This window comes from Bidens hawaiensis, unplaced genomic scaffold, assembly GCF_021521415.1.
Source record: "Bidens hawaiensis isolate Kalapana, Puna unplaced genomic scaffold, B.hawaiensis_p1.1 tig00005523_1, whole genome shotgun sequence".
NCBI lineage: Eukaryota > Viridiplantae > Streptophyta > Magnoliopsida > Asterales > Asteraceae > Bidens > Bidens hawaiensis.
The window spans coordinates 306,462-450,640 of record NW_027491356.1 but is presented as its reverse complement, the minus strand read 5'-3'; the positions used below and the strand labels follow the sequence as shown (position 1 = coordinate 450,640).

At 35.8% G+C, this 144,179-nt stretch overlaps 7 protein-coding genes and 2 pseudogenes across 8 annotated transcripts; 5 read left to right on the top strand and 4 right to left on the bottom strand.

Moving 5' to 3' along the window:
• Window positions 1–1,750: 1,750 nt before the first annotated feature.
• Window positions 1,751–2,815, bottom strand: LOC143630040 (pentatricopeptide repeat-containing protein At1g33350 pseudogene; annotated as a pseudogene).
• A 23,932-nt stretch (window positions 2,816–26,747) lies between these two features.
• On the top strand, window positions 26,748–28,216 carry LOC143630069 (plasma membrane-associated cation-binding protein 1-like). The gene is made up of 4 exons (XM_077099168.1): window positions 26,748–26,897; window positions 26,995–27,084; window positions 27,575–27,659; window positions 27,765–28,216. Exons 1-4 carry the CDS (start codon window positions 26,787–26,789, stop codon window positions 28,091–28,093), a joined length of 615 nt encoding a protein of 204 aa, XP_076955283.1. The 5' UTR covers window positions 26,748–26,786; the 3' UTR covers window positions 28,094–28,216.
• A 5,370-nt stretch (window positions 28,217–33,586) lies between these two features.
• On the bottom strand, window positions 33,587–39,883 carry LOC143630068 (protein S-acyltransferase 10-like). Its single transcript, XM_077099167.1, has 10 exons — window positions 39,750–39,883; window positions 39,237–39,311; window positions 39,077–39,145; window positions 38,857–38,970; window positions 35,395–35,428; window positions 35,035–35,144; window positions 34,841–34,927; window positions 34,590–34,673; window positions 33,978–34,043; window positions 33,587–33,765 (listed from the first exon to the last, which is right to left on the bottom strand). The coding sequence occupies exons 2-10, from the start codon at window positions 39,293–39,295 to the stop codon at window positions 33,603–33,605; spliced, it is 786 nt and encodes a 261-aa protein (XP_076955282.1). The 5' UTR covers window positions 39,296–39,311; window positions 39,750–39,883; the 3' UTR covers window positions 33,587–33,602.
• A 2,469-nt stretch (window positions 39,884–42,352) lies between these two features.
• Window positions 42,353–46,446, bottom strand: LOC143630067 (dolichyl-diphosphooligosaccharide--protein glycosyltransferase 48 kDa subunit-like). Its single transcript, XM_077099166.1, has 13 exons — window positions 46,133–46,446; window positions 45,927–46,063; window positions 44,981–45,106; window positions 44,815–44,868; window positions 44,614–44,727; window positions 44,485–44,540; window positions 44,348–44,389; window positions 44,191–44,266; window positions 43,974–44,045; window positions 43,009–43,134; window positions 42,814–42,918; window positions 42,640–42,723; window positions 42,353–42,550 (listed from the first exon to the last, which is right to left on the bottom strand). The coding sequence occupies exons 1-13, from the start codon at window positions 46,398–46,400 to the stop codon at window positions 42,503–42,505; spliced, it is 1,308 nt and encodes a 435-aa protein (XP_076955281.1). The 5' UTR covers window positions 46,401–46,446; the 3' UTR covers window positions 42,353–42,502.
• An 11,206-nt stretch (window positions 46,447–57,652) lies between these two features.
• LOC143630066 (bZIP transcription factor 27-like) lies at window positions 57,653–60,036 on the bottom strand (annotated as a pseudogene). Its single transcript, XR_013153091.1, has 3 exons — window positions 59,508–60,036; window positions 57,822–57,899; window positions 57,653–57,748 (listed from the first exon to the last, which is right to left on the bottom strand). The product of XR_013153091.1 is annotated as a bZIP transcription factor 27-like (transcript).
• A 28,897-nt stretch (window positions 60,037–88,933) lies between these two features.
• Window positions 88,934–90,862, top strand: LOC143630065 (pentatricopeptide repeat-containing protein At3g51320-like). Its single transcript, XM_077099164.1, has one exon. It carries the CDS (start codon window positions 88,948–88,950, stop codon window positions 90,577–90,579), a length of 1,632 nt encoding a protein of 543 aa, XP_076955279.1. The 5' UTR covers window positions 88,934–88,947; the 3' UTR covers window positions 90,580–90,862.
• A 10,391-nt stretch (window positions 90,863–101,253) lies between these two features.
• LOC143630064 (F-box protein At4g35930-like) lies at window positions 101,254–103,142 on the top strand. The gene is made up of 4 exons (XM_077099163.1): window positions 101,254–101,688; window positions 101,794–101,868; window positions 101,965–102,074; window positions 102,179–103,142. The coding sequence occupies exons 1-4, from the start codon at window positions 101,290–101,292 to the stop codon at window positions 102,441–102,443; spliced, it is 849 nt and encodes a 282-aa protein (XP_076955278.1). The 5' UTR covers window positions 101,254–101,289; the 3' UTR covers window positions 102,444–103,142.
• A 6,086-nt stretch (window positions 103,143–109,228) lies between these two features.
• LOC143630062 (peptide methionine sulfoxide reductase A5-like) lies at window positions 109,229–111,236 on the top strand. Its single transcript, XM_077099162.1, has 4 exons — window positions 109,229–109,521; window positions 109,880–109,992; window positions 110,075–110,219; window positions 110,901–111,236. Exons 1-4 carry the CDS (start codon window positions 109,240–109,242, stop codon window positions 111,096–111,098), a joined length of 738 nt encoding a protein of 245 aa, XP_076955277.1. The 5' UTR covers window positions 109,229–109,239; the 3' UTR covers window positions 111,099–111,236.
• Window positions 111,237–117,866: 6,630 nt separating this feature from the next.
• LOC143630039 (PHD finger protein EHD3-like) lies at window positions 117,867–121,275 on the top strand. Its single transcript, XM_077099147.1, has 5 exons — window positions 117,867–118,040; window positions 118,920–119,123; window positions 119,244–119,546; window positions 119,618–119,704; window positions 120,351–121,275. The coding sequence occupies exons 1-5, from the start codon at window positions 117,867–117,869 to the stop codon at window positions 121,137–121,139; spliced, it is 1,557 nt and encodes a 518-aa protein (XP_076955262.1). The 3' UTR covers window positions 121,140–121,275.
• The last annotated feature ends 22,904 nt before the right edge of the window (window positions 121,276–144,179 follow it).

Here is a 144,179-nt window from a genome sequence, read left to right as displayed (position 1 = left end):
TGTGACAAAACTTCTATCACCTCATCTCGTAAACATATACCATGGTATCTATAACCATGTTGTGTTTCTTTGTACCTACAAGACTAACCAAACTTGTTTTCGTGGGTTAGTAAAATATAAACTCATATCTTTTATACATGTAATATATGTATAAACCCATTCTGATGTCTCCTAGTTGGATACATGATGATAAATGTAAACAAAAGATATAAAAATCATGTATAGTTAGCAAGGCATATTAATGCGCATATCCGTTTAATTATGATACTTCTAAACCAATAATGATACTCAAAGAATGAATCTTGTCTTTGATAAATTGTCTCAACAGTTTTAGATGTACTTTGATAGATTGATAAACATATAATTACACATATACTCAAACTGCAGGTCGAGCAATAATCACATCATGTCAATGTATTTCAAAAATTTTCCTAAAAGTTCTGCAGTTTCTCTCGATGATGTGTACATCTCGCTGTAAACTATGATTATATGAACTTTTAAAAGTGCAATTTTGATAAAAATATATATATATATAGCAAGTTATACATACACACATAACCATACATACATACATACATATATATATATAGATGCGTACATAAAAAGATTGTTATGCCCTTGCATAAATAAACATACACACATTTTAAGCACTTGATTCCTTAACTAATTACTTTGTTACTGTTGTTCTACAAAGTAAACAAATGCATTTAATTATGCATACTAATTATACAAAAAAAAACTGTTATGCACAGACACACATATTAATGTGAAATGACACTTATATCCTACACAAATACTAACTAATTATTCATAGAATTTAATTCTAAATATAAACACTGGCTTATACATACTGTGTATATGTATAACTAAGTGTTTTATACTACAAATGGCAAACATATCATTTAGATTCATAACCATTGGCCTATACACATGCATACATACCACATTGTCATTCAAACCATTGCATTTATATATACATCATAAAGTAGCTTAATATTTATACCAAAAGCGTATATTTATACAATTACTAGTTCATATGTTTCCAAAATACTAGTTAACATAATACAAAACACCTAATTAGTAGTTATTAAGTTTTTATAATACCTATATACAAATGTCTAGTTATTTATAATACTTAAAAGCAAGTTGAAACTAATTAAAAGCAGCTATTCTAACAGAACAAGGCCTTCTTTAGCAAAGTGGATGGTGTAGATCCGGTTTGGGTATGGCTTGATCAACACAACCAAATCCACCATGAATCCGGTCCAGGAGACGTTAACCCACATCGCCACTACAAAATCATAAACGGAACTGATTTAGCTACGATTAATAGTCGGATTATTCGATCAACAACTTCTAATTCAAGAATCAGCCAACAGTTATGAAAATGGCAGTCACTTGAGAAAGCGGCGGTATCCATAAACAACTCGAGTATCCATGCCATTGAGTTGATGATGATGATGATGGACGGGGCGGGGGATGACGAAGCTGAATATGGTGGTTATGGGGGATGAAGGCTGGCTAGGGTTGTAAACTGTTAAGTTGTGGGGTTAATATCGGCGGGAATGGGAGATGGAGCAAATAGACGGATTTGCCCCTCTGAACGGAACAAACTAACGGGGATCTGACCAAAACCAAAATTGAAAAAAAAAGGTGCCACCACAGGGCTCATAGCGACAAAAATGTCACCACGGGGTTGCAACCTGCGTTTGGGTAATTCAAACACAAAACTATAACATCAAATGAGCCATTAGCCATTGTTAACAAAGCTAGCACCTCTTGCTTTCCTAACATTCTGAACAACCATTAACCTCCTAATCCTTTCTGCATCATCCCACCTCTCACCCATAACAAACAAATCAGCAATAAGACTATAAACACCTCCATTCTTTTCAGGACTCAGCATATCCACTACTCTATTAATCACCCTTTCCGCCGTCTTAAAGTTATTTTGCACCTTACAAGAATTAAGAAAAAACCCCAAAACATTAATATTAGCCTCTGTTTCCATTCTCATAATAACCTCATATGCATCTTCTAACTTTCCCGCCTTACCAAACAAATCAACCATACAACCATATGATGAATATTCTGTTTCAAACCATACTTTTCTATCATTTTAAAGTACCCGAGTACCTCTTCAACCAAACCTGCATGCACAGAAGCATTTAAGATGCCCATGAAAGTCAACTCGTTGGGTTTGACTCCTACTTTTCGCATCCTATCGAATAAAGTTCTAGCTTCGTTAATGTAGCCATGTTGTCCCGCCCCACATATCAATGCAGTCCAAGTAATGACGTTTGTATCTCGCATCATGTCAAAGACAAACGTAGCAGTTTTTAAGGATCCACATTTTGCATGCGTGTCGACTAATGTGGTGCCAAGTTGGACGTTTATATTCTATTGATTCCTTACCATAAACCCGTGAATGGACTTTCCCAAAGCAAATCCGACCGTACTTGTAAAATAAACTGAGTTTAATATATCCGAATGTTGTAACTAGAATGCAATTATAATAATCGTATATCTATATTAAACCGTACCCATGTGTGTATAGCCTCCTAAGACAGCACACAAAGTAAATTCATCAGGTTTTAGCTATCCATATGTTAACATCTTGCGAAAGAGTGCAAGTCCCTTATTCCTGTAGCCCATGTTGACATAGGCTGCAATCATCGCAGACCAAGACACGATATTCCTGAGAGGCATTTCATCGAACAACGACCGTGCCTTGTCCACATTCCCTGATCTCGAGAAGCCAGTGATCATGGTATTCCAAGTGATTGTTGTTCTCTCAGGCATTTCATCGAACAGCATGCGTCGATGAAACACGCGTTCGAGTAGTTGTGGAGTAGAAATGACATGATGTAAACGTTAGAAGTGAACCCGAGTTTGATAATTTGGGCATGGAGGTGACGAAGAAGAGGGAGGTTGTGTAAATGGGTGGATGCTGTAAGGGTGTAAAGGATGGTGAAGCTGTCAACTGGGATGGATTGACGGTGCATTTGTGTGTAGATTTGTACGGATTTGAGCGTGGAAGATGAGTTTTTGATGGATTGACTCCATTTCAATGGTGATTGATAGAGTAAACCACGAACCATGTCTTCTGCTATCAAACCGCGGGCCTTTAAACCATGAACCATGTCTAACCGTCTAAGGGTGTTAGGGTGTATGGAGATTGATACAGTAATGGCAAGTAAAATGAATCAATTCCGACCCCCCATAAACAATCTATTGTATCACGGTCTTCCTTTGAAGCCGAATATAGAGTGAATTTAATGGATGCGTCGGCTCTTATGGGAACTCTTCTTAGCAAGTAGCCGACTTATTCACCAAAGCGTTGACAGCTAAACAACTGCAAATACTTCTAGGCAAGTTGGGCGTTTGTGATTTTTAACTTAAGATTTATTTTAATTAATTGGAGTTCCTTAAGTATCAGGAATGTATTCTAGTCCATATTTTTTGAGTGTTTTATTTAAACATGTAATCGCTATTGATCATTATTCAGAGAGTAATAAAAATGAAAGGGTATTCAAATCCTATCAATTTCTTCACTTTGTCTTTGTGTTTTGCTGTTATCTTAACAAAGTGGCTGTAAATAAGTGATTTAGGATTTAACTTCTTTTATCTTATATCTTATGATAATGAGAGTACAGAATCATTATAATTAGAAGTGTTTTCTTTTTACTAAACAATCTCACTCCACCTCTAATATTTGTGATTGGAAGTAACTTTTAGAAAACATACACAAAAATGTGTTCTCATTTCAAAGAAAAATATTTTACAGAAACTATCCTGATTTTAGAATTCGTTTTATGTTTCAATAAAGGTTGTACCGGATCGGGTTCCGGCCCACAATTGAACAGCACTTTCAGACTTGCAACCCACCAATTCATGATTGATGTTCCACACTTACGACCCGTTATTGCAGTTGCAACCTATGACGCTCTAGCCCGCATTGCAGCCCACCAAAATACCGGTCTGGGCCCAACCCTGAACTCTGAAGATGGACACACAGACACTGGCCTAATAAATAATAAAATGGATTATGGATGCTGTCACATACAATAATAAATGGTGTGAACAAATAATAATAAAAAAAGACAACTTAGAATGGTAGCTTAAGCATAATAAGTATGAAGATTATAATTTCCTTTAAAATAGTTTATTTACTTCTGTTAATGAGATTTAGTGGTGACAAATGAGAAGTAAATATCTTAAATATATATAAACGAAACCTACAACATTTTTTCGAGCCTTCAGATTGATTTATTTGTAAACAGAGGCTTTTTAGCATTTGATCTGAATTCCCGGATATGGGTCTCACCAAACCCAAATAGCCATTAAACGAGTTATAACATCTTATTATATTAAAAATTAATCTCACAAAATATTTGCATGAAAATCCTATAAAATAGGGATATGCCAAAAATTAATATCTAATTTTTTTAAAGATATTATTTATAATTAAGAAACAATAATTTTATAGAAAAATAATAATAAGCGGGTCATGGGTCTCACCAAACCCAGATATCTTTAAATCGGATTATAACATCTAATTTATTTGTGAAACCCTTTCAATATCAAACCCTAAGTATATTATTAACTTTCTTACATTAAATAAAATTAAAATCCTAAAAAATATATAAATATTATAAACGAATAGTGTAGAACAAACCCGTAATACGGGGGATAAAGCAGTTAAAATATATACAAACGAAAACTTTAAAAGCTCTCTGATTTTCCCTATCTCCTCTCAAGCCAACAGATTGCTTTATTTGTAAATAGAGGCTTCCCATTCATTTGAACCCGAATTCATAGGTATGGGTCTCATCAAACCCAGATTACCCCTTAAATAGGCAAATAAAGAAAATAAAGATGCATCATTGTCGAAGAATTTGGATTTGTATGGTAAGCTACAAATTGTTTTTAAACTGGGATTCGAGCAGCAGTGCATAATTTTTTATATAAGATTGGTTTCAAATTTGGATTTAATAATTTTCTCATATGCATTTGAATTCAAAAAAATGTGTATTTTCTTAATTTTCTCTAAACATTTTATATAAATATTGCAAATATAGAGAATGCCTATTATATATATCTTGGTGTTTAGCATTAAATCATTGAAGTTGAATATTATAACTATAATCTATATGTATAACGATTTACTATATGAACTATCTGTCATTTTGTAAGGGTACATATGAATTTAAGTAATTAACCCTGTATGTATATGACTTTTTTTGTGTAGTATAAAATATTTTAGCAATAAGAAGATCAATATTTAGTTGTCAATATTTTCTTTTATAGTTCAGACTAAAATGCTTCATAAACATATATTTTATGACTTGATTTATACTTTTTTTACATTTAAATATAGTTAATTTAATATGTCTTATAAGACAAACTACTTAATTAAAACATTCAAATTTTAAACCAAAAAATCTGCTTCAATCCCATTCCACTATTTTCGCTTTCCAAAATTATTTATGATATTGAAACCTAGAATAATGTATTCATTAATTATTTACGTAATTTCAATATTATATTAACTTATTAATTTAATTTTTATACAAATACAACGAATTGAGTTTACGTTAGTGTACATGCTGGTTCGTACATAATTAAAGTGTTTATTACGGTTTATATTTAAAATAATAAAGCTATATATAGAATTTATATAGAATTTAATAATAATATTTATTATTAAAATATGTTATAAAAATTCATTAGGATTTACACTTATTAAGATGTAACTTAATAGAAATATTTATTATTTTTATTTTTTATTATTTATAACTTAATCATGCTTCTTGTTACATTTCAAGGAATATTTCATTTTCACATTAATTTAAAAAAAAATGTTAATCTAGTTAAAAGTCATTTACCATGCTTCCATAAAATCTCAAATTTTTGCTTCTTTTTTTTCTATAAGTTATTAATTTATATATATATATATAGGGGAAGTATAGAATGAAAACTCACTTGAGTTGTGAAAACCCGTGAAAACCCTACGTAACATCGTTTTTTTTTGTTACACACGTAACATATGTTGTAACATTTAATACAAAACATCGAAAACAAAAAAAAAATTTGTTTTGCTATTTTTTAACATTTTTTTACTAATTTTTATATATGTTTTCAGGAGAGAAAAAAAGTTATATTTATATTTACATTTTTTATTCACTTTAATTGTGGACCACAAGATTTAAACTTTAATTAAAAATATGTGGTTAATAACGAGTTTCTAAAGTTTTAACAACTTAAGTGGGTTTTTATTTTAACCTTACCCTACACACACACACACATATATATATATATATATGAAGGTTAGAATAAAAAGACAAACTTTTGTGAGAAGTGTAGGAAAAGATCTGGACCAATGGATTGAATATAACACGCAAGGGTATTTTAGTCTATATTCGTTTTGTTATTTTTGGAATGAGTTCATGAATTAATTACACAAATAAGGTTTATTCTCTCCACCATCATCCTTAAATATTTTCTTTTTCAGCCACCGTCCCCCAAAACAACTCTCATCCGTGTACACAATTACGCACCATTAATGTCTTTCAACATCAATCATCATCATATTTTGTCCATAATCATTGTGGGGCTCGGTTAAAGGCAAGGGGAAAAAAATGCGAAACCATCAGATCTGAATGCTAAAGTTGTGCCGTATCCTAGATCTACACTCAGAACTCGGCCTGCCTAGTGATTCAGTGGATAATAAAGATTTTCCAGATGTTTGTTATTAATGATTTCTGATCAACTAGGTTTGTTTGATTACTTAATTGTTATTATGCTTTGTATGTACGTATGGGGCGATCTTTGATACGGTGAAGACCGAAGTTAATGGGCGTGGTGATATCGTAATTGGTGACGAGGTCGAGTTTTGTAATTTTGTTGCAAGCTAATATGATTCAAAAAATTAATTTACTAGATGTTATGAGAAGACTTCTCCAGGAAAGAATAACATGTTTTATATGTTATATTTTATACTTTTGGTTCATTAATGTTGGTTATAATGTTCGAGCTAGTGTGTTTTAGTTCTTGATGTTCTTGGTGTTGTGTCTTCAGTTTGGATTAAAATTTGGTGTTGTTTTTAAATTTTGATTTAAAACACACTATAATATACCTTGTGATGTTCTTGGTGTTGTGTTTTAAATTTGGATTAAAAATGATAATTATGGATTGATAATGTTTTCATATATAATATAACACACTGGACGATTGTGCCACTAGAGTGTTATAAAACATTTATAAAAGTAAAACACACCTTGAAAAAACACTACAACGAATCTTATCCATTAGATCATACAATTCAACGCACCGGATCACTTCCTACACTTTTTAGACACACTTCACTTCTTATTCTAACCTCACTATATATATATATATATACACACATATGTGTGTGTGTGTCGATTAAAATATTTCAACAACTTCCCATAATATTAACTAATAACACGAAATTATATTCAAATTTAAGCATTTCTAATATAATACTTTCAACTACTGCAAATAAAAATAATTATCTTCACTTTATGCAACTTTAAATCTTCTAATATTATACTAACTCACTGTTATTTGAATATGGCTTTAAGGTTAGTATGTTTTTGTCATTTTCCTAGCAATTACAATTCATATGAAATAAAACAAATCATTTTGTTATAGTTTTTCAATTTTATATGTTGCTTGATTATATAATTGTTAATTGTAAAATATAAAATCAATTAAAAATTTGTTATACACAGAATATTAATGTCAACAAATTTATCATAAATTCTAAAGATTCTAAGGATGATTATATCAACAACGTTCAGGTAATCTGATTTTTAAATCATGTTTTTTTGATAAACATGAGTAGATGATATCAAATGACATCATATTAATTGATTAAAAGATATAATATTTTATGTGCATAAATTTTTTTTTTGTTAGTTTCATGGATACATTATTATTTATCTAGGGTTGGTATGTACTTGAAGAACCTTATTTGTCTCAGAGATTATAAGCAGACCTATATGTTACCTTATCAAGAGTTACAAGCAGACATGAACTAAAAATTTTGATTTTTGATAAACAATTTATACCGACCAATACAATCACAAATGTAGTATACAAGAAAGGTTTTACTCATTTATAACATATTTGTGTAATTTTAATTATGTAATTTCTGTAATTTTAATGTAAATTGTAATTGTATTAACAATATATAATCATTTTATTAACTATATTTCACTTAATGGTTAAATTTAAAATTTTTATCAATTACCCATGCAATACACAGGTCTCAAACTAATATATAAATATTGGAAACAAATAAAATAAAATAACTCTCGTAATACGAGGAATAAAAGCCGGTGACAGAATAAAAAAAACAAATGACGTTGAAACATATAATATGATAATCATTTCTTCTTTTAGTGGCGCGTTTGCTGTTAGTTAACCACCAGCAAAGCCACGTGGGAATATCATGTACAGGTTGGAAAATGTTGGGTTTGACAGGTCACCATTGGGGCCTACTATTGGGTCCCACTCAGGTGAACACCAGCTTTCAAATTACTTTTTTGTTTGTTTCATTCAATTTCATAAATAAATAAATAAATATAACTAAAGTTGGTAAGCGTCCACCAACCCTTTCATAGGAGGTTACACCGATACGGCCTCTCTCTTGTACCTAGGTGGTGAAATTGTACATTTTTATCCGATCTTTGCTTTTTTTCCATTGACCTAAATGGATTTAGGCCCGGTTCCTCCCTCTCGCTCACACCTTGTTAGAACGAAAGCGCTCTTCACCATTTCGTGAGCACCCTCCTCCAATCATGCTCTTACAAATGCCTCCACGTCGGTCAATAGTGTTCAAGAGACATGCTATTAGAGATGGTCTTATTAACACGTTTGTATAGTGTTAACGTTTACTTATAATAAAATTTATCCAAATTATTATCTATAGAGTATTTATATTTTTTTCATTTTGATCAAAACCTTTTTCTCCCTCACAGATAGTATCTACTCATTATTTTACATTAATTTTTTGATTTGCATAATAATTTATAAAACTACAATAAATTACAGTGCATCATCTTTTATATATGAAAATACGAAAACATATAGATAAATAAAAGATAAGTCAAATATTTTGCAATCTTGACCAACTCTTTGATTATACAGTTGTTTAATTATTTCTTAATTGTATCATTTGTTCACATAATTAGCTTAAAATATTAGTAATTGTTGCTGCTTTGGTGTACCAACATAGGAAGTCACCATGTGTTGTCGAGTACTATGGATCAAAAGGGATGGTAAAGGCCTCTATTTTTTTTTAATAAAATAAAAAGTTGGGTTAAAAAATCATAAACTACGATATACTGTTGAACAATCATGATGTATCGTTCAACTTATACACACCTAGTTGAAAACAATAAAAAGTAAAATACTATATATACTCAAATAAGATATAAAAAATCCCGATTATACGGTATAGGTTTTCTTTAATTAAAGTATAAAAACATAATTTAAGTTAAAAAAAATTGATGAAACACGAAAAAGAAAGTTAGCAAATGAGTTTATTACCAGATTTAATCTTTATGTCCAGCTCCATTTATCTTAAACGTTGATTACTCATTAACATCCCATAATTCTTTATACACTCTTTTTTAGACATCATAAAACCAAATCTATATATATTGCTTCATAATTCATTTGAAAACTATCAATTAATAAAAAAAGCCATGTTCTAGAAATTTAAAGTTCTTTGTCATATTCCTTCAATCCTTCCACTAAGTTTGTTTGACTTTAGTTGATGTGACCATGATATATGGAGTTTATGGCCTACGGGTATAGTTGTATCGACGGTAAAATGCCTTCATTTATGTAGTACATGTACAATAATGTCATCATTTTAAATTGATATTGCATGACAGTGCTAATTTACTCAAATAATTAATTGTAAGCAAAAAATAAAAAGAAAATATAAATTGGGAGATTTTATTAAACTTATGGCAACTTTGATATAATATTTGTTAAAAGGTTTTAGCTTTAGATATTGATGTAAGTTTTGCAAACCTAGTCTTTAGCTTTCTGTCTGGCGGAGTTTTTAACTTCATTTAGCAGATGTATTTAGTTTCATATACATCCGGTTCTTCGATGTTATCTTGAAATGAGTTATTAGCTGCCATTATATTCAATTTGAAACTTCAACTCATTTTATTAAAGTTGAATACCTTGAGTATAGGATTTGATATGGTCACAACACTGAACGACCTACAAAATGTGGCATGTGTCCATTTAGCAGATGTATATAGGTTAACAACCTACAAATTGTACCATTTTTATTACACCGGGTATCTTAAGTTGAGTGGTTATAACTTATAAGTTTAACTTTCACATACAATTATAAAAAACACTTTAATATTACTTTATTTTGAGTATTTAGATTTTAGATGTTAAGTAATTGAATTTCCATCCATAAAATCTTAATCTAACAATCACCAAGATTCATTTATTGAACTTTTATTTATAAAGGAGACACAAATATCAGTTATTTCTTTAATGTGAGTTGGTTTATAAATAAAAAGTTCAACATATATATGGATGGCCTGTGTGATATGCTTGCACAGTTTTGATTAGGGATTAGATCGGTATTGTACCTGTACCAATACCGAAAGTACCAATACCGAATTTGAGAAAAAATGGGTACCGAATACCGTACCGAATAGATCAGTTCGGTACCGACACGGTACCGGTATTTCGGTAATTTACCGCTTCGATACCGCTTTAACATTTTATCTTTCTTCAGTAATCCAAACTAGCGTTTTATTTCTTTTTGCAACACAAAGTAAAACCATTTTTAGATGTATTGCGTGGGTCAAAACTTCCCATTTTTATTACTCATTGATTATTGTTAATTTATTGAATTTTTTTTTGCTCTTGTGATAAAAAAATTACAAAGTGGCAACACTTATATAAATCTCTTTAGATTGTTCTTTCATCTTTAAGCTAGCTGGTGTTTTGAAATCTTGAATGATAATGCTTTAACTGTGTAATTCGTTGCTTTTCAAGAAAAAAAAACTAAGGTTTGAAATATTAATTACGAATGAAATATAGATAATTAGATACTCTGATTAAAATTCCCTTAAAATAGATAAATACAATTAGTGATACTTTTTAAAATTCAATCAAGGATCCTTAAAAAATCTCTAAACATATCTTATATAAATTCGGTACCAACACCGATTTTTACCGCAAAGTACCGATACCGGTATCGCTAATGATCGGTCGGTACGGTAATGGTACGGTACCGATACGATATCGGTATTCAGGAAAAAAAGCTCATCTCTAGTTTTGATCATATTTTTAAGAATTATAGATTTAGTCACCACTATTTATAAAAATGTAACGCCATTTTGTTCTTCTATCACTAATCAATAACTTGGAAAAAATATTAGATTTAAGGTTTCTCAGAGGTTGAGTTTATACGTGCAATACAATTCTTAAATCTCAAACATCAACATAAAAGAAACTTAACTATCTCATACAAAGTCAAACATGGAAACCGGTACAATAACATTTTCTTGAATTCGAAATTAAACAACTAAAGTTTGACTACTATGGATGTTAGTCTTCAGCCCGGATAAACCGATCCAAATGCAAATCAATCCTTATTCCTACCTTAGTTGACATGTCAACCTGATGTGCATACAATAAGCAAGTCTCGTTGAGTGAGTACTAGCTTTAAAAAACCTATATACTACATTTATAGGCTCGGCTATAGAAAATAACTTCAATCATATCATACATACATAGATTATCGACATACATGCATCCATGCATACATACATACACATACACAAATTAAAATCAAGTAACAGTTTAACATAACCATATCATACATATTTATATGTATGTATATGTGTGATAATGTGTATATGTATGTAATATGTGGATGTATATCAGTATATGTATAGCTCACATAAAGACAAACTACACCAATGCCCGTCGTCATCATGCATATATATATATAACTTTATATGTCAAATTAGATTGAATTTCAAAATGGTACAGATAAATTACAACATTTGAATCTGTGATATGACAAGTTCATCTTCTACATAATTTTTCAAAACCACAATTAATGCAGGGATTTATTTAAGCAAAGATTTTAGTCGTCAGTGCATTTGCAAGTGTATGGCTCTATTTATGGATCGAGACACCACACTTTGTTTAGGTAGTTAATGACTCGCCACGCGTCATTGGGGTCACCTCAGACAAACAAGAAGAAAACATTCGGTGATGGACTATTCAACTCTGTTTACCTAGGTGATCTACCGTGCATTAATGGGTAGATCACACACAAAAACGAGCACTTTAAGACCACATCGACTGTACATATAAATAAGTGATATTTTAATTTCGAGACTATCAATTCCAAAATTTTAATCAACAACGAGGTTATAAAAATGGAGGCTTGGGCGGGGAACAGAAACGATTAGGAAATCAAACCAACATTCCATTTGCAATTTAAAAAGAAATTAGTGTGGTCTATATAGACAAAATTATTGTTGAAATCTTCACGAGACAAAATCTAGCGATTTATGGAAAGTTAACCATTTGCGAGCAACTTTGTATTGTTGGAAATTGTAAAGTTTTCGACGGATGAACCGTTGCAGCGGACAAATGATTGGGAATCAAATCTAAAATAGTCTGCCATGAGACATTAGTTGTTTCTTTACACTGACGGGTATCAAATCATCATAACTCACCAACAGCTTATATTAACATGGATTTTGACGTGTCTATCAATAATCCGTGAGTGAGTTTTTGATGGTCGTCTCTTGCGGATATTTTCCGTTAGTGATTTTACGGTTTTCTAATAGTGGGAGGGTGGCATAGAAGAAGGGCCGGGTACTTTATTGGTATTTTTCTTTTTCATCTGAAAATTTGGATATTTAATAAGAATGCTCTACAATTTAAATTATTTTTTTATTAAACTTGTAAGGCATGCATAAAATATGAACTTTCTTGTACTTGAAAAAAATATAGATCAACAATAACATCTTTGTTTTATTCAACCTGTTTAACTATTAGCGTATTGATTTTTTTTTTGGTGTGACAATGACTAATTAAGACTTAAAAGTAGGTAAAGTCACAACTCACAAGATATTTCTAAATGAAATGCATATGAAGGTTGAATCCTTGTCTAAAGTAAGAAAAATTTAGGTTCCTGCAATCTATAGATCTATATGGACTACCAGAAAATTTGCATTGTTAATAGATTTAGCAACTAAAATTGGTTGGTAAATTTGTATCACCTTTCAATAAATCTCTTTAAGTTGTGTTCTTAAGTTTAATAAACGAAAAAGAGAGAAAGGAAACAAAGGAGGAAAAAGAAAGAAAGTGAGGAAAAAAAAAAGATAATTTAACTTCTTGTTTCAGAATTCAGTGAGAAAAACAGAAGGAATTTAAAGACTTTTGAAGGGAATTAGAACGTACAAAGAAATATTACTATCTCCAAATACTTTATCTTGAAAGAAAGTTAGGAGAGAAAGTTATTAAAAGTTTTTTTTTTCTTCATTTATTTCTATTTCCTGTAATCAAAAAAATTTAGAGACACGTGTATATGTTTTCTATTTTCCTTTCATTTCTTTACAATGGTTCCAAATTTCTCATCTTAAAAAGGACTCTTTAAATAATATTCAAGTTATAAGTGTCCCAAGCAATGGTAACAAACAAAATAGGGCAATGAACATTAACAAATTAATGAATAATTAAAATTGTTTATTTGTAATTTGTCTACAAAGCATATACCCATTATCCAAAATAATAATAATAATAATAATAATAATAATAATAATAATAATAATAATAATAAATCTGGCTCCTAGTTTATACATCATGCATAAACATATAGTATATATTACTATGTAACAATACTAATATAATGTATATGATAGAAATATGACAAGGGAAATCAAAGATGATATAGGGATTTGCTAAACGTATTCACTACTCTGGTTTTTTATCGAATACTTCTCTATATATGTGTCTGTACACATGTATACCACCTCTTTTACATGTGACAATTGAGATAAAGCCAGGTACACCCTATTATACAGTTACCGATTTGACGATTAAACGCTTATTACGTAACGAACGAACGATTAACCGAACGGGTCTGGTTATGACCCAGATATCCCGGGGGTGCATCTATAAGTGATATACGATTAATATAAGCTAATATATTAGTATTATGGCCTTAGTTCGATAGTAAACAAGTTAAATGAAAACATGCACGTTTAACTACTCGCTATTGATTTAAACGCGAAACATAGTTACAAACCAAGCATTGTATCCTCCGTTAAGCCGAAAAAGTCTTACCAGACACTTAATTGAAATGTTTTAAGCGATCCGTGAAAATATTTTCGAATTTTACAAACGTATAATATGTTTTTATAAATTTACACAAAAATAGCCGAAAAACACTCGTTTTGGCACTTTTTGACGCATCCGATATATTTTTCGCGCCAAAAAACGAATCCAAAATAAATTTGGACTTGGGTTTTCACGTTTGGGCTTACAATTCAGCAACTTGGGCCAAAATGGGCCCAAAGGGTGTAACATCACGAAAATTTTGGACAAATTTTGACAAATAATAAAGTTAAAGGACTAAAAATATTCATGGTATAAGTAATGGGTAAAAAAGGTAAATAATGAAATAAGCTTATATTAAGGAATGGAGTAAGGAGACTCCATCCCACATCAGAGGAAGGAGAAAATATAAAGCATTTTATAAGGAGAGAACATTACATGATAGTGTTCTTATGTGGCCAACCATTCTCCTTAGTCCTAGCGGAGGGTGCGAAGCACCCGACACGCACACGCACGGGCACGGGTGAAGGGCAATGGGCGCAATGTGGCGCGCTTTGCACGCTCGAATCGCTAAGAGCCGCCTTTGTATTTTTGGATGATAAGACGAAATCAAGATATGGCAAGTTACCAAAAGATCAGGGACCATAAATGAACCGAATTGAAGTTTTGCATCTTCGCGATACGTGAAGAATCTGAGTTGCATCTTCGCGATACGCGAAGATGCAGGACACGTGGCGACACGTGGCAAGCCTACGTGGCGACTCACTAAGGCTAGTGCATCTTCGCGATAGGCGAAGCAGCTTCGCCATACGCGAAGTTGCAGAAAAATTTCTATAAATAGATCTGCCATGGGGATTTTTCAATCCATCCTCACACACTCCAAAACACATACTTAACCTCGAAAAACGTGCCACGACCCCTATATGTTGATATCCCGACAAGTTTTACCTCGAAATGTGTGCCACAACCCTACCTAAATACTCTCTCGACTTTCCACCAAATAGAAGTATTGTCCAAGTAAAGCTTAGGCATACCTGATATTAAGCCGTTCAAGGTAGGGGTTCTGCCCGATTATTATATTATAAATGACTTAAACCCTAGTCAGGGATATAGCCTGTACCTTGATTTTATAAAGTGGAAATAGATTTCATAAAGTCAAGATTATAGATAAAATAATATTTCTTTATTATATATAAAGAATTTATTAAATATTTCTTATAATAAAAGAAATTTGAAATAAACGTTTCTTCACGAAGAAGAAACAAAAGTTTATAAATGATTAACAAAAGAGAGGACTAGAGGTCCTTATATTTATAAAGAGACAAAATGTCAAGGTAAAGGTTATGCAATCAGACTAAAGGTCTGAAGCTAGATCGTTGATCTAGTACTTATAAAACGTTATTCTCGTACTATAGGTCCGAGGTAACAAGGCTATACAAACAAGTGAAAGAAACCAAACGAGAAAAAAGGTGAATACGTCCAATTTTTTATAAAACAAGTCTGTGAATATTTGCATGGGATTATATCCCTAAATCTTTATAAACAAAAGTAATGCTAGCCCTCAGGCTATTGTATAGTTTGTCTGGATCCTTACATATGTGGGTAGACGGTGGGAACACCGCACCGCACTTGCTAATGCCTCCGTCACATTGGGCCTGACCTAAGTAATGTCCGAGAGGGGATTATCTCGTGTATATTGATAGTTGCTAAGACCTCGATGTTGCGGTATCGCTGAGAGGTTTCAAGTATAAATGGAGGTTTATAATAGTAAATTTAACTTGGTTGTTTCCTAAGCCACGATGGGCCGGGTCATAAGATACCCGAGGGGATAACTAAGTAACTTAACTGTTTTGTGTCAGCGTGTTCACCAGCATGTGTTGCTGACGTATTTTTATAACTGTTTTACAGGTAATGGAGAATATGTGTTTGGAGACGATGGATAGCCGTTAGACAATCTGATGGCTCAATGAATATTTTATTATTAAAACAATGTAAATCATGGTTTTATTATCCAAACACTTTGTATAAATCAAAAGGGTATTTTAAAATCCCGTCTTATGAATACAATAATATTTTAACCAAGTATTCCGTTTTACAACCTTAAACTCTGATATATTTACAAAATAGGTACCAAATTACGAGTGTCACGCCCAGGCCCCGAGCCGGGGTGTGACAAGTGTTGGTATTAGAGCCATCGATCTTAGCGAATTAGGTTTATAAGTATACCTAAGCTTTGATCAGAGATAAGTTTCAATATTTATAATATTATATAAGGATAAGATTGGTTGGTATTCTTTCTTATCCCTTATCATTTTAATCCTTATAGATGTCAGCATTCAAAAAGATGATAGAATCCTTCTATGAAGAGATGAGACAGGCAGGACATCCGGAACCCATCGTTCCTCCTGACGGTGAAAGTGATGACTACTACGCTAACTTCTTCGACCAGGACAGACCCCTCACACCAGTGGTCCCATATGGGAGTCAACCCATTCACTTCCCAGGCACAGAGAAAATGCCTATCAACATTCCGAGCGACCCGCCAACCCCGAAGAATCATCCTTCAGATAAAATGGAGGTTGACCAGCCAGCTAAGTCTGATCCCAAAGAGGGTACCCCAAGCTGGATGCAGATTTACTCTGACCCAAGAACCCCAGTCTACAACCCCACAGATTCTCCTCATTCTGTTTCAGGTCCATCAAGGAGACCCAAGATGAGAGTAATACAACCGGAGACCATTCAGATTGAGGTGAATAAAAGTAATATGGAAGTTGAATAAAAGTAATATGGAAGTTGAACCAGAAGAAGACCTCGAGGAAGAAGTTGAGCCAGAAGAGGAATCGGAAGAAGAACCAGAAGAAGAATCGGAAGAAGACCCGGAAGAAGATCCAAAGGAAGAGGTTTCAAAGGAGATGAGCATTGATGAGAGGAACCCTGAGGTGCAAAACCACTCAGGATGTGACTGTCCACCGAGTATGGGCTGCCAGCAACCATTGTTTCACCCGTCCCCTCATCATGAGTATGTCCAAGCCCTTACCGGCGGTTTTCCACCCTTCACTGGTGTCGTTCCAACCATCTCGGAATAAGCAAAGGAAATCAGGCAGCAAGAAGAGGCTGCGGAAGTTTTTCACAACATGCCATTTGAATCCAGTCCACCACCGCCGTATCCAAGGAACCATTATTACGTAGTCATGATGGGATACCGTGATCCACCGCCCCAGTACGGATATCCAAGTTTCATCCCTCAGTCCCAAGAAGAGCATCTTGATCGGGCATTACATGAGACTGATGAGTTGAGAAAAAGGTTGGCTACGGAAAGTAGCAAGAAGAAGAAAGTGGAAAAGAAGTTACTACACAAGTGTAGTAAATTGAAAAGAGTAATCAAGAAATACATGAAGGATTGAGAGTCCCGCTTTGTTGTACTCGTATCGTCTGTTCCCGCTTCAGTTGTAGTTGCGTCGTTTGTTCCTTGTTCCGTCGTAGTAGCACCGGTTGCTAGAATAAGTCTGTTGTACTTATGATGGTATCATTGTTCCTTAAGTTCATGATAATAGGAGTTGTCGTTGTCATAATGTACTCCTATTTGTGATATAAATAAAAACTCTTAGTAATGAGTCAATTTTCTTATGATTTCAGAATGTCAAAACAAAATAATCCCTCTCAAAATAAAGAAGCTTCTAAAAGCGACAAATCAAAAACCGAGCATGCTCATGGAAATCATGAGCAACTAATAACCAAAATGCAAGAAATGATTAATGCCATGAATACATTATTACCCACCTTAAAAGAAAAATCCGTCCACCAAAGTGAAAATCGACAACCCAGTAAGTCTGTCAAATCCAAATCCCGTCCTAATCCTACCCCTCAAAACGAAGGAAGTGATCAGGGATCAACTAATGGTGAAAAGATCCATCAAACCTTTAAGAAAAAGTTGCGAATCAAAGGTTGTGTGTTTAAAGACTTTAAGAATTGTGGGCCGAAAGAGTTTTATGGCGACAAGGGTGCCATAGCCGCCATAAGATGGCTCGAAGAAATGGAATCAATTGTCATAATAAGCAAATGTACTGAGGAGGAAAAGATTCAGTACACGACACAGATGTTTAAAGGGGAAGCCTTAGAGTGGTGGAACACTCTGTTGATGGCAAGAGGAAGAAGAACCATGTATCAGTTGACATGGGAGGAGTTTAAAGGTCTGGTTGTGCAGAAGTATTGTCCGATGCATGAGACTGACTTAGTCCAAGCCAAGTTTCTGAATCACAAGGTAGTCGGCACCAATCTGAGAGACTACAATACCAAGTTCCACGAATATTGTAGACTTGTGCCACAGTTGGTGACACCTGAATCAAGCAAGGTAACCCGCTACATATGGGGTTTACCGAGAGAGATACGAGACATGGTGAGGTCTTATCTACCGCAGACAGCCGAATCCGCCATGGAACTGGCTGGTTATTTGATGAATGGTCTGATCCTCAAAAAAGAAGAGGAAAAGAAGGAATATTCGACGAATGACAAGAAAGGAAGAGGAAATAACCGTTTCAAAGGAAAAGATATGGATAGGAGAAGACGTGGTTTTAATTCCAACTACCTGTTATGCAGGATTTATAAGAGGCATCATCTGGGTCGATGCCGGTTCGCAGTGTCTACATCCATCATCTGTGATACATGCAAGAAGCCAGGACATGCCACTGCTGATTGTTGGAAGAACAAGATGACTTGCTTCAACTGCAAGGAAATGGGACATCTTAGCTTTGAATGTCCTAAAAAGAATGTTGCTGGGAGTGGAGGTATTGGAGGTGCTGGGGGGAGCGGCACCAAGAACGAAGGAAAGAAGGGGAATGCTCGAGTCTTTTTACTCGACACCCAGAAGGCCGCCAACATACCGGAAACCATCACCAACGTTTACGCAAGAGTTTTATTTGATTCTAGAGCAAATCAAAGTTTTATAGATTATAAGTTTTGTAGTCTATTAAACGAACCTTTAAGAAAATTAAATAAAACCATAAACGTTGAGACGGCCAATGGTGAGATAGTTAAAATTTCCGAAACCTTAGAAAATGGAAAGATCTTGTTGGCAGGCTACGTCATCCCTGTACAATTACTACCCATAACATTAGACGGCTTTGATATAGTTCTAGGTAAGGACTGGTTATCCGACAACCATGCTTGTATCATTTGTAATAAGAAAACTATAGAACTCCAAGCCCCTGACAAGCGAACAATTCAAAATCGCGAGCGAAAAAGACACTGGTCATGTTAGCATAATCTCCATGATGAAGGCTAACAAATTTTTAAACCAAGGATGTTTAGCATTTATGGCTTATGTGACGAAAGAATTTAAACCAAAGGAAATCAAAGACGTACCTATAGTATCTGAATTTCTGACGTCTTTCCAGATGAACTTCCAGGAATTCCACCCAATCGAGAAGTTGAATTCAGAATAGACTTAATGCTTGGAACAGCTTCAATAGCCAAATCCCCTTATCGTTTGGCTCCAACAGAAATGAAGGAATTAAAGAAACAACTGGATGAGTTGTTAGAGAGAGGATTTATTCGTCCAAGCTCATCACCTTGGGGAGTGCCGATATCGTTCGTCAAAAAGAAAGATGGTTCCTCGAGAATGTGTTTGAACAAAGTAACTATTAAGAATCGATATCCGCTACCTAGAATTACGACCTATTCGATCAATTGCAAGGAGCGAGTTTCTTTTCGAAAATAGACTTACGTTCTGGATACCATCAGTTGAAAGTTTAGGAAGAAGATATTCCGAAAACAGCCTTTCGAACAAGGTATGGACATTATGAGTTCACAGTAACGCCATTTGGACTCACTATTGCCCCAGCCGCTTTCATGGGCATGATGAACCGAGTTTATAAGCCTTATTTAGAAAATTTTGTAATCGTATTCATCGACGATATACTTATTTATTCTAAATCAGAAGAAGATCACAAAGTTCATCTTCGGATCCTTTACTTGAATTACTCCGAAACGAGAAGTTGTACGCTAAATTTTCCAAGTGTGAGTTCTGGCTACATGAAGTGCAATTTCTTGGTCACGTTGTTAATGCAAATGGAATTCAAGTGGACCCCGCAAAGATAGAAGCAATAGCTAAATGGGAGATTCCTAGATCGCCAACCGAGGTTCGAAGTTTCCTAGGTTTGGCTGGATATTATAGAAGATTCATTAAGAACTTCTCTCGTATAGCGGTTCCCTTAACTTCATTAACTCGAAAGAATGTTAAGTATGAATGGGGAATCAAGCAACAAGAAGCATTTGATTTACTCAAACAAAAGCTTACGAATACACCTATACTGGCCTTGCTAGAAGGTATAGAAGACTTCGTTGTATTTAGTGACGCATCTCATTCAGGTTTATGTTGCGTACTAATGAAAAGAAAGAAAGTAATAGCTTATGCTTCTCGACAATTGAAAGTACACGAAAAGTATTATACAACTCACGATCTAGAGTTAGGTGCCATAATTTTTGCTTTAAAATTATGGAGTTACTATCTCTATGGAGTCAAATTTATCGTGTACACTGATCATAAGAGTTTAAAACACATCTTTGATCAAAAGGAACATAACATGTGTTAAAGAAGATGGATGGAAACTTTAAATGATTACGATTGTGAAATCATCTATCACGAAGGAAAAGCAAATGTTGTAGCTGATGCATTGAGCCGAAAGGAATGTGAGAAACCCAAAAGGGTTCGAGCTTTGAGATTAGAACTACAAATAGATCTATCGAACAAATCAAGAAGGCTTAGAAGCAAGCAATTGAAGAAAATAATATCTCCGAAGAGAAGCGTAACGGCACCATTGATTCTTTAGTAAAAGGAGACGACGACATACTCAGACTTGGGAACCGAATCTGGGCACCGATTATTGGTGATTTACGTGAAAAGATCATGACTAAAGCTCATAAATCAAAGTATATGATGCATCCCGGTAGTGATAAAATGTATCGAAATCTTAAACCGAACTACTGGTGGAATGGGATGAAGAGAGATATTGCTTTATATGTTGCTAAATGCTTAACATGTTTACAAGTCAAGGCAGAACATCAAAAGCCTTCAGGTTTGCTCCAACAACCTGAACTTCCTGTATGGAAATGGGAGATGATAACAGTGGATTTCATTACGAAACTCCCTAAGACTACCCGACAGCACAATGCTATTTGGGTAATCGTTGATAGGTTAACCAAATCCGCTCACTTCTTACTTATCAATGAATCTTATTCTATGGATAGATTGGCACGAATTTACGTGAACAAAATTGTAGCATTGCATGGTGTGCCATTATCTATCATATCTGATCGAGACAGTAGATTTACGTCTCATTTCTGGAATAGTTTCCAAAAAAAAGCGTTAAGAACTCAATTGAATCTTAGCACTGCTTATCATCCTCAAACTGATGGGCAGAGCGAAAGAACAATTCAAACACTTGAGGACATGCTCCGAGCTTGTGTGATCGATTTAGGCGGATGTTGGGATGATCACCTGCCTCTGATGGAATTCTCGTATAATAATAGTTACCACACAAGTATTCAAGCTACACCATTTGAAGCTTTATATGGACGAAAATGTAGAACGCCTGTATGTTGGTCTTAAACTGGAGACTATCAAATATCTGGACCCGAAGTAGTCCAAGAAACGACGGATAAAGTGATACAAATCTGTGAACGACTTAAGACGGCAAGAGATCGACAAAAGAGTTATGCAGACGTCCGCCGTAAGCCGTTGAAATTTCAAGTAGGTGATAAAGTATTACTAAAAGTATCACCATGGAAAAGTTTTGTACGATTCGGCAAGAAAGGAAAGTTAAGTCCACGTTTCGTGGGACCATTTGAAGTACTAGAACGAATCGGTACTGTTGCTTATCACTTACGATTGCCAGAAGAGGTGAAAGGAATACACGATGTATTTCACGTCTCTAACTTACGTAAATGTCTGGCTGATGAAACTTTAGCCATGCCTTTAGAGGATGTCGAAGTCAATGAAAACCTAAAATTTGTAGAACAACCCCTACAAGTTGAAGATTTCCAAGTCAAGCAACTTAAACGTCGAAGGCTGAAGTTAGTTAAGATACGATGGAACTCTCGAAAAGGACCCGAGTTTACTTGGGAGTTAGAGTCAGAGATGAGGAAGAAATGCCCACATCTGTTCGAGCAAATCTCGACGACGAGATTCATTCTAAGGTGGGGAGAATGTAATATCACGAGAATTTTGGACAAATTTTGACAAATAATAAAGTTAAGAGACTAAAAATATTCATGGTATAAGTAATGGGTAAAATAAGGTAAAGAATGAAATAAGCTTATATTAAGGAATGGAGTAAGGAGACTCCATCCCACAACGGAGGAAGAAGGAAATATAAAGCACTTTATAAGGAGAGAACATTCCATGATAGTGTTCTTATGTGGCCAACCACTCTCCCTAGTCCTAGCGGAGGGTGCGAAACACCTGACGCGCACGGGCACGGGTGAAGGGCAACGGGCGCAATGTGGCGCTTTGATGGCGCACTTTGCACGCTCGAATCGCCAAGAGCCGCCTTTGTATTTTTGGATGATTAGACGAAATTAAGATATGGCAAATTACCAAAAGATAAGGGACCAGAAATGAACCGAATTGAAGTTTTGCATCTTCGCGATACGCGAAGAATCTTAGTTGCATCTTCGCGATACGCGAAGATGCAGGGCACGTGGCGACACCTGGCAAGCCTACGCGGCGACTCACCAAGGCTAGTGCATCTTCACGAAACAACTTTGCCATACGCGAAGTTGTAGAAAAATTTCTATAAATAGATCTGCCATGGGGATTTTTCAATCCATCCTCACACACTCCAAAACACATACTTAACCTCGAAAAACATGCCACGACCCCTATATGTCGATATTCCGACAAGTTTTACCTCGAAATGCGTGGCACAACCTTACCTATCGACTTTCCACCAAATAGAAGTATTGTCCAAGTAAAGCTTTGACATACCTGATATTAAGCCGTTCAAGGTAGGGGTTTTGCCCGATTATTATATTATAAATGGCTTAGACCCTAGTCAGGGATATAGCCCGTACCTTGATTTTATAAAGTGGAAATAGATTTCATAAAGTCGAGATTATAGATAAAATAATACTTCTTTATTATATATAAAGAATTTATTAAATATTTCTTATAATAAAAGAAATTTGAAATAAACGTTTCTTCACGAAGAAGAAACAAAATTTATAAATGATTAACAAAAGAGAGGACTAGAGGTCCTTATATTTATAAAGAGACAAAATGTCAAGGTAAAGGTTATGCAATCAGACTAAAGGTCTGAAGCTATCTAGTACTTATAAAACGTTATTCTCAATCGCTGAGAGGTTTCAAGTATAATTGGAGGTTTATAATAGTAAATTTAACTTGGTTGTTTCCTAAGCCACGATGGGCTGGGTCATAAGATACCCGAGGGGATACCTAAGTAACTTAACTGTTTTGTGTCAGCGTGTTCACCAGCATGTGTTGCTGACGTATTTTTATAACTATTTTACAGGTAATGGAGAATAGGTGTTTGGAGACGATGGATAGCCGTTAGACGATCTGATGGTTCAATGAATATTTTATTATTAAAATAATGCAAATCATGGTTTTATTATCCAAACACTTTATATAAATCAAACGGGTATTTTAAAATCCCGTCTTATGAATATAATAATATTTTAACCAAGTCTTCCGTTTTACAACCTTAAACTCTGATATATTTACAAAACAAGTACCAACTTACGACTGTCACGCCTAGGCCCCGAGCCGGGGTGTGACAAAGGGGCCCCAAAACCCTCCGTACGCAATAAGGAGGTTACCCACCCCCCCCCCCCCCTAAGTTACTTTTAATATTAATAAAGCCTAAGATATTTTGTGTCCATAAATTTCCAAAAATTAACTAGTTGCTGCTGTTCTCAAACCAAAAACCATAAATCCTAAAATAATTTTTCCATATTTAGATCATTTAGACTTTGTTTAAACAAGTTTAATACCATATAAACATAGTTTGATTACCAAAAATCATTTCTAACCATGCAAAAACCTTAAAAATGATCCAAAAATATGTATTGATCATACACATGGTTAGGAATCAGAATCATACTCTTTTTTGGCCATACACACGGATTAGAGGGTTTAAACGGCGTTTTTACGGTTCAAAAGTTCGGTTTTATAACCTAGCCGAAACCCTAAGTTAAGGGGCTGTTGTATTGATGAAACTTGCTCGGTTTGTGATATAGGATCTGTATCTAGCTTGCATAGGAGCACAAGAACCCGAAAACTTGATTAGGAGGGCAAAAACGAACCAAAACCGCAAAGGTAATACCGAATCACTCGTTTACAGGCTGTTTAGGATTCGATTGTCATGTGCATATTGTTAGGTTATAAAATTTTTCAGGGACATCAGGGACCATATCATTGAGGCCCTGTTCAAATTTGGTAATTTTTCGACCATCCGAGAATATTTGGCGAATTTATTACCAAATTGGGATGTTTATTTGGGAAAAAATAGTTAAAATTTTTCACTGTAGCTTAGCATAATTACATCATCTACATATATACATATTTATATCATGATTACAAGTGTTAACCTATGAATATTCATAACTGTTTTCTTGAAACTCGTGAAACTCACCAACTCTAGTAGTTGACCCGTTTTTAAATTGCTTTTCAGGATTACCAAAGTTGTAATAAAGTGACGTCGTGCGATCTTTCGTGAAACATGCTCGATGCTATGTGAATAGACGCTAGGTTATTAGTACGAATATAATAGTTTAACGAACATATTTTGTTGTAACACCTAGTTTGTAAACAAAAATAGATCAATGTAATATAATGTAAATTAGTTTGTAATGTTTCTTTATAAGCAATGTTATTGATACCAGAGATGTCTGTTACATTCCCGTTTTACGCTTCCGCATTTTGCTAGTCATGGTGTGACACTACACAACTGTATATATGGGGTGTTTGGCATAGCTTTTATTTTTTAGCTTATGCTTATATTTTAAAGTGTCTTATAGCTTATTTTCTATCATTTGATAAGCTAGCTCTTTTTAAGTGTTTAAATTAGCTTATATTCTACAAGTTGATAAGTTCTTTTTAAGTGTTTGTGTTAGCTTTTTTTTATCTAGCTTATGTTAGTAAAATAACCAAAATGGGCATGGCTACATATTATCACATAACTTGTATTTTATATGTATCTATTTTATTTTTATGAGTCATACCATCATTTTTGGATAAATTTATATCAAGGATGACCTAAAACTTCTACAAAAATACATTAATATTTAATAAACATTCATCTTTGTTTGGTTAGATCTCCTGCAATCATATCTCTAACGACACTCATTATAAATCATCTATTATACGTTGTGTACTTGTGTCTTCATCTATTTCATTAATGTCACTAGACCCTCGACTATCAATACCATTATTTGGAGTATAAGATTCTTGTTCCGCCTTGTTAAATCTTTCATCACATGTATCTTTTTTACTAATATAATTATGAATTGCCATAGATGTTAGCACGATATTCACTTGCGTCTCAGGTGTAATTGACATGCATATATTGTAATATCTCCCATCTAGCCTTCTATACTTCAAAAGTTCGTTCAATGACATTTCTCAATGATGAATGATGGTAAATTCTTGAATTGGTACAGTAATAAGTTGTATCTTATAAATTATCCACCATTTGCCTCTTAGGCTATGGGGTATACTCTAACGCCCAACATAGGTTAGGATGATATGACACTTTAAATATGCATTAAACCGCTTCCCACTAGTGCTAAGTTTGTTAAAAATACCCATGGATTATGCTTTTAACGGGTTAAAATGCATTAATTATGTATTAATTACTAATTGATTTGTTAAAAATTAATAGGAGTGAGATGGTGTTAAATAGATTAAACCATTTTTTTAGGGCAAATGGGTAACTTACACCCTTACACAAATAAGTTTTTTCAAATAAGTTAAAAAACCATCTTTAAATAATTTTCTTCAAATTAGATTATATAAATTTAAAAAGCTAAACCAAAAACCAAATTAAGCTTATTTAAAAAAAAAACAAAAAAAAACCTAAAAGATTTGTTAGAAAACCTAGGTCAAACACCCTCTAAATCAATTCGCATCAAAAGAAGTATATATAGCAACAATATTATAAGAAAGAAATATTATATTTTATTTTATTTTAAGGGTAAAATAGTAATCGAAAGGAGGGTGGGAGTGGAGGATGTTTATTATGATAATGTAAAAATAATAAAATAAGCAGCTGGCCATAGGTTCAGAAAGTTTATATAACTTGTCATCATATCGCTTACAACCCACTCAATATTTACAAAATTAATCTTCCTATTCATCAAGAAGAAGTCGTACTTCGTACAGACTTAATAAAGAAAAGATGGGTTACTGGAAATCGATTGTGGTGCCAAAGTTCAAGAAGTTGTTTGAGAAGAACAACGTTAAAAAAGCCGCTGCTGCCGAAGCTTGCAAGATCTTCGATGATGCTAAGGTACGCCTTGTCTTAACCATACATATAGCTAGTTAATTAACTATCGATTTTTTAGTACGTTTAACTTTCATATCTTACTTAAATGTTTCAAACGCAGGATGATTACAACAAAGAATTTGAAGAGAAGAAGGCTGACCTCCAAGCTAAAGTTATTGAAATCTATGAAGCTTCAACCACTGAAATTAAGGTAAAACATATATGGCATCCATGTGAAAAGTTATGTTATGTATTATCCGGTATATATGTTTTTCTGTTATTATTTACTTATTTATGTTTCGGACAATGATTTATCAACCATTTTTAGCATCGATACGAGTAAAATATAATAGGTACGCAGTATGCCAAGAAGAAAGTCTGAATTTAACTTAAATCAAATTCTTGATTACTATTTCATTAAATTTTTATTTGGTTTGCTGTATTATTTTTATTATTCATGTATTTTGTAATTCTAAATTACCATAATATTATAACTTATTTCATTTTCTAGAAAATCTAAATTATTTTTTTATAAAATTTATTACAATAATGTTGTATTACTACTGAGTGCCAAGCCGATGGTAAAAAGGATTCCATGGGTGAAAACGTGGGTTTTGTAGCCGTCAACGGATGATCAACGTTGATACTCCTGTGTATCGAGTTGCATGACGTGAATTAGACATTAACGAAAATCTGAACAGGCCGTTGTGAAGGAACGCAAAGATGGTGCCTTGAAAAAGGTGTCTACCGGGGTCGAAAAGTTCCTTGAGGAACTGTCTAAAATAGGTAATTTTTCATTAGAACCAATAATACGTTGAGAACTGAAATAATCACCTTTATTATTTATAGATGGATTTTTTAGCATATGAGTAACTTTTATTTGTTGTGTAGAATTTCCGGGGTCAAAACCTGTACATGAAGCATGCTCCAAGTTCGGACCAACCTATATAGAGGGACCTATATTCTTCATCTTTGAGAAGGTGTCAACTTTCATAGTGGTTGAAGAGAAAAAAGAAGAGGAGCCACCCGTAACCGAACCGGAAGCAGCAACTGATCCGGTGGAAGAAACAATCGCCAAAGAGAAGGAAATTGTCGTGGAGGAAGAAAAGAAAGAAGAGGTGGTCGCAGTGGTGGTGGACGAGGCTCAGAAAAAACCCGAACCAGAGGTGGCCAAGGCGGAGGAAGTGACTGATCCAACCGAGCCAGCAAAGGCTTGCTGATCAGGGTTTTGTGGTGTGTGGTAAACAAATATTACTTGGACAAATGTGTTATTTATTCTTTCAATGTTTTGTTGGGTGTATTGATCTAAAGTTTCTTGTATATTAATGTTGCAATTTGTATGATATTGAAGCTTAATTAATATTTTACAGTTTATATTCGTTTACTTCTTTCGTTTTGTTAACATAGTGTTATATTAGCAATGCATCCTTAATTAACTATACTTGTTTCATCAAGCATCCTTTCTCCCAGAATGAATAACAGTTACCAACTTGAAGGTGTTGCCTCAAACAGGACTGAAATAAAGGCTTTGAACTCGTACTTTCTTAAGGTCCTCAAATTTCGACATGAGAAATAAGGAATGTTAAAAATGGTGTAACCACCATTGGGCATCTCACATCGACTGGTCCCACAGCCAATGCAAGGATGATAAATCACGTGTTCTAGAGTAAATCAAGTGATTCCGAGATTTGATCTCCCCATCTTCAGAATAGATTCTTACCTCATAATCACAGAGGCACCATCGTGGAGATGATTTTGGGATTGTCGACGGTAGGTTTAGTAGTCTAATATTATGCATATACATATGTGATAGAAAATTATAGGATCCTAAGCAAAATAACTTCTTTTATTTTGAGGGGAAAAAAGTTCTCAATTTTATTATCCATTCCGGGCCCCAAAAATTAAGTAAACCTCGCTAACTTGCAAAACATAAACAAAACTAAATTAATTTTCCTTTTTAAACATGTTAAACAAATCTCATATCTTTGTGTAGTCTTGGATGGTGAAGTCAATCTCATTGACGTGCTATAGGCGATGATTTTAACACTTTAGGTTAATCTTACGTCGTCAAGAAAGGCCATTTGAGTCCATTAGTAAAATATTTAGCTTCAAACTATATAGACTATCACCAACAATAAAACAAGGTTTCAGTCGCAGATAATCACAAAATTACATAATTAATGTATTTGCACGGGAAAAAAATTTTTGACGACCAATAATATATGAATATCGTAAGCTCTCTGTTGACAAAGCCAATATATATATTGTTTGATACTTTGGACGGTTTAAAAAGGTAATTTTCAGTTATTTTTGATTTTATTTCATATTCAAATCTTTTGTATGTTTTGAGAAGTAACACTCGTGTGACTTCCTATATACGCAACCGGAACAATATGACATCATTAAAGTTTAAGGAAAATGTTTAGTAAATGAAGCAAGGTGTGACGTGATGGTGGGACTAGTCTACAACACTTCTTAATTGAAAACAAGAAGACAGATCGTGATTAGAGGTTGCCCCCACGCAAACTGTATATCAAAATATATAAATACTTAATCAAATCTATTTTAACATATATAATAATAATAATTTTTTCCTATTATCCAACCAAACTCATCAGAACTTATTCTAGGTATGCCAATCAAATCCAAGGAGAAAATTCTCAAAATAGCCTTTTTTAGAGAGAGAATTCCCCGAATAGTTCTTTTTTTCTCAAAATTTTTTACAATTTGGACTTGGCAAACACATTGGGAAAAGATAATAATATATGGGTAGCTGGCCAAATTTCTAAGAAGAGTTAGGGAGGAGACCAGATTTGAGAAATTAATGAAGGGAAAGTCCAAATTATATTGAAATCTTAGAGTAAAAGTTCAGATTTTTACTAAACTATTTTTCTCAAAAAACCGTCTTTAGAGACTGCTTTTTTATGTTTCCTATTTTTTTCGTCCATATTTTTAAATTATAGGAAAAAGAGATTTTCAAATCTCGTCATGAGAGACGAGATTCTACCACCACCACTACCGCCATCATCCACCATCACCACCCACCTTTCGCCACCACCACCATCCACCCCCACCACCCACCCACCGTCCGCCACTACCATCGATCACCACCCACCACCATCGTCCGCCGCCACCATCCATCATGACCACCCACCATCCTCCACCACCACGGTGGGTGGGTGGTGGTAATCCGAGTCCAGGTCAGCTGAAACCCACTTCAGACTCACCGGATCTGAAGCTTTTCCGGTGACATTCAAGGGTGGTGGACACAGCAGAGGGTTTGGGATTGAAACTGAATCTTGTTGTTCATGTGTGGAAGATTGATTATTATTATTATTATGAAAGTTGTTGGTTAGAAAATCATTGTGGAAATCAGTGAGTGAAGCCAGCACCATCAATACCGTAGAAGATTATTAACCCAACCAGTGAATGGTTGACCGGAAGACCCACGCCGGAGTAACTGGTTTTTCCAGCAACATGCCTGAAAACAACACAGGTACCCACCGTCCGCCACTACCATCCATCACCACCACCCAGCGTCCGCCACTACCATCGATCATGGTGGTGGTGGACGGTGGGTGGTCGTGATGGATGGTGGCGGCGGACAATGGTGTTGGGTGGTGATCGATGGTAGTGGCGGACGGTGGGCGGGTGGTGGGGGTGGATGGTGGTGGTGGCGAATGGTGCGTGGTGGTGGTGGATGATGGCGATAGCGGTGGTGGTAGAATCTTGTCTCTCAAGACGAGATTTGAAAATCTCTTTTTCCTAGAATTTGAAAATATGGACGGAAAAGATATGAAACATAAAAAGCAGTCTCTAAAGATGGTTTTTTGAGCAAAAAGTAAAAATCTGAACTTTTACTCCAAGATTTCAATATAATTTGGACTTTCCTTTCATTGTTTTCTCAAATCTGGTCTTCTCCTTAACTTTCCTTAGAAATTTGGCCTGCTACCCCTATATTATTATATTTTCCCAATGCGTCTGCCAAATCCAGATTATAAAAAATTTTGAGGAAAAAATGGCTATTTAGGGGATTCTTTCTCCTTAAAAAGGACTATTTTGGGAATTTTCACGATACTAGTAATGGTTCTAATTGAAACAGAAGATCATGGCAAGGAAGTAACATCATTATTTTAGGGGAAAATCATAATGACGGCCATATTAAATAAACAAATTTTAAAAAAAATAGTCAATTTGTTATAAGCACTTATATCTTTTTGGTGCAGCTGTGTAGGAGGGCGAAGAACGACGCAGGAGAAATGGGGGTGTAGAGGATGGCGCAAGAGTTTACAATTGGCGCGGTCACACAGGAGATCAAGGTGGGGGCATGGGGTGATGTGTTGCGCTATATAGTGCATGAGAAATAAAATAGTGGCGCAAAAGTATAGGGGTTGGCAAAGGAGATGAATGGTTGGCGCAAGAACGAAAAGTCAAGGCTATTTTTGTAGTTTAAAAAAGTCAATACTATTTTCATGAGCTTTTTAGTCAATACGGCTATTTTGGTTATTTTTCCATTATCTAAAGCATTTTTATGCATGATTAATGAGGTTTTAAATATATCATAAGCTATGTACTCAACCCACGATTGATCCTCCGTTTTAAAGCAACACCCATTACCAACAAGCTAGGTGATACCGGGCATCTCTAATCAGTGGCGAACTTAAGATTTTTTTTTCATGAGAACATAAATTTATTGTTGTATGTATGTCTAATGAAATTTTGTATTCGGATCGGGTCACATATACAATCATCTACCCATCCAGTCTTTTATTCTATGGAAATATATATATATATATATATATGATTTAAAAAGTAATGTGTACTAAACTTTCTTAATTGTTAAAAAGTAATAAATCATCGACTAAATAAAAGAATTAATGATAAAAAAATCTAAATACAACAAACAACGGAAAGTGTTGCTCATTATTCTAATTAGTGTAGGGAAAATAAACAGTGTTGCTCATTAATCTAATTAGTGTAGGGAAAATAAACAATTAATAATATTTAAAGTTAATATTGATGATACGAACCTTTCTTCTAACGTTTGCTTTCACAAACTACACTAGACTTACCTTTTCACGCTTCTATAAGTCTTAGTTCCCCTCTTTTTTTACTTTTACGTATCTTCTTCATCTTATAAAACAACCTCTAACTCTGGTCATCTTCTACAGTCGCCGGAAGATTCCCAAGGAATCCAACTTCACTATTTTCTTTTAATCTTACTTTCTCACGGTATCAACATTTTCATGGGGCCGGTGGAGATTTTATTGTATATATAATAATAGCACAAAAAAATTCATTGGGTGTGGCCGACCTCCATACCCGAGCTCTAGGTCCTGCCCCTGTCTCTAACCGTAAATAATAACATTCACTAGCAATATTGAGACCTTCAAACGTAAAACATATTGTAGATGTAATACACATTCAATTCAGAAACAAGCACCAAAAAGTATGCGAATCTCGTGCTACTTATTCAGTTTTTGGCCACGACGACATGTGTGATATGACCACTAAAAAGATGTAATCTACTAAAAATTTGCCCATTATTTAACTTGATAGAGTGAGAGAGGGCTTTTTGGTCATTTCAAATTTATTAAAAACAAAAGTAACATCAGCTACTGAAAATGACAAAAAGCGTGTAATATGTTAATCTTTTAATTAAATGGAAAGCGATGTATGAATCTTTTATCAATATAACCTTTTCATTTAGTTTTAGTTTTAAGATAAAAAAAACATAATCAATCAATCATGCCCAGTAAAATCCCACCGACAGCAAAGCTATAAGTAGGGTCTGGGGAGGGTGGGATGTAGGCACACCGTACCTCCATCCAAAGGAATGAAGAGGTGGCTTCCAAAGAGACCATCGGCTCTAAGTACATGTGTATGAAGCAAAATAAAGGAAATCAAAGTTTAACAGTTATATACAAACTACTACTAATTATAATAATATTAATAATAAGATCACAGTTTAACAGCTATATAATAATAATAATAATAATAATAATAATAATAATAATAATAATAATAATAATAAATGTAAGGGAAATACCATTATGGTATGCGACCTAAATAAGTTAAGTCTAAGCCCTAAGGTATTCAATTCTCTCTAAAAACCCTTAACTTTAATTCTACTTCTCCACGAATTCCTATCCTCAACCATGTCCTCGGAGAGGTTTAGGTCTATCAAATCATGCCTAATCCTCTCATCCCAAGTCAATTTCGGTCGTCCTCTACCCCTCCTCCCCTCTATAGTAATGTTTTCTACGGATCTAACAGGATTCGTCGTCTGTCTTCTCTTTACATGTCCAAATCATCTCAATCTCCACTCTCTTATCTTGTCTGCTATGTTCGCCACCCCTAATCTCTCGCGAAACACAACGTTTCTTATTCGGCCTAGCCTTGTGTGCCCACACATCCAACGTAGCATTCTCATTTCTGCTACCTCCATCTTCCGCACTTGTGCCTTCTTGATGGCCCAACACTCTGTTCCATATAACATTGCAGGTCTAACTGCCACCCTATAGAATTTTCCCTTTAGTTTAGTCGGGAAACTCTTGGTTGACTAATTAATAAAAAAACATAGTTGTCCATATTCCTGGTTGACTAATTAATATGAAACACAATTACACAAAGTAACAAAATAACATTAACATGGTTTAATACAAATATGAGCACAACAAACTCCGGATTGGAAATTAGGTACATATATGAATACATTATGTAACAACTTCAGCAACATCTACACGATACTACATCAAAACATGTATATGGTTTTGACATCTGCTCTAGCTCATTTGCACCTGGCAGCGGTTCCATCGTTCTTACGAAGCAAAAGTTGTACAAATTTCTGCAGGCTCCTTTACTGAATGGATATACTCTTTCTGGGACAATTCTGCAAGCACTTCCCGTTTATTATTTGCATACAACAAAGTGAAAGTTGGTTCCACTTTACAGTCATTTGCTTATTTTCTATAACATCGTGTTTGCTTATTTTCTACAAGATGCCCGGTCTATTAGAGTTTACAAAGTATACTAGATTTAGCATAAGCACAGCAAAGAAATCTGATTACTTAAACTAACTTCAAATCTAATCAATCAACTAACCTCATATATGGTATTCTCTGTCGTCCCAGTAGCTCATAGGTGGTTTGATTTGTCACAACTAGATAGCTGTAAGTATAGATAAAGAGCAAATTTATGTGGATGCATGAATCAGGAGATAAGTTAAAAACTGCATAACACACTTGTACCTAGTGCTTTGAATATGATGCGTAAGACAAATATGCATGTAACCACCAGACTTTCTCTCTCCCACTACTTTGATTATCTTCTATGTAGTATGTACACGTGCATTATGCGGTTCTTACAGTTCCCAACATATCATTGGTATATTATACATATATAGAGGTTCGCTCAATGCATAACCAATTTTAAGTAGAAAACCATGAGAACGAACAAACTTTGTTCTATGCGGTATGTGCATGTGCATTATGCGGTTATTGCATACGTATACAAAGATTCGCTCAATGCATAACAAATTTTAAGTAGAAAACTGTGAGAACGAGCATATACATGTCGGTTTAAGTGTGATTACTTAAGGCAATTATGTAATCGCATAATTGCCTCCATTCCTCTCTTCCACTATATCATGATAATACTCAATGCCAATGATTATGGATTAATAATTACAAAGAAATTGCAAGAACAAAAACTTACCTATGAAAGAAAAGTAGGAGAAGAAGAAACATCAATGCAATTAACAATATACATATCACAATGATCATGATCACATCCACCAACCTGAATGAAATGAGCAAATCTCATGATCTCTCTTTGAATGTGATTGAATACAAGTGAGAAATAAGTATACAACATTGGATAACAAACAGTATAAATTTTTTGTTATGTCTTTTACTTTCTTTGTTACTCATTTCAAGTTATAAGGAGGGTCAAAGAGGAAAACATACAATGGCCTTTCAGTATGAGTTGGTAGGTATTTCATATATAAAAACTCGCTCCAAACGCATAAGGCAGTTTCCTCAAGAATGTACCACCTGCCAATAATTTAATTAAATTCAAAACATACATTAAAAACTAATAAAATTACACAAGATATATACAAAGAAAGAGAAGTCAACAACAGTAAGCATAAATTACAAACCAAAATCGACAGTGGTTGGCTTGGCCAATGCATGTTCCCAGCCAAACACAATGGTGGTCAAACTGAAGAACACATTTGTCACAATCATGGCAATGCTTTGCTCTTGGAGGCTGCATTAAAGTTGCATTAGGATCATAAATTTTGGCAATTGAGATATCATTGTAATTAGAGGTAACAAAGTATTTTCATATATTATTCTATACACATGGATGTAAAGAAGGATGTAAATGAAATGGAACACAGCCTAAACTAAACCCTAGGGCCCGGGATATTTAAATTTATAGGCATATTTATAAACTAAGAATCAAACATCAAAACCAAGTAGACCGTATAAAATAAAGATGCAAACAGCAGATGTACCTGCACAACATTACAGTACTCGCATGTGTAAGTCCTGAAACAAAAAAAAGTTTGCCAAGTGAACCTTTTGGTGATAGTATCAATTACGAATAGCGTACGCACATGCCACAAAATATACTGAGTTTCAATATTCTAAAAATAAACTCTAGATGGAGCGTAAAAAAACTGAGTAGATTTAGAGGGATTTTGTCACCATACAGCTCTAAAACTTGAGTTATAAAAGCGGACACGCTTCTAGGCATGAGGCAAGAGCTTGACGTGCGTGAGGCATTGCTGTGTGTACAGCCAAAAGTTTCCTCTGTCTCATTTGTTTTACATACTAGCCTTTTTAACCATTCATAGTCTCTTCATTCACGGTTGTTTGTACATATCACCTTCCTACAACTCCAAATTTGACCAGGTTTGACCAATTTTAATGAGGAGCTGACCCAGGAGTTGGCAGACTCTTATTTGGACCAGTTGGACAACCAGAAACATGGTAAAAAAGCCCAACTTCAAATGGGCGTAACATGGGCTGTGTCTGGAGTTACGGGGCTCATAACCAGCGGATGGAAAGCCTCGGTGAGTCGAATCACGTGAAAAACGACGATAGGCGGTTTAGCCTGGATGTCGGACCCAAATTCCTTGATTTAGAGACCTGAATTCATTTATCAAGAACTTCCCACAATTTTGTCAATCTTTAATACTTTCGTTTTGTAACATTAAGCACATAAATGATAAATCATTAATGAGCACATGCAACATCATTCAATAATGAATTCTTTAGCCACATGGGGGAAAGTTGACGGTATTACCATGTTAATTAAAAATCTGTTAAATGGTTCTGGTTCGAGATCCTTAGGCCAAGATGACATGGATATTCAAAAGGAGGGGGATCTTGTCAACAATAACGTTAAACAGTGTCTTCGAAAAGTTGCGGATGGTCACTTTACTGCTGCAGTAAAGGTATTATGCTCATCTGGTGTTGCACCATACAATTCTGATACCACAAAGGCTTTAGAGGCTAAACACACGTACAAGAAACTGCCGGCTATGCTGAACATGACTTATTCCGAGCCTCCTCTTGTGGCAGAGGTTGATAGTGTCCTTGGTTGCATTAAATCATTTCCCAAAGGAACTTCGTGTGGGAGGGACGGTTTGAGAGCGCAACATATTTTGGATGCTTTTTGTGGAGAAGGGTCGGCTATTGCCACTAACCTCATATGTGCTATCACTGCAGTGATTAATTTATGGTTAGGAGGGAGATGTCCGTCTACTTTGGCAGAGTTTGTCGCGTCTGCTCCTCTTACACTGCTTTCCAGTTTGGGGTTGGTGTGTCGGGTGGTGCGGAGGCCATATTACATAGCGCCAACAGGGTATTGAGTGAGCGCCACACTGATAGGTCTCTTGCAATGCTTACAGTTGATTTTTCTAATGCATTTAATATGGTGGATAGATCAGCTTTACTTCATGAGGTAAGGATCAGATGCCCTTCTATTTCCTTTTGGGTGGAATTTTTATATGGGCAGCCATCAAGACTATATCTTGGGGATGATAATATTTGGTCGACCACGGGGGTTCAACAAGGAGACCCATTGGGACCACTTCTTTTTTCCCTTGTTTTACACCCCCATGTGCATCAGATTTGAGACAATTGCAAGCTTCTTCTTCATGCCTGGTATCTTGATGATGGGACAGTCATTGGAGATTCAATGGAGGTGGCTAAAGTGCCGGATATCATTAAGGTGATGGGTCCAACTTTGGGTCTTGAACTGAATATTAAGAAAACTGAGCTATTTTGGCCTTTTTGTGATGGTACGAAGTCTCGTGACGGTTTATTCCCCGCTGACATCGGGAGACCATTATTAGGGGTGAAACTTCTTGGGGGAGCTGTTAGTAAAGACACCAGGTTTATTAAGGGTTTGGCAAAGAGAGCTACTAATGCTGTTGATTTGATGCGTCTTCTCCTAAAACTTGGTGACCCGCAGAGTGAGTTACTTTTTCTTCGATCATGTATGGGTATTGCTAAACTTTTCTTCAGTTTGAGAACATGCCAACCTGTACACATGATGGAGGCAGCGGTGTTTTTCGACAAGGGATTGCGTGAGGCGATCGAGGACATTGTAGTTTGTGGAGGTCCTTTCTTTGGAGACCTCCAATGGCGACTTGCTTCCTTACCCATTAAGAATGGGGGTTTGGGGTTATATTCGGCAGTAGAGGCTTCCTCTTATGCGTTTGTGGCCTCGAGAGCCCAATCGTGGGTGCTTCAGGATCACATTTTGCGAGACAGTGGTATATGTGGGATGGATTCTGATTATTCTTGTGCTCTGGCTTGTCTTCGTAATATGATTCCAAGTGTCGATTTTAGCTGTTTCTCTAACAAAGAGACCGCCCCCTCTAAAGCCTCTTTTTAGTAAAATTGTTCACGACATGGGGTCACACTTTAACATGACAAGCAGACAAAAAGCCATTTTTGAGTGTCTACAAGCACCACATGCTCAAGATTTTCTTCTTGCTATCCCTATAGATGGGTTAGGCCAGCATATGTCTCCAGTGGAGTATCGTAGTATCCTTAAGTATCGCCTCATGATTTCTCTATTTCCGGTTGATGAGATATGTCCTGTTTGTCGTAAGGCGTGTTTAGACTCATATGAGGAGCACGCGGTGCACTGTAAAGAGCTCCCGGGGTTCAAGTATCGACACGTTCTGGTTAGGGATGTGCTCTTTGATATATCTAGGCGAGCTGGAATTTCTGTTAAGAAAGAAGCACCTGTGAATTTCCTGACTGAACCGTCGGAGGGAAGATCATCTCTTCGACTGGCTGACATTTTGGTGTTTGGATGGATAGGAGGGAAACATGTGTGTGTGGATTTAACAGGGGTTTCTCCTTTGGTGGGCTTAGGGAGTAGTGGTTTCGCAGTCGGTCAAGCCGCATTAAAAGCTGCTTCAGGTAAGGTGGCAAAACATGAAAAGGCGTGTCTTGACAACCAACATGTATTTATTCCTTTTGCTTTTGACACTTTTGGTTTCCTCACGCCTGAAGCTGTGGAGCTACTTACCCGTGTTCAGTGGGTCATGCATAGTAATGTTATGACTCCAAGATCAGCAAATATAGTTTTTAAAAGATTGGGTTTTGCGATTCAAAAAGGGGTAGCGGCGCAGCTTGTTGCTCGCTTGCCTTCTGTTTCGATGTAATCTAAAATTCATTGACTTAAAAAAAAAAAAAAAACCTTAAAAAAAAGTTCCAATTTGGTTTTTCAGACATAAAAAAAAATTGTGGTTTTAAATTCAAGTTTAATATATCAATTTGAAATATTCTCAAAGAAAATTGATAAAAACTAAATGCCCTTAACAATACAAGAGGCATCATTGTGTTATATGGATTTCATATGCTACATTGCAATAGACTAATATATTAAAAAATATGAAAATGCCAAAAAGGATTTGCATAACATAACTCAAAATAGATTAAATAACAACTACCTAACAGCTGTTCCAGGTGGGTACATGTCCATAACCAGATTTGTCCAATTCATTGAATTATTCTCTAAAAGATTTTCCCTCAACTGGTTTTCGTCTATTGTCACAACTGCACTGCTATTAATATACAAAGAAAGATACATACCGCCATCATATGTCATTAATCTAATACAACATACATATGTAGGATGATCACATTCATTTAAATAGAATAAGTGCATACTTTGAGATTTCTGATTCACTTAACAAGGCTTCCATCCTAACATAATCTCTCATTGCATCACGCACATACCTAAGCAGCTATAAAACTGATATACAAAATGCTAATCGAAAAGAGTATATTTTACATATTTTTCAAAACAAAATGCAGACAGATCACATACCCTGGAGAAGAACCAGAGGTAAAGCAAAACTGAAGTAAAGTAGCAACAACCAACATCATATAGATCAATGTGTACCTGTAGAATTATTTGAGAGTACTGAATTATAAAAATGTGATTGATTCCACACTTAATTGTAAGACAACTGAAGAGAACAGATAAAATCATGTTAATGTTCATTGCAAGAAGCTTCTAAGTTTTTTTCTTTTCAGATTTTCATGTTAAACGAATCATTAGTTATTTTCATTTAGTAACATCGAAACGATTACAATAGACTGGCAGGTAAACAGGCAACAAGGTGCGCCGCAACCCCCTTTGAGATAGCAAACTCAATCCTACTTAAAACAAAGCTTTGGTTCTTAGGGGCCGAAAAATTACTATGCACGACTCGTTAACCCTGTTCAAAAAGTCCACAGCCTCCTCCGGGGCTAAGAAAGCAAATGTATCAACATAACAATAAATACCTAATAGTCATAGTTAGGACTGAGGTTATAGAGTAAATGAGTATGAGCTTACAAAGGGTGTTGCTTTGAGGTGTGTCTGAATTCTTGAACGAAAATGAAGAGAAAAGTGACGAATATTATATGGAGTGTCACCAAAGCTAGTCTCAAACACAAGGCAGATCTGTTAACTGCAACCACAAATTTTGGATTAAAATAATATACACGTACACTTCAGTTCAGTTCAGTTCAGTTCAGTTCAGTTCAGTTCACCACACAAACAAGGGTGTAATGCAATGTAATGTTACCGGGATCGGAGTTGAAGCATCGGACGGTGGACATTTTGCTATGCTAAAACACAAACCCTCAAGCCTCAACAGCTTCAATGATTATTATTTATTATAGCATTCACTAGCAGCAGCCGAGTCAGAACAGAGGTAAATGAGGATAGGCAGACCGTTGACTAAAATTGACTTTGATATTCCAGCAAAGCAACGGCTTCAACCACATGCACCAATCACCATTAAGGAAAGTAAATAACGGGAATCTACAATTTCTCTATTTGGTAACCTTTTTTATAAGTTCATTTCAAAACCCTCATTCCCTAACTTTTTAATTTTTTATTCTTACAAATTTTAGAGCCAACCAAAATAATACTAGCGAGCGAGCTGCTAGTTTATTTTTCAAATATTGACATAAGCTAGTTTTACATTGGCGTTTTATAATGGCAGTTGGTCAGTTTTTAATAAGTAGCGGCTCATAAAGTTTAAACAAAAAAAAGGATTAAGAAATGAAAACCCTCGTATTAGAACACATGGCTTTCAAGGGACCCGGTTCCCCCTACCAAAACACGGTTCATGGCCTTCGCCCCGTATATAGAAGATTTCATCACTTGTCTAGTTTTGAGAGCAATTAAAATGTTTTCTATAGGTTATCATTTTATTTATTGTTTTATCCAAGTTCCTGCAGTTTTATATAGGCTATCATTATTTTCTTTTCTTTTCTAACAACTAAAGTGGTTATATAATTTGTTTTATTAGTTATGTATAGAGGTGGCAATATGAGTGGGTTGGGTTGGATTTGGGTAATGGGTTAGAATGGGTTTGGGTCATGATGGATTTTTAAAATAAAGGGTTAAGATGGGTATAGGTCAAAATGGGTAAAGTTAATCCATTTTGACCCAAGTAAAGGTTAAAATGCAAAGGGTTTCAAAAGCCTCTTAAAAAAATATTCAAAAGCTAATAACTCAAAATATTAATCAAAAACGCAAAAAGTAAAATAGCTAAAATGTCTCTTTCGTCGTCCTCGTTTATTAAAAAAAAAACTCGGTTTTGTCTGGGTTCAGGTTCAGCTTTTTACTGTTCATTTTTGTTTTGTTTTCGTTTTGGTATCTATTGGGTTTCAATGTTTTCGGTTTTTGTTCGGTTTTGATTTCTCGGTTTCATTCGGTTTAGGATGGGTATGGGTCAAGATGGGTAAAGTTAACCCATCTTGAACTAAGTAAAGGCTAAAATAAAAAGGGTTTCAAAAATCACTCAAAAAATTAATAAAAAAAAAGTAACTCAAAATATAAATCGAAAACGCAAAAAATAAAATAACTAAAATGTTTCTCCTGTCTTCCTCACTCGTAAAAAAAAACACCTATATTTTGTCTCGGTTCATGTTCGGTTGTTTCAGTTTTTTTTCCGTCTTGGTTTTGTTTTTTCCATTTTGGTCGGTTTCGGTATATGTTCGGTTTCAATGATTTCGGTTTCGATTTCTCGGTTTCTATTCGGTTCCGTGGGTTTTGTTTGAAATAAATTAGATAAAGCTTCTTTTTAGTTCATTTTAACCTATAACCAAAAGTCACTAGCATTTTCCCAGCCCATCTTTATCTTCTTGCAAAATTATATTGATCCATCCTGAACCCATCTCAATTTTAAAAGTTATCCAAATTGACCCAAAACAACCTATTTGGGTTTATTTTGCCACCCTTAGTTATGGATGTTTATCAGAATTAGGGTTATTTAATCTTGTAATGCCAAGTTATCCAAATTGACCCAAAACAACCTATTTGGGTTTATTTTGCCACCCTTAGTTATGAATGTTCATGTTTGTCAGAATTAGGGTTCTTTAATCTTGTAATGCCTACCTCGAATGTGGCTATTATCTTAATTGCAATACTTTTTTCCGGTTTTTATCATTTTTCTTTTTCTAAACATTCCAATATAAGTTTTTTTTTTTAAGAATGGAGTTCTTTAAAAAAATATATCTTTTAAATATACCTTGTTTCAAAACAAAACAATTAACTTTACTATTAATAAAAAATTTATAGAACAAACAATAACTATAAATTATATTCATTAATGCATAATTAGTTTAGGTTGGATTGCTAACGGGTTTAACTAATTTAGATTGGATTGTACCGTTTTAGACTGGAGAGAAAATTAGTTTGTTTTGTTTAAAAGATCGAGTTGGGTTGTAAATGTTAAAAGCAAAGGGCCAGTTACAGATTTCATTTCAACTTGTAACCAAAACGTCCTCTTTTTCCCTACTACATCTTTCTCCTATGCAACCAAACAAACATAACAATTGCAAAAAAAAAATGAAAAACCGTGTCTTATAGCAAGACACTACATCGTGTATAAAAAAAGCCTGTCTCTTTAAATACTTCCTTTTAACAGTTTACTCATCTCATTAATCTATTCTACGATTAAAAGCACTAAAAACACAGGCAGTATCTCAATAGTATGTTGCCAAAATTGTAACATAATCAAATTCTCACTACATAACACGACCTCCATAATGTTTTAAAACAACATATTATGAAACTAAGTCCACCTTGAGATTTTACTTGCTGTAAAGGTATACAAAGCTGAAGATGAAAAATGCAGCCATCTGCAACCACCAATACTTTTGTGTTAAAAATCCTCATTTGGTGATTAAAAACACACAAAACAAGATTCTTAAAAAAAGTGAAAACATACCGTAGAAAACGATGCTCCATAGTATGGAAAAGCCGCTGGTATAAACCTCTCATATTCATTGTGTCTAAAAGGACGAACCGGAATCTGCAGATACATATATAATAATATTATAAATACATTGTGTGATCATATGATTCATATGTTTAGTAATTATATATATTATTATATTGTTACCTGTTTTGCAAGTGACAAGCTAGTGTATCCAAGCCTCTGATATTCAACCTTAAATTGGAAAACGCCATAGACATCGGGCACCTTAAAAGAAGCATGATATAAACCCTGCATACAAACATTTAAGAGCCTTAAAGATGCATATAATATTATAATCTTGACTAGAATGTATAAAGTAGTTAGATTCGGTTATGCTACCTTCTTATCAGTCGACATGGTTTTCAACACATATGGGCTCATCATGTAGAACTGAACCTGAACATCATTTGCAATGTATGGTTCCCAGCTTGATCCAGACCATTCATAGATCTCTACCGAGTATTCCTAAAATAATATTTTGAAAGTTTAGCTTCCAAATAGTTAAGATTTACTATTATCTTGTTCCTAGATGATTATTAGTATTGCTTTTATGATTAAATTTTTAGTTTCAGATAAATGATAGTCGAACAGGAACAATGATTGATTCGGTATATATACACACACATGTTTTAGGCCAGTAAATGAACCAAACGGTCAGTGAAACGTTCGGCGGGAAGATCCTTTATTTAATAAAGGAATGAACATGAACACATGTATCATTCGTTAATTTATGTTCGTTAATGTTCATTTAAATTCGTTTACGCTCATTAATGTTTACTTAGCCTTCTCAGTTAGCATTCTACCAAAAAATCTTCTTTCTCAGGGTCAATCCGGTCCTCTCTGAATTTCTCTCGTACTCTAGATAAATGGAAGCCTTTTTATAGAAAAGAGGAAGACAGGGAATCGGAACTAAATCATTCTTTCTTCTTCGACTGTGGACTTTGACGACTGTCAGCTTACGTTTGTTAAATTATTCATTTAATTTTTTAAGCCGATTACAATTTAGTCTGATTTTAACAACTTTTTAGACCCCACACACCATCATTGACGTTTACTTATATTTGGTTTTAGCTCAGCTATGTTTGTTCTTCTATGTTCAGTTATGTACGTGAACCGTTAATTTATATTGTTAACAAACTTGAACACGTTTAGCTTCTTAACAACAAACACAAACAAAAAAACCTCATCCATTCAATTGTTCATGTTCGGTCGTTTGTTTGGTTAAAGTTAAATGAGCGAACACAAACATGCTTTATTCGTGTTTGTTTGGTTTGTTTACAGGCCTAGAAAAAAAAGAAGATTACCAGGTCATCATTGATCCTGTAGATAGCAGGTTCATCACTCTCGCCAACTCTGTGATGTGTAACATTAACCGCCTGTTGACATGCAAAATGAAGGATTCAGAAGAGTTCGTAAAGAAGCAGAACACATAAATTGTAACTTAAAACATTAATGGGTGATCATGTCAACAAAAAGTTAATAAATGTATTATTATCTTAAGCCCAACCCATATATTATTACCTTTAAGTGACCTCTTTCATGGAAGACCCATTTGCTAAGCTCAGTAACAAACTGCTCATTGCCAGATTTTGCATATCTGTTCAAGAAACAATATTAGAAGATAGTTTTACGGATATGTTTTAATGAAACTATCATTTATCAAAAACATTAAACTCACTTATTTGAGCTCCCGGTTTTCTGCACTGGTGACTTGAAGAATCTACACAACACAACTTCAGCTCCATATTAACCAAAAAAATAAATAAATAAATAAATAGTGACAAATTCTAGAGACAACTGCAAAATAGTGCATACTTGTTGCTGAACAAATCTAAAGAGCCAGAAAACACAGCTCTTGCATTATTTCTAGCCTGCAATATAAAAAAATAGAAATATGAGAGAATCGAATATGAAGCATTTGACTAATCGTTTAAAAGAGAGTACCTGAACAACTGAAACCAATGAAATTGAAGATCCAGAAAGTGATGGTGGACTTGAGAGTTTAGACTTTGGATTTGCAGAATATGCTGATGGAGAAGCAGAGAGAACCTTCAAAACCTGCAACACAAGTCAACAAAAAATCAAAAAAAGATTCATAACACCACCTCAGCAAATTAACGTATAAAGGCTGCATCTTGAACTTACCAAGCTATTTGCAGGGTTCACAGAATGACCAATTCCTTTGAAAAGCACAGGAGCCTGTATGACGCAAAATCAAATGAAATTTAATTCAACATAAGATTATATCCATCTCTTGCTTCAAAGATAACATTGCAATCACAGAACAAATCATCTCCGTAAATGCACTGACCTCAATTTTTGTACTTCCTAAAAGTACATCAGATTGAATGAAATCATCAGCAGCAATTAACGTATGATCACCATCAGTTCCTGAGACAGCATAACTCCTATGATCAATAACCACAGCAGATGCATCCTGCACAATGAAAGTAGAAAAAACATGCCAAACTTAGTACACCACGATAACGTATTGCGTATCACATAACTACTATCCAGAACAGATAACCAATGAACAATTAAGCTCAATGCTCATAAGCGTGGTTGTAGAATCCCTCCTATGCGGCAATTAAACCCCAATTAATCTTTAGTCGGTTTTCGCTATTTAGTCAAAATTAAAAATTTTATACATAGAATTAGGTATATATATATATATATAGGATGAGTGCCATTACAGAACTCCTAAATTATTTAAGTACTTGAAGGAAATCCTAATAACTAACGTTTTTTATAAAAAAAATTTGTATGTTCATGTTATTTGAGTGTAGTTTTATCATTTTTTATATTTATATTTATGATTACAATTATACAAATTAGGTTTTACACATATCTAATTTTCTTCTACACATATGTAAGTTTCTTATTACATAAATTTTACACATGTGTAAACTTGTGATTTATATATGTAAATCAAAAATTTATATATCAAATACGATACAACTACTCTCAAATAATGTTATTATATAAAAAAAAATTAAAAAAATATTTGGTTTTTAAAAGTTCCTAAAAGTCTTTAATTTTTTTTTTGAGTTCTTAAATGAAACTAACCCTATATGTGTGTGCGTGTATGAAAAATTACATATAAATTACAATCCGATTAATTAATCCCTAGTCCCTACCGCACTGCTCGACTAGCACCTAGCGAGTTCTACAACAATGCTCATTAATCAATTAAGTTGCATGTGTCTAAATTAGCATTTAGACCAAATCAATATTTAACACCTACAAAACAAAGCTACCTCATCAAAATCAACTCCACACTCAGCCGCAATACTCCGAATCAAATCCGACGCACCCGCATCAGCCGCGACGATCAAATCCTTACCAGAATCCACAAAATCCAAAACAGCCGCCACATCCAACGACCCTCCAAACCCTAAAACACCACAAACCCATCAATTAACCAAATTCACAATCAATCACAGCAATAAACTATCAAAATTACGTTCAGTCGTCGGAGAAAACAAAATCAATCCGTCGTATAAATACTGTCCGTATCTCTGAAGCGCGATCTTCGGGTCATCGGATAGCTTGAAATCGAGGTCGAATCCACGTGATTGCAGAGAACTGAAGAAGATCGAGTGCGAAGACTTGAGAGCTAAGTCGTCGAGAAGGACTAATATGCGGCGATCTGTGGGATTATCGGTGGAGAATGAGTGGGTGAGTGCGAGTAAGAGTGAGATCGAGGCTATGAAGACGGTGGCGATCGCCATTTTAGGGTTGTTGAGGTTTGGATCGTAACTGGTACTAGTGTTGTGACTTTGAAGATTGACTGACTTGTTAACATATGCAGATTTAGTGAACGGTCCCTGTGCTTAGATTAATTGATTTTTCTCCACTAAAACTTTCAAAATATTGTAATGACATGATCGGGTTTACCTGAGGCCGGGTTTGGTATACACATTAGTTTATTAGACCATACACTGTGGCCACAAGGAGGGAGGGGGGGGGGGGCAAGGAGCGTTAAGGGGGTGGGGCGGATTGGGGAAGATGGGCAGTACGGGGAAAAAGTGGTGTGCCCATCCATGTTTTCTAATAGTTTCATGACAGTTAACTATTAAAAAATTTTCATTTTCTCTTTATATATATATATTTCATTTTATTTAACACCCTACAAAGCATATAGGGCTGTTCATTTTGTGATAACCGGACCAGCTCTACATAAGCACAAACTCGACCCAGGGTGACATACATAAAATGCACGAGGTCATCAACAAAGACATGGTTTTTTCAGGATGCTTAGTAGCTTTGATTGCACACACTGGTCTTAGGAAGCCTGCCCGGTTGCTTGGCAAGGTCAAAGGCATCCGGGTGATCATGATGGTCCAACACTAATACTTGAGGTGGCCGCATCATTTGATCTCTGAATGTGACATGTTGGTAAAAAAAAGGAAAAAGATTAAAGCTGCTCGAGGCTTCGAGCCACAATGAGACAATATGGCATATGAGCTCGTGCTACGTGGCAGTGACGTGGCACTATGGATGGGCTTCACACATAAACCTACTTGGTATCAAGCACTTAAACAACAAAAGTCATTATTATGAATAGTACACAATGAAACTCAGATTATAATGGCGATATAAAGCCTACACCTGGTTATGACTTATGACTACATTTGAGTTACCTACACATGATCATTGATCATGATGATGGGATTCAAATTTGAGAAGCAAATTTCACGATTTGGGTTAAATAAGCCTTATGTCACGAAGTGCATCCTATTGGTTAATTCTCGATCTCCAAGGGTGTGCATGTGCCCCCGTTGTGTTGATTCATTAAAACATGCTAGAAAACTGCTCAAAACCGCATCCGGTCATGGTCTTGGATACGTTGTACGTGTAAGCCAAGTGTTAAGCCCATATCTTACAAACTGGGAACCTGTTCGAATACACCGCCTTAAACATTGCAATTCAAATTTTGAAAGTGACACTAGTAGGATGTGTGGCTTACCCATACACTAGTCCACTTTTTGTTGACTTGATCTTCCTACACTCGTATAATATCCATCGACTTGTGTATCATTCACTACCTACCACCCTACAAATATCATATATTGGGTTGCATATATAACAACGTGATTGCCATTGATTGATTTTACAGATAATGCACAAATCATTTTAATAACTTTGTTGTAATTTGAAATGCATGCAATATATACATTGACTCGTATCCACATCTTTTGAAGAAAAAAAAAGGCTAGTTTTTAAACCGGATTTAAATAAATATAAACAACTAGTGTCATCGAAACAGAAAGACAAACGGGTAACAAGCTACGGAGCTACAAAGCTAAAAAGAAATTCGAAGCGACAAAAAGAAATTTGAATTTCGATGGATACCAAGAATAAAGTTTATCAAGAACATGTGGTTGATGTTGATCAAAGTTCGTTAAAGGGAAAGGAAGATGATTGTGATAATGGTCAGTGGCAAGATTTGGAGAAGATGGCAATATTAGACTTCTTTAATTACATGGAAGCGCAACTGGCGAAAGAAATTTATTACAAGTCGGAGAAATATCACATCAAAGTTGAAAGAGAGCTGAGGCCCTGCAAATGCCATGAATTTAGGCCGCAAAGGAATGGAAATGGAAAGGGGAAATTACTAAATTAATTGCAGACTAGGGAAATGATTACTACGAGTATAATTTAGTGGTTTAGTGGTTTATTAAAATCCAGTTAATGTACTGGCAAGTTTTAGTTATGATTGCTATATATGTTGATGTAGATTTGTAAGAGTTTGGATCTTTAGTTTACTTTTTGACTTTTTATTGTGATTCAAGATACTGGTTTTAGAACTTGAAAATATGAGTGCTATGTAAATAATGTTGGCTCAATTGTTGTTTGGTCCAAATGTAAGGCTCTACCCAAGAATTAGGGTTTTATATATTTGGTAATGTCTTGGCTAGTAAGTTTGGTTAGTCTATATAAGCCAAGTTATTGTTAGACATTAGAATAAGTGAAGTTGGTGCAACCGAGTTAGGGTTCATCAAGAGTCAAACCGAGTTAGAGTTTGAGGGTTTGTAATCAGTTTTTTGAGTAATATTTTCTGATTAATATAAACGAGAGTTATTCGTTTAGTTCGTGTTTGATTATCGATCTGGGACTTGAATTGGTATCAGAGCCAAGTTCAAGAAATCGATAATCGGTCGGCGGCAAGCGATGGCTTGAGGAGGAGCTATCATCGGCGCATATTGGAACCAAGTTGGGTTTCTGAATCGGAGCGTGTTTTTGTTAACACAGGTTAGTCTAACCTGTGACGAGAAGCGAGTAGGTTGTTGGTGTGGCAACAATTCAGAAACGAGTTGGTTTCTGTTGCCATTCCAGAAGGTTTTTACGAAGAAGCTATTGGTGTTTTTCTTTTATCGTCGATTGAAAAAGCAAACGGAAAAGAAAAGTCAATCGGCGGCTACGTACGTTTCTATGTTTTCCTAATCTTGTGGTGTTATGGTTTTGTGATTTAATAATTAGAACTTAAACCCGTTGCGGCGGGAGGCGTAAAGTTGAACAAAAATGCAGTTTTATGTTATGAAAACACGAAGAGTGGAACTATTTGGGACTTGTAGCTCTATTTCAAATGTCCATGATACTTTAAAGTGGGTGGTAACAACTGTCTCGCCAAAAACTTGTATACAAAGTCTAAATTGGTCTATACTTTGCAAAACAGAAAACCATATACCTTAGTTCTAGACACATAAACTACAACGATCAATGTGGCGCGGCCTTTAAGTCATTTTGTGTATTGTTAGAAGTTTAATATGATCCTGATTATCCTCCTTAAGGTAACCTGTACACAAACCCGACAAAACATCAAGTTCAGATCCTAACAAAATTCACAAATGTAGACAGAAAAACATTGGTTACCTTAAAGAAGAGAGATGCTGAAGAAGCCTTATCTTCACCATTTAAATATCAAACCTCAAATTTCAAGAACATCCTTCAAGTCCATTCAATAGCAATAGGTCATTGTCTCCATTCCTTTTGTGTGAAGTCCCTTATTTTTGCTTTACATGCATCTTTTTACTGCAATTGCATGTTTACATGACATTAAAAAGAGCTATAAATGAATAATACTATAAAGCGTATGAAAATGATACTTTTATCATAGTACAGTATGACAAACAAACTTTTAGTATGTGGCTCAGACATGCCCAATCCAAGTATTCACATGTTAGTGTGATTGTAAGATGCACGTGCAAGAGTATAAAAATAAGGCACCAAAATGTGAATGGTCATTGACATCAAGCACGTTTTTCAAAATTACATTAAAGTTTAGTTCTCTCTATAATAGCTAAAAATTTGTAACTCATCCTCATCTGACAAAACAATCAGCAAGATTATATTTGATATTTAGGGTGGGCATAAATGTAGAAAACTATTTATTTACATTAGTTATATTTAAACCCACTATGACCATACTTCTGTCCCACATATCAAATTACATTAGTTGTTATAATCAGAACCAAATAGTTTGAAAACTTAAGCACAATGAAATTAGAGTGCTTAACCTTGTCTTCATCTAGTCGAGTCTTCCCTCTTAACCACATATCCAACTTGGATGACGTTAAGATAGTGGTCACCTAAGTCAACAATCTAACTTTAGGCTCATATCATATTCATGGCTGCAATTTGCAGTTGCTTGTTTCAAAACACCACAGTTGCCACGCCAAGAATCCGTCATCATCATCGCCCCAAAACCCAAAAAAGTGTCACATAAAGGCCACAGATAGAAAAGAGATAACCGGAACTCCTGAAGAAACAATAGAGCCAAGCACAAAACAGAACAATCAGCTTTATACAATAGCATAGTTTTTGCAATTTACACCGTCGCTACCAACCACCGTCACAACTAATGGTGGTTGAAGAAGGTGAACACGATGGCGGTGGAACTGACGCTGACGATGATAGTGGTAACGACGGTGGTTGTTCAACATCGTGGCACAAACGATGATAATGGTGGGAGAGGCGGTGAAACCCATTGTAAAGAAAGGAAGAGAGAGGGGTTGGTATACCAAAAGATGGTTTAGCTTTTCAACAAAAGCACGTGTAAAGGAAGCATGATACGTGTAACATCCTGAATGCAATAGAAATAGCACAACATATAATGCATTAAATACAATACCATTAAGCATCAAATACAATGAGCAGTAAAATAGTGACTGAGAAGAGATTTCAAAATTATAATATATATATAATAGTTAAAAAAACAAGTCACAAAAGCCAAAAACTCAAGGAGGATTAGGGTGTTTTAATTCTTGAATTATTTGTTCTTTTTTCAACGCAACAGTAAGGAAAAGAAAAAAAGAATAGTTCAACAGCAGATTGGTTGGTTTTGGACGAGATTCATTGTTTTCAAGAGATATTTGTGATCGGGTTTTATTTCAGGCAAGTGAGGTCGGTTCTGAAAAGTTGTTCGGAATTGATTGGTTTGTATTTGTTTCAAAGAAGTGGAGCAAAGGGGTTCGACATCAATGTCAGGTGACGAAGAAAGACCGGTAATTCATCCCAAAGCAAGTGGGGGGATATCACTACAGGTTCCAAAGTTGAATGGAACTAATTACATCACATGGGCGATAGTGGAAGCGATATTGGATGATCAAGACCTATGGGAAGTTGTTCAACCAGAAGAGGGTGCGGTTATTGATGCGAAAAATAATAAAACGGCAAGATCGTTTTTGTTTCAAGTGGTGAATGGTGATATTCTTCTTTAGATTTCTCAATACAAGAATGCCCAAGATATATGGACGGCTTTGAAGTCACGGTATGTTGGGGCCGAGCGAGTTCAAAAGGCTCAACTACTAACTCTGAAAAGTGAATTTGAGAAACTTAAGATGGCGGAAAATGAGACAGTTGACGAGTTTGCAGGAAAAATAACAAGTATGGTTTCAAAGGCAACGAGTCTAGGTTACGTGTTCGAGCAAGATGTCTTAGTGAAGAAGTTGCTGGATGTAGTTCCAGATAAGTACTTTCAACTCGTAGCCTCAATCGAGCAAAGTGTTGATCTTGATAGTTTGATGTTTGAAGATGTTGTTAGAAGACTTAAGGCATTTGAGGAACGTCTACGTGGGACAGAACAAGCTTCAAATTCACGAGGTCATTTACTTTTCAATCGATCAGAAAGTAGTTATAAAGAGAAGTCATATGATCAGCCCGGTAGCCGAGGTAAGGGTTGGCCGAGTTCACAGGGGCGTGGAAGAGGTCGTGAAACCGGAGGTCAAGACCGAGACGATGAGGACCAAGATGGTTGCAAAAACCGAGGTGGTCAAGATCGTGGGTCAAGTCATAAGGGACAAAGAAGAACCAATGATCGTCAAAGGGGAAGAAAGGATAGATCACAGGTTCAGTGTTACCATTGTGATGAGTTTGGTCACTTTGCATTTATGTGCCCGGAACGTATGAAGAAAAAGGAAGAATCTAATTTGAACAAAGTTGATGATTTTGATCCATCTTTGTTTATGATAAAAGGTGATCAAAAGACGGTTTTTCTGAATGAAGACGGGGTGATTCCAAAGCGTTTCGAAACCGAGCCGATGGAGAAAGATGTTTGGTATCTCGACAACGGAGCATCAAATCACATGACGGGTAATAAAGCGTACTTTTATGAATTGTATGAACAAGAAACGGGAACGGTGAAGTTCGGAGATGAATCTTGTATTGATATTCGGGGAAAAGGGTCAGTCTTAATTGAAGGGAAAACAGGGGAGCAGCGCTTGTTGACCGATGTCTACTACATCCCAAGCCTACAGTGCAATACCATAAGTCTTGGTCAAGCAACTGAAGGTGGATGCGAGATTCAAATGAAACATGATTTGCTAACCATTAAAGATGATACAGTAAGCTTTTGATGAAGGTGACAAGGACCAAGGACCGATTATACAAGATTAGCCTCAAGATAGCAAGTCCTGGTAAACGAGCCATCATTGGAATGAAGAATTTTTCAGGTAGAGATCTTCAAAGTGTTGGACTAAAAGAAGACAAGCCGGTTACAAGTCAGATTCCAATCAAAGATCCAAGTTCCAAAATTCAAAGCCCAACGAAGAGTGTTCAAGAAACTAAGCGCGTGGTCGAGAAAGTGATTCAAGCACAAGGGAAGGCGTCTAATGATCAAACGAAGCAAGTGTTACTTCAAGCTAAGTGGAGCCCAAAGAACATTGCAAGAGATCAAGAAAAGCCTCGGGAGAATCAAGAAAATGATGAGAAGCGTGAAGTTGAAGATCCGTCAATTTCGAGTAGGAAATTAGGGGGTGGGTTGGGTGAGTCGGATACAACAATTAGTTGTTTGGCCCAAGTGTAATGCCCTACCCAAGAATTATTAGGGTTTTATATATTTGGTAATGTCTTGGCTAGCAAGTTTGGTTAGTCTATATAAGCCAAGTTATGGTTAGACATAAGAATAAGTGAAGTTGGTGCAACCGAGTTAGAGTTCATCAAGAGTCAAACCAAGTTAGGGTTTGAGGGTTTATAATCAGTTTTTTGAGTAATATTCTCTGATTAATATAAACGAGAGTTATTCGTTTAGTTCGTGTTTGATTATCGATCTGGGACTTGAAATAAATGATTATTTCATTTGTGTTTTTGGTAAGTTGTCCATTCGCTAATTATGTGAGGTCTCATAGAGGCTACCATAGGGGTTATATACAACCCTCTGTGTACATACTCTCTTCCTTTGTTTCTCCACAAATCTGCTTTCTTTTGGCAACAATATGATGTATTCTGGTGAGGTTAGTTATTTTCAGAATCCCGATTCTATGCAACTTTATCAGTTTGCATAATTTTTTAATCTTTAAGCAAATTTATCATCTCCGCTGTTCTATGTTCAAGGTCCATGTTGCATGCTAGGTATGGTGAGTCGGGTTGATTACTATTTTAGATTTTTAGGTATATCATTTATAAAATAAGACATGTTTTATAGTTGTTTCGCTTAGATTTCAGAAGATATTCTGTTGTGGTAGTTGAAAGATTTAACAGCTTGTACTTCTCTTTTGAGTTCGTTGCAGCAACCAGAACTTAGTTAATACATACTTGCGGAAGAACATAGATAAGCAGGGTTGGATTCGTGTAAGCTTTATGGCAGACTACGAAATTAAGGTGAGTACTTTGAAGAACCTTTCAGATTGTTCTTCAACATCCATTTAATATCAGTTTCCTGTTATGCATTTACTGAATGAGATACATTTGCATCTTAAGAAATTAAATTTCATATTGCTATATGCATCATGTAAACATTGATTGGGAATGCAATTTGTAGTAAGTCCTAACTAGGTTCTCGAAACTAATGACTGCAAATGAATGTTTAGAAAAAAAAATACACCTTTTTTAATAAAGAGCAAGATTTGAAGACGCGTTGGCACCTGTGTTTGTAAAGTTCTCTTTGTTCCATGTGCTCATTTTTGCAACATCAGTCTAAACTACAGTGGTGTGTTTACATTGAGCCATGATGTTAATTGAACCAACAAACCCACACTAGCAATTCTTTTCTCTCTTAAGTAATTTGCGTGTAAACAAATCACATATTTCATATTATATAAATGAGACGGCAATTACTTATATTATGTTCTATGTTCTCATCTTTGGCATGTATTCTTATCTGCCTTGTCTTTCCATGTATCGTGTGTTTACATTAATGAATACTTTACTAACAAGTTATCTTTTTTAATATATTAGCAAGCACCTAGCAGCATGTCGTTTATCATGGTTCTAGTTTCATATCAATATGGCCATTCCTTGTGGTAAGTAATTAGTTTCTCGAGAAAATCACTACTTTAAATTGTTTTAACTGAAAGATAACCGATTCACATGGTTGCAGGTTTTGTATTTGACAAAAAATGTTCAGCTAAGACATATTGGCATCACAGCTTCACGATGTTACACTGGACTCTGGAGGATGCCATCTCATCAGATCAGGATTCTATCCAAACTTACTTCGGTTCAGCGGAATTCAGTGGCCAATTGCAAGAAGCTGGAGGTGACAACACTGGTGGTCAACAAGTAGCGTTGACTCAAAACACAAATGCATGAGACTTATTACGTAGCGAAGATGCCAAACTATGAAGCAATGTTTTGTTCATAAGAGAATATAGAAGACCCGTCACAAAAAGCACACGGACTGACTTATTAGAAGACAAATATATTATTGATTTCACAATATCTTTAGATAATTTAAATTGGTTTGTTTTGTAATTATGTTGATCGACTTTCCTAGTTTTTGTATATGGTCATTCCCTATTTAAAGGGTTATACATTCAATATGAAATCATCAACGATTATCAATTCTTTCATCGTAATCAGAGCTTCTCACAAACCCTAAACCCTACCATCAATTTTTTTTCTCTCTGGGTTTGATCAGTAATGGGTGGTTCAAAGCCCATCGAACCCAAGCTTCCTACCCTACATCCAGCCTACTCAGTCACAAACATACTGACCAAAATTCGTAAACTAGATGGAACAGACGTTGCATTCTCTTCGTGGAGAAAGCTTTTCAAACTCCACGCCAAAGCATACAAGGTTCGGGATCATATAGACGTTACATCATGTTCGTTTCCCTCGTAATACGGTGGCACTTCTACTCGTACGTGGTACGAAGACTGGGTTCCATAATACGGTGCCTCTACTACTGGTAAGCGGTACGAAGAAGAAAACTGACTTCCATAATCCGACCCAACAACTGGTAACTGGTACGACAGCTGACTATCGTAACCAAAATACTCTTGACAAAAGTAATGGTAGCATATATTAGTAACAAATCAACTAATGACTTTACATTAGATAAATATACAACGAAACCTGGTTCAAATTTGATAACTTCGGCGTTCTAGGCTGACCGTAAGACTGTTCAGGCTGAATATCATAAACGAAATACTCCTGACAAACGTAATGTAACATGCCTTAGTTAAAAAAGCAACTAACGACTTTATACTAAATAAATATACAACGAAACCTTGGTCAAATCTGGTAACCCCGACGTGCTAGGCTGATTGTTATGCACGTATCCCCGCTCCTTCTCGTTAGAGTCTGGAAATAAATTGCTAAACCAATCCATTTTTTCATTTTTGCTTCTCGCTTCTCGGGTGTATGTTGTGAGACATGTGTGTGTACGTTGTGATTAGGGATGAGCATTTGGTACTTGTACCGGTACCGATTTGGTACCGTCGGTACCGAATCGGTACCAAAGTTTTGAGTTTCGGGATCGGTACGGTACCGGTACCGGTATTTCCCGAATTTTTACCTTCAATACCGGTACCGAACCGAATATTTCGGTACCGGTACCAAGATTTGGCGATTTTCGGGATCGGTATTTTCGGTACCGGTACCGGTACGGTACCGAGCTCATCTCTAGTTGTGATATATAATAATAAAGAGAAGGGAGGGAGAGCCGGTGTGCTCAATAATTAAAATGGGTTTAATCCCCCCCCCCCCCCCGTATAGCACTATACGGGGCGTATAAGATACGACTTGACAACCTGGGACTGTCATAACCAGCCCTATGTTTAACTGTACCCTATTTGCAGCGTATAGGGTACAGTTTTGTCTTATCTGTTGTACTACCCTATACGCCGCGCGTATAGGGTAGTACAACAGATAAGACAAAACTGTACCCCTATACGTGGCGTATAATTACTATACGCTGCGTATAGAGGGATGTCTAGGGTGTCCCCAACGTGACCCTATTTATTTCACCCGTTGTTCCTTCAATTCTTGCATCATCACTCTTGGTTTAAACTCTTTTGATTTTCTGTTCTTTGGTGCTTCAGATGTTTGATCTAAGATTCTTGGGTTTTCAGTTCTTCATGCATCAGTTCTTTTAGTAGTCAACCATTCATCTCAGGGGCATCAACACTTTGTAACATGATCAGTATTTCTTTTATTTGTGAAGCACTAAATTTTGCTTCAGTTGTATGATTTGACAATCGTTAGTTCTTTATTATACTTCAACGCGAATCTATTTGAATGGACAGAACTAGGAAGACAATTAAAAAAAATCAACATGATTAAAAAAACATTCCAGAAAACATTCATACATAACACTTCAAAGTGATTAAAAACAATTCATAACATCTTGCCAATGATTTCTGGTCCAAGTGGTTGAGATAAGACACTAAAAGATTTCAATTAAAAAGGATGTCTTAGGTTCAAGTCTCACTTATGATAAACAAAAACAAAGGATTCCAGGTTAGGTCGGGAGATTTTCTCATCTGTAATTAGTTTCCTCCGAATAGAAATAATCAAATGGATCAATAGCTCATATGATCCAAATGACCGTTAAAAAAACATAAAAATTTTATTAGAACATCCATTTTTAACCCCAAACTAGTTGTGCAATCATAATCAACCACATAACTAAAATAAGTCCAAATCACATAAAGGCTAAACAATAATAGATCACATCTAAAATTGGCTTTGGTTATAGAGTCACTTTTTCAACTTTTTGGAATTTTATTTTGAGTTAATTAAGCCTAAAAATTAACTTATCCCTGCAACATTAAGGTGGTGTTTAAATTCTTGCAAGTGTAAGGTTAAAAGAATTTTAGGTGGAATTTGTTGTTAAAAAAATAATCAACAAAATGGGAAAATTAATCATCTTTGTTATTAATAACTTATTTCTATCTGTTTTTTTGTCAAACAAACTTTTTTTTTTGTTCATATTCAACTTCATAGTCAAACTCAAATTGATACAATGTTTTTTTACGTACATAATTAATGGAATAATAATTATAAACATTAAAAATACAAAAATAGGTAGGACATGTGCACCTAAAGAAAAGGTAAGTTCATGTCATATTCAATACATAGGATTGTCAAATTACTATATTAGACATGTGGGCCAAAAATACAACCATGTAACCAATGAGTTTCGGAAAAATCGACCCAAAATAACCCAATATGACATTCTACCTGCCACCCCTCCTCTTATATAATTTCATAAGCACCCCTCAAATTTCATTCTTACATATTTTCACCTTTTTCCTAAAATAATAAAATATGCCCTTCCTCTCACTTAAAATGGAGCAGTTGATGTTCTCTGGAGGCCCCCCTTTTTAGTCATTTGAGCTGTTGTTGCCAACTGTAACTGTCCAATAATATATAATAAAACCTATGTAAATAATAGATGATAGGTAATAATAGATGAATGTACTATCAACCTGCTTTTGTTGCCTTTTTAGCTTTGCGTTTTCTACTTTCAAACGTTCAACTTCATTTTCCAACTCATTGGTGTAAGCCTGGTTAACACAGACTAAAGGTTAAAACGCATAAGCAAGTCACTGGTATATATAAAAGACCAGAAGCAGAATTGCACACAAATACACAATGCATGCCTCTATGCACAAAAGTGTAAAGAGGATGAAATTTGGACAATTTCTAATGTTACAACACCTGAATCTTAAGAGGGTGTATTGGTGGATAGAGACTGTGTTGGTGGATCAGATTGGTTAAACGATTATCTAATATATTCGTCAGCAAGCTTGACTTAACCCTTCTATAATAGATTAACAGGTTGGCACGATTTCATGTAGAGTTGTTGAGGTTGTGTGGGGACTGAGTGTTTGTGTAAAGATGTATAGAACAAGTTTTTTAAAGCCATATTAATAGGTTACAGGTATATTGGTGGCCTAAAGTTGAGAAAAAAAATTCAAGTGTAGCTTAATCAACATAATTACTGTTATTATTAATAACAAATCACATCTTTGTTAATCAAGAATTAGATACATTTAATACATACACCCAATTTTTCAGGCAAACAAATTATATCTTATTAATATGAAAGTGTTAAGATTACACTCAGTGGTCATTGGTACTCATTATGATGTAGTGGGGTCTCTAGTATATGTTGTCCTACATACAAGGCCATATATGTAACATCACAAACAAATCTATCACAATTTGTAGACTTTATGACACAATTGTTTATTATACTTTTTTTTCTTTTCAAATTGTATTTTTATTTTACATGTATTTTTATATGAATATACATATTCAAAGCACAAAATTTATGCATATATAAACACATTGCCGACTTACTACTTTTAGAATAAGTAATAAATTATCATATTAATTTGTTACAAACCATCATAACTAGAAGATATTTTAAATTTAAGTAAATCATTAATAAAATGAGACGATATAGTAAAAGACATACATATGGAACAAAATGTGTCCACCCTACAAAAATAATCAAAGAATCCAGCTTTGACAAGGCATCAGATAAGTTATGCTTTTCAAATGATTAAATTTAGAGAATATAAAAATCAAGAAAAAAGTGAGGTATGATAAAATTATATATTATTTGGCAAATAAGATACAACTCCAAGTTCTAAATGCTGATAAAAATAGTACTATATATATATTGATTTTCAAGTTTGTGAAGTAATCAATAAAACCAACCTATCTAAAACACTTTATGATGATAATATATATTGAGCTTGTATTTATGTTTTAAACTGTTAATCAAATGTTTGCAACTTTTTGGTATGTTAAAGAGAGTTGCAATCATTTTTTTTATTTTTTCTAACCATAAATTTCTTACTTCTCGAGACTTAAACTTACTTACGACCTTTAGGTGATTAAGGGGTTTTGTTTCTGTCACTAGGACTGCAGTGGCGGATCCAGGAATTTTTTTTAGGTGGTTCCCTCTTAATTTATAAGGTGGTTCCTACGCGTCTTCTATATATCCGTACACTATTATTTCGAAACTCGGGTGGTTCCGGGGAACCACCCGTTTGTATGCTGGATCCGCCCCTGCTAGGACACCGACTTAAGTGCCATAATAGTTTAATATTAATAATAATCCGAGTCAACTCCACTTGAATGAAAAAGAAAAGCCTACCAACCTGCTTTCTTGCCCTTGACCGAGCGGCCGACTCGCGGTTCTTGATCATCCGCTTGTGCCGACGGTCGCCACCAGTCCTATCAGTAGCCGGTAAGACCCTCATCCCACCAATGCCTAACCCTGCAGATGACGAGTTAGCCGATCCCAAAACTTGGTCAAAAGGCACACTGGTAGAGCCAACATTCCGAGTATGGTCTTCTGGACCCGAGTTGAGAGTCAACAGCATCGGTGGTGGAGGTGAAGAAGGTGAAGAAACACTGGTGGGTGTGTCATTACTAGAAAAGGGTTTTCCAAGAAAGTCTTGGAGAATGAAGCCACGGTAGCCGTTGACACCGGCGGCAGGGTGGTGGTGGTTGGTGGCGGAGAGATTAATATCTTTCCAAACCTCTTCCATTGTTTTGGGGTTGTTTGAAAACATGGAGTGGTTGGAAGAAGATGAAGAGTGTGGTGGATCTTGATGAAACCCTAAATTCAAGATTATGTTGGTTTGTGTTTAGATTGTTAGCATCATCACCATGAAATGATAACATTTATTGGTTGTGTGTGTGTTTATTGAGTGTGTGTAAGAGGTAGGAGTGAAACCTAATATGACATTTGTCATAAAACATCAACCTTTGTACTAAAAGGAGGAAGTGGTGGCAGTGAATATTGAATGGTCATGAAAATTGGCGTTTTGTGCCTCCATAACCTATGATGTTGTGACAACAAAAGATACTATTTTCACAAAGACATCACCATATAAGGATGTGACAAAGATTTGCTTGTTTCCATTTCTTGAGTTTCCTTTTTTCTTATATGCATGCCAATTTTATTGTCATTTTAGTCTATGAAAGGATCGTGTTTAATGTTTATTCATTTTGGTCTTGAAGAGGTAGGTCCCAGCAGAGCCCAGTTGGACCCGCAAGACTCACCTTGAAGAGGGACGTCTGCGCAAAGACCAACTGGTTCCGCAGGACCCACCATGCTCAGAGAGATGATGACCTTACGCGCAGTACGCCAGCTGTTCCCGCAGGAAAAGCCTCCCAATGGTGAAGTACCCCGCCTGTTCCCGCAGCTGCGGATACAAGCCATCAGGGAAGGCTACCCGCACTAATAGCAAGGCTACACGCACAAGGCACTAACTCTCAATAATTCAGTAATGTCACCTGAAGAAGGAATGAGCAAGGCGGGAATACTCCCGCCCAAATGAGCCAGTCCGTACGCTTCTGGAGGATCTTTTGTACTATACCTGCCAAGGTATGGACAAAATAGACAAGATCTGACCAAAGCAGCCCATGAACCAATCACAGGGTGACAGCTCACTAACAACAGTACGACGAGGAGCACGCTCTAGTACTTAATGTCACTATCAGCCGCTGCCTACTCACCAACCCTTGTCGTGGCACGTACATAGCCTGCAGTTGGTGGAAAAGGAATAGTACACAGCCGGCCATGTCACTATCAGCCGCTGCCTACCCACCAACCACCAGCATGGCACGTGCGTAGCCCACAGTTGGTAGAAAAGGAATATTATACAGCTGGCTGTACCTGCTTGGAAACCTACCTTCGGCTATAAATACTCCAACACCTTGGAACGGTATCATTATCTTATCTTATATCATCATTATCACATATCATCTGATATTATCTTATCTAGCTATTTCTCTTAATATACACTTATATTCAGAGCAATCTAGTCTGATTCTCACGCCGGAGGGTGGTCACAAGGAGGTACCCCCCCCCCCTTCTCAGTGACGAGCTCACGGTGTCTGTTTTGCAGGTCATCAGAAGAATAACCATCTTTGCCGGACCTAACCCTCGTGGGAAACATCTACTTGACCCTAAGATTATCCGTAATCTGCCGGGGTCACTTAGTGTTTCTTCAGGTCTCTCACTTTGTTTTGCGTTTGTTCTAAGAAACAAGAGTATCCATGAATCCCATCAAAGTTGAATTTTTTCTGCTTTCGTATTATTTCATTTAAAGAAAAAAATTATAATTTTTGTTCTTGTGAATTACTAAATTATGGAATGTATCATTTTCAAAAATGGCTTTCATGATTTATTCTTTATTTACATATTTTTCTTGGTTTTAGCCATTTACACTAACGTTTGTTAAGTTTTCTAGTTATGTCACCCGTGTGTATTGCAGATGAGAGCATTTAGTCTTTTTACCCCTTGAGGGGCTATTTGTGTAAAACATATTTAAAGTTTTGGTTCATTCTCAAAAATTTACAATGGCTATTTATGTTAAAAATAAATCACCTTCTTCCACCACTGCCAACCACCATCTACCACCGCCTTCCACTAACTACTGCTCACCAGCATCTTCCACTATCGTTGGCCACAATCCACTACTGCCTACCACCAACATTGTCTTCCATTACCGTCGACCACCATCGTCTAGCACCATTGTCTTCCACTACTACCGACCACCATCTGCAACCTAAACCTAACTGGATTCTTTGAAATCGATGAAGTGTGACTTAAATCACGGGAATAAACGATGGCGATCAGTGTGATTTGCAGATCTAATGGTGGTCAGAAAGTTTACCCCTAGTGGTTGATCGGAGGTGAGTTACCATTTATGGTTACTGGCGGAATTAGAGTTGCAGAGTGTAGAATGAGGAGAGGAGCTTACACGGCAAGATCGATTGTGGATTAAGGAAAATTTGTCACCATTTGAACCCACCATGTTTAGGTTTTTGAAATCATATAGGTAAATCGATTTGGAAACTTGATTCTTGGATTTGGGGCATTGGAAATTATATTGGGTAAATTATAGGTGGGGAGAACTGATGTGGCTGGAATTCTTGTCAAAACCGACTCTACGACCTCCAATGCAGCGAATCAAGACATGTATTTAGTACTTTTATGGAGAACAGAGAAATGCTTTGTTGTACCGTGAATCATCAAGATCACCCTTGTAATAAATTCTTTCAAATAATCCCTTGATCAAATCCACATCAAAGCAATAAACATGAATATCACGATCTATAAACCCTATTGCTTATTTAACAGTCTGAGTTGTAATGATAATATATCAATCCTAGACAATAGCTTTAATACTATATGAAGCTGGATCATATACCGTCGTGTTCCAAAAAGGCACTTTGTCACACCCCAGCCTACGCGAAACATGCCGGGGGGGACGGAATAATTTGTATTATAGCTTAAAGACACTAAACATGATAATAAGTGTCAATATCTAACTTTTTTTTATTCACAACAATCATATACAAATACTTCAAAACTAAAAAAATTAATACAACATTTAGATTATTATAATTTAAGCCTGAGTCCAAACTAGTTCTTCACTTCAATTCACTTTATATAACAACCTACATTACGTGTTAAAATAATTTGTCAACAACACATGTTAAGCGAATACTTCACAATTTGGTATTTTGGTGTAATAATCATACTAATATTAAGAAATAAAGCAAATCCTTGCGTTAGTGATTAACATCAATTAATATAAACAAGTATGTGTGTCTTTTCGATCATGACACTAGATTTCGGGCATGTCTATTTGGACGACTTCGAAACCAATAAACAGCATAAAGTAAAAGTAAACAATTGTGTCTTTTCAAACATGCCATTAGATTTCGGACATGTCTACTCGGACGGCATATGATCATACTATGAGGATGAGATACCAACCAACCATAAAAGCAATAAACACAGAATTCATATAGCAATCAACAATTAATCAAGCAATATCACAACCATGCAAAAGGAAATTGTGCTTGAGTATAATAGTGTATTAATATAATACGCATAATGCCCCCAAAAATAGAGAAAAAGGGGATGTGACTATTCATCTAGAAATAAATAAAGGCGATAATGAGAAGTCGGGTAAAGTGGACTAGTTAGTTCCACGAGAAGCTTCGATGATGATTCCTAATTTTAAAGGCATAACTAAAATAAATATTCTAACAACATAAACGAACAAGACATGACGACAAGGGTTTATAACGAATTTGGGATTAATGAATATATTTTAAATAAATTTTATGAAAGTTCAAATAAACGTGTAAATGATTTAAATATTAATCAAAGTCCTTTTTGATTAATAATAAGATCTTAAATTAATATTATTTAAACATATATTTATTAACAAACTTGTTTTGAAAGTTTTTAGCGGTAACCGGGTTTTGTTTAAACGAGTATAACAATTTTAGTTTATTTATTCATAAAATAGCATTATAATGGGTTAAATTGGAAAAGTATATAGATATATAAATATAAAGTTTAAATATATGTATATATATCTACCTATTCTAATAAAATAAAGTAACTGTAGACACTTGTCATCATTTGGTTAATTCTCATAAATTTTTCCCTCCAAAACTAAAATACCCTAATATATGTAATAAATCAATAATTATTCACTTTTCTTTTACACTCTATTTATATTATATCTATATATATTTTTATAAATATAAATATTAACATATTATTTTACTATTCAAAATACTTGGTGAATTGCAAAATCAACAACAATTCATGTTTCTCAAAGATTGAAAATAATATAATTTCAAATGCTATTATTCACATATTGTACCATGTATACTGTAGAAGATTGTAAAGAAAAACAAAACTCGAATGCTTTCATTTTACAAAGAAATTTTTTAATCATTAAATTATAAATACAAGCTTAAAAGTCGATCAATTTTTTTAAAATCAATCAATTTATCTATTATCTATTATTATTATTATTGTAAATTGACATATAAATTTATAAATTATAAATATATGCTTTAAATCTATCTATTTATTTTTTCAGTTAATTTAGTAAACTATATATATATATATATATATATTAAAATGTAAGGATAATATATACGAATCACTTTCAGGCATAACAAAGTTTATCATACTTTATTTCTTAATTTGCTTTATTAAGGATTGTTTCGAGGTTTTTGTGGAACTTAATTTGATTTTATTGGTCAAAAGTTGGTTAATAGATTGTTTGGTACAAGTTAACTACATTTAGGTCAAAAATAAAAAATCTGAGTATTTTTAAAAATTTGAGAATGCAAATAGATAAAATTTGTTATGGGTTCAAAGTGTTGACTTGAAAATGCCAAAAGTATGAAAGTTAGAATTTTAAACATGATTCGGGTTTCAAATTTATCTTTAAGGGAATTTTTTGAAATATTCAAAAGGCTTGGTATTTGACAAATTGACTATTTTTTCATAAAATATTAAAATTTAATAAAAGATTGCGAACACTTTCGACATGTCTCCCCCATGCCTGTCAATGCTTCTAACTTTTATCAAATTTGAAATACTTATGTCAACATTAACTTTTCCTTTAATGGTGTTCAGAACGTTGTATGGGAAACATGTCATACAAATTACGCTCAAATGAAACAAAATACTCACAAAATTGAATGGATTAACATGCTATTTTTTATATTGTCATTATGACAAAGTCGAGAAACCCTCTGAAACTTATGAAAATCTTTTTCATGGTGTAGCTCAAAAAAACATAGTTCTTGAAGAAAATCTGTCGTTACAATTTAATGTTCTCATTTCCTTTAATGGGTGGTAATTGATAAATATATCAATAAAGATAACAATCCTTTTGTATCTAGGCTGAGTGGTTAGAACTACCATTGTATGAGAAGTCTTATTTCCGAAATCGGTTCATAACCAAAATTCTTTCAATTATATATATATATATATATATATATATATATATATATATATATATATATGACACTGAGAATGAAAGTTGCAATAGAAAGAAGCGCATTCCCGGGTACGTTTTTGCACGGATATTTTTTTATTAAGTTCATTTAAAAATATCAATTTATGTACACATAGTATATATACAAGCATATGTAAAACATTTTTTCATATACGTTATGTAATTATTTGCTTTAATTGTAATTTTATAATTTGAATTATCCCGTGTGTGACACGGGCTCTAAAACTAGTATATATATATGCACATATATATTTATGATATATAAATATATACACGAAAAGTTTACGCGATAATTTATTTTGAGATATAAATGGTGATTGATTCTTTTAATGGTTAAAAACAATATTAGTTTTATATATATATATATATATATATATAATATTAGTAAACAAATAAAAATAATAAAATAAAAATACAAAACCGGGCCTGGGGGACTCGAACCTGCGCCCTAGGCCAGTTTAAGCTTTACACACCATGCACCAGCCAACTGGGTTGGTGACTAACACATTTATGGAATGAACACACACACACATCCAAACTATACCCAAATCAAACATAAACCCTAGTTTCAATCCGAACTCAATTGATCCACGTCCGCCCTCTATCAATCAAAATTGATAGAGGGTTTTCGTTAAACACCTGATTTCGAATCTAATCCATAAAGCAATTACCTCAAACACGACCGGATTAAAGGAGAAACGTAATCTAGGTTTTTCGTAATGAACACGGCTCGAACTTGATTTTAAACCACTTCTGAGATGCAATTGATTTAGGGGTTAGTTTCAAATTGGTTTGAAGAGTGTGAGGGATGATTAAATTGAGTTAAGATCGTGTATTTATAGTGAAATGGGGTCTAGATAATCCGTAGTTTGTTTTAGCGTATAACCATGTCCATAGCTGTCAATTAACTCGATTAAGACATTATTGAACGCATAATTGATTGATTGACATGCAGGAGTGATTGATTCCGTGCTTTCCGGCATGATTTGAGGATCCAAGAATCAAGAAAAAGGGGGGGTTGCCGACAAGAGGGAGAGAGTAGGAGGGAATAAAGTTAATTTAAAGTATTTGCAATTAGGCCCTTAGGGTTGAGTGCTTGATCAAGATGTGCAAAAGTTAAATTCAAGGGTGTAAATTGCACTTTTTAAATAGTTTATAAAATCATTTAAAATAATAATTAATCGCGTAACGAACTAAACATAAAATTAATGACCAAATAATAACAATAATTTATCATTCTTTATTAAATAACGAAGATCCAAATAATTAGGCCAACACAAATTTTAAACGGCTCGGGATTTCGAGTCCGAAAATTGGCGAATGCTACAGTATTTAGAACTTTTTGGAAATTTCGTCCCGAAATTAGAATATAAGAAAAATTACAATAAAAGTAAACCATAATACGAAAGTTTTCACTTAAAACAATTAAACAACACTGAGGTTTGAGTGACCCGAAAAACGCTACAAATTAATGGGTAATATGATAAGTCTATCTATATATAGGATGTATCAGTGGCGTATCCACCATGATCTTGTCATATTATATATCATTTGTACCATTGTCATATAGCCCCTCGGTTCTGAGTTGTTCGCACACCAACGTACCCACTATGACTCACATGCGAGGGTTTCGGTTTACTTATTCCGTCGCATGGTCCGCATGGTTCGTTCCGCTGAGTGAGTTAAAATCGCACAGTGTTTAAGAAATATATTTGAAAATCAAGACAAAATTTGAAAGAAAGGCGAAAAAAAATTTAACGACCATTGAAAAATAAAGAAAACCCCTTGAAGTTAAATATCGAGATAATTAGTGCAACACCAAAAAAATCGAACAAGCTTAAATATCAAAATTCTTAAAATTAATATATATCGAGATAGAACGTTTGAAAGATTTAACAAGTTGTTGGGTATTAAAACCAGATAGAAATTATTGTTATAGTAAATGAAAATAATTATCACAATAGTTAAGTTGAATATACGAAACATTGGGGGTTATGAGAGGCTAAAAATTGTGTAAACGTATGATAACCATAAGAAACCATCAAAATTAGTGAAATAATGGCGCATAGTCGTTAGTAATGCTATTCTCGTTCTAGCTTTTTTGATTCGTCGGTTAGGTATGCCGGCTAAGAGCGTTATACCGGGGCGGGGGGGGGGGGGAGAAACAGCTCAGACTACGATTTATAAGCACTCTTCACTACGGAAGCAAGCCCCAAGCTTAACCGTTACAGGGAGTTTAAGTTTGAGGTGCTCGAATTGAGATAATGATAAGTCGCAAATGGTAATATAAATCATAAAAATAATATAAATACATAGGGATCCTATTAGATAGCTACCTTGATATATTTTGAATTATGCTAAATCTGCATATACTACATTTACTACCTTTTGTTATAACTTATGAGCTCAGCAATCTCGTGTTGACCCTTAAGTATCTATACTTGCCTAGGTTACTAGGTATGCTAAGGAGCACGTGCATGCATTCGTTTGGAGTTTCATTATAGAATGGATACGTGTCTTGCATTGTTTTACACTTGGATGGGTTGTGCATGTGTGAGCACTTAATACTTTGTTTTAAATTGTTTACTTTTACGCTTCCGCAAACGCATTTCATACTATAAATGTATATTCTCATTTTAACGGGTAATAATAAATGATATCTTTTATTTTTAAATGATTATTCAGTATGACAAGTGGCTAGATCCTGGTATGTCACGCACCTCGCGGTAAAACCCCGTGAGTTTTAATTTGAGGGTGTGACACACGTAATCCGCCATTACTAAAGACAATCTGATCTTCTATAGGCTTAGTATCAATCTAAATGACCTAATCAGATGCCGGAAGCTCTAATACCACTTGAGGACACATCTGTTTACTCTAATTTAGTCTTATGATTAGATATTAGTTGATAACAGGATTAATACGGTTCGTATGTGTATGTAGTGCCTGTATACGAAGAAATTTGAAAAGAATAACGAGGCTCATAATGTAAATCAAAGGCATAAAGTTATCATTTGCTAATAAAGATTATATATATATATATATATATATATATATATAGGATTAGGATCGTGTGAGAACCATTTGAAAATTGAGAACTTTGAGAACCATTGTAACACCATGAAAATACCCATCTACGTTTGGGCTAAAATGTCAATTCTGAAAGATAGAGGATTAAAAATGAAAATTGTGATTTTTTAAGTTCTTCGCGTTCACAAAGCTGACAGTGAGTCAATTTCACGTTACGTGAAGTAGCTGGAACAGAAACCGAGACAATGATGTTTCGCGTGACGCAAAGCAGTCCTTCGCGCTACGCCAAACCAAGTTAAGTAACCAAGTACATGTGTCCAACAACGTGTCAACACGTGGCACGATATTACAGGCGACTTGGCATGATCAGAGTTGGTGCGCCTTCGCGCGACGCGATGGGGCGCCGACTTAAATTCTTCGCACGATGCGTAGCAGACAAATTTCACCTATAAATAGGACAGCTACGGGTTTGAACTCAAATCATCCCAAAATACTTTCTTAAACACACTTAACCTATAAGTTTGTGCCCTAAGTTTCCCGGCTTTCCGACGGCTTGTTTTCTCGAAGTTTACGCAAGAAATGAGGTTCGGAAGCTCTGTTAACGACCAATTGCCTTATTAAGCGAAGTCCTACCGACGTTTTGCTGATCTTTTCTTGTTCTCATTCTCGAGTGATCGTTTAAGGTAGGGATCATGCTTAAGTTACTTCATTTTATAGTTATTTAAGACCTAGTCAAGAGTATAGTCGTTAACCATAAATGATTTCTAAATAATGTTTTTACTAAAGTAATGACGTTATTTTCATAAGAAGTAATATCATCAAAATTATATATTTTGACGGGCATGTAGTAACTGGAAGGGGGATTTTATTAGTAGAAGTTTCTTGCCTAAGAGCATTATCAATCCATCCCCTAAAATTATGTGAGGAGAGTTTGTAAATTATAGGGTGGGGTTGTGAGTGGTTGTGAGTGTAAATTATAGGGTGGAGAGAGAAAATGTAGTGATTTTTTGTAAATTTGGGAAAAAGTTAGTGATTTTTTTATAAATTATAGGGTGAAGAGAGAAAACTGTAATAAAAAAGGTATAAAAAATATTATTTAATTGAACAGAAGAGAGAAATGTAGTGTTTTTAGTGTAATTATATGATATAAATGGATATAGGGATAGGGAACGGGATGAGAATGCTCTAAGGTAAGTAATTCGTAAAAATCCCAATCAACCGCGGGACCCGTTTACTTACCTGGAGAATCTTACCAACGTGATAGAACCTATTAGGCCAAAGCTTGCTATCCCAAAGGTCATATATAAATACAAGTATATTTTAATGAACGACTATAACTCTATCAAAATTAAATCAGACTTAAGGTATGCTGGTTATCAAGAAACACCATCAAGGTATTTATGCAAACCTATTACAAATATAGGTTAACAACATACAGACAGGAAAGGTTTTCAAACGACACCGAACTGACAATCATATGTGAATACGTTAACCTTTTACAAACAGAACAGTTTTTACTCTTGTAGTAAACATGTTGTTTATTGCAAAAGAGTCTGATAAATGTTTGCATGAGATTACAAATCTCGAAAATCGTTATAATTCGAAATAGAAAATAAAAAGCAACTCAGACCGAATACAGATGTGTCTGGATCCATATATAACTGACAAATTGACATACAAAACCAAGTGAGTCATAATCGGTTCTCCAATAGGGTCACATAGCTCGGGGAATGCTATCTCCAAACAAGGGTTATATAACTCGGGGGACACTTGAATTGTGTGTGTAAGGCAGTGGTACAAATCCCGTAAATGACCAGCATTCTTGCTGAGATTGTGAAACAGAAAATTATGTTTGTATTTAACGATTGTTATAAACTATTTTAGAGTCAGTCAACGTTTCACCAGCTCATCGTTGACGTATTTTTCCCAACCAATGTAGGTAATTAAGTGCAGGTAATAGACAAGGATTAGAGTCATGGAGATATCTGATCGCGATACAAGATGACTCAATTTTGAAAATAATCCTTGTAATAATATAAAAACAATATTTTGTAACCGAATACTCGGGTATTTAATTCCTGAGTAAATTTTCAATGTAAATTAATATAAGTTTTCCGCTAAAATAAACCCGCAACTCAGATATATTTACAAAACAAGTACCAACTGACGATCACACCTCTAGGCCCTGGTCAGGGTGTGACAACCTGTAAGGCCCCGAACCGGTAGCCCTACTTTAGCGTCGGATTTACTCATAAACACAGTTCTTGCAATCAGAGTTAATTAAAACTTTCGCGGAAACGTTTACTTGAAGCATTCGTTACAAAACATTCAATCTCTTCTTTGATACTATAAAACAAATCATTATATTTAAAACATCTTTTCTTCCATCTTAAGATGCCAGCCGTTCAATCCATGCCATGTGCCATCCTCATGCTAGTTCTTTGGTCTGATCACCTGCGTGCATACTAAAAGTCAGCTACGCTGAGTGAGTTCTAGTTAATCAAACAACTTATCATACAACCACTACATGCATCATATACGTATCCGAAGACACGTAGTCCACTATCTAACCTGCTTACCTTACCACTTGGCCTCTTATTTACACCTACCCCCTTGCCACTTTGCCACTTTAATAACGTATAACGTTATGCCACTTTGCCACTTTGCCGCTTTAATAACGTATAACGTTATGCCACTTTGCCACTTTGCCGCTTTAATGACGTAGTCACGTATAGGCTTACCCTACCACGTACTATCGTCATGCCACTAACACTCTTACTACACTCTTGCCACTTCTAACACGCTCTACCTCTACTTGTCTACAACATGCTTCATATCATTTACATAATAAGCAAGTCACATCATAGCATTCATACACACTAATAACCACTTGGCAATCACTATCCTTGGCGATGCGTGCAATATCCGAAGATCGTTCACGCACCAACAAGTATTATATAATAGCTACCTCGTATAACATCTATAGCATACACTTACCACTTAAGGTAAGTGTATTCACACTTCACATCGAGTATGCACACAGCCCCGAAAACATAACAAGGAAATGGGGCTAGAAACTCACCTGAACTTTGCTTCTTCCTCCGATAGTTGTAAATCCCTTCTTTAACTGAGCTCGGCTGACTGTATAAGTTACACGTATCAATTAACTATCACTTCTCATATCATCTTTCTAGTCTTAACTAGTACCCAAAACGAACGGGGGTCCGGGGGCAGCGCCCCTGGTAGCGGGGTCTAGGGGCGGCAGCCCCTAGCAGGGTCCAAGGGGCAGAGCCCCTGGCTGGGGTCGAGCTGCCAGGTCAGCTTGGAAAAATTTTATTTACATTAACTGTCTTAACACATTTTCCATTAGGTTTTTAATTTATTTTCTAATCGAACTTGACTCTAGGCGAAGTTAAACCTTAGGCGAACTTAGCTTTAGGCGAAGTTGTCATCAGGCGAACTTAGCTTTTAGGCGAAGTTGTCATCAGGCGAACTTAGCTTTAGGCGAAGTTGTCATCAGGCGAACTTAGCTTTGCAGGCGAAGTTCATCAGGCGAACTCAGCTTGCAGGCGAAGTTGTCGGCTGCAGCTACTGTTCGTCCTTAAATCCCTTAATCATCTTCGTTTCTTAACCAAATAACTCGATTTAGGTATCAACGGAATCGCCTGACCAGCGCCTACAAACCCCAACCATCAAATCGGCCTAACATCGATGTTTAAGGGGTGCGATTTAGGCATATAGGTTACGGGTTCTTTTATCAATCGATTAACCCATCAAATCTTAACCATTTTCAGTAAGTTTAGCTTTGTTGGATTCGTTTTTACCATACAAACACAGATCTATCATTTCTATACTAATCCAAACCTAAACGAACAAGTTCTCGATATAAACGTACCGTAAATGAGTCGAACTACGAACACGAGCTGGTCTTGTTGCTTTGGTTTGTCACGACGATCTAGCACCAACGAGCTAGGGTCCTCGCCTTTGGATCTTGGTTCGGGTTGTGTGTGTTTTGGGTGTGTGTAGAGATTAGGATGGATAAATGGATGGAATGGAAAGGATTGGGGTTTAAGGGGGTATTTATACTCCCTTAAGCCCATGGACCGAATGCTCATATTTTCTTTTGGTCCATATCTAATCCCATTTAATTATCCTACTAAGTCTTCATATTTTGCTATTAATATTATCGTTCCACTAACTCATTTATTTCACCCGACAAAATAATATATTAAATATTACTTTAGAAATTTCGAGATGTTACACAACCATTTTGGACCACAAAAAACCCCTTCAAAAAGAAAATAAAACCACATTCAAAATTGAGAACTTTAAGAACCATGTATGTATACATATATATGCATGTATATATACATATATAATGTATATATACATACATATATATAGGGTATGAGCCTATTCACTGCCATCTCCAGCGAATGGGGCTTCGTATGCCTCTTAAACCACCTCATACACTGACAACACAGCGTATGAGTTCTATTCTAAACGAATGATGTTCATTCACCAACTACGTAGGTGAATAACATCCAAAATGAGCGTATAGTCCTCAGACGCTTTGACTCCAACCAAATGAGCCTATAAACTTTTCATAAATTACATGTTTAGCCCCAATACATTTCAAACTAGACAAATTATGCACAAAGTACAAGACAGATCAAAATACTGTATCAATAATTATGGCATTCACATATCATTGCTAGTATAATTCTTGTTTTTCATTATTTGAAAATTTTAAATGTGCATAAAAGCTCTATTATTTGTTGAATTTCATGTGTTCTTGATTGATTTTTAATTATTTTCACACCAGAAACCGCTAGCAAAAAGACAATGCAAAATTGACAAGTTAGTGATGAAAGAAGAACAAAACAAGAAAACTAGAAAAAGTTACTCTTATCTAAATTCATTGAAATATCTGGTACTATAATCCACAATGTCCCATATGACTTGAATAAGAACATGACAAAATATGGTTTGAAGTGATTGGCATATCTTTTACAACCCAATCAATACTCAAGTCAGTTAGCCATTTAAACAGTATCTCACACGCCCGTAAGGTATGTCATACAACTATAGAATACCAATGGGGTTGTCTTCGTATTTGACAACATATACATATATATTATAGGGTTTGTCTCATGCTTTCGAGTACACTCATATAGGGCAAGCACAAGCATGTCATGTTAATGTCATGACTATGCATGTATCATTCGAAGTTCATAGTATTTTGCTAATGCTTTATTTAAAATAATAATAATTTCTTATAATATAAATTGTGTTGATGTGAGTTTTATCCGGTGATTATAAAAATAGGTTTAAAATGCGAAAATTAGGTCAAAGTATGTAGATATATGATTTTTAGTGTAAAATGACAAATTTTCTTGACACTTTAAAGACTATATGTGACATTTTGAAGGCACAATTCCATTGATATCTATTATACGGGTCCGGACTACAAAAGATTATGTAATGTCTAATTATTTATGATTAATGTAATTTAATGTACTTGATCAACTGATTGGTTAATTAATAATCAACTATAGTTATTTTAGGTGAAAATTTAATTATAATAAATTATTAGATGATAAAGTGGGCTGATTCAATGACTAATTATGGGCTCTAGAAATGATTTGAGTGGGAGCATAATGCATGTCCGGAACTCCAGAAGGGACCTAGCTTGGAAATTATTAGGGTTTACTATAGATAAACCTGGCAAGTGCCTTATTTCCCCCACTCTTGATTAATTAAGGAAAAGAAATAACTAGAGAAAGATAATTTGATCAGGGGCCGAGCAAACATGGACAAGGTTGTCGGGAAACTTCGGTGGCAAATAAAAAAGGCTCACAAGTCACAACGTTGTTGAGGTGGTTTGGCACGATTCTTACAACAACGTACAGCAAAACAACGACTGTGGTAGTGTTTGTTTCTAGCGAGATAAAAGGTGAACAAACACCTTAACTAGGATTTTTGGAGTAGGTAGAACACTACTAGAAAACTGGGGTGTTTCCAACGCCACTTTCCGTCGGAAATGCGTAGGAAACACTGTTTTCCTACATATCTCCGACAGAAAACTACCGTAGCAATATCCCTCGTCAAAAAACTGTTCCTACGCATTTCCGACATAAATTCCTACGCATCCCCAACAAATTTATTCTGTAGGAACTTTCCTACGCATTTCTGACGAGAAGATTGTTTTTTATCTTCAGGCTTCCTACACAGTTCCAACGGAATTTATAAGTGTTAACTACACATTTCTAACGGAAGTATAAGTTTTGTTTTACTTTCTATTTTATATCTTTCTTACGCATTTTCTACAAAGCATTGTTTCTTACCTTTCATCTTTCTTACACATTTCTAACACATTTTTTAGTAATAATCAAAAACTAAAATTTTATTATGCTGTAAAATGGATAATAAAAGTAATTCAAAACATGATTGTGTAAAATTAAAAAACACAATAACATAACTTTAACAACCTGCTTCTATAACACCTAACACAATGAAATAGATTCAAAACTTGTTTTCAATACAAACCACCATTGGTAACATATAAATCCAAAATAATGGGAAAAAAAGCCTAAACTACCACCGATAGACCAAGACCTTCTCGTAAACTTCTTCAAATTGTTTTTCCTCCTTTCTTCATTTTCCTTGCAATCCCTTTCCGTTTAATCCGTTCTTACATTCATTCTTTCAACTTGTTTCTTGATTTCCATTCATTTTCTAGTTTTTCTGTTCAGCTACAACCTTTTGAACCTGAAAATTGTTAAATTATTAGAACTGTAACAAGCAAAAACTATTAGTAAATAAATCAAACCCACAAACATTGGTTTATGTTAGTTAATAAGGGTGTTCATGGTTTGGTTTTTTCGGTTTTAGGCTAGAGCATTGATAACGTTTTTTTTATGATAACTAAACTAAATTGTTGAAACTTAAAAGCAAATCAAACCGTTACTAATGTTTGTGCTTATAAGTCATCTGATTTCCACTACAATATAGTAATGAGCAAATACGTTTCAATCAAACACAAGTATTCCTTTGATAGGATAGTAATGTCATTTAAAGATGACAGGCATAATTACATATGTAAAATACTTTGATTAGAGAAGTAAACATTAAACAATACCTCCTCTTGCAAGCCTATGCACCTAAATATGATGCAGATTTAGAAGATTTAGATGGTTTCATAATTAACACAAAACGAGGATCCAAAGAGCATATCCCGATCATTCAGCTCCTGCTACCTCTTGCCACACTCACCCCCGAATATAGATCATCTAGGTGCTTGTTGACATTTAGCTCGTGCACTGATCGTATCAAATCATTTAAGTAAAGTCAACATACCATATAATTAATTTGCATAAATTTATAGGAAACATAAATACGAACACAAATGCACACATGCATGCCAATGCAAATTTAAAGGCTTTAACAAAATAAGCAAATCAAAGTGTATGCAAAAAGATGCTACAATTCAATTGCTCAAAATTGGCACAGTATGTGAGTGTCATAACAGTTTTAATATTAATTAGCATCCAAAATTTAATAAACCAATAGCACATCAAAAAATTAATTTGTGGTGCTATATTATGAATCTCAGTAACCAGGTTTTGAGAATCTAATATATATTTGTCTTTAAATTGCCACAGAAACTTCTGCATATATGCAGATATAGTAACTTTGCAAAACTAGCTAGAAACATTATTTCTATCTGTTATACCAAAAGTATAACTTCAAAAGGCTAAACTTTAAGATTGATTTATATTACGAATGGGGTACATAACAAGCTCAAACTGCTAATCGTATTCCATACAAGGGAAGTAGGACAAAAGAAAATAGGGGTTTTGAGTAGGTACCGAAAATACCAAAATATTTACAAATTCTTGGTACTAGTAAAGGTACCGAAATATTCGGTTCGGTATCGGTACGTTACCGGGACGGTAACGGTATTGAAGGTAAAAACTTGGGAAATACGGTATCGTACCATACGTACCGGTACCAAAACTCAAAACTTATTCAGTACCGGTACCGGTACCAAATTTGCTCATCCATAGTTTTGAGTACATACTCTCAAGTCCAAAACCAAAAAATGTAAATACAAGAACCTTAAAATAATAATCTATATTAATTTTGAATACACATAGACAATTAACTAAACCCCACAAATCAAAACTTATCACACGTTGCAATTAAAAATATAAAGATCACGAAAAATAATCGCTAGATTTGAGATCCAAACCTGTTTGTGGTGGGTGGCATGGTTTCTAACAAGTGGAGATGGAAGGAATCTGCAGAGATAAACCCTATAAAATTAGCAGTCAAAACCATAAACTAAATCTCAAAACAAAGCAGATTTTGCACATACCCGGAACTTCGGGATGACGACGACGGGCAATGGGGGTGAGCGACGCTTAGGGAGCCCAATTGAGGCTGTAACCACCGCTGGTTCGGCTTTGGAGTCCGATTAAGGCTGTAATTAGGACTTTGAGCAGAGGATAAACCGAATTTCACAGCAGGGGAGAAAGTGTCCAGCGGGAACTTTTGAGGAGATGTGGTTTTATGTGAGTGGGAACTCTTTGAGCGGGAAGTTTTTTTTTTGTTTGAGCAGGAATTTGAGTGAATATGATTATAGAATGAAATGGTTTTATGTGAGCGGGAACTCATTTTTACCCTATTTTGCAACAATAATAATAATGTTTTATACATATATTTAGTAGGGGTGTTCTTCGGGTTTTGGGTTTTTTGAGTCAGGTTCTTCGGGTTTTATAGTTTTAATTTTAGACCCGAAACCCAACCCAAATCTCTCACAGTCAGGTTCGGGTTAATTGGATTCGGGTCTTTTTCTGGTTGGGTTAATCATGTTTTGAGTATATATGAAAAACAAAAAAGTAAAGAAAAGCTACAACGCGAAAACCAAAGCAATATATTATTCTTTACTCGTTATGTAAATAACCAAATTATAAATATACATAACCTCGTAAATCAACATTTTCTTCTATTGCGATTGTTATTAAAAAATATATAAACAATAAATAGTCGATCAGTTATAATATGTGGAATGGAAACAGTGTTCCGTATATGTGTGTATACCTAACAGTAATATCATGTTTTTCAACAAATAGTTTATTCAGGTTTTTCGGGTTGATTCAAAACCTATAAATTAGATTTAAGAACCAACCCGAATTACTTCCGTTCGGGTTCAGGTTGGTCTTTTCTCGGGTTTGGGTTTTTAGGTCGGGTTAGTTTGGGTTCGGGTTTCCTCAGGTTGGGTTTCAGGTAAAGGTGGTAGCCCTAAGTAGGGGCAAAATTACTAAAATAAGGAGCTTATTGTCGTTAACTCCATGAATGAATGTTGCGATAGTCAGCTCCTCTGTTACCTCGTCTATCTGTAAACGTTCTCTGTTAAAACGTACAATGAAAGGTTTGACTGATTCGTTGTCGCAACAAGGTAAATGTAAATTTAGACATGGCGACCGTTATTAAAATCCAATATCCCTAGGACAAATAACAATTTGTTAGGTATCTTGTGGAAATGAGATGGTTGGGTTGTTGTTAGACGCTCTTACTTCTTAGGGGTCACAACGGGAAGTCAAGTGGAAGTAACGAGTCCTGGTGGTGGCATGAGGTTGTCCAGGACATGATAAGCGAGAGACAAAGAAGCTTTAGGGAGCTTATGGAGTGCACAAACAAGGAGGAGCGAGTTAGATTGATGGAGACTTACAAAAAGGCCAAAGGATAAGGGAATAGGACAATGCGAGAAACAAAGAACACAACCTATAAATAGACGTATGAGCATCTAGAAGCAAATGAGGGGGAACATGATATTTTTAAGATTCCCAAAGTTAGGGAGCGTAGAACCGAGTTCATATACTTAGGATCGTTTGACCAGAGCGATGGGTATATAGATAGTGACTTATACCATCGCATCAAAGCAGTATGGTGTAGATGGAAAGCAGCCACAAGGTTATTGAGTGATTAAATGTTCCCTGCTGAATTAAAGGGGAAATTTTATAGTGTTGCAATTAGACATGCGATGTTATATATAACAAATTGTTGGACATCAAGCAGATTGATGCGCGTAGGATTGAGATAACATAGACGAGGATGCTAAGGTGGATATGTGGGCATACGAGATTGGACAAAATAAGAAACAAGGTTTTTTGGGAATACTATGTGTGGCTAGCATATCTGATAAGATAAGGGAGAGTAGATTGAGATGATTTAGGAATATAAAAAGAAGAAAAATGACGGTTCCCGTTAGATAAGTGGAAATCATCACCATAGAAGGGAAGATGGGTAGAGACATACCCAAGTTAACTTGCGATGAGAGGATTAGACGTGATTTAATAGATTTGCACCTCTCCAAGAATATAATCAAGGATATGACTTCTTAGAGACGTTTGATTAATGTTAGGAATCTTTAAGGGGAATGGTTAGCGCAAACTTTAACCTTTTCTTTTAACCTATTACTTTACATGATTTTTGTTTTACATATATTAACATTTTTTTTGGATTACTAATATTAAACAATAAACATGTCTCTCATAATAATCATAAAGGTTCATTATGAGTAATATAATTAGAATTTCATATTATTATTATTATTGTTATTATTATTATGCTAATAATAAACGTTATAAGGATTTGTTTTAATCGGTTAACAAACAAGAAAAAAATATTTTGTAATAAATGGAGAAACATATTTTATTAGAAATGTGTAGGAATTTTCGATAAAATTCTTATGGAATTGCTATTTATTAATAAAACTGTCATTTATATTAATTATAAAGAATATTTTACTTATTTAATAACCAAAAAGAACATATCCATAGGAAATGTGTCAGAATTTTCAACGTAATTCCAACGGAACTGCAAATATAAAGATTTTTATAATTGTTTAAGGGGCAACTTTATAGAATAGTAACCAGCTTTCAAAAGTGTATTAATTACGTCACTCAACTTTAAAAAGTGTTCTAATTAGGTCACTTAACTTTCATGTTTGATTAAATTAAATATCTTAACATGTTTTTTTAGACTTTTTCTTTTTCGTTTCACATAGGAAATCTTTTTATCTTTTTTTTGAAGTTGACGTTGAGTGGCGACGTGAATTTTATTTTTTATTTTTAAATTTTAATATAATTAACGCTTTTTAAATATTTTTAAATGTAACTACATATATTGCAAATTCCGACCCCCACATCTTATCCTTCATTTCTTTCTTGATGCACAAAAAAATCGATGAGACTTGATTTAAAGATTTAGTGACCCGATTTGGGAAAAATATGCATCAGTAACCTAATTGAAACACTTTTGAAAGTTGGTTACTATTCTATGAGATTTTTCCATTGTTTAATAAACAAAAAACAAATCCATAGGAAATGTGTCGGAAATACCTACGAAATTCCGATGGAACCGTAAATGGTTACCTATAAAAAATGCCGCTGATAATAATTATAAAGATTTTTTGTAAGTTCCGTAGGAAATGTGTAGGAATTTTCGATAAACTTCTAACGGAACTATAAATGGGATTTTATAAAAATTAAATGGATATTTATAAAAATGTTATTTAATAAGATCTATATGAAATGTGTAGGAATGTAACAAAACATCTTTTCTGTCGGAAACTTCCTATGCATTTCCCATGCCTATTTTTCTGTCGATAAGTTGTAGCAACTTTGTAGGAAAATTTTGGGGGTTTTTTTCATAGGAATTTTGTTAGAAATATGTCGGAAACTGTGTTCGTAGGAAATCCGTAGGACGTTTTCGTAGGAAAAATGACTCTTTTCTAGCAATGGAAGAGCTTTATATGGTTGAATATCGAGCTGATCATCATAAGGCAGGCGTGAACAAAGGCTAATTGCCAATGGTGTTCAAGTGGCCAGTGGCGGTAGTTTAGGTGGTTTTAGTTCCCAAAAAAATGCGTTGAAAGCTTTTGATCGTTTAACACCATCAAGGTTGACTTCCACGAACCCTATTTAAATGTTTTTGGGGCTGTTGCGTACTCAAATTATTAAATTAACACGACAAAGAGAGAATCAATTGAGAAGTGATTACTGTGATTCGATTCATTGAGAAATCAAACGATAACAAAGAAGGAGATGGGAAACAAGTTCTAGAAGGAGAGATGAGAAGACCACAACCAACTTCTAACAATATTCATTCATGCCCTATTCTCCAAACTCTTGTGCATTATATTCACGAACAGACGTGCTTTCGTAATGGGCTGCTAAGTTTGGCCCATGAGGAACTAATATGGTTCATAACAGGGGCTGAACACATAAATTATGATAACTATGCGCTATGTGTATGGTAGAACGATATGTGAAGCATGACATGCAAGCCGATAGGATTTTATGTAATTATATCTATGAATGTGATGATGGGTTTTTTGGTCAAGGATAAACGACAGTGGTTGGGAAGCAATGCAACCATGGTTCTTATGGCTCTTATGCGCATGTGGGGGATATCATGTTATTGGGAATTGGTATGATGTTGGGATTATGAATACGGGTGTACATGTTGTAGTTATTAGGCTGAGGGGTGTGGGGCTTCAACGGGGGCGCTAGAGCCCCTCCGCTCGCGCCCCCAGGCGCTAACACCACACCACCGGGGCGCTAACGGGGGCGCTAACGGGGCGCTAACGCGAAAAACAATGCAGGCGTGAGCTGGTTAGCGGGAGAAGAGAGAGAGGAGCACACCTTTTGAGGTATTTTGGACCGTTGGGAGCCGAAAAAAACAAAAAAAAAATTTTTCTATATAGGTTAACGGAAAAGAGCCGTTGAGCTCATATTAAATTAAAAAAAAATATTTTCTTAAACTATAAATATATATCTTTATAAAATATACTTCATTTCACAATTATACACCTTTTCTCCTAAAATCCTCTCAAAACTAACACAAAAAAATGTCGTTGTTTGAATATATTTATAAAAAAATAAAAAATAAAAATTTCGCTGGAGCCCCTGCTGGAGCCCCTCCACACCAGGGGCCAGGGCTCCAACGGGGGCTCCAACAACCCCCTTATCCAGTTTCTCTCTCTGCCACACGTCATAATATTATTGGCTGGAGCCCCACTAAAGCCTCCATTAAAGCCCCCCACACCCCTCAGCCTTAAAATGTTTTATGTGATGTTGGGATTATGACGGCGGGTATAGCACCCCTTTAGTCAAACATGTACACACGAGTAAACTCCAAACGGGTATAGCACCCCTGTCCATGGGTGTAACTGTTGTAGTTATTAAATGTACACGTGTGTAAATTTCTATAAGCAGGTACGTTGTTAAAATTATATATCAACGATTTGGGATTATTAAAACTACTTGAAACCGGTATGTCAAAACTGTTTTTAAACCCAAGATTTTCTGACCGTTATCCCGATTGATGGCTTGGGCCAAAGCATGTCTGCGGTCGAGTATAGGGCCATTCTTAAGTACCGTTTGATGGTCCCAATGTACCCCGAAGACGAAACATGTCCGATCTGCCGTAAGGCCTGCCTGGATAAATTCGGAGAGCATGCGGTTCATTGCAAGGAGATGCCTGGGTTCAAATACCGACATGATTGGGTGCGGGACGTTCTTTGGGACATCTTAAGGCGAGCTGGGATATCAGCTAAAAAGGAAGCCCCCGTAAACTTCCTTACAGACCCCACGGAAGGGAGATCCACTCTACGACCGGCAGATTTGCTCGTCTTTGGTTGGGCCGGGGGAAAACACGCTTGTGTTGACCTCACAGGGGTATCTCCCTTAGCTGGTTTGAGGGATAATGGGTTTGTAGCTGGGCAAGCAATAAAAAGGGCTGAAACGAAGAAGGTGGAGAAACATGCTAAAGCCTGCGAAGAGAACCAACATGTTTTTGTCCCTCTGGCTTTTGATACATTTGGCTCCTTGGCACCGGAAGCTATCCGTTTTCTAACCAGGGTCCAAAAGGTTGTGCATAGCAATGTGTCGACTCCAAAGGGGCAGGGGTATGTCTTTAGCAGGTTAGGGTTTGCAATTCAGAAAGGGGTGGCGGCGCAGCTTGTTGCCCGCCTACCTGCTATATTGATGTAATATCTATGTTTCATCAGTAGAAATAAAAGGTAAAATAAAAAAAAAAAAAAAAAAAAAAAAAAAAAAAAACCTAGGATTAAAAAGAAGTCACAGAATAACAAAAAAAATAAACATGTAGCAAAACAACAGAATGCATTGGTTTGTTGTTTGTAAAGATTTTTTTTATAATTTAATTCAAATTTAACATGTATAAGGACTTTATCATGTAAAAAATTATTATAAAATCTTTGTGAGAAAATACAAAAGACAAGTTATTTATTTATTTTTTTTATTATATTACCTTTTAATTAATATTGTTATGACTCCAATATTAGCGAATGTTATTTTTAAAAGATTGAGTTTTGTAATTCAAAAAGAGGTAGCGGTGCAGCTTGTTGCTTGTTTACCTTTTGTTTCAAGGTAATCGCTACCTTGTTTATTACAATAAAAAAATATAAAAGTTGTTCTACCATAACCCTCCATACGCATATCTAGCACATACAGATTACGGAGGTTGTTTTACATTTTTCGTTTTTTAATATTTATTTTTTGGATTTTAATTTTCTTTATTGTAAGAAAGTTATTAATATACTTAGGGTTTTATGATTAAAGGGCTTAACAAATAAATGATATGTTATAACCCGTTTAAAAGCTATCTGAATTTGATGACCCATGACCCGCTCATTTTCTTTTACTATAAAATTGTTTCTTAATTATGAATAATATTTTTTTTAAATCTGATATCAAACTTTAGTATGTCGCTATTTTATATGATTTTCATATCAAATATTTGGTAAGATTAATTTGTAATTTAATTTATCTTCTGTATTACGAGGGTTGTTTTACATTATTTGTTTAAATATTTATATATTTTTTGAATTATAATTTTATTTATTGTAAGGAAGTTAATAATATACTTAGGATTTGATAATAAAAGAGTTTCACAAATAAATGAGATGTTATAACCAGATTTAAAAGTTATCTGGGTTTGGTGAGACCCGAGATCCGCTTATTTTTTAGTATAAAGTTGTTCTTAATTATAAATAATATCTTTTTTAAAAAAAAAATCATATATTAATTTTTAGTATATCCTTTTTTTATAGGATTTTCACATCAAATAACCCGTTTAGGAGTTATCTGGGTTTGGTGAGACCCATACCCATAAATTCGAGTCAAATGCATGAGAAACATTCATTTACAAATAAAACAATCTAGTGGCTTGAGAAAATTTAAGGAGTAACCAAAGAGCTTTTAAAGGTTTCATTTATATTATTATAGATAGATTTAACAAGATTGTTATACTAATTTCATAATAGAAATCTATTAGATGAGTCACTTAATCAGTTTATTGTACTTATTATAATAAATAAAAGTATTTATATTTATATAAATAATAGCTTCTTTAGTAATTTCCAAGTCTATTCCCTTTCGTTAAATAAAACTAATGCCGCGACTCATTTATAAAACAATTAACTTCAGTTTACGCTAGAATTCATTAAACACTACTCAATTAAACTTTTATCAAGTCGATCTAGCATAGCTCACGAGTGGGCGAGTGGATTGTTTGTTTATACCTCTTACGTCTGTCGAACGATAATAATATTAATTTATAGTATATAAGAAAAAAGTAATTAACCAAAAAAAACTATTTTGTATGATATTGATCATCTTTCAATTTTTGTATATATTTTTCCAAGAAGGCCAAATATAACGACTTTTTATAGTTGTAGGTTTATACAAAATGTCTATGTTGGTTTTTACACTTTCATGTATCTTCATTTCACCCTCCTTCACTCTCCTTTCTCTAAATATACCCAGCAACATGAAAAGAAGAAAACCATATCACCATTTCCTCTGTTAATTCGTCACACTTTCGGCTCTTCACTTCCTCAGCCTCCACAGAAAACCGGCAAATAGGACAAGTTTTATGGAAAAAATCAAACCACTTCTCCACACATGCCTTATGAAACTCATGCCCGCAAGCAAGAACACGTGTTTCTTCATCTTTAGCCTTGTCAAAGCTCAATAAACACACACAACATGACTTATCCTCCTCAGAATCGTACTCATTTGCACTTGTGACTCGTAGACTGAAATACGGACATATCAAAGAGAACAATCTGCAAATCATCATGAGTTGTCACACTGGATTAATGGAAGATTTAGGTTGATATTATATTGGTGTGAGATAGTAAGGAGTCAATTTGTTGGTCACAAATTTTGCGTGGTTTTGAAGGGTGTTTGATTGTGAGTTTTCAACACATGAGAAGTTGCACCTACAAAGAAGTGTTACTTGTCACCACATTCTTTGTATTTCTAACATTATTAAAATCTTATTTAATTCAGATTACGAAAGCTTTTCCAATGTAATAGGGAAGAAAAATATCATAAAGTTAATTAGTGAAAACACCACGCACAGGTATACAAATAATTCGATACAATAAAGTCCAAATTTTACTTACATATATGACTTTTTTGAAGCACATATGTAGTATAAGATCTATATGTATCAAACTTAATGTATACGGGTTGTCTCATTGTGTATATGCATAATTACACTTATTATAGTTTAAGGCCATATTTTCTAGTAATTTATTTTCAAAACTTACTGGTTTGGTATATTAAAGCATGTCAGAGTGTGTTTTACCCGACTCTTAAGCTAGGGCTGTAAATGAGCCAATCCGGCTTGGCCATACTAACTTTTTCATGCCTATTCTGAGTACGTAAAAATTCAAACTGAGTCACGAACTTTTTAAATGACCTACATTAAAAACATGTCATGAAGAAATGAAGAGAAAGCATGATAAAAATAATAGGCAAATTGGAAATACATAATTTCATTTTTAAAAATCACTACCAATGGTCCCACCTTTCAATTATTTTTCTCACAGTGGTCCTTCGCTAAAAAATACTTAGCGTCGTTAAGTTTTTTCCTAGGTTCAAATAAATGTTTTAGGGCTTTTGATCGGAAGAAGGATACGAGTCGACCGATGTTAAACTTATCTCGAAATGGTGATCCAGACGACGAAAAAATGTTTCAATTCGGGTGCTTGAATTTCCAATTAACAAAAATCAAGTCATTTGAATCACAGTTTCGAGATAAGTTTTACATTAGTCAACTCGTATCGTTCTTCCGATCAAATGCCCTAAAACACCGGTTTGAAACTAGAGAAAAAATAACGCCGTTAAATATTTTTTAACGGAGGACCATTAACACAAAAGTAGTTGAAAGGTGGGACCGTTGCTAGTGATTTTTAAATGTGGGATTATTATCGGCCAATACACAAAAGGTGAGATTATTTATTTCCAATTTTCCAAAATAATAATATGGTCATGTTGTATTTCAGATTCAAAGAGTGACGTCTTAACAAATCTTATCTTAACAAGGTCAAAATCAAGCAATTAATTTTATTTTTGTTTCATTATTTCTATGTACGACGAAGGAGTTTCGGTGGTGGGGCGTAAAGGTTATGAGCATCACATTCTTATTACGATCCGGATCCGGGTACATAGACGGTCCGGTTAACTTTCTTTGAACCGTCCTTATTTGAAATGCTCCGATTGGTTGAATCGAACCAGCATGATCAGACGAAATTTCTTTTGCCGTAGGAGAATCGAACTCGAGACATTCATTTAACCCATGTGTTATCCGCCACACCACTTATTTAGTTTTATTATGGTTCGCTCCTATTTTATAAGAGGTTCAATTTTATAAGGGACTCCAGTTTTTCTATATACTGTTACACTATAATTTTGACACTCGGAGGTTTCGTGAATCCTCTCCGGACAACATAGGTTCGCCCCTGGAAATGAGGCTCCATTGAATGGGCTGTTTGGACGAAAAAGAGGGGAGGAGCGACGAAGGAGATGTGGTTAGATTCCATATATACAAGTAAAATCAAGTATCGATTTATTTTAGGTTTATTGGATTTTAATAATCCCTATTGAGTGGTATTGGCCGATATAATCCCTATTTATTTTATCTCCGCCAGCGGTCCCAAATTTAAAAAAGTTGGCTCCAAATGGTACTCCGTTAAAAAGGACTTAACGTCGTTATACTTTTTTCTGAATTTCAAGCTAATGTTTTAGGGATTTTGGTCAGAACAAGAATACGAGTCGATGAATATAAAACTTACTTTGAAACGGTGCTCCAAAATGACGAAACAATGCTTCAATCCGGGTATTTGAACTTACAATTAACAAAAATCAAGCCGTTTGGATCAATGTTTCGAGCTAAGTTTTACATCAATCGGCTCGTACCCTCCTTCCGATCAAAAACCCTAAAACATTTGTTTGAAATTCGGAAAATAGTCTAGCGTCATCAAGTCATTTTTAGGGGGGGGGGGGCATTGAAGGCTAATTTTTTTAAATTTGGGACCGTTAGTAGCTATAAAATGAACAGAGATTATTATCGGCCAATGCCATTAAATAAGGATTATTAAAATCCAATAAACATTTATTTTATAATAAATATGCATAGATTTAAAATTTTCGTGAAACCTGGTTGTGTCTTAGTTTTTATGGATCGAAAGTAGTTGTTAATGACTAGATTACTTGGTAGTGGCTTTTGTCTTTAAGTGGGAGGTCTGAAATTAGTTTTTTTTTTTTTTTAAATGTTTAAGCTTGTCTCCTACTATTTACAATAAACCGCCATTGCCAGGGATTGAACCCTGGACCTCTCACCCAAAAGCCTAAGCCTTTACCATCCCACCAAAGTGGAGATGGCGTCTGAAATTAGTTGGAGTCATATTCGAAAGGACTTGTAAAAATATTGTAATAAGAGATTTCTAAAGGCTAAGGCCACGAACGTTAGCATATTGGTTAGTCGGTTGCCTCCATGGACGTGTCTCTTCACTACGAACATCTTCCTTTCTTGCATCTACTGTCTATGGGCGCTCATCATCACGTACAAACGTTATTCAAACTTCTCCACCCATACACACTCATCCACTGGTGATGCTCTAAACAATTAGGAGAGGAGCGATCTCTCTCTCATATTTTCATATCTCATTTCTTATTCTTAAGCTACATCAACCTAGATTATCTTTTTTTTCTTTTTTATTATTTTTAACAACTGATTTTTTAAATTTATATCATTTTTACCTCTTGTTGGGCTTGAACCCTAACATTGTTACCACCACACCTAGGGATGGCAATGAAACCCGAACCCGATAGAAAAACCCGAAACGACATAAATGGGACGGGTAATACCCGACCCGTTAGGGTTTGGGACGGGTTTGGGAATAGTTTTGAAATTTTTCGCGGGTTTGGGACGGGTTTGGGATTTCTAATATACCCGATTACCTGACCTGATACCCGATAACATACCCGATTATATACCCGATGTGCCCGATATAGCTTATTATATTATACATATACTATATTCCAAATATATTATTTGTTGAAACTTGTTTATATCAATTATTTGAGATATTTTACCTTTATGGTAACCATCTTTGTAATCGATTAGTTATATTTTGTCAAAACCCCGGTAGAAACCCGACGGGTTTTGAGCCGGGTTATACCCGACGAGTATTTGTCAAAACCCGATAGGAAACCCGAAACCCGACGGGTAATTACCCGATTAAAACCCGACAGGTTTGGGACGGGTTTGGGATGGACTTTTATAACCGGGTATGGGTTTGAAAATACCTAAATCTGACCCAAACCTGACCCATTGCCATCCCTAACCACACCACAAAAAGGAGGGGCTCAACTTACATTATATAGACAATATTGAAAATTTAAAAATCCTTTTTATTATAATGTTTTCATTAATTATTTTAATTCTTGTTACAAACCTAATGATAAACAAAAGGGATGTGATCCTCCTACACCACTCTCATATGTCTATACGGCTCGTATAGGCCTATACGGCCGTATAGGCTACGCATTACTAACATGGGACAAAAAAACGGTTTTTTTCAACCTATACGAGCCGTATAGGTATTAAATGGCTCGTATTGCTATCTAACACACCATAAAACCAATATGGTCGTATAGGGCTATACGACCGTATAGAAAACTTTTGCTGAAAATGTTTATCAGTATGTTTTGGCCAAATATTTTTCTTGTTTGCTTAATCATTAATGGGTTATTGTGTAGACTATTATAAAATGTAACATAATATAATTTTAAACGAATGTTTTCGGTGTACAACTACAAATTATTTAGCCGAGTATATTATGTAAATGCTAATAGACAATTTATTCTATTTTAAAATATTGTATTTAGCCAATTATTTTATGTACTTATAATACATTAAAATGTAAGATATTGACGTATTAATATTTAAAATTGTGTCCAAAAAATTGTCTATACGGCCTGTATAGGCCTATACGGCCATATTAACTTATTAATATTTAAAATTTTCAAAAAATTGTCTATACAACCGTATAGCTCTATACGCCCCGTAAAAGGCTATACTAGACACTACAAACAATGAATGATAAGATCCGACACAAACTGACATGATTCAAGTACTATACGACCGTATAGTTCAATACGAGCCGTATTGAAAAAAAATTGGTGGACAAAGATCCTTCGTGGTGTTGGAGGATAGTATGCCTAAACAAAAAAGAAATTGACTCGTTACAAAACCTAGAAGAACAATAAGCGATGGCAGCAACAAAGAATATCAAATTAGCTTTCATTAAACCCTGATCTGGAAATGAATGGCAGCAGCGTTCATGCGAGAGCTCATTCGCAGCTACGGAAGAACTCAAGGCTTTCTCATAAGAACCCACTTCAATTCTTCTGAATCAGCACCTGAATACTCTTTCAAAGATCGAATCATAAATCTCATACACAGATGCCAAAACCCGACCCGACTCTTCCAGATCCAAACCCACCTCATAACTTCAGGATTCATCCAAAACCCATCAATTGCAGGCCGGGTTTTGAAGCTTTCGTTGGATTTTTGCGACATTGATTACACACTGCTTCTTTTCAGATGTATTGATTACCCAGATACGTTCTGTGTAAATACTGTAATCAAAGGTTACGCTTGTTGCTCTTTGCCTAATAAAGCTGTGAGCTTTTACTTTGAAATGCTTCAACAAGACGGTGTGCTGTTTAAACCCAATAGTTTTACGTTTCCGCCTTTAATTAGCTCGTGTATGAAAACTAGGGATTTGAAATTAGGCCAGGAGTGTCATGGGCAGGCTGTGAAGGTGGGTGTTGATAGAGTTTTGCATGTGGAGAATGCTTTGATTCATTTGTATGCTGGGTGTGGGTTGGCTGATGTCGCCTGGAAGGTGTTCGATGAAATGTCTGTGAGAGATTTGGTGTCGTGGAACTCTATCGTGGACGGGTATGTGAAAGTCGGTGATATGGGGTGTGCTCATAAGCTGTTTGATGAAATGCCAGAGAGAAATGTGGTGTCTTGGAATGCTATGATGAAGGGCTATTTGGATGTTAAGAATCCTGGGCTCGTGTTGAAGTTGTTTAGGAATATGGTTTTGATGGGTGTCAGGTGGAATGACACGACGGTTGTGAGTGTGGTTACCGCTTGTGGCAGGTCGTGTAGGTTGAAAGAGGGAAGATCGGTTCATGGTTCTTTGATCCGAATGTCGGTGAATGTAAGTTTAATTATTGGCACGGCTCTAATTGATATGTACAGTAAATGTGGTTTACCGGATGTTGCTGAGGTTATCTTCAATAATATGTTAATCAAGAATTTGGTTTGTTGGAATGCAATGATTTCAGGGAAGTCAATTTACGGAAATCCAAAACACGGGCTTCGGTTGTTTAACCGAATGGTGGAGTTAGGTGAGTTAACTCCAGATGAAGCGACTTATGTCGGAGTGTTATGTGCTTGTGCACGATTAGGCTTGTTGCCAGAAGCTAAAAACCATTTTCTTGAAATGACAACTGTTTTCAATGTGAAACCAAATTTTGCACATTATTGGTGCATGGCTAATCTTTATGCTAGCCAAGGTTTGGTCAATGATGCGGTTGACTTTTTGAAGAGTATGCCAGTTGACATTAATATGTCACCTCAATTGTCAACATGGGCTGGTTTGTTGGGGTCGTGCCGGTTTAAAGGTGATATGAATGTAGGAGAACAAATTGCAGAAGCTTTGGTTGATGATGACCCGTTGAATGATTCGTATCATGTGTTGCTTATTATAATCTATGCGGTAGCGGGGCGGTGGGAAGATGTAGCTAGGATGAAGTGTTTGATGATGGAGAGAGGGTTTAGGGTTCCGGGTTTTAGTCTTGTAGAGTTGACTCAAATAGTTAGTAGTCTTGAAGTTGGAGATAATTTGGAAGTTAGCATATCTAGGCTTTATGAGCATGGATGATATAACAGTTTGATTCGGTTAATTTGATCCTTGTTGTTGTCATGGTTCAGCATGGATGCACCAGTTGATGAAAACGGTTCAAGCTTTGTTGAATCATGCTAGTTTTGGTCCACCTTGGATTGTGCATTAAGGGGATGTGACAAAGATGGTTGCATGAAGGTTTGAATGTTTTTGCAATCTCTTTTTTAGGTGTTAGTTTATACATATGCTTCAATTGACAATAGCTATTTTTGAAATATGAAGTTGATTTGAATCCCATTTGAGGTGATATTGAACTGTGTTATGTAGAGTAATTCTAGCTATTTTCGCCCGTACTGCTTAATGTTGATAATAATGATAATGAAGTCTCATGTTGAAGAGTATGCCAGTTGACAATAGCTATTTTTGAAATATGAAGTTGATTTGAATCCCATTTGGGGTGATATTGAACTGTGTTATGTAGAGTAACTCTAGCTATTTTTCACCTGCACTGCTTAATGTCGATAATAATGATAATGAATTCTCATTATTTGATTCAATGAGTCTCCATTTTATTTACTGATGTTTGACTTTACATGATTGTGCACATATTTCACTGGCTTGAGCATTATGTTTGGTGAAATCATACTTAGTAAATTGTGTATTTATTCTCATGCTGGATTCACCCCCCTTTATATTGTTATTGCTTTCACAGTTATGATAAATATATTAGTCATTTATTTATATAAAAAGGACAGAACTGTGTTTGCAGCTCTACGCAGCCATTTTTTGCCCGTACTTTTAAAATGGCATGTTTCAACCCAAGTTTGTTTTGACCTGTTACCCAACCCGTTTTACTAGCTTATCTTGTTGCCTGTTATTAATTTTTTATCCTCAGAAATTATGTGCTCATGGACACTGAAGTAGTTTACCCAGACCACATAATCCCCTTCATAACAAAGACAAGTTGTCTTCAGTATATTATTGTGATTCATATTTTACTATTATTTCTTTGGGAACATGGTGCATTTTTTTCTCTAGCGGGCAAACGAGTAAAATCAAAATGCTAGCTTAAAAGGAGATATGTTTTAGTTGAAACTGACTGAAACCAGCAACATGATCCAACTCAACAGTTGCTGGTAGCTTGTGCACAAAAAGAGCACCAGCTCATCAACTAAATTCCAATTTTCATTTGGAATTTATTTTTTAGGGTCGGGGCTAAACTAGAGGTGTACATAACCGGTTTTTTCCCAAACCGGTTCGGTTTCTATACCGGACTGGTTCCGTCAAGCTTTTTTCAAAGCCGGTTTGGGAAGCGGTTTCAGTGATCATGAACCCAGACTGGTCCTAACTGGTTAGGGTCAGGCCTAAACCGGTTCAGTTTTAAACCTTAGTGGACTGCAGCAGTGGGCTTACTGGGCCTGCAGTGCAGTGGGCTTCGGGACTCTAAAGTGAACAGGGCTGCTGCCTGCTGTATGCCTGTCCAATTGCTGAACTTGTGCAGATTGCATAAACAGAAGTTAAGAACCAAAAAAATAAAAAATTAAATTTCAGAAACAGAACCAAAAAATAGGAAAAAGAAAAACTAAAACTAAAAATGCTTGTTTTCATTCATTTAACGATTACCGACATTTGTTACTCAACACTAACGCTTGCATAATAAAACCATAAATCTTCGTTACTCGACATTCGTTTTGCTTTGCCCAAACTAAAACTCCAACGTTATTTTGTATTTCTAAATCTTTTATTCGTTGGCTCGACAATCATTTTGCTTAAGCTTCAATCTTCACATCCTGAACCAGAGCTATTTCTTAGGTACTCATCATATGCGGCTTCATTTCCGGTCAGTCTGGCTTCCACCTCGTCCTCATATATTTCACCTTCGTATTCAAGTGAAGAAAACCTTTTTCGTTCCAAAGCATCCAAGCAATCCTTCAAGCAAATTGCCATCTCAACCGATGCGGGAGCGAGTCTTGTTCGGGAGCGCGTCTTGTTCTTAGTAAAGATATAACCCTACCACCAAAAGAAAGGCAGACTCCGAAGCTATAGTAGAAGCTTGTACGATTAATAAATCTCGAGCCATAGCGGATAGAATTGGAAATTGATCTTCCTTTTCTTTCCACCAATGCAACACATTAAAAGTTTTAAAACTTTGTGAACCTATACCGGTCAAAAAGTCTATTCCGGCATACCCTCTCGAGTTCGCTATATCGAGTGTTTTCTCATTGCCTTTTCATTAGCCAAAGTATTAAACAAGTTTAATAATGGATCGGAGTTACTTGAACTTCACGCTGAACCTCCCATTGATTCATGAATGGATGATGTTGCACAATATTTTGCTTGATAAACATAAAAAAAACTTGATAAATCTTTGTTAAATTTTCTTTTGCATTTTTTTAATATAAAACGGGTCGGCGTCGTCGTGTAAATCCAAATCGTAACCAATTCTTTCAAGTAAAGCTTCCACCTCGTCTAAATTTATAGTTGGGTTCAAATGCATCGGCACAACTAATAACCGGGGCATAAATTTGAAATATTTTGAAAGTTTTTCTTTAATCGGTGGTATTGTATTGAAAAATGGTTTACCTCTAAATGAAAACTCGTTTAATTTGTCACAAATTAGAAAAGTTGGCTAAGTATTAAAGGATTCATGAAATATTAAACTCTTGATACAATAATTGTAACAGTTTTGAAAACAACCATGTCGGTTATTTGTTCAATGATAGCCCAACTCATTGGAGAGAATTCCTTAAACAACAAGGATGACGGCTCACAAGCACACCATGATATTTGATAAATTTTCTTTTCGCTTAATTGCTTTCGCAAGCATTGTACATGTCGAAATCATTTTGTAGGTACGTCCTAAGCAAATGGAATCCGCTTCGTTACAATATTGTGATATATACTAAACGTATTGTTTGAGCTAAAAATGCCACGTAACATTTGTTTAAGGTTATCTCTAAATTTTTCAATTATGTTAACCATCTTGTACCGGCAAATATATGATGTGCGCAGCACATCGACTATTGAAAATTTACCGTTACAAATCAGTTTGTATTTACATTGAAGTTGTCGTATAACACGCATATTATTCTATGCGTTATCAAAGAAATTGAAAGTATTTTTTTTTCCAACTTAAACATTTTAATCACTTTGTCGATTACACAAAATAAATTTTCACCGGTGTGAGGATAATCAAACAATTCAAACATAATCGTACCTTTCATCATCAGCCATATTTTTCTACCCAATGAGCGGTGACATAAATGTACGACTTAGGTGAACCGTGTGGAGCCGACCAAGTGTCACTAGTCAAGTTTCACCGATTTGTAAGTTTGGAAAACATAAAATTGTTTCTTTTTTAGCACTTTGCCACAATTTTAAACAATCTCTTCTAAGGATAGCACGACTTAAGTGTTGATAACGCGATTGAAGAGTTGTTTGAATGAGCCGGGTCAAACAATCGTTGTCAAAGTGATTGAATGGCAAACCTTCTTGGACCATGAAAAGCGCTATTTGGTCCCGACATGTTTCCATGTTAAAAGCCCATAAGGCTCCATCCTTTGCCACTGAAGCTTGACCTTCACCCGGTTGATTTTTTAACGCCTTGCAATACCTCTTTTCAACGTGGTGTCTTAAAGTTGAGTTTATGTCATGTTTAAAAGCTTACCACAAAACTTGCATCGCGCCTTCATCAGAGGACCGCTTGCCATTTGACACAGGTCAAAATCACACCATATTTCCGGGTTCCTATTGGTAGGATGAATTTGAACAACTACGTCGGTTGCACCACAACCAACCGAGGATTGAGTTGGAGCACTTGAAGAAGCCATTTAAATGTTTGAGATTAACCAAGTAAAGAGTCTGCTTTGATATTTAAGCGAGTGAAGAGTGTTGTGAATCAACCAAAACGACGAACACATATTAATACTAGTGTTCGGGGATTCAAACATCAAAAAACGGTCAATTTTGACCTCCAACGGTCAAAAAAACGGTAGCATTACCGTTACCTACATGCTGGTCAATAGAGGTGCACAAATCGGGGTTTTCAAATACCCAGGTTCGGGTATGGAACCAGGTTCGGGTATGACCGGGTATTAGAAAATCGGGTATTGGCAATAACCGGGTCGGGTTTGGGTCCGGGTATTGTCTCTAAAAACCATACCCTATGCATCGGGTTCGGGTCGGGTATAGAACCGAGTATTCTAAAACCGGGTATTTCAATACCCTATTTCCGGGTATTGAATAAACCTTATTTTCAGGGTTTTTTCGGGCTTTTTTCCGGGTATTTTTCGGGTATAGATTGGATTTTTTAAGAGGTTGCACTTTTTAGGGGTATTTTCGGGTATTTTTTAGGTATTTTCGGGTAATTTCAGATATAAATCGGGTATTTTAAAAACCCGGTTTCGGGTATTGGAGAAACCCGGTTCCGGGTATGGAACCGGTTTCTATTTTCGGGTATTGCCAGGTATAAATCGGGTCCGGTTCCGGGTACGGGTTTTGGTACTGAAATACATACCCTATCCGTACCCAACGGGTAGGGTCGGGTACGGGTTCGGGTATCAAAAACCCGGGTATTAAAAAACCGGTTCCGGGTATTTTTTTCGGGTCTGGTTCCGGGGTTCGGGTTTTTTGTGCACCTCTACTGGTCAACACTTTGATGCATGCATGAACTGGTTTCAATCCAGTTTTGCTCCAGTTTTAATAGAACCGGTTTCGCTCTGGTTTTTCAACCTTGAATGCTTGTTTCTAAATGTTTCTCTCGTTTTCTTTAATTTTTCATCACGGAGTTTTGCAATCTTTGCAACCTCTATAGACTTCATTTTGATGTCTCTCTTCAAGTTCCTTCAACAAGAAAAAAAACAATGTGTTAATTTATCCAATTCAATCTGGAGAACAAAAGGAGCATTAATCTTTGAATCACATTTATTTGATTTTATATAAAACAAAACCCATATGTAATAACATGAAAAGATTATAGAGAAATTGAATAAATTTAACTGAGTTCGGTTTTTTTATTTTGTTCAACTATTAGTGTATTCCCCTTACTAGTAGAACCTACTATCACAAGGACGACAAGCATGATGAGACATGTTCCTTTCAAGTTGAAACATTCTTTTGTTGTTGCTTCTCTTTTTGTTTTTGTTTAACTAATGATATCTTGCCTTGTTAGTAGTAGTCATGTTTTCATAAGGACTTAGAGATCTGTTGAGACAGGTAAGTTTCGATTGTTCAAACAAACGAACATGTAATCTTGGAAAATATATCTTACATTTTTTATGTTTTTATCGAGTTATTGGAATCATTCGGCTTTTAATACCAGTAGTGTGTGTGTCTCATGATTTGAACTAGAACAACAAGTGCGGAACATATGCTGAGATAAGCCATAATTGAAATTATGTTCCTCCCTTTCTTCTGGGTCAGTCAAAAGTTCCAAAATTTTTGTGTAGTAAACACAAAGAAATCACCTTTTGCTTCAAGGTATTCAGGGTCGCCCCTGGGATTTCAGCTGCCCTATGCGACTACTAAAGATTGACCCTTATATAAAAAAAGAATTACTAATGCACTCATAATTGTTATCACAATAAACAAAACACAAACACTAACAAAAATTCAAAATCACCAAGTTCATTATTTGCTAATGATTTAGCTTCACATTGTATTTTAGCATCATTATCATGTTCTGCAACTTCAAATGTTTGATGATCGTTATTACTTGTTTAGTGCTTGGATCTTTGGGTTTACTAGCTAGTTTGGATCTCATCGGGGACAACCTCAACGGTTAGTAAAGTGTACGTCCCTAGACGTGTTTACACATCAAGAGCACCACTGCTCGATAATTTTTTACGCTCATCGGATAAGTCCATGGCTGGACAAAACTAATGACCCTCTCGGATACACACATATATATGTGAAGAAACACTATGTGACCCCGGCGGATTATGGATAATCTTAGGGTTAAGTAGATGTTTCCAACGAGGGTTAGGTCCTGCAAAGATGGTTATTCTTCTGATGACCTGCAAAACAGACACCGTGAGCTCGTCACTGAGAAGGGGGGGGTTCCTCCTTGTGACCACCATCCGGCGTGAGAATCAGACTAGATTGCTCTGGATATAAGTGTATATTGAGAGAAATAGCTAGGGAAGATAAGATAATATCAGATGATATCCCCTCATACCGTTCCAAGGTGTTGGAGTATTTATAGCCGAAGGTAGGTTTCCAAGCAGGTACAGCCAGCTGTATAATATTCCTTTTCCACCAACTGTGGGCTACGTACGTGCCATGCTGGTGGTTGGTGGGTAGGCAACGGCTGATAGTGACATGGCCGGCTGTGTACTATTCCTTTTCCACAAACTACAGGCTATGTACGTGCCACGATGAGGGTTGGTGGGTAGGCAGCGGCTGATAGTGACATTTTGTACTGGAGCATGCTCCTCCTCGTACTATTGTCGGTGAGCTGTCACCCTGTGATTGGTTCATGGGCTGCTTTGGTCAGATCTTATCTATTTTGTCCATACCTTGGCAGGTATAGTACAAAAGATCTTTCAGAAGCATACGGACTGGCTCTTTTGGGCGGGAATATTCCCGCCTTGCTCATTCCTTCTTCAGGTGACATTGCTGAAGTATTAAGAGTTAGTGCCTTATGCGTGTAGCTTTACTGTTAGTGCGGGTAGCCTTCCTTCTCAGCTTGTACCCATAGCTGCGGGAACAGGCAGGGTACTGTACCAAGGGAGGCTTTCCTGCGGGAACAGCTGGCTTACTGCGTGTAAGGTCTTCATCTCTCTGAGCATGGTGGGTCTTGCGGAACCAGTTGGTCTTTGCGCAGACGTACCCCATCAAGGTGTGTCTTGCGGGTCCAACTGGGCTTTGCGGGGACCTACCTCTTCAATATGTATCTCAAGTTTCGTTGCATGTATTTTATGTGTCATTCGTCATTTTCATTTGAATTTGGATTTGCGCTCGTTAAACCGACACGCTTCGTCGTTTCATTTTGTGGGTTGTGTTTTGAGTGCATCGCCTAGGAAAACGAGAGGACGTGCTGCGAAGTGTGAAGGATGAGACGTAAATATGAAATTCGTATTAACAATCAAAAGAAATTTTAACATGTAAGTTAGCTCAGGTGGTTAAGACTCTTTGGTTTGACATAACATGAGTCCAAGAAACACCACTCGTGTTCAGTTAGGGTCCTAGCGGATGTAGAGCTTGGCTAGGGTGGGCCGGTGCCCACCTCCATCTACCGGAGTACCGAGTTTGTAGCTACAAATTAGCATGCGATGAGTCAATACTTAGTCCTTGCCACTGTTAATATATGCTTCTTTGAGAATACAAAGATAAAAAAGAAGAGCAAAGACAGGGGCGGATCTACGGTAGTAACGGGTGGTTCCGCGAGTTTCGAAATTATAGTGTATTTATATATAGAAAATAATAAAGGAACCACCCTATAAATTATACAGGAACCATCTTAAAAACATATAAAGTGCTTGCCCGGATGGTAGTTTGTGGGTTTTGTAACCCGGAGGTCGCAGGTTCTATTCCCGTTTTTATAGTTTTTTTTTTTTTTTTGTTTCTTACTAAGTTACCCTAACCGATGTTAGGGTTTTTTATAACAAACATAAGCAAAGCAGCGCCTCTCTTCGCAAACAGGCAACAGCAGTCGTCCACCGCCGTATATGACCACCGTAAGCCACTGACCACCGTCCACCGCCATCCGCCGGCGCCAACAGCCTCCCTCAGCCACTCCCGCTGCCCACCTGTCCCGCACAACCCCTGACCAACCAGTCTATCAGTCTATCAGCCATTCACTCTATCAGTCTATCACTCTATCAGCCACTCAGCCCGTCTTTGATCCCCGTCCTCCTGCCACTGCCTACTCTTACTCGGAGTCTCGAATCCTCTCACTTTGAAGGTAATAATTCATTGTTAAATGTTAATTGTTCATGATTGTTAAGTGTTAACTACTTAATTGTTAAGCTATTTGTTAAATTTAGTTTTAGTTTGTTAGGTTATTGGTTTTAATTTGTTAGTTTGTTAGTTTTTGTTAGATGACGGTGTCTCTTTTATTATTTTATCGTATTTTTATTATGTAATGAACTTTTCCCGAACCTCAAACCGACCCGGAATTTTATATACCTGACTCGGTGAAATTGAAACATATAAAAGTAGTGCACCACCCAAAAAAAATTCCTGAATCCGCTACTGAGCAAAGACATAATTTTAATGGATTTTCCGGCCATCGGTAGCACTCATGCCGTTAACTTCAAAATGAAGGAAGAGGAAGAGAGCTTTATGGGGAGATGTGTTAAAATTATATTCATATCTAACGTGTTATATTTTATACTATTTTTTTAAAAATTGTTGAAAAGATGAACAAGCTAGCGCCTAGCGGTAGCGGCTATAAAACCTATCACGCAGGCTAATTTTTTATTAATTTTTAAAAATATATATAATTTTGTAAACTGATTTTATTTTGTTTACTATAATATTAGATAAAGAAGTGAATACAAATTTCCGTTTTCATAAGTTTTGTTTGGGTTCGTAATAGAGCGAAAATCACTTTTGTTACTTTGGAAGATTGGTAGGTTTTTAGTTTTTAAGCTGGATAATTGCATATGGGGGGAGGTAGTTAGATCATCCGTAGTGGTGGCCTTATTGTGACGTTTTGAAGCCATAATTAGGGGTGCAAACGAGCCGACCCCGAGCTCGACTAGGCTCGAGATCGGCTCGTTTAACTTGTACAGGGCTCGAGCTCGGCTCGTTTCGAGCTCTATTTTCAAAGCTCGAGCTCGGCTCGTGAGTAGATTTTCAAGCTCGAGCTCGGGTCGGGCTCGACTCGTTTACTATATATCAATTATTTTTTTTATATAATTATAATAATTTTTATATATTTTTTTCTATTATAAATTTATGTATAAAATAATATATATTATTTAGTTATTTTTAATTATTTTTTCATAACATTATATATATTAACTAATAATTAATAAATATATATTTTAAAAAATTATATACATGGAAAGCTCGTTAGGCTCGTGAGCCGGCTCGAGCTCGAGAAGTGAAGCTCGGGCTCGGGCTCGTTTATTAAACGAGCTTACTTTTAGGCTTGAGCTCGGGCTCAGGCTCGATCGAGCTTTTTAACGAGCCGATCTCGAGTAGCTCGCGAGCAGCTCGGCTCGTTTGCACCCCTAGCCATAATGCTTGTGAACACCGCCCCCAGGCATTATAGATGGCGTTTTGAGTGGGCATTTTGGAAGGCGTTATGTACATAATTTGCAATGGCTCGCGTTTTGAGGAGAGTTGTGTGTGAGAGAGAGAGAGAGAGAGAGAGAGAGAGTGGAGGAATAAAATAATGATTGTGAGAGAGTTATATGCATTTTTCCACTACACTTGTTTTTTGCAAAACTTTGAAACATGACATAAAATGTTTGGGGTTATATATTTTTGACTACGCATGGTCTTAGATAAATCTTGCATGTATTTGATGGTTGTACTTGTTTGGCTAGCTTCTGGCTAGTTTATTGTAATGATAACTTGTTGGTCTTTTAAAAAGACAGATATTTTCGAAACATGTTTGCTCTAATATCTTGTTTACTTAATTATTTACTTATGTCATGCAATTGATGTATATTAGTATGATTTTTATTGATATGATTTTAACTTTGAAAGAGCGTTGTGTAAAAATGACCAATTTACCCTTTTAGGTGTCCTAAAAGTTCATTTAACTTTAGGTCTCAAGAATAGTTAGTTGGCTTTTTTCTCATTGACCCGACCCATTTTTTAATCGATCCATTTTATGCCCGCCGTAACAAAAATTTCTGGATCCTTCTATGGTTAGAGACTCGACATGGAAAAAAGTTTTGCACGAAAATATTTGATCGCTTGTTAATGTATTTCAAAGACGAGAATACTTTTTCTGGTACGTCTTACACGGGTTTTGAAATGGTAAAAATAAATCGTCTTTTTAAAGTATTTATAAGCATGTGTCTTGAAATAATTCGTGTAATTTTTGAAAAAAAAAAGCCATATAATTCTGATTTTTGTCTCTCAAATAAAAATATTATAAAATTAAAAAGTAATTACACATAAATATTTTTCCTCCGCCGACAAATTCGACTACTGGACACAACAAACACTTTGGATTCCCAAAACCCACGTACGCCTCTGTCATCTTCCCAATCAAAAAACGCCACGTGTCTGATATCATTAAAACTTTTTTATTTTCATTTTATAAAACAAAAAGCCTAAGCGTTTCAGAACATAATTTTGGTTTTGGCGGGCGTTTCAAATTGCTGATTCAAAACCCTAGCACCTCTCATTTCTCGACGGCGGCCTCTATTCACGGTCCAATCGATTTCAGTCAGGTATGTATTTGTGTTTCGATTAATCGATGTTTATTATCATTATGCCTCTGTTCTAATTTTTAGTTGATTTATTTCTGTTTTTGGAGCTTCGATTGGGATTTTGTATCCATTTCGAAGTGTATATACGAAAGCTGTAATCTAGGGTTCTTATTTGCTGGCTTTTGAGGCTGTATGTTTATTGATTACATATAGCTGTTTGGAATTTGAGATGCCAACTGGTGTAATTTGATTGTTGGGAATTTAGGGTTTGTTTATTGCTGATGTTGTATTCACAGTGAATTTTTAGCTGTAATTATCAGATTAATAAATTAAATTGACTGTAAAAAGTCTATGGTGTCAGGTAACCAGGCAACAGTGTAAAGGGATTAGATCAAAAGAGCCAGAAGGAAGCGGAATGGGGAAGGTGTCTAATAAAAACAAAGCGTCTGTGAAATCGAAGCAGAAGCGACGGGTTCATGATTCTAACAAGTATCTGAAGCCGGGAGCTCTTGCTCAGCTTTGTAACAGCAAAGCGTCTGCATCTGCATCTGTGTCTATGTCGATGTCGTTGTTGTGTTTGGATCTTGGGAAGAAACGGGTTGCGGTTTTGGATGCAGAAGAAGCTGGGTGTAATCTTGGGTGTCGGAATAAGTCTGGCAATGAAAGCCCAATAATATTATCTCCGGAACGATTAAGATCTGGTTCTGAACCTGTTGATTTGCTGAATGAGAATAACTTACAGAGAACACCGCGCCCTAATGAAGGGAAAGCGGATTCTGAATCAAGACTTGAGTCTCTTCCAATGGAAATGCTGGTAAATGCCTATTTTATCCTTGTTTTGATGGTTTTGAGGAATTAGTGAATTGTATTTTACTTTAGATCTGACTAGTGCCTAATTCGTCTATGTTTGTGATTGAAGGTTAAAATACTTTGTCACTTGCACCATGATCAGCTTAGAGCTGTTTTCCATGTTTCTGAAAGGATCAGAACGGCTGTGAGCTTCTTTCTTTGTTTTATTTCTTTTTACGTTGTAGAACATGTAAATATAGAAGGGTAATCTTGGAAAATGAATGTTTATGAACCGAAACAGGTTACTATAGCTCGGAAGTTTCATTTTAACTACACTACACCAGATAGAGCTCGACTAGAAATGCTGAATACAACAACTCCAGTCTCTACACAGCACTGGCCTTTTGTGAGGTTGGTATCTTAAAAGTCAACCTACTTTGACCTTTTAGAAATTATAATTAGACAGGTAATTGACATATTTAACTACTAATGACATGATTTTTCATCTACTACAGTAAAGAAGATAAAAGAAGGAAACTCTTGACATTGTCTAGAACTCCAAAAGCACCTAGGCATGGGGCCCGCCCTCCTTCACGTCTCAAAGTGATGGAGATGCGCCAAGTGGCAGCTGTTTTGTTTCACGAATCATCATTTTCTCCAAAGTACACTGTTCCATCTGTACTGCCTAAACCTGTATGCAAACCGTTTCCTTCAAACAGAGCATTGTTTGATGAAGAACTCGAGCTTTGTCAGGCTGTTGCTCAGAATAAACTTTGTTAGTGTTCAAGTAAGCTTTATTTATATACATGTACATGGTGGATCTTTGGAAAGTTTGATGGAACTGTGTTTGTGTTATTATGATAGATCAGTTGTGAAGCAAATTTTGTTTCAGTCTTTCGTTTTTTGATGTTCCGAGGACATGTTTTAGGTGATGTTTTATTATCTTTGAGAAATGTTACTATAGTATTATTATAGTCGTTTTGTGTGGTTTATTCTGTTTACTTTTGAACAGAAGTTTTCCTCATGCAACGTATTTATGTCAAAAGCCATTATCAGATTGATTGAATGTATTGTTTTGTATCTCAATCGTGGTTAAGTTGGGCGGATGCGAATTTTATTTGTAATTTGTATACGGCTTCAATGAGCTTAATTTTAATCATAACTTATTTAGAGGTTCTCAAATGCTTACCGTCAATATACTTAAATTCAACAGTTGAGTGTGAAACAATTTGGTGGTGCTCGGATGACCATGAGACAAATTTGTCTCACACGTATCTTGAAGTAGTTTAACATGTCTACCCTCTTTAGTGAACATTAGTGTAAGAGACTATACAGTTAGCTTATTATATGCAAATATAGAGGCCATGATCAAGTGTGCACTGATTGTTAGGAAAAAAAAGTGTTTTGCGGGCATTCGTAGGTCCTTCATGAGGATCGTGAACATAGTTGCAAAAATCTTTTCTGATATCAAGTTGATATATAAGCCTTTAGTGAGAAAGTGGAATGCTGAAACGTTCTGTCGCAGAACCCAAATACACTTCATAGTTTCAGAAAACGTTGCTACATTTAAAGACTGTTGTGTTAGTCAATCGTGGAGAAAAGAGTCTTTATCAAAGTTGGGTATGCTTCTTAGGCCGTTAATAGACGAGTTGAGGATGTTATATGAGCATGATGTTCTTGTATATAATGTTTATAATAAGAATACTTTCATAATAAAAGTTATACTACTATGGACCATAGATGACTAATGTTGTCTGGTTGAAGCACACATGACAAGTTAGCTTGTTCTGTATGGGTGATGTGCAATATCTTTAGTTACAAAATGGGTGAAATCTTGCTGGTTTTATTTTCATCAAAGATGGTTACCTGAAGGGCACAAAATCCGCGCTGATAGAAAATGATTTCTTTCTAGAAGGTCGTGTTATATGAACAATCACCAATGTTAACTGATGAAAAAATATGGGACACTCACCAATATTTTGTCCTAAAAGAATAGAAAGCTTTAGGAGTTCTAACCGGGTAAAGATTAGCATATTCTAGAAGGTCCGATATTGGAAGACGTTAAGCCATCACATCATCGATGCCATGCACATTAAGAAGAATGTATTGGGTGATCTTTTCAACGTTGTTATTGACAACCAAAATAAAACACGACTTAGAAGAGAAGAAGGGATGTAGTGTAACAACCCTAAATTCCAACCCTGAGTTTCGTTTTTAAACCAATTAATTTCTTTACCAACGAATAAATACTCTACTATACTTCTAAAATCACCATGTCAGCCTACCTGTACTTTTGAACTCACGACTACTTGCTTGGGAAGCATATCACTTTGCCACTAGGATGACCTGTTAAAGTTAAAATTTATGTTTTAATTAATAAAATTTAAAAATCAAAGACAAAAAGAGTGTATGGCAACTTCGTAGATGTTTAACAAACAAAGCTGTGATGCATGTAACTTTCTATCATTTATTTATACCTAGAGGATTCCATGCGTCAAATAAGTTATTTTGAAAGCTCATGATGACGAATGGCCACAATTTTATTACATATGAGTCAGTCGCTACGATATCTAAGATAGCGACTTTAGAGTTGAAAGTCACTATCTCATATGTTGACTTCACTTTACATAATCTAGTCGGATTAAAGTTTCATAATTTTTGTCTATCTGCGGCTAAAGTTGTGACATCCCTCGATTTCGGGTCAAATTGTATTTATTTTGTATTTGTTTTTATGTTGTAAACCGACCCGATTTATATCCCGAACATTTCAAATATATAAAATATTGGATTTTATGTTACTAAAACATTCCCGCTTGTCTAATTTGAAAAACCCCTTTTACGGATTCGAAAACGGACTTAAAACGCTCAAGATACATCAAAAACGAACTTCCGGACGCGAACCGACGTGTAGACCAGCAGCAGACCAGCAGCCCCATCTTTTTTTTTTGTTGTTTTGTGACTTGTCTTGACCCCTCTTGCATGCAAACCTTGATATTAAACCCCATGCTTAACCCTTTCAACCCACCTTATATATACACCCCTATCCCCTTCATTAATCATTGTTCATTCATCTCTTTCTCTTCCAATTCTCAAGCATTCAAAGGTGTTCTTCATATTTTTTGGCAGTTTGACTTTCCAAAGTCAAACTTACCATAGTCTTACATTATAATCAACTTGTTAACACTTATTTATACTTGAAGATTGTTATACAACATATATATAATAGCACCCTTTGTACCTTTGGTGGGCATTTCTCCGGTCTCGGTCGGTTAAGTGTCCGGCCCATAAGACAAAGCTACATGGAGGACTCGTAGTAGTCCTTGATTATATATATTTCCGCATCTAACCCTCAAACTTGTTATACTTGCTTAACTTCTGCTCATCTTAGTTCTATTTTACATTTTGAGTTCCATGGTTATGGGTTTGTAGAGACTAGCCTCGGTTATTCCGTAAATAGCTCCAAACTTGAAGCCGAACTTTTATTTACTAGTTTGTTTAAATAGTTGTATAAACATGTTTTATGTAAGATTTGAGTTTCTAAAAACCATAATAATTAGTTCCATGGTTATGGGTTTGTAGAATCTAACCTCGGTCTTATCCCGAAACAATATCCGAACAGGAAACCGAACTTTCGTTTAAAGACTTTGTTGTTGACTTTTTGTATGTAAGACTTTGGTATTATTATTTATAAATTATTTTACAAGTTCTATGATGTTTGGACATGTGGTAACCATTCTTGGCCTTATTCCAAGATAAAAACCGAACCAAACGGAACTAAACCAAGTCTACTCGCTTAAAACACACAAGTGTGTTTTTAACCATTAAAGCTTATATATTTCTTTAAAAATACTTTATAAACTGATTTTTATTATTTTCACAAAGTACTCGGAATGTTGAATCCAACTTGATCCTATAACAAAGTTTGGACCGACTAAACCGAACACTCGCTTAACGGACGTTGTTAGTTCTAAAACAATAGAACTACATACTTGGTTAAGTCTCTTTAAGATTTATTGAGTTATCTCATACATTTATTATTTTGGGAAAGTTGACTTTGGGTTTGGTCAAGTCACCAAGACCCGAACCGACCACCCGAACACTCGTTAAAACCTGTTTTAGTATCTATATTATAAAGAGACTTGCTTTCTTGCATTTTTACCCACCTTATTACTTAACATAGGTTGAGTAAAATTAAGGGCTAGATACTTTAACCCGGTTCGAGCAAACTTACATTTTTAAAGGACTATTATTATAATTTCTTAAATATTTACATTTTAAACCTTAAACTTTAAATTGTTTACATTTCTTATCATTTATTTTCGTTTAAAGACTTCCAAGACAACTTTTCTAATACAAGACTTCTTCTCCTTTAGGCTTCGGTCGTTAAACTCATCGTTCCGGTTAATCTTCAAATCATCAAATCTTTCAAGTTTATTACTTGAATGTGAGTACTTTCATCCCCCGTTTTCACTCTTTTATATTTTGGGGGTGACATTGCAAACTTATTCAAATCCAAATGATTTATACTTGAGTCTTAAACCACAAACTTTATTGTATACTTTACTTAAATAAATGCTCGATTTGGTGATTATATGCTTATATGCTTAAGTGCTAATGTGTTTACCGCTTTTGGATGGTTGATTTATAAATCCGAGTATATCTGGCATCCCCTTATAGAAAGGTGTCGTTAATGTATTCTTATTAACGGTTTCATTTATCTAAATTGTTGCTATTTTTTATTGTTTTGTATACAAGTTGTGGAATTTCATATTATATATCTATTGTTCAAAAACTATGAAATTGCTCACCAACCTTTGTGTTGACAAAATCTATTTATGCAATGTTACATATTTGACTTTAGGTTGACTCGAGGACTTGAAGAAAAAAAACGTTATCGAGACTATTAGGATATTATCAAAACGAACAATATATTATTTACTATGATTTGAATTCGGTTAGTGTATGAACAAGTTATGTGACTCTTTGTGTTTTTATGAATTTAAATGAGTTGATTAAATATTGTCACTTAATAGTGTCGTGTGCGATGAACAATCGATTGCGTCCCAACGTTTCCGTCATGGTCGGGGTGTGACAAAAGTCGCATGAGATGGCGACTTTTAACAACAAAAAGACGTAAAAGAAAATGTTCCTCCATTCATGGTTTGATAATCAATTTCATTGTTCACACCATTTGAATGATCAAAATATAAAATTTAATGTTAACACCAACTACTACTTCATTCCACATGCATGCTTCCATGGAATCCTCAAACCGGTAAATAAACAGTTACATCCTCGGTATAAGTTACATACGCTCTGACAAACGATCAATCACCTAGAATACAAGTCAATACTGCGCTTTGTGTTGGCAAAGATCAAACATCATATACTATTCTTTCTAGCTACAACTCATTCCCCATGTCTCCATACAGATCAACCTCCACATTACTAGAACACTGCATAATCATACAACTTACCATACTATCCATGATGATCATGTGCACCATCAACCACACCAGTGGTGGTATTTTGTTGGATGTTGCACAACAACAGCAGCAGCACGCAGCACCAGCTCCCCCAGAAGATAGAATCGGAGGCGTGCTCGGAGGTGGTATAAGGGCTCAACAAGTGATGCAATGTTTCACAGGATGTGGTCAAGAAATTGTGGGGTGTGGTGTCACTTGCACCCTTGGGTCATCTCAAAGTATTGCACCATGCTTTATGGATTGTGGTTTGTCTAATTTTGTGTGTATGAACACCTGCTTCCAACCCACTATTCCTCAAGAGGATGTTTCGGATATCGCCATCACTGGTTTGAACCCTAAACACGAGCCCACACCCATTCATTGATCAACCACCACTCAGGTTTCTATTGGCTAAATCATTCAGCTTCCTCATATATAGTTTTCTAATATCATCATGCTTATCATATCATATAAAGAATTAATGATATATATGTAATATGTTCTCATTTAGTTGCAAGTAACATATTGTCACGTTATTTCAGTCTTTTCTTGTACTAGTATGAGTATTTTACTAGTTGCATTACATGTTCGGTTGGTATTTACCAACAGTTTTCAAAAAGGGTTGGTTGATAATGAGTACCAACTGAATCGGTAAAAATCATGTTTGTAGTTCAACCGATCGTAGGGGCGGACCCACATGTGTAGGTAATTGGGCATCACCAAACACTCATGAATTTTTGTTTATGCATAATCGAAATACGAGCGACACCCAAAAATTTTTGATAGCAAGACCCATAAAAATAATTTGCTTGAAAAGTAAACAAATATAATGTTGGCTCAATGGTATTGGCTTGATTAAATCGCTCCCCCCCCCTCGTCATACATAAAGGATGCGTGTTTGTATTTTCAGGGATCCTTTATCAATTTTCCCTCGCCCTCTTAAACTCGTGCTTCTAAACTTTTTACCTAGTCATCTAAAAGTCACGATAAGTGTAAGGAACCTAGTGATGGGTTCTCGATAACAAACGCCAAAACACGTTTAAAAATCAGTAGTTATTTGTTCATTGAAATATTGAATAAGTTATACGTACATATGCGAACTTGAAAACTCTATGACACAAAATTGAAGAAATAGCTTTGAATGTTTTATGTGAACGCTACTTAAGTAGATATGATCCGGAGCTATAACTAAAAAACTAGTTATTTCAACAAGTTTACATTTTAGATAATTTTCAAATGAATTTGGTATTAATTTTTACCCGCTCCAACATGATTGAAATTCTAAATTAACTCATATGCACCCGAACACCAAAAATTTCAAGCACCCATAAACCAATTCCTTGGCCCGTAATAACTGGTCCAACCAACTAATCCGTTTCAGTTTTCAAACCACGAGCCTAACAATTTACTGAATTTTCAACAAAATTCGAAATGGCTTACTGTTCTATTTGATTTTGTTAATCCATATAAATAATAATCATTTCTTAGCATTCTCATAAAACTAACCTCTTTAAAATGAAAGAAATATTAGTGATGCTCTTCTGATCAAAATAAGCTCATATAAGATTCCATTTAAGATGAAAAAAAAAAAAAAAACCCGAAGACAACAATCTTAGTTACCAAGTCACAACTTTAATTGACATGCTTTAATATTTAGTAAAATTATGACTAAAATTTGTTTATAAATTCAATGTTTATGATTATAGAGTATTAACAATCATAAATATTTAGTTTCGACAGCACCAGGCGATTATGGGAAATTAGGCGAGTATGTAACGTTCACTAGTTGAATCCTTGGTCAGGTAATGTATAGTAATGACTCAAAAATCAGCCAATGTAGTTTTTAAAATATTAAGTTTTTTAATATGAAAAAGATAACGGCTTAACTTGTTGTCAGTTTGTCTCGTGTTTAGATGTGATCACTATTTTTTTTCAGTTTAAAAAGATTCTTTCCTAAAAAAATTATTAAACACTGTGTAACTTAAACGACATCATTTCCGTTACGCAACAAAAACATTCGGGTTTCTAATCGGATACCGTCACAAACCTCCCGGAGATTATTATTATTCCGGTGACCTCTTCTCTCAGTCATCCGGTGAAACCAAACCCTAATGAAGCCCTTTCATCACATCCTATCATACATTATTATAATTATATTCTCCTCCTCCGATGTAACTCTAGGTATTAGGTTTCCCAACCCGATGTCTCAGGTGGCCGTAAGCCCTCCAGATCAGTTCCTGAAAACAGCCGTGTTCTCCCTCGGAAGCTTCTGGAGGGCCGAATCCGTGTTCGGTTGCTTGGACGGAGTTGTCAGAACCACCGTCGGTTACGCCGGTGGATCCAAATCTAACCCTGAGTACCGAAGCTTGGGTGATCACGCTGAATCCCTACAAGTATGCATCTTTTACATTTCCAGTTGGTTAATTGGGATTAATCGGTTCAGGATTTATATGTAATTTTTGAAACATACAAATATGTACCAAATTTTATATATAATTTTTCAATTTTGACTTGAGTTTTTTCAAATAGCAATATAACTAATCCGTGGGGTAGGACTAGCGATTAATCAGGATTTTTACAACCATTAGTATAATGCACTTTAATTTGTAGTATTTTAGGTTAATGTTCTATAAATTAATTTGAGGACAATGAAATTGTGCACTCTGTTTACAGATTCAACATTCTTAATATATGCTGAAGATTGTGAGACAGTTTGTTAAAATGTTTTAAGATCATATGAACTCTGTGCAGATTGAATATGATCCTCGGGTGATTAATTTCAGGCAACTTTTGGAAATCTTTTGGTCTAGTCATGACTCTAGGCAAGTGTTTGGTCAAGGTCCTGATGTCGGGAACCAATACAGGTGGCGTGTTGTGTTTTAACATCTTTTCGTGTTTGTGTCTTCAGCTTTTGAATAGTTAAATTTTATGTTTTTGGTTTAACAGGTCTATTATTTTTGTTAATGGAACCGATGAGTCCCGATTGGCTACCGTAAGCAAAGAAAGAGAGCAAACTAAGTCGAGAAGTAGCATTGTGACAACCCAAATTCAACAGCTTGGTACCTTTTATCCTGCAGAGCCAGAACACCAGGTTTGTTTTTTTCTTGATTCTTTGGTGTCGGTAATGATTCATAGTTTGTTTTTACATTCTATCTTAAACAAACATGTTATGTCAGTTATTCTGAGTTTAAGAACAATATAAGCAGTTACGCACAAGCATCCATGATTCAGTCATGACCACAGGAAGTTGCTTATGACTTCTTAAAAATAAATTATTTTTCCAACATCAGTGATATATGGTGCTGGAACTCATATAAAATATATATGTCAGATGTAAATTATAACAAAATATGGTACAGATTTGAACAATCTTAGCATGATTAATGAAAATTAAAGGCTTAATAGAAAGAAGACATTCATCATATCTTGACTCTGGGATCCATAGCACATCCAAAGAGTATGTATGTGAACAATCAAAGAGATCCATTGACTAAAGAAATAGTCAAAACACATAATTTCAAGGATAAATTGTAATCGGGAAAATTTATATCTATTAAGTCCTGTATGGATATAGAGGTGTTCTTCGCAGTAAGTGGTGAATGAATAAATGTGAAAGAATGTATGTGTTATATAACAAATTTGTCAGTTTATTAACTATTTTATTGATAGTCTATATGCGTATATAACTCTGGAAGTCTGGATATAAGACCGCCCCAGTGGTTTTGAAGTATTACTGAAGCCTCAAGGCAATCTACTGACTTGAAATATGCAGAAATTTGAGCTAAAACGAAACCCATTTCTTCTTCAATTGATTGGTAACTTGCCGGAAGAAGAATTGGAAAAATCGAGCTTGGCAGCAAAGCTAAATGGGTATGCAGCAGATTTATGTCCACCAAGAGTTCAAAACCGGATCGATGGAAAAGTGAATGAAATTATAAGAAAAGGGTGGCCTATTCTACAAGACCTGTAGGTTGTTTTTACAGACCTGAAGAGTCACTTGTATCAGTGTTTATGTAAGTTTTTGGTTAATATTTATGGCTTTAGTCACCTCTGTACTTGTATTTCAAGAAAACAGTTGGAACATTGATAAATATGTAGTGCTAAATATTGAGAACCTAATAATTTTTTTATGATAGATTCATGATTGATGGTTCGGAATCTGCAAATGATTTGCTTCAGGCTGATTTGTCTTAAGAGAATGTTTATGTTTGGTTTCATTCGACCTTAAACAGCTGTTTTGTGTTTTGTTCTCATTTCGTCCCAAGTGGTATGTAGGGATGTTCAAAACGGTTTGGGACTAGGAACCGGAACCGGTTCCTAACCGGTTCCTATATTCAAAACCCCCTTTTAAATCGGTTCCAGGCTCGAACCGGTTAGGGAACCGAACCGGTTCTCCCACCCTCGGACCCCTAACCTATCTAACCGGTTCTTACCGGTTCCTACACTGTAACCAGTTCCAACCGGTTACAGTGTAAATTTTTTTTTTTTTTTTCGTTTTTCGTTTGCGATTTGGATTCTAAACTACGATTCGTATTTGTATAGCATGAAAAATAAACAAAACAATTAACATAAAATTCATTTTATTTACTTTAAGAAGTTCAAAAAAAAAAAGGTTACATGTTTTAAAATCTTCAAAAACAAACTAACAAAACATTAAACTTATAAATATAAAGTTGTGACATATTATTTCTAGAAAAGCCTTATTGTTCGTCGTAATTATTGAGCGACGACTTCTTCCTCGGAATTACTTGTAGAAATGCATTCTTGTTCGTCGTGCACTCGAACATCAAGTGGTGTTTCATATTCGAGAGTGGTTACGTGTTGAATACGATCGATTGAGTCCAAGTGATCCTTTAAGCAAATGCACATCTCCACCGACTCCGAATTTAGTCTTGTTCTTCTCACCGATATTACCCTGCCACTAAGAGAAAAAGCAGATTCCGAAGCTACCTTAGAAGCTTGGACGGTTAGTAAATCACGGGCCATGGTGGCAAGAATCGGAAACTCGGTTTCCTTTACCTTCCACCAAGCCAAAACATCAAAAGTGCCATATTCCTCTTCGGATAAACCGGTAGAGTAATCATTTGCACTATACCTTCCTAGTTCGCTTGAAGGGGTGTTACCCCTTTGTTTTTTAGCCGTTACGTTGCGAACGGTGTTCATAAGGCTAATCATGGGATCTCGTACTCTAGTAGCACTTGAACTTGATGAAGACCCCCCCCCGGCATAGGCATGTGTATGTTTGACCCATATTTATTTAAATAAAAGTCATACATAAATTTAAAATTCAAGTTAAAATAATTTTTTGCCTCTGTTGAAAAGTTTGGGTCAATTTCATGCATATCTAAGGCTGAAAAAATTTCGTCTATCACACATTCAACCCCCGTAACATTTAACATTGGGTTTAAAGCGGCGGCGCAAGTAAAAACCGGTGGCAATTCAAGAAAGTATTTTTTTAATTTAAACTTCATTGGTAATATGATGTTTGAAAACATTGGACTTTTATTTTCAAATTCTTTAAGATTGTTAACCATTAAAAATAACTCCGAAAGAACCAAGGGACTTGTCGGATAATACGTTCCCGATAGTTTCGTAGTTGATGTTTTAAAAACTTCAAGAAAAGTCGATAAGTCATTGATAATTTCCCATTTCTCATTTGAAAAGGGGATTGCCAAATCATTCTCGGCAAGACTAGAATGAAACATTTGTAAAGTTTCTCTTTGTTCCAAAGCACTTTGAAACATTATGCAAGTGGAATTCCATCGATGAGGTACATCCCAATTAGCTCCCAAAGCTTTTCTTCCCGTATCTTTACAAAATTTTCTATAATCCATTTGTCTTTTTTTAATTTTCTTAAAAACTTCATGTATCATTAGTCTAAAATCGTTTATAACCGATGTAACCTCATCCGAAGCAAGTCCGTCTTGCACGATTAAATTAATGATATGTGCAACACACCTTGAGTGAAAAAATACACCATTGCAAATCGGCGTATATTTTAATTTTAATTTATCAACTGCAGATGTATTATTCGACGCGTTATCAAATGCCATTGAAAATATTTTATTTTCTAGTTTACAAGTTTTTATAACATAATCTAAAATTTCAAACAAATTATCTCCCGTATGTGGATACTCAAAGAGTTCGAAAGCAATGGTGCGTTTCATCATTTCCCACGATGACGGGTCTACCCAATGAGCGGTGACACAAAGATAAGATTCGGGTAGGCCATGTGGAGCCGACCAAACATCACTAGTTAAGTTTATTCCCGTATTTATATTTTCAAAATATGCAATTAGTATCTCTTTGGCCTTCTTCCACAATTTTAAACAATAACGTTTAAGAGTATGACGACTTACGTGAGTGTATTGTGGTTGAAGCGTATCTCGAATTATGGCGGTTAAGCGAGGGTTGTCGAAGTGGCTAAACGGCAAAGCTTCTTGAATCACAAACTTCGCCATACGATCTTGAACTCGATCAATTTGGTATGTAAATATTCCGCCTTCACTATCCATTTGCGTTTGTTGCGAATCGACTTTCTTTTTCAACGCCTTGCAATACGGTTTTTCGATGTGTTTCTTCAAATTTGAATTCGAAAGTGGGTTTAAATAAACCCCACAAAACTTGCACCGAGCCTTCAATGAATGGTCACTCAATTCAACCAAATCCCAATTGCACCAAATCTCTTGATTACGATTATGAGGTACAATACGAACGAAACTTGGTTCGGCGTTGGAACCTTGACCAACCGATGATTGTGAGGCAGCCATAACAACAAATATGAATATAGAAGAAGAGAAAACAAGAGATTAGAGAACTCAAAACGTTGTAATAGCGTTTTTTTGTATTTTTTTGCGTTCGGGTTTGCGTTTTGAGTGTTGTGATGAACCCATGACACCAAATACCTATTTATACTAGTAGTGGGGTGCTTGGGGGAGCCAAAAAACGGCTATTTTTGACCCCAACAGTCAAAAAACGGCCAAAAAAAAGATTTCCAACGGCTTAATCGATCCAACGGCTAGAACCGGTTCCGGTTCCTACCCGCCCCCACTCAGAATTGCAAGAACCGGTCACGGATCATCGGGTTGAATCAGATAGGGTCCGGTTCCAACCAAAAACGGGTAGGAACAGGTTCGGTTCCGGTTCGGGTCCACCGGTTCGGTTCCAGGAACCGGTTTTTTTGATCAACTCTAGTGGTATGCTCGGTTTCACTTAGTTTGGTGAAATTTTCTATGTAAAGTTTCATATGTGTTTTTTTTTATCCCTTATAAGCTTTAAGAAGGATTTATGATGGTGAAGGCAAGTTGAATTCCAATAGGCGAGTGAATTCACTTACTATCAATCGACATGATTAAGAAGGAATTAACACCAATTTCAGTTTCTTAAAATTGTGTAAAACAACTCAAAGCGGATCGGATTCAAACGAGTCAGTAAAAGCATGTCCAAGTGAGTCGGTTAAAGTACAAGCCTAGCAAATCACGAATTAATTATATGCTCAAATGAGCCCAGTTAGCCTAAAATATGTGTTTTGTTTTCTATTAAAATTGATCAGGCCCCCAACTTAGAGGTGCACAAAAAACCCCGGAAACGAACCCGAAAAAAAATACCAGGAACTGATTTTTTTAATATCCGGGTTTTTGATACCCGACCCTACCCGTTGGGTACGGATAGGGTATGCATTTCAGTACCAAAATTCATACCCGGAACCGGACCCGATTTATAACCGGTAATACCCGAAAACCGGAACCGGTTCATACCTGGAACCGGGTTTCTCCAATACCCGAAAACCGGGTTTTTAACATACCCGATTTATATCCAATATTAACCGAAAATACCTGAAAAATACCCGAAAATATCCCTAAAAAGCGCAACCTCTTAAAAAATCCAATCTATACCCGAAAAAAAGCCCCAAAAAACCCAAAAAAAACCTAAAAATAAGGTTATTCAATACCCGGAAATAGGGTATTGAAATACCCGATTTTAGAATACCCGGTTCTATACCCGACCCGAACCCGATGCATAGGGTATGGTTTTTAAAGACAATACCCGGACCCAAACCCGACCCGGTTATTGCCAATACCCGATTTCTAATACCCAATCATATCTGAACCCGAATATTTGAAAAACTCGATTTGTGCACCTCTACCCCAACTATTCTTTTTACTAGGTCATATCAGCAAATAAATTCCAAGCAATAACTTGATGAATCCGATTAGAGGTGCACAGAAAACCCGAATCCGGAACCGACCCGAAAAAAATACCTGGAACCGATTTTTTTTATACCCGGGTTTTTATTACCCGAACCCGTACCTAACTCTACCCGTAGGGTACGTTTAGGGTATGCATTTTAGTACCAAAACCTGTACCCGGAACCGGGCCCGATATATACCCCGTAATACCCGAAACCCGGAACCGGGTTTTTCCAATACCCGAAACAGGGTTTTTCAAATACCCGATCTATACCCGAAATTACCCGAAAAATACCTGGAAAATACCCGAAAATACCCCTAAAAATTGTAACCCCTTAAAAAATCCAATCTATACCCGGAAAAAAACCTCAAAACCCCAAAATAGGGTTTTTTCAATACCCGAAAATAGGGTATTCAAATACCCGGTTTTAGAATACCCGGTTCCATACCCGAACCGAACCCGATGCATAGGGTATGGCTTTAAAGACAATACCCGGACCCGAACCCGACCCAAGTATTACCAATACCCGGTCATACCTGAACCCTGTTCCATACCCGAACCTGGGTATTTGAAAAACCCGATTTTTGCACCTCTAAATCCGACTCCCAACTGAAGTTGATCAGGCCCAACTGTTTTTCCTCTTAAATGGAGCATGTCCTCAAATGCGTCCGCTTTTGTAGTATCAATTATCTAATTAGTATAAATGAGAAGTTTGGTGCCACAAAAGTGGTTCTTTTTGTTTTTTATATGTATTAATGGTTTTGAGGGATAGCACATGTGTTTTTGTTGGTTGGGTGGTTGTGTTGGTAAGTGAAACTCTTTGTGCCGGTTCACAACCCAGGTTTGAATCATAGCTGCAGTAAATCAGTCTTCTATTTTTTTTAATTGTGTTATTTATGTTTTTGTGTATGATAGAATGCTTTGTCTTTCAACATTAACTTTAACGTGGACCGAATAGTCGTGTTGTTAAGTGAAACCAACCGAGTTTGTGTACAATCACCGCATTTTGTTTTAGCATCGGTACAGTAAAAAAAACTGACAGGATACTTATTTTATTTTTGTTTTTTAGTTCCGGTATCGTAACGAACGTGACAGAGACCGACCAAATTTGTGTAGACTCATCGTCCGAGATCGACAACACTCGGGTTTTACCAAAGCCCGAGCTTTAGTAACCGATAACAGCCAGTTGGTCCACCTTAGTTTTTAAATTGTTTTCGTTTTAGTTCTGATGCCATAATGCACATAAACAAAACTAACCGAATTCGTGTTGACTTACCGCCTCAAAGCAGAGACCTACAATGTTTGGGTTTTACCAACACTCGAGTTTTACCTACATGCTCAGCGCGTTGCGCCGGGTAAAATATTAGTTTATATACATCAGTTAAAGATTAACTAACGTGTCGCTATTCCACTAACCTGGTTGGTGTATAAAACACTTAAGTCTTCTGCACTAATGAACAAACACTTAACCCTCGCATCGGAAGGTAGTTACGAGAAGACCCTCGTATCTCCTTCTCGTAATGAGCTTACAGTGTTCTATTATACCCTTAACCTTTGTGGGAAAAACTAACCTTAACCTAAGGACCAAGTGATTAAGTTAGTGTTTCTTCGATAATTAAAACTTTAATAAATTAAATATTTGCATAGAAAAGGCATACCTAGTAAAAAGAATAGTCGGAGCTTAATTGAGTGAAAATATAATAAGCTTGATAAAACGAGATGTGTAATTGAGCACTGAAGTGATAATAATAATAATAATAATAATAATAATAAGTATATTTTTCGTAGGAAGGATAAGAAGTAATCTTGACCATTGATTTTGAACATGGATGGTTGAGATTTGTTTAGGGGGAAATCAAGTGTGAACATAAGGGGAATGGTATCAAAGGAATAACATATTTGTTGACTTTCTCTCTCCACATGCAAGTCACATGCCAAATTCACTCATCATTTTAAAATGTCCATAACTTTTTTTACTACGTTTTTATTGAAAAACAAATTCACCGTAATAATGAGTGTCTTTTTATCTTTAATGTGAGTACCATATTGTAATATAAAAATTAAAAACAAAATTAGTGGGTTTTTTACAAATTGTGTTTTATAATGTGTTATATAATAGTATTTTTCATTGTGTTTTTTACATTGTGTCATACAACTGTGTTTTTTATTGTGTTTTTATCATTGTGTTTTTTTTTCATAGTGTTTTTTTCTATTGTGTTTTTCATAGCGTTTTTTCGAACTTTTCCGGCTAGGTGGTGGCGATGGGTGGCAGGTGTGGTGGCGGTGGGCGGTGGAGTGGTGGTGAATGTAGAAAATAAGTGAAGATGTAAGTGGGTTTTATATAAGTGGATTTTTGAAATTAACGTAAATGACTTTTGCGTGCTGATCCTTCCAATTTTTCTTTGTAATATCAATCTTCTTATTTTTCCAACTCTCCTTCAAGTTTCTTTTCTTCTTCTTCTTCCCCAGTATCGGATTCTAGGGCTTGTTTATGCACTAGCTGTAAAATAAAACCTAATTAGTTAGTTAGGGTTTCTGTAATTAAATGATGATTGATGAGGAGAATGATTATTATAATTATTATGATTCGAAAACAGATAAGGATGCGGCGTTGTTGGTTGACAGAAGCAGCGTTGAGGGGATAAAAACCTACACCAGAAGAAGAAAACCCAGAGACATGATGACGACTAATCCAATTCAGACTACCACCAACAATCATAAGGTATGCATTTTCATTTACTTACTTTCTCCCTTGTTTTGCTGACTGCTGTTATGAACAATTTGGACGTTAACCTAATTGAATATTGTAGCATATTATAAGCACTCTGATATATGTATGTATGTATTTGAGGCTTCTTTAGCCCTTTATACCTCTCTGCAACTTCAACCTTATATCATTCATATTAGAAACCAAGAATCCCATACTCAAATCTCAATACTCGAAGCATGTTTCTCTTCATAATTTGAACTAGCTCAGGTCCCGTCAATTTCACGGGTTTCCTTTATTTGTTAGATCCCGTGTATTACACAGTTTTCCTACACTTTAACAATGGTCGGTAACCAAGTTAACGCAGTCTGCGAGACTCCTAATCTAATAAGGAAACTGCTCGCCTGATTTAATCCTTACAAACCAATATCGAATCAATCCAAATTGTCCAGCCGATATCTTTCTGATTTCTTTATATCTCAAACACCGTTATTCACCTTTGATTTTTCAACTTTCATAACTGAAGCAAAACAACCTTTCACATGTAAAATCAAGATTAGACCTCCAACATATATAGCTTCTGATTAACTTTAAGTTTGCTGATTTCTAGAGGGGCTGGTATGTCGTAGTCTATTAGGAATTGTAAGTATTTGCTTTCTGTTGGTAATATTCCTCCCTCTTGGAGGGTTAGCTTAGAAGAATTATTTAGTAAACGAAAAAAGAAAAAAAAAGTTAAAGCTAAGAATGATCAAACTGGCACTGAGAATATTTTTAGCGGCTTACTGGACAACAGCTTTATGGTTTGCATTAGTGCCGAAAGTGTCGCAACTAGTCGCGTCTTGTTGTTCTTAACGTTCAACTGAATTGTGGATCAATAAACCTGGTTTCCTGCAGATGAAGGCTGCTGATGTTAGGGCTCCCGATCAAGAGAATCACATATTGAGTTTTGATGCATATACTAGTGGTCCAGGTGAATGCTCTCTTAGACACTGTAGCAATATCGCCTCACAGCAGATGCACCAGTCACTTAATGGGCAGCAAGATGGTCAAAACACTTTTGTGACTCATCAAGAAAGTGGTTGTATGCCTGTTATCAAGGTAAAATACTCTCCTTAGAATTTTGTATTTTAAATTTGATTTCTGATGTGTGATTCCTACTTAATGAACTCTTGATGCTTCTTGTAAAAATGTGAGTTGCTTATTTATTTATTTTTGCAGAAATCTCTTGATAATGTTGAAAGAAGTGACAATCAACCAAATAGTTCTGCTACAGAACCATCTCATGTTACGCTTTGTGGATGGTTAAAACAATCAGAAGGTTCTACAAGCTCTGAGTTGTGTTCGGGTGTGTTATTAAACATTCTAAACTCAGACAAATTCTCTGAACTATGTGGGCTACTTCTCAAGAATTTTGGTGTTGCCAATGTTAAACAAGTTTTAGACATTGATGCTATAAGCTCCAAGATAAAAAATGGAGCTTATGAAACTTCACCACTGCTTTACCTTAAAGACATTCAACAGGTATTCTTTTGTTTAAAGTTTCATTTTTGTTAACTTAACTTTTTGATTTACCGTATAGCCAATGTGGATAGGTATGGACAAAGCTTCAACAAGTTGGATGTGACATAATTACCCTTGCCAGTAATCTTTCTGATATATCTAGGGCTCACTACAATAAGGTAAATAAGAATAAACCTACAAATAGGCCTGTAACGAACCGAACGCTCAGTGAACTATACAACAGAAAGTTTGTTTATGTTCATTTATTAAATAAATGAACAAACACAAACAAAGATGTTTGTTCATTTAGTTAAACGAATGAACAAACATGAACACATGTCTCATTCGTTCATATATGTTCATGAATGCTCGTTTACGTTTGTTCATTTAAATTCATTTATGCCCATTAGTTTACAATGTTTAAGTGCATTCGTTTACATTCGCTTATATATATATATATATAAATTTTTTTAGGTCTGTCTCAATTTAGTCTAGTTTTCATGGAATTAAAATGTCACCCATTACAATTTAGTCTAGTTTTATTAACTTTTTAGGCTCAACTGATTGATGATCATGTTTACTTTTAATTGGTTTTTGTTCGGTTATCTTCGTTCATCTATGTTTAGTTATGTTGGTCCGTTTACATTCGCGAATTGTTTGTTTATACGGTAACAAAAAAAACGCACATGAGCAAATTCATATTATAATGAATGGACACGATCACACAAATAACAAAACCTCATCGTTCGTGTTCATTCGGTTCTTTCACAAGCCTACAGTTACAAAGTCAAAACACTGTGTTCATTTATAACATTTCTTCAACAGTTTGTTACCAAACAACCGACATCAGAAGCGCGCATCTGCCATGAATGCGGAGAAAAAGCAGAAGTTTTCAACTGTTTAGTTTGTGATTCGTGCGAAGATATATACCATCTGCCATGTATCGAGCTTTTAGATACAGCAGTTCCTCCTTCAAGTTGGTATTGTACAACATGTGTTTCAAACAGAGTCGGATCGCCTCACGATAATTGCATGATTTGTGAAAAACTAAACACTTCCGCTTCCACACCACTCGTTAACCGAGTCCCAACAACCAACCAATCACATGTAACCAATGAAAACCAAAGTTCAAACATATGTTTTATGTGCAAAACCGAGGTGAAAATGGGAGACGAGTTTAGAAAATGTGAGCATTTGCTATGTGGTCACAAGTTTTATCACTCTAAATGTTTATCGAGCAGGCAGTTAGGTTTGTGTGGGCTTGTTTGGTACTGCCCGTCTTGTTTATGTAGACGGTGCCGTGTGGATAAAGATGATGATCAGATTGTTTTATGTGACGGGTGTGATGAGGCGTATCATATCTACTGTGCTTCACCACAACTGCTTTCTATACCGAAAGGAAATTGGTATTGTAGAAAGTGTGATAGGAAGTTGAATCAAATGAAAACAATGAGACGGGTTTACGAGAGTATGCAAAAGAAGGTGAAAATTGAAGACGAGTTAGAGAAAGGGCATGAAGAAATGGATGAGCGCGAAGGCTTAGATATGCTTGTAAATGCTGCTAAAACGTTAAGTTATCCAGATGCATTTTGGAATACGCGGTCAAGCGTATAACTTGGAATATGAAAGTTTTTGATAGTTATAATGACGGTGATCGGGGCTATGTTAAGGTTTGTACACTTTTTGTTGTTTTTTTACGGGTGTTAGTAGCCAAAAACATCCGTGAATAGTTGTTATGCAACCCTGATGGAATGATAACATGTTGGGACACTTTTGACTTACAACTATTGGTGCATCAGTATGCTGATATGTGAATTGTTCACTAGAAAGTAGAATGATTTTTTGTTATTATTTTTTAATGAGTTGCATTTTAGATTCCTTTTCGAATCCTAAAGGTGCATATATAGTGCATATATATTATATAATTTCTGGTATGCCTATTCGCGTCAAAGACATCAAATTTAATCCGGACATGCCTAAATTGTATAACTTAAATGCGATTGATTTAACTCAATTATCTAAATAAGTTATGTGAGTAGAAACTAATGTATGTATTATCGCCAAGAATGTAATGAAACAGGGCCGTTTCTAAGAATCGTTAAAAAAATTTTGGGCCGAAGGCGAGTTAAAATTTGGGCCTTCAGTAAAAAAAATAAAAATTATTGGGCTTAAACATTTATACGTTTAAATGGATTTATTTTTTATGATTTGGGTTGTGCAACTGCAAACAATTTTTTTATATAGAAATGAGCTTAAATAAGTCGGGTAATTGGATTTAAACATTAACAATACATATAACTTTTTTTTAATGTGTAAAAAAATTTAAAATATACATTTCGGGCCTGCCAGGGTGATTAGGCGGGGCCATCGGCCACCCAGCCCTCCTTCAAAGCCAGCCTTGTAATGAAAGAATCAGTTGAGTTCATAGGATCAACCGTATGTTCTTAAAGTTATTTAATATTAAGATCAGGATCAAGTTTACAATAGACTTAAATTGATATTACCAGTTTTGTTAGGAATCAAGGATGGTGATCATGACTTTTGTTGTGTTTACCATACTCCCATTGAAAAATATGAGCTGTTATTAATTGAAAAGCTGACACTGTACGTCCTTTTTATTACATGCCATGAAATATTTAAAAGCAAGACCTTAATGGTTGTATCGAAAACATGCACAAGCCATGCCTCTAGAAAATATAAAGTTGTCTCTAAAGCTACATGGTATAAATGCCGCTAACCACTCATGCGTTAAGCTCATGATATGTTAGTGGTATTTGTGTATAGATTTGCCCTTTTAAAAATTTTGTTAAACCCATAAGACCATGTGTAGTTAAAACTAAGCTCTTCTAGACATTTTAAGTTTTATGCCATGTGATGTCCGGTCAATATTTCAGCGTTTTGCAAAAAATGGGCGTAGTCAAAAACTCTCCAGTAATCATTACACAATTATTTCTTTTTAACTAATTAATATAAATAAACATATAAATAAAAAAGAACAAAAAATGATTGGATAAAGTTCCTAAGAATGTCACCCATAATGCCTAGGGGGCGGTGTTCCCAGGCATTATGGCACCAAAGCACCACCATAAAGCCACCACTACGGATGGTCTAAGAATATACGTGTGGTTTAACTAAACAGTGAAAAACATCCCGTCACGTAGGCGCAGGAGTTTTTACTAACTTTTCAACCAAAAAGGCGTAATTATTTAACTAACGATATTGTTATTATTTAATCTTTTAACAAATACGTTGAATTTGTAGTTGGCCTCATACATTGAGCCCCTTGTTCCGTTATTGTAGTGGTGCCCAAAGAGCCTTTTTACCCTTTGGTACCCGTTTGAAAGAAATGTGAATCCATTTAACTAAAAAAAGAGCCATGTTACCTTTGATCCGATGTTTTCACAATAAGCATGATCAAAATTTTGGGGGTGCCATGTAGTTTATTACAGATGAAGCTGACTCCATCGTTCAATTTATTAAACTTTATATGTTTGTTTATGTAACTATAAAAAACGAAAATCCATAAAAAATTATTCAATTCGTCGTTCTTTTTTCTTCATTAATACACAACAAAGAGTGGATTTTTTTTCAATAACATTATACCAAGTTTCATATTTAAGTTGTTGGAGAAAATCCGGTTAACAAAAACCAAAATAAACATCAAAAGCCTTTAATTCTTAGGGGCTTCACGAAAAATAGTGGCTTCAAAAGATGGCACATGTGTGAAACGTTTGCGATGTGGTGGCTTTCTCTGATAGTCGGTCTCACAAACATATCACTTATTTGTTGACAGGTCACACATGACATTTTATTTATTTTTAACTTTTTTCTAAATTTCCATGTAGATATTTCCGTGCATTTTTAGATGTTTCCGTACCTTTTTAGACGTTTCTGTACATTTTTAGACTCTTCTGTGCTTTTCTTAAGCTTCCGTACATTTTAGACGCTTCCATACTTTTTTAGATATTTTCGTTTTTGGGTCCAGCTATCAAAGAAATTCCAGCATTATAGACGTTTCACCCATGTGTCACCCAGCTATCAAGGCTAGACCGAATAAGAAACGTTGTGTTTCGCGAGAGATTAGGGGTGGCGAACATAGCAGACAAGATAAGAGAGTGGAGATTGAGATGGTTTGGACATGTAAAGAGAAGACAGACGACGAATCCTGTTAGATCCGTAGAAAACATTACTATAGAAGGGAGGAGGGGTAGAGGACGACCGAAATTGACTTGGGATGAGAGGATTAGGCATGATTTGATAGACCTAAACCTCTCCGAGGACATGGTTGAGGATAGGAATTCGTGGAGAAGTAGAATTAAAGTTAAGGATTTTTAGAGAGAATTGAATACCTTACGGCTTACACTTAACTTATTTAGGTCGCATACCATAATGGTATTTCCCTTACATATATTATTATTATTATTATAATTATTATTAGCTTTTATATAGCTGTTAAACTGTGATCTTATTATTAATATTATTATAATTAGTAGTAGTTTGTATATAACTGTTAAACTTTGATTTCCTTTATTTTGCTTCATACACATGTACTTAGAGCCGAGGGTCTCTCTGGAAGCCACCTCTTCATTACTTTGGATGGAGGTACGGTGTGCCTACATCCCACCCTCCCCAGACCCTACTTATAGCTTTGCTGTCGGTGGGATTTTACTGGGCATGATTGATTGATTGATTGATTGACCCATGTGTCACCTTCAGAAACCCTTGTTTTCGTTTTTCCAGGAGTCCATATTTATATTTTTGATTTTTTGACGACTAGTCAATGCTTATTTTGATGATATTTCCAATTTACCGGTGCTATCGTTAGAGCGCTTCTGATTACTTTTTTTTTCGAACGGCAGGTCAACATCAAAAATTAAACAAACAGGAAGACTCCAACTAGAAGCTGTAGCACAACCAGAGAGTACAAAGCAAAGGAAAAATAAAAACATAAACAAACTTTGAACCTATGAAATACAGAAGCCATTAAAGAGGAAACAGGGGACTCCATCCAAACAACCCAATCTAATTCATTATGCAAAAAGCGAGACTTGATCCAACCAAATATTTTCGACTTTATTTCTTACAAAACTAACGTCGTGGCCCACTGTCTCACTTCAGTCACTAAGGCTATATTGTCATTTAATAGTGTTACTTAATCTGTAACACCCTGACTTGTAGTTATGGCGAGCGGTGGTTACTTTACACAGGGGCCGCGACGATTTCTTATGGTGATGTTTGATTTGAATGTGAGTTACAATAGTGGTATAGGAAAGAATAGAAAGATGATCTATTGCATTAGAACTGATTGTAGAAGTTTTAAGATGGATGGACCAAATTTTGGGAAAATTTCAATGGATTTGAATCTGGTTTCATGGGATTTTTTTATTGTTTTTAATACTCTCAAGTTTCATCCGTTGGTTGATAACACTTGCAACTTTTACTTTGGTACCCATCACTCCCAACTTTGATCCTAGTTGTTTTTGACACTTCCGAACTTAACGGACCCTAACTCCGTTAGATTTGTTGCTGACTTGACATTTTTTAACACACGTGGCATGCTTACGTGGAAGTACCTCTTAAAAGAAACTAAATCCATATAATATACCACCACCCACCTCCACCACCTATGGCCGGCCACCACCTACCTCCACTACCAACCACTATTCAAATGCAATTCCTTTCATTCAGTTTCCAATATTCAAATGTGATTCCTGATTCTTAAATTCAAAGCATCATTCTCTGATTTATTCTAACACCCCGGCTTAAGCGAAAACGCCTGAGTGTGACGTACAAATTACTCAAAACACGTGTGACACTATTAAGTGACAATATTATCATTAATTAATTTTAACTTCAAGTACACAAGTTGTAACAAAAAATACAAGAAAATTATATGAACAATTAAACAACTTTTCCATTTATTATTATAATATAAGCTCTAGTGTCTTCTCCAAGCATCATCCTCTAATGATTGTCCCTGTAGCATATACATAAATTAAAGGTCAACTAAATGAATAGTTGGTAAGTTCGCACAATTTTTGATATATATAATATAAAAATCATACAATTCCACGAGACGTGTAAATCGAGCAAGTAAGGTCCTTTCCAGTTGGTAACAACCAACGTACTCGGATAATCGCGTAAGTAAGATCCTTTCCAGTTGGTAACAACCAACGTACTCGGATTAGGGGTCCCTTTTCCACTCATAACAAAATGGTCCTGAGTGCAAAGGGAGGCGTATGATCATACTTATTGAGGATACCACATGCAAGTAGTTTTGAGTAAGTAATCAAGTAAACACATAAGTTCATGATACGAATTGTAGTTTGTAAATGAATAAGTAAACAATTGACTCGATATGATATATATGCTACCCCCAAAGAGTGTAAAAGCGTTAAAAATAGGGTGTGAGAAACTCACCTTGAAATTAAAGATAAACTTGAAATAAAAACCAAAACCGAAAGTTGCGAAATATGAGAATCAATGAGGGGCGTAAAGGTAATTAGAAAGCATAGAGAACACATGCAAATTAGTGAATACATCAGGGGCTGTTTCTGCGCATTACTCAAACTAAACGATTAAGGGCGGCGTGTAGGGTTTGAGAGATTGCCACCACTCATCTCTTTAAATAGCAACATGTTTTCACCTAAAAAAATATGAAAAACAAATTACATGTCGGCGGCTCTTAAAAGCTTAGAAAAACGATATCGATACGAACAAGTTTTTCCGGTTGCATTACGTTTTTCTATGTTTTAGAATCGCCTACACTCGTAATTCACTTATCCTCGTCCGAATCGATTTTTTTTTGTGTTTTAATCGCAAGCAGCTTAAGTCCATGAAAAACACTCTACGATGTCGGTGGCTCTTAAAGCCTAGAAAAACGTCATTGTAGCGGACACGATTTTCCGATAGCATGATATTTTTCTAGGTTTTAGAATCGCCCACACTCGTAACTCATATATCATCGTAATTAAGTTTGTTTTTGTGTTAAGAGACAAGTCGAAAAAGAGCAAAAGCGGATGCAAACCGTCGGAAATTTGGCAAAGAATCTCCGACGACAGAAGATATTATTTTTTCTATGTTTAATCCACTTTTCCAAAGTTGATAATTAAATTAATTAATGTATTTTTTTTAAAAGCTTTATTTATTGTTCATTAATTCACACATTAAGAGCATCCACAATAGATGCTTTTAGAGTGTTTTTGAGAGAGAGATATGTGGAAGAGAAAGGGTGATATTTAGTTCTATAAGAATATCCAAAAACAACCTTTTGAGTATGGCTTGAAGAGATGAGAGAGGTGAAAAGAATGGTAGGGGTGCAACGAGCCAAGCTTGAGCCCGGGCTCGACTATGCTTGAGCTCGGCTCGTTTTGTAACATCTCGGACTTTTTCGTATTTGTTTTTCTGATTTGGGAAAGTAATTCAGATTTTTTTTCGTATAAATAAAATCATGCATTTATTAGTTTTTAATTTTTTTTATTTTAGTTTATAATTTTATAAATTTCAAATATGTCAAATGGCCCTTAGAAACTCTTAAAATGGCTTAAAATACATTTTTGGAACTTCAGGGACTAAAAATGCCAAAAATGAAAATTCTGGTAAAAGGAACCCTTAGCACCGCTCGAAGGTGCGTACAACTTAGCGCCGCGCGAAGTTGCGCAGTTTCAGCCAGATTTGTTTTCGATCTTCGTTTAATGCTAAATCTTTCCTTTTTTCAACCTTAAATCACGAAAATTGAGCAACAAGTTATTGTATTTAGTATGTAATAGTGTCTAGGTTCATATCCAATAATTTGGTCAATATATCAATGATTATATGACCCGATTTCATCTTTAATTATGTGATTCGTTTACCAAAAATCGACCCGTTTCTTGTCCAACAAGTTGATTTAACACCTATATAAACACATCATAACTCCAAACCATAGAGTTTACTACAACAAAACATTCTCAGCCGTCACCTACTCTCAACCGACGTTTTCTTGCTAGTTTATTTGAAGACTAAGAGCTGCAGTTTGACTTTGACATTCGTTAAACCTTTGACCTTGATTTCTCTCTAATACAAGCACCATCCGGGTAAGTTGTTAACTGATCAAACGTTCATTAATACTCACTTGCCGATAAACCTCAATCAATTTATGAGATTGTAGAGTATTGATGGGTCAATTAGAGTCAAACCCGTTTAAGGGCAAAATAGTCAATAATTTTGACTATCCGTTTTCTCATACTTTTGATCGGATTCAACGTTCGGTCCAGAAGACGTTTATTCTCGTAACGAAATTTTAAGGCTACTGACCAAAACCCGACTTCCAACTCGCTGTTCGGATTCTGGTCAGTACCAGCTCGCTTAAATCTTAATACAAACATAACTTGAGTTCTAAACGTCTGTTTGGATTGATTCTAGCGGCAACGAGTTCGTTTTTATTCATATTATCATATCTCAAAGTTTCAGGTTCTGAAATTTGTTTATATTGTTTGACATGTAGTGGACGACTCGCTTATTCGTTTTTATATTCGCTTGTCATTAATCTAAAGGTGAGTTTTATCATTCCCCTATTAAGTTTTCTAAACATTTTGGGGACATATGCGTACACATTCGTATTTCATACTATATATACCAAACAATAGCAAACATGTACTTGTGCGTGACTTAATCAAATATACTTGTTTACATGCTTACTTGTGTTAATATTCATTCATTCGTATATTCCCATGTATTGGGTGCTCATCCAACGTATTCCCATGTATTGGGTGCTCATGCTATTGGCCAACGCCCGATTCGCTTGGCAACGGTCTACATACTTGTTTATGGTTTGATTACACTTACCGCATTTATCACGTTATGCTTATTTATATCATTGTAAAACTGGTGGTAACTCTCACTCAACTTATGTTGACAAACTCTGTTTTCTACGCATATACAGGTTGCTTATGTTGAAGATTGAAGTTTGGACACTTAGACAAGACCTTAGGATATAATCAAGATAACACTTATACTCATGTATTTAAATTGTTTGTTATATTTGGACATTTTGTGTATTCTTTCAATAAAATAATTAATTAGATATTGTCACATTTTATGTATGATAGTATCTTCGAGCTGTGAGCAATCGGATCACGCCCCGGCATTTCCGCCTTAGGTTGGGGTGTGACACGTTTAACTTATACAGAGCTCGAGCTCCAGCTCGGCTCGTTTTGAGTTCTATTTTCAAAGCTCGAGCTCGGCTCGTGAGCAGATTTTGAAGCTCGAGTTCGGCTTGTTTACTATTTATTAATTATTTTTTATATAATTATAATTATTTTTATATATATTTTTCTATTTTAATTTTATGTATATAATAATATATATTATTTAGTTATTTTTTTTATTTTTCCATAACATTATATTTATTAATTAATAATTATTATATATATTTAAAATATATATATAAATGACAGGCTCGTTTAGGCCCGCGAGCCGACTCGAGCTCGGTAAGTGAAGCTCAGCTCGGGCTCGTTATTAAACGAGCTTATTTTTAAGGCTCAAGATCGGGCTCATGCTCGATTAAGTTCGGCTCGATCAAGCTTGTTAACAAGCCGATCTCGAGTAGCTCGCGAGCAGCTCGGCTCGTTTGCACCCCTAAAAATGGTATTTTTAAGAGTTTATGAGTAAGACATAAGAGAGAAAGATGATGATTGATTGGGCAAATGCCAACTTAGCACACAGAAACAAATAAAAATGAGCTTGTGGATGCTCTAATGTAAAAATTGCGCCATTAATTATGAAATCACTTGTTTTTGTTTGATACTTTTGTTTAACTAAATTGGAGGAGCTTAGGGTGTTTGTTTAAGTGTCTGATGTTTGATTTTGGTCAGACTGTAAAAGAGGATTATGGCCTAGCTTGTTGTTCACTTACCTACCTCTCTATTGTAATTGGATCTTTTTGTGAAATTATTTATGTGAGTAAAATAATAATAATAATAATAATAATAATCATCATCATCATCATCACAAGCAATTTTTTTATATTAAAAATGGCTTCCAATTATGTGTTTCATTAAAAATTCACATATGAACGGTTCAGCACATCCACCACATCCACATATCTTCACCATCCTTCTCCACCGTTCTTCACCGCGATCTTCGCCATTGTTCTTCACCTTCTCACCGTAAATAACTAGCAAACGCCAGAGACAACAATTCTCGGTTCTTCATTGCTCAATCAAATGTGGCGATGAATAAATAGGATTGAAATTAAATAATAATCATGGATGTAAGTGATAATGGCAGTGAAATTGGTTGTGGAAAAAAGTATACGGTTCAGAGGTCCAATCAATCAACAGTTACTGGCTCAAAATTTCTTAACTAGTCAAACATTTTACTGGTTCAGCACTTAAAGTGTGTGTAGTGGGGCAATAAGTTGGGGCTTTTGCGGCGATGAGGGGCTACAACACTGCCCCTAGGCTACAAATAGGCGACAAGTGGGGGGGCGATATATACACGTCGCCCGACTTGTGTGATAAAGATGCTGACGTGCGATCAAGTATAGGTGGGGGGGGGGTTGGTCTATAACAGCATTGCATCCCTAAAATGAAAATAGCTCTCCGCTAATATGACGCCACGTATTGAAAATCCCTCTTATTTTATAACCCTCCACTACACATAGTTTTAATAGATCACTTGTCAAGTAAGCCCCCTACTCTTTTTGTCTTTTTTTTACTTGAAAAGTGAGCTGTAGTTGGTCTGCACAAATAGTGTAATTCTATAAGTTTTTTTACGGACTGCTTTAAACAAAAGTGAGCTGTAGTCTTTTTGTCCTTTTTTTTCTAGGGACACCACCTCTTTTTTCTAGAAAAAACCCTTAATACGCGAAGCATTGAGGGGTTTTCTAGAAAACCCCACCAATTCTTAGAGAAAATTCTCAAAATAGCCTTTTTAAAATGAGAGTCCCCAAAATAACTCTTTTTTCCTTAAAATCTTTTAAAATTTGGACTGGCAAGACGCTTTGAGAAAAGATAAAAATAAAGAGGGAGCAAGCCAGATTTCGAAAGAAAGTCAGGTAGGAGAAGAGATTTCGAGAAATAATTAAGGTAAAGTCCAAATTATTTTGTAATCTTGGAGCAAAAGTTCTAATTTTTCCAAATTTTTTTTATTCAAAAAACCGTCTTGAGAGACTTTTTTTTATGTTTCCTATATTTCCTATCCATATTTTCAAATTCTTGGAAAAAGAGATTTTGAAATCTCGTCTTGAGAGACGCATTTAGGATGAATTTGTTCTTAACAGATGAGATTCTTTTCTTTCTTCCAACCTTCATGCTACACACACACACACTTATACATACATACATATACATACATACATATATATATATATACATATATATATATGTGTATATATAAATTCCGTATATATATATGTATGTATGTGTGGGGGTGGGATCTAGTGAAAACTCCTATTAAAGAGAAAACTTAAAAACTCCAAAAAAACAATTTTTAACTTTTTTTTAAGTTTCTTTTTTTCCCATTATTCTTATATGTTGTTATTGGTTCAAAAAAAAAACCTTGTCGGTAACGTCGTCGGTATAATGCGCATGTGTAATAGTGTGCATTGCATATATGTAAAAGTGTTTGTATTATATAGAATACAACACTATTGCACATATTTGATACACACTATTGTGTATATGCAATATAAGACTAATACACACATCGAATACACATTAGTACGTATGTGTAATACAACATTAACTCACATGTGCACCACTACTACACATATACAATACACAAATATTTTATTATTATTTTTTTTTCTATATAATGCAACACTACTACACATATACAATACACAAATATTGAATATATGCAATAAAACACTATTAAACTCAAAAATACATAGTAATACACATGTGTAATACAACGGTATCGCACAGTAATACGTATGTGCATTACAACGGGTTTTTTTTTTGTTTTTTTTTTATTTTTTTCGAGTGAAATATAAGAATAATGGCTAAAACAGAATTTTGAAAATATTTTTGTATTTTTAATTAAAAATAATTCTTTAGGAGTTTTTAAGTTTTCTCTCTAAATGTGAGTTTTCTCTTGATGCTCTCCCTGTATGTGTGTGTGTGTGTATTCCGTATATATATATATATATATATATATATATATATATATATACGAAATTTAGATACACATAAATATATATGCACACACACACATACATACATATATATATACGGAATTATATATGTATACACACACACACATACATATACGGAATTTATATATACATATATATGTGTGTGTATATATATATATGTTTATATATATGTATGTATGTATATGTATTTATGTATGTATAAGTGTGTGTGTGTAGCATGAAGGTTGGAAGAAAGAAAAGAATCTAGTCTGTTAAGAACAAATTCATCCTAAATGTGTCTCTCAATACGAGATTTCAAAATCTCTTTTTCTAGGAATTTGAAAATATGGACGGGAAAGGTAGGAAATATAAAAAAAAGTCTCTCAAGACAGTTTTTTGAATAAAAAAGATTTGGAAAAATTTGAACTTTTGCTTCAAGATTACAAAAAAATTTGGACTTTACCTTTATTATTTCCCAAAATCTCGTCTCCTACCTGACTTTCTTTCGAAATTTGGCATGCTTCCTCTTTATTTTATCTTTTCCCAAAGCGTCTTGCCAGTCCAAATTCTAAAATATTTTAAGGAAAAAAGGGCTATTTTGGGGACTCTCTCTCGAAAATGGGCTATTTTGGGAATTTCCCCAATTTTTACTTGTTATGTTTTATTTTCTTTTAATTCTTTTTGTATAATAAAATTTTAAAATAAATATGTTTTTTTTATTTAATATTAATAAATAGTTGTTATTAACAGTCAGCTCGATTTGAAAAGTTCATTCAAAACAACAAACACATAGATACACCAAAACATGTATTATATGCAAAACTATGTATTCGTACACCTAAAACTAAATACAACAACTAAAACAAAATTAAAAAATCTGCATAAACCCCCGAAGTCCTCGTCGCCGGGGGCTGTAAATGCCGCATCATTTACGTCGGCGTCGTCTTCACCTATGCGTCTGGGCCCTGATCCCTGACCGGCGTCATCCACGCCATTTCTCCTTTCGCGTCTGATGCCTGACGTGCTCGCCTTGTGGTCAAAACTGGGCCAGGGCGGGGGCACGCTGTATGTCTGTCCGAGTTGATGCGCTCCCAATCTCCTAGATAGCTAACAATCCAGCTAATCAAGCGTACCATCTGCAGCATCCCCCGCTACATATGTAGCATGCGACACCCAACGGCCTTTAATCGGGTGTCAGCGGCGGGATCCAAAGTTACCATGCGATATGTACGTGGAACATGCTGTGGCGGCGGCTAATAACAAAACAACAAAAAAAAAATGTTTAATAAATACACGAATTAAAAGTAACCGTAAAATGATAATATAATAAAACGTTCCTTATGTGCGTCCAGATAAGGAGGCGCGTCCCCACCAGCATGTGCATCCGCGCCGGCCCCTCCCCAACCCCCTTGTCGACAGGCTGATCGACAATTTGCACATTCGCTGCCGCGAGTGGGGGTGGCTGGACTAAAGGCACTGGGACGTAAGGGACATGTGCCCCAACCCCGACCACGAGTCGGTTCGGATTTTGATCGGTTTTGGTTCGAGTTTTGACCAGTTTTTCCCGGTTTTGGCCAGTTTCGGTTCGGTTAACCGGTTTGGACCCGGTTTTGGCGGAGAAAATTACAAACCGGTTTCGAACCTATGGCTTCAATCGGTTCCAAACCGGTTTCTACATAATCGGTTTCGAACGGTTTCAGTTCAGTTTTCGGGTCAGTTCGGTTAACCGGTTTATTTGTCCACCTCTAGTTGAGATGTCTTTATTTTTAATAACGTGCTGCCATAATTTTGTTTAAAGCTGATACTGGTCAAAATTATATCAAATTTTGAACACAATAATAATAATAATAATAACTTAAAAGGGATTTTCTTTTTCTTTTAATAGTTTTATTAAATTAACAATATCTATTGTTGTTTTTATATTTATCTTTGTGCTATCATAAATTTTGTTTAAAATCGATTCCAGTCAAAATTATATCGAAACATTCGTTAAAAACTTGGCCCAACTTGGTTTTGAGTAAAACTTATGTCGACGCTTAAATAAAAATAAGCACATCTTAACAGTATATTCAGAATTTTGTACAACTTTATATTTTTAAAAGTTAAAAAAAATAAAATATGAGCAAAATTATTTATAATAATATAATATTAAAATAAAACTTCAAAACAAAAGCTGAGCTTCAAAATTTCAAGGATAATGCGGCCGGGGAAACGGCATAGATGGGGATTAACCGATGTTCTTACGACGATTCGGGAAAATCCAAATAATAATGGGCCGTTGTATAGGTGAAGATGGTGGTTGATGTGTGAGAGGAGAGATTGATAATGATGGTGTTGGGTTTCAGTGGTGATCAGCTAAAATTTTATTTATTAAAACCGGTTTAATAAACATGACAAATAATAATTAATCTTATTAATTAATGAATGCGCAGCGGAATATAAACGAGTAATCAGCACCGAAACTGAACCCGACAGGATCCGGTTACAAAACTGTCGGACCGGTGCGGGACACGGTTTCCCAACGATTCACGGGGCAACGTGTTAGAGTGCGGAATCCTCTAACACGGCGATTCGGTGGTGATCAACAACGCGCGGTAACGATTCCTAAGACGGTTTGACACCTAGGGACGGAGGAAAGGACCGACACGTGAAGAACGGGCAGAGAGTATTTCAGCAGAGTGGTGGTTCGTGACTGTGTGTAGAATGTGTGCTCTTTTTCGTGATCCTCCTTAATCTCCAAAGATACCACTTCAACCTCAGGTTCTCCTTCATGGACTTCAGCAGCTGGTTCATCGACAGTATATTCTTCATTGGTCGAGGAAACAACAGACTCTGTTTCAGAGTTTTCATCTACTACTGTGACATCAGCCATGTTGATGCTCAAGTTCCATGTCTCGCCTTCATCCCCTTGAACTGCAAGAGCAGTTTCGTTGTTGATGTCGACGTTGTTTGCTGCGGTTTGATTTTGAGGGACCAGTTGTCTCTCAAGGTTGACAGTTGCAGCTGCTGCAGCAGGAGTGGATGATGATGAAGTGGTTCGGAAGGGATATTGGTGACCTTCCCTTCTTGGCTTCGAGCACTCCTTGGCAAAGTGACCAAGTTCGCCACAGTTGTAGCATTTTACTTTGTTTTTATCAAAGCCGAACTTGGATTTGTTGTTTATTGAGAGGGCCTGACCTGTTTTCTTCGTCCACTTTCTGGCCCTTCGGAACGCACTGCCAAGAGCCCACATAATGTCTATGCGTTCCATATCATCTTCGTCAAGCTGTTCATAGTCATCGCTGTCCAGATGACTATTTCCTAGCTTACCCGCCACCATTAAACTGTAGGACTCAATTATCGTGCCTAGAGTTGCCATGTGTTCTTTGGCAACCTCCACTGTTACTGTTCCCAAGCCTTCAGTATTCAACGTTGCTTTCTCCGTTGACTTGGGTCCGGAGTTAGTACTTGAGTTTCCAGAAGTTGATAGTGGGACGGAAGATCTCGTTTCAGTCCCCTTTGATTGATTTGACGTTGAGGAGACAAAAGCAGTCTTCATCGGAGCATGATCAGTTGAATCTGACAAAGGAGGTTTTGACATGTAAAGTGATTTGTCAGAAGTTGATCTCTGTTTTCTGGAAGAGGCTCTTAGTTCAGCCTCTTCGTGTCTGATTTCTTTAATAAAATCAGACAGGAGAATCGTCTCCAGCTGATGACTTCTTCTCATTACTGTCAGGAAGGTGCTCCAGCTAGGTGGAAGTCCTTGTGCAAGACATCTAACTTTCTCAGTCCCTGTAGTTTTGACGTTATAGGACTTGAGTTCTGACATTAGATGGTAAAATCTCGACAGTAACGACTCAATATCTTCTCCCGACTCTGGACTAAACAGATCAAATTCACGCTTGAGCTCCCGTGCGTGAATTTCTCTAAGGGAATCAGATCCTTCACATCGGTCAACCAGTGCGTTCCAAAGAGTTGACGCTGTAGTAAACTGGTTAAACTGATGAAAAAGATCAGTGGAGAGTGCTTGTGATAGTAAGGAGAAGGCTTTCTTCTCAGCATCGAAGGCTATCTTTTGTTCTTCAGATAGCCTAAAGTAACTCAACGACTCACCATCATCATTCGTTGGATGCACCCAACTTGTTTGGACAGCTTCCCAAAGTCCAGGATTTACACCTGTAAGATGAATCTGGAATCGTGTCTTCCAGGTAGTAAAGTCGTTTAATGTCATCAGCTTTGGTGGCTTGTTGTAGCTTCCCGATTCAGAATCGCTTTCGAGAATCGATTGGATCCTCTTGTTGGTACTCGAACTTGAAGCCATTTTTGATCCTTTGGTTAACTTTGAACTGTTGATCGAATGAGTCTGGTTCGATCGGACGAGTGCCTTATTCGATCGAATATGTTCTGATTCGATCGAATGTCTCTCTGGAAAACCGAACTGATCTTCTGAAAGTTATTCGATCGAATGTGTAACTGGTTCGATCGAATGGGTTAACAGATTCGATCGATTGAGTGTATGGTTTGATCGAACGGGTTCTGACAGTCGAATAAGACAGTGATCGAATGGACGGATCGAATGTGTGACTTATTCGATCAACTGGAGACTGGTTCGATCGAATGAACGAATCTGGTTCGATCGAATGAACTTGGAGTATTTCTAGGCGGGAAAAACTGATTCGGTCCAAGTTCAAACTGGTTCGATCGAATAGGAGGGCTATTCGATCGAATGAGTTCCAAAAATAGACTGGTTCGATCGGAAAATCTGGAAATTCCAAAATTAGGAGATTTTGACGGATTTTCGAATTTTGAACCACAAACACGAATCTTAGAAGATCAAGGAGCAAAGTAAGATCAAAATGAGACTTTTAACACAAAAACAGATGAACACCAACCAAAAAACGGATCAAACACACCAAAAACACGAAGAACACGAAGAACGCGAAGAACGTTCTTGACGAAACTCGAACTTTTAACACACTTTTCCAAGATCAAAACACCAAAATATGACAATTTTAACAGTTTTTGACAAGAACACGACGAACACCAAGATCAAAAACACCAAAAATTCGGAATTTTCCGGCAAAAATAACGATTTTCGCGAGAAAAACACGAATTTCACCACGAATCTAACGTGAATCAAGAACCAAAGGCTCTGATACCAATTGTTGGCTCAGCCGGGACCGAGACGATCCGAGCGCGTTCGAGACGGAAGGTTTGATAACCAAAGACGGACAGAAACAAACACGAAACAAACGATTTCATTGATAAAAACGAAAGATTACATGCTTGTTTAAACACTGAAATCACGATCTATGGCAGGGGGAATCTTGCTGCAATGATGGTATTCTTCAACGTGATTATCAAGATAAAGCAGAAGATTTGACTGAAGATTGCAAGAGGTGTCTACAGCAATTCGCAAGCAACGTCCAAGGGGGAATTTGTTGGTGCACATTTTGTGGCCGTCGCTTGGCGAATAGTTTAGAATGTTTATGTTGTATGCACATTTTGACTTACATTGTAAGTGTCTTCGTTGACTTCTTCAACTTTACCCATAATGTTTTCTTTCTTTCTTACTCAAAAATCTCAAAAAGTTTCAGTAGATGGCCATATACGTCTGTATGATTTCTTATTATAGATCCTTCTCAACCAAAAATAATGTGTTTTAAATTTTTGTACAGTTGTTTATTTCAGTTTGAATATTATAAAAAAAAAAAAGAGTGATTGAAACATTCTAGAGTTAACAATGTCAAGACTTCTCAATCATGGAGTAAGAAAGAAAGAAAACGGGAAGCAGATGAAGACACTTACAACTTTAATCAGACACTATGGGTCAAGGTCAATTCGGGGTGACTTGGGGAAAGCCAAATACGCTTTGAGAATAGATAGGAGGCATCATAATCTCTGAGTTGATACCCACTTAAATTTTGAGACATAATTGTAGGACCGGTGACGATCCGAGCAGGTTCGGGACGGAAGGTTTCAACCACAGATCAAAGATAAAAACAAACACTTTATTGATAAACGCGAACGGTTACATGCTTGTTTAAACACTGAAATCACGATCTATGGCAGGGGGAATCTTGCTGCAATGATGGTATTCTTCAACGTGATTATCAAGATAAAGCAGAAGATTTGACTGAAGATTGCAAGAGGTGTCTACAGCAATTCGCAAGCAACGTCCAAGGGGGAATTTGTTGGTGCACATTTTGTGGCCGTCGCTTGGCGAATAGTTTAGAATGTTTATGTTGTATGCTGTACACCTAGGTAGTGGTTCACGCTGAAAGTGATCCATTTGAAAGAGCATTTTCAAATGGATACTCATTCGATCGAACCAGTTTCTGATTCGATCGAATGAGTCTGCCATTCGATCGAATAGGACTCATTCGATCGAATGAGTCTGCCATTCGATCGAATAGGACTCATTCGATCGAATGAGTCCTGACCGAATGGCAGCGGGTATAAATACCAGCTTTCAGTCGTGAACAGGAAAGGTTTTCGAGGTTTTTGCGTGCCCGGAGCCCAGGTGCTGTCCGGATGAGGGGGGAGGCCATGCTCGACCTCCCCCTGCCATAGATCGTGATTTCTCTGTTTAAACAAGCATGTAACCGTTCGCGTTTATCAATAAAGTGTTTGTTTTTATCTTTGATCTGTGGTTGAAACCTTCCGTCCCGAACCTGCTCGGATCGTCACCGGTCCTACAATTATGTCTCAAAATTTAAGTGGGTATCAACTCAGAGATTATGATGCCTCCTATCTATTCTCAAAGCGTATTTGGCTTTCCCCAAGTCACCCCGAATTGACCTTGACCCATAGTGTCTGATTAAAGTTGTAAGTGTCTTCATCTGCTTCCCGTTTTCTTTCTTTCTTACTCCATGATTGAGAAGTCTTGACATTGTTAACTCTAGAATGTTTCAATCACTCATAATGTAATTTTTTTTTTTTTTTTTTTTTTTTTTTTTTTTTTTTTTTATCACATATATAGTTACAAAAACTTCAGAGTAGTAAACAATTGCAAGTCCCGAATCTGGATCACTGCAGTTTCTTCATGCACTATCTTTACGGGAATCAGAACACTTATGGGCTCGTGTATGACTGGGTAATCGCTTTTCTGCCTATCATTCGGAAAGATATATATGAAGACATACAAAACTCTTAAGGAGTTTCCACGTAAAATCGAGTAGATTTAGTTTGTATCACATCTACTTTTACGCACCATAAAAAGCTACCATGACACACAATGACCGTTCTAAAGCCTTTTAAGCCTAATAACTTCACTAGTTAAGCACACAGAATCAGTGTATCTATCATTTTCCAAGGTTGGATCAATTTCTCATTTTCTGAATATATATGAATGTCTTTTAAAACATATAACGTTTAAATTATTTCGCCCCGATCAAGTCAAAGTCTTCAGGTAAACGGCTATCCTGAAGATCCAATGGATCAACTGGACCGACCACATACGAGTATGTGTCCTTCTAACTAAGTATAACCGACTAATTTTCAGCGAAAGAATAAAAACCCATCAAAACTCGCCCCAATCACTTTCAGTCATCTGGTTAATGGCTATCCTCATAATCTACTAGTAGAAGTAAGGACCAAAACACATCCGAAAATGTGTCCATCAAACTGAGGTAATCGACATAATTTTAAGCGATAGTGATGTATAAAAATTTAAGATAAGAAAAATGAAAATAAGCTGTACAAATCTTTTTGATGTCTCAGTATGATAGCGTCTGTGTACTATCATCTTTCTTATAACAAGATCAACTTCTCAAAATTTTGAAAATTTTATATTGTTTTTGGTTTTGTTTTTGGTTTTTCTTGAAACCTTTCTCCCCCTAAAATTTATAAAAAACAAAATCTTTTTGGACTTTTTCAAATTTTTAAGAAAAGAAAAAAATGAAAACAATTTAAATGATATCTTCAGGAACATCATCTGATATACGTTTAACGCCGTTGATCTCTAGTAAATATAAAAACCGTGGTTTATCAAATGCTTTAGTGAAGTGATCAGCGCGTTGTTCCTGAGTGGGGATTTTTATCACATCGATTAACTTCTTTTCGTAGCAATCACGAAGGAAGTGATATCGAATTTCGATGTGCTTCGTTTTGCTAAAATGGACCGGATTTTTGGTAATTGAAATTGCAGCAGAATTATCAATATATATGGGAGTAGTAGAACATTCAATACCGTAGTCACGCATTTGTTGCTGAATCCAAATAACTTGAGAACAGCAACTGGCAGCCGCAATATATTCCGCCTCAGCTGTTGAAGTGGAGACTGACGTCTGCTTTTTGCATTGCCACGTTACTAAACGACTTCCAAAGAACTGACATCCTGCTGTTGTTGATTTGTAATCGAGTTTACAACCACCATAGTCCGAATCACTGTACGCATGTAGATCAAAGTTATCATCATGAGGATACCAAAGACCCCAATCTGGAGTACCCTTCAGATAACGCAAAGTTCTTTTGACTGCAATCAGATGGGAGACCTTCGGCTTTGACTGGTAACGTGCACAGAGACACGTAGCAAACATTATGTCTGGCCGAGAAGCAGTCAGGTACATTAGAGATCCGATGATCCCTCTATAGTGAGTTGGATTGATCAATTCACCCTTCTCGTCAGGATTAATCCCGTGATTAACCTCTAAAGGAGTTCCCTGTGAAGAAGAACTCAACATCTCAAACCGTTTCAAGATGTCATTGACGTATTTTGTCTGGTGAATGAAGATACCGGAATCTTTTTGATCAACTTGAAGTCCTAAGAAGAACTTCATCTCACCCATGGAGCTCATTTCAAATTTTTCTTTCATCACTTGTTCGAACTCCTTACAAAGTGTTTTATTCGTGGACCCGAAGATGATGTCGTCCACGTACACTTGTACCATAATTAGATCTCCTTCTTTTTCTTTTGAGAATAGTGTGCAGTCAATGGTTCCCCTTCTAAACCCGTTGTTCAGAAGGTGTTTGGATAGTTCTTTATACCAAGCTCTCGGGGCTTGGTGAAGACCGTACAAAGCCTTGTTGAGCAGATAGGCTTTGTCCTTGTGATATGGGTCTTCAAAACCTGGAGGTTGTGCCACATATACGGTCTCTTCGATGTGACCGTACAAAAAGGCACTCTTGACGTCCATTTGATATACTTTGAATTTCTTGAAAGATGCATACGCCAAGAACATCCGGATTGCCTCCAAACGAGCAACCGGAGCATATACCTCATTGTAGTCTAGGCCTTCGATTTGCCTAAACCCTTGGACCACCAGGCGGGCTTTGTTGCGAACAATCACTCCACGATCGTCACGTTTACATTTTAGTACCCACTTAGTGCCAATTTTCTTCTGTCCTTTGGGGAGATCCACCAGCTTCCACACACCAAGTCTTTTAAACTGCAATAATTCCTCTTGCATGGCTGAGACCCAGTTGGAATCTTTCAGCGCATCGGTGGTGCTGTGTGGTTCTTCTTGTGCTAAGAAGCATTCATGGGCATTAAGAGCAACTGATCCTGACTCCATCATTTCTGTGTAGAGACCAAAATTCAGCTGTCGCCGAGTTTTGACACCCTGTTGAAAGTCCCCTATAATGTTGTCTTGTGGATGATCACGTTCAGTCCTAACAACCGGATTGTCAGAAACGACAACATTTTGTTCCAAGTTAGTTAAGTTCGGCTCAGGAACTGGAGCGGATTGTGGTGCCTCTGAAGTAGACGTTAGAGGCTGATCTGCATTCGGCACTTCTTGATTTGACGATGAAGGTTGTGACGTAACCTGAGTTGGTGCCGATTGTACATCATCTGCTGGAGATTCATCTTCAGATTCAGATTCGGAAGATTCTTGAACTTGATCGCTAGACTCTGTGGAGGAAGATGATGACGGACCAGGATGAGTTGAAGATTGCAAAGATTCATCAGGAGGTGCATTTTGCGCCTCATACATCATTTGAATAGCAATCTCATACAGATTGAATGACTTGAACAGTTTGTCATAATCAAACAACCAGTCTTCTCCTGTCCCCTTGGCTGGTTCTGTGTAGCGTTGAACATCGACATGGTACCATTCTTCAACTAATTTTGTTGTTCTGTTGAAGACCCTTTTGAGAGGTATGCTGTAACCCAGAAAATAGCCGTTGATGATCTTCTCCTCGAACTTATTATCGACTTGCCTTTTAAGTAACGTGCAAAGAGCCCCGAATGGTTCCAGGTGCTCTAAGTTAGGCCTTCGTCGTTGAAGAAGCTCGAAACTTGTCTTGCCGTGGCGCTTGACGATGCCTACCCGATTTAATGTGAAACAGGCGTTGGCAATTGCCTCACTCCAAAACGTAACAGGTAACACTGAGTCGGCTAACATTGTTCTTGCTGTCTCGATTAACGTACGATTTTTCCTTTCAGCAACCCCGTTCATTTGTGGAACATATGGGGCACTGAACTCCTGAACGATCCCTTTTTCTTTGCAGAAATTTTCAACATTCGCATTTTTAAATTCTGTACCGTTATCTGACCGCATTCTTCGAACCTTCAGATTGTATTGAGACTCAATAGTTGTAACCAGCAGTTGTATACACCCAAACGTTTCTGATTTTACTTTCAAGAAAAACACCCAAGAGAATCTAGAATATTCATCAGTAACCACTAGACAGTATGAGTGCCCAGAGATACTTTTGACGCTTATTGGGCCAAAAAGATCCATATGAAGGAGTTCCAACGGAATATCAATTGAGTGGAAACTCTTAGACTTGTGGGACCTTTTTATCTGCTTTCCGGCTTTGCACTTCACACATGAATCAGGGAGACGAAAACTTCTCAGATTAACTCCCTCAACTAGTCTGCGGTGCACAAGCTTGTTCATGTTCCTGACATTTATGTGTCCCATCCGTCTATGCCATAAGACAGTATCACGTTCGGATGCCTTGGACACGAAACATGTCGCCGTTGGAGACGTTGACCCTGCCTTAGCCATATCCAGAATGTAAAGATCACTCTGGCGTGCAGCTGACATTAAAACCTTGTCTTCAGGAAAGTTGAAATCCTTAGGCAAGATGTGGCAATCTCGGTCGTCAAACATAACTTTGAAACCTTTGTCGCAGATTTGACTTATCGACAACAGGTTGTTCTCCAACTCTTTGATGAAATTTACTTTCTCAAACGAAATTCGCCCATTAGACACCATTCCTTGGGCCGTGATATAACCTCCTTGATTTCCTGCAAAGGAAACTGCACCTCCTTTTATTTGTCTGACACTTGAAAGGAGATTCATGTTTCCAGTCATGTGCCTGGAAGCTCCTGAGTCTATGATCCACATGTTGAATCTTGGATCATATAGAGCAACCTGCACACAAAAACAAAAGGTTTAAATATCATTGGAAACCCAAGCCCTTAAGGTCTTGGGTTTTCCATCTTCATCACGAATGAACAATTCAATCCATTTACCCTCATTAACACTGTTTTCAGATTTGACGTTGTTATCAACAGTGTTAGTTTTCTTAGGTTTCCAAAAGTCAGTCTTCTTCTCAGCATGTTTGAGATAGCTGGTTGAAGACTGAGTTTCACTTGTCGAAGTGGAAATACTTGGATCTGAGGGGTTTGGGGATTGGTGTGGTGAGGTTGGCTGAGGTTTCCGAGGAGAAACCGACCTCGGTGTGTGAAACCGTTCTTGACCTTGAATGTCAATGGTCGGTCGCCTCCTAGGAGGTGACTTGACATACCTCGGATCCGGAGTCGATATGTACTGCTTAGGATCCGTGTACTTATAGCAAAATCTTGCTATATGCCCTACCTCTCCACACGAAAAACAGTAGTTTCTCCCCCTTTGACTTGGTGGAGAGAAATAACTCTGGTTTTGTCTGTTATCATAGTACCCCCTGGATTTGACATTTTGGGGTGAAGTTTGTCTAGGAGGGTGTTTTGGGAAATTATGTTTTTCATTAACGTTACCCTCCTTTACAAACTGGGTACTATGTTCCACATAGACTTTCTCAGATTTAGGATTAAACTTTTTCTTCTGAGAACTTCTTGTTGTTGTTGCCTTTGACTTAGATGGTGGTGGGCCCGATTTAGTTGTGGAACCTAAGTCTGTGGCATCAACATTTTGTTTGGACTCAGGAGCCGGGTCAATGACTTCTTTACCCTTAGACTTAGAAATTTGGTTTGTGTCCTCGGGTATATAATCATTTGATTCATCATCCGGCACAGCTCCTGGTGTGCTTGAAAATTGATTCAGGATCGGGGGTGGGACATTGTTATATCCCACGCCTCTTTCCTTTTTGCCTCGGAACTCGGGAATGATGTGTTCTAATAAATAAGATGAATTTGAGTAACTTTTTAATTTGAAATTCAATGATTCAAAATCAGCTTTCAAGTTTTCCAATTCTTTTTTCAAAACATTATTCTTATTTATGTGAAAATTGATAGAGTCTTGTTGATTCAGAACACATATTTCAAGTTCCTTGTTCTGACGCTTAAGGCTATCAATCTTTTCTTTAAAAACAGACTCTTTCTGCTTCCAAGCCTTATTCTGTGCAAGCGCGTCAGTCAGTTCCATTAAAGATCTTGAGGCTGCTTG

Bases quoted from the DNA above. Each gene is read 5' to 3' on its own strand.
- LOC143630069 (XM_077099168.1), top strand. From the start codon at position 26,787: ATGGGTTACTGGAAATCGATTGTGGTGCCAAAGTTCAAGAAGTTGTTT. The intron at 26,898-26,994 runs GTACGCCTTGTC...TTTCAAACGCAG, and splicing joins AGATCTTCGATGATGCTAAG to GATGATTACAACAAAGAATT. The intron at 27,085-27,574 runs GTAAAACATATA...AAATCTGAACAG, and splicing joins CTTCAACCACTGAAATTAAG to GCCGTTGTGAAGGAACGCAA.
- LOC143630062 (XM_077099162.1), top strand. From the start codon at position 109,240: ATGAAGCCCTTTCATCACATCCTATCATACATTATTATAATTATATTC. The intron at 109,993-110,074 runs GTGGCGTGTTGT...TTGGTTTAACAG, and splicing joins GATGTCGGGAACCAATACAG to GTCTATTATTTTTGTTAATG. The intron at 110,220-110,900 runs GTTTGTTTTTTT...TGAAATATGCAG, and splicing joins CTGCAGAGCCAGAACACCAG to AAATTTGAGCTAAAACGAAA.
- LOC143630039 (XM_077099147.1), top strand. From the start codon at position 117,867: ATGATTGATGAGGAGAATGATTATTATAATTATTATGATTCGAAAACA. The intron at 119,547-119,617 runs GTATTCTTTTGT...CAATGTGGATAG, and splicing joins ACCTTAAAGACATTCAACAG to GTATGGACAAAGCTTCAACA. The intron at 119,705-120,350 runs GTAAATAAGAAT...TTTCTTCAACAG, and splicing joins CTAGGGCTCACTACAATAAG to TTTGTTACCAAACAACCGAC.
- LOC143630064 (XM_077099163.1), top strand. From the start codon at position 101,290: ATGGGGAAGGTGTCTAATAAAAACAAAGCGTCTGTGAAATCGAAGCAG. The intron at 101,869-101,964 runs GTGAGCTTCTTT...GAACCGAAACAG, and splicing joins CTGAAAGGATCAGAACGGCT to GTTACTATAGCTCGGAAGTT. The intron at 102,075-102,178 runs GTTGGTATCTTA...CATCTACTACAG, and splicing joins CAGCACTGGCCTTTTGTGAG to TAAAGAAGATAAAAGAAGGA.
- LOC143630065 (XM_077099164.1), top strand. From the start codon at position 88,948: ATGGCAGCAGCGTTCATGCGAGAGCTCATTCGCAGCTACGGAAGAACT.
- LOC143630067 (XM_077099166.1), bottom strand. From the start codon at position 46,400: ATGGCGATCGCCACCGTCTTCATAGCCTCGATCTCACTCTTACTCGCA. The intron at 46,064-46,132 runs GTAATTTTGATA...GTGGTGTTTTAG, and splicing joins GTTTTCTCCGACGACTGAAC to GGTTTGGAGGGTCGTTGGAT. The intron at 44,869-44,980 runs GTCAGTGCATTT...TGCGTCATACAG, and splicing joins TAGGAAGTACAAAAATTGAG to GCTCCTGTGCTTTTCAAAGG.
- LOC143630068 (XM_077099167.1), bottom strand. From the start codon at position 39,295: ATGATGTTGGTTGTTGCTACTTTACTTCAGTTTTGCTTTACCTCTGGT. The intron at 35,429-38,856 runs GTAGTTGTTATT...TTTTTGTTTCAG, and splicing joins CCACCTGGAACAGCTGTTAG to GACTTACACATGCGAGTACT. The intron at 35,145-35,394 runs GTACATCTGCTG...ACTTTAATGCAG, and splicing joins AGTACTGTAATGTTGTGCAG to CCTCCAAGAGCAAAGCATTG.